The sequence below is a fragment of the Barbus barbus genome, assembly GCF_936440315.1.
Source record: "Barbus barbus genome assembly, chromosome: 3".
NCBI classification, from domain to species: domain Eukaryota; kingdom Metazoa; phylum Chordata; class Actinopteri; order Cypriniformes; family Cyprinidae; genus Barbus; species Barbus barbus.
The window spans coordinates 42,682,805-42,826,983 of record NC_136731.1 but is presented as its reverse complement, the minus strand read 5'-3'; the positions used below and the strand labels follow the sequence as shown (position 1 = coordinate 42,826,983).

At 38.4% G+C, this 144,179-nt stretch overlaps 6 protein-coding genes across 7 annotated transcripts; all 6 read right to left on the bottom strand.

The window, feature by feature from the left end:
• Positions 1 to 11,339: 11,339 nt before the first annotated feature.
• LOC306852211 (tripartite motif-containing protein 16-like) lies at positions 11,340 to 22,321 on the bottom strand. Its single transcript, XM_079388903.1, has 6 exons — positions 21,671 to 22,321; positions 20,257 to 20,352; positions 17,903 to 18,124; positions 17,668 to 17,824; positions 17,503 to 17,562; positions 11,340 to 12,249 (listed from the first exon to the last, which is right to left on the bottom strand). Exons 1-6 carry the CDS (start codon positions 22,283 to 22,285, stop codon positions 11,723 to 11,725), a joined length of 1,677 nt encoding a protein of 558 aa, XP_079245029.1. The 5' UTR covers positions 22,286 to 22,321; the 3' UTR covers positions 11,340 to 11,722.
• Positions 22,322 to 41,378: 19,057 nt separating this feature from the next.
• Positions 41,379 to 57,879, bottom strand: LOC306858968 (uncharacterized protein; the record flags this gene model as incomplete). Its single annotated transcript, XM_079399780.1, has 13 exons — positions 41,379 to 42,071; positions 43,575 to 43,634; positions 43,739 to 43,895; positions 43,971 to 44,204; positions 45,208 to 45,303; positions 45,847 to 46,435; positions 53,967 to 54,110; positions 54,886 to 55,375; positions 56,209 to 56,268; positions 56,374 to 56,515; positions 56,599 to 56,832; positions 56,946 to 57,041; positions 57,289 to 57,879. 13 exons carry the CDS (start codon positions 57,877 to 57,879, stop codon positions 41,539 to 41,541), a joined length of 3,426 nt encoding a protein of 1,141 aa, XP_079255906.1. The 3' UTR covers positions 41,379 to 41,538.
• A 4,299-nt stretch (positions 57,880 to 62,178) lies between these two features.
• On the bottom strand, positions 62,179 to 70,824 carry LOC306852205 (E3 ubiquitin/ISG15 ligase TRIM25-like). The gene is made up of 7 exons (XM_079388888.1): positions 70,703 to 70,824; positions 69,768 to 70,496; positions 69,562 to 69,648; positions 69,225 to 69,458; positions 68,984 to 69,134; positions 68,507 to 68,566; positions 62,179 to 63,476 (listed from the first exon to the last, which is right to left on the bottom strand). Exons 2-7 carry the CDS (start codon positions 70,380 to 70,382, stop codon positions 62,935 to 62,937), a joined length of 1,689 nt encoding a protein of 562 aa, XP_079245014.1. The 5' UTR covers positions 70,383 to 70,496; positions 70,703 to 70,824; the 3' UTR covers positions 62,179 to 62,934.
• Positions 70,825 to 76,901: 6,077 nt separating this feature from the next.
• On the bottom strand, positions 76,902 to 81,148 carry LOC306852313 (mitochondrial glycine transporter A-like). Its single transcript, XM_079389031.1, has 7 exons — positions 80,863 to 81,148; positions 79,504 to 79,628; positions 79,348 to 79,432; positions 79,086 to 79,265; positions 78,504 to 78,672; positions 77,759 to 77,925; positions 76,902 to 77,260 (listed from the first exon to the last, which is right to left on the bottom strand). The coding sequence occupies exons 1-7, from the start codon at positions 80,875 to 80,877 to the stop codon at positions 77,138 to 77,140; spliced, it is 864 nt and encodes a 287-aa protein (XP_079245157.1). The 5' UTR covers positions 80,878 to 81,148; the 3' UTR covers positions 76,902 to 77,137.
• Positions 81,149 to 82,215: 1,067 nt separating this feature from the next.
• Positions 82,216 to 129,570, bottom strand: LOC306852118 (myosin-9-like). Of its 2 annotated transcripts, XM_079388769.1 has the most exons (41): positions 129,333 to 129,570; positions 115,922 to 116,253; positions 114,339 to 114,495; positions 111,619 to 111,646; positions 111,431 to 111,524; positions 109,948 to 109,968; positions 106,623 to 106,715; positions 106,474 to 106,537; positions 105,353 to 105,451; positions 105,076 to 105,219; positions 104,893 to 104,988; positions 103,910 to 104,181; positions 103,647 to 103,820; positions 102,213 to 102,386; positions 102,016 to 102,130; positions 100,165 to 100,352; positions 99,376 to 99,497; positions 99,166 to 99,235; positions 98,925 to 99,085; positions 97,431 to 97,539; positions 97,206 to 97,337; positions 96,384 to 96,590; positions 96,170 to 96,307; positions 95,961 to 96,084; positions 95,142 to 95,313; positions 94,852 to 95,064; positions 93,723 to 93,867; positions 93,428 to 93,634; positions 91,912 to 92,016; positions 91,688 to 91,840; positions 90,200 to 90,448; positions 88,652 to 88,864; positions 88,356 to 88,568; positions 86,892 to 87,053; positions 86,660 to 86,788; positions 86,482 to 86,570; positions 85,468 to 85,591; positions 85,173 to 85,381; positions 83,882 to 83,990; positions 83,625 to 83,797; positions 82,216 to 83,435 (listed from the first exon to the last, which is right to left on the bottom strand). In XM_079388769.1, the coding sequence occupies exons 2-41, from the start codon at positions 116,246 to 116,248 to the stop codon at positions 83,327 to 83,329; spliced, it is 5,883 nt and encodes a 1,960-aa protein (XP_079244895.1). In that variant the 5' UTR covers positions 116,249 to 116,253; positions 129,333 to 129,570; the 3' UTR covers positions 82,216 to 83,326. The 2 variants fall into 2 exon arrangements, with proteins under 2 accessions (XP_079244895.1, XP_079244896.1); XM_079388770.1 differs by lacking the exon at positions 109,948 to 109,968 and having other exon boundaries at positions 129,333 to 129,552.
• Positions 129,571 to 136,994: 7,424 nt separating this feature from the next.
• LOC306852360 (thioredoxin, mitochondrial-like) lies at positions 136,995 to 141,951 on the bottom strand. Its single transcript, XM_079389104.1, has 4 exons — positions 141,885 to 141,951; positions 140,274 to 140,512; positions 138,521 to 138,644; positions 136,995 to 137,637 (listed from the first exon to the last, which is right to left on the bottom strand). The coding sequence occupies exons 2-4, from the start codon at positions 140,510 to 140,512 to the stop codon at positions 137,524 to 137,526; spliced, it is 477 nt and encodes a 158-aa protein (XP_079245230.1). The 5' UTR covers positions 141,885 to 141,951; the 3' UTR covers positions 136,995 to 137,523.
• Between the last annotated feature and the right edge of the window lie 2,228 nt (positions 141,952 to 144,179).

Here is a 144,179-nt window from a genome sequence, read left to right as displayed (position 1 = left end):
GAAGCTTTTGATCCACTGGCAGACGGAGGTGGAGACGGAGAACTGGGTTAGTTTATTCTGAAGGGTTTCCGTGATTATGGTGTTAAAAGCAGAGCTGAAGTCCACAAACAGGATCCTCACATAAGTCCCTGGTCTGTCCAAATCAATCAAATCAATCTCTTTATTGTCACACATCATGTACACAAGTGTACCGATGGTGAAATTCTTAGGTACAAGACTCTGTAAATTTTTCATATCTTGTTGCTTGTACTGCCATGGCACAATATACATAAACAACAATATACATCAATATACACACTTTACACAATATACACATTTGCACAATATACAATAAATAGACAATTGTACTCAATATACAATACACACATTTCCATAATATAAACATAGTAAACTGTATTTTCAAGAGACTTATATATGTATGTATAGCTTTTATATATGACTTAGTGATGTATACTGTTAGTGTTTTACTGTGAAGTTCAGTGCAGTAGTTTGTTAGTGCATAAGAGAAGATGGAGCTGCATGTGTTCTAAGCTATGCACTCTTAGAAAAAAAAGGTTATTTGGGGTTCTATATAGAACCCTAGGGTTCTATACTCGACTCCAAAGAACCCTTTATGCCAAAAAGGTTCTATATAAGGAGAAAGAACACTTTTTGGCACAAAAGGGCTCTTTGGGCTAAACTATGCTTTATGTATATTTACACATTAGGCTATTTAAAATTATTATACTACATTATATTTGAGCTTTTATTTCAATTTTACTTTGACACACCTTTATTCCAAAGAAAATAAACTTAAAATTTACATCTGCACTGAATCAACCTATTATTATACTAACAAACTGATCTGGTAGAAATGCATGTGTTCTAGCAGTGATTAGCAATCTGGACAGTTTGATCTGTTTATTAATAGGTACTAGTCTTCTATTTAATCAGCATATAACATGATTGCAAGTTCTAGTTATCATGTCATGTAAAATGCCCTGCAGCTCTTTTATTGACAACATGCTCATATGAGTTTCAGTGTTTCATTTAGATTCTAAAAGGCTTTTCTTATAACTCATCCCTCCAAACAGATGCATAAAATGATCTTTGACAAACTGCAAACAACTTGATCGTGTGTCTATGCGCTGATCAGTTTTGTCCCGTCTCTGCACAGCGGCTAGTTTCAGTCGCGCGCCTCTCGCAAGAGCGACCACTTAAAAGCGCTCGAGCGCCGCTGTTTAAACTTCAACGGTTCACGGTGAGAACGACGGTTACATTGGTAAGTGAGAAAATTAACTCATTTGAGCTTATTTTAATTACTTTTGCCCAAACCCTTGTCATTTTTAGTTAGCCTAACGTTACACGTTTATTTCAAGAAGCTAAAAGAAGAAAGGTTGTCCAGGCCTGCTCAATTCTCCTGGAGGTTTGTCATTTTAAACATGAATCCCTAAAGTATCTTGATAAAAACTGTTGTGAATTGATTAATAATACTGGCGAGAGTTCATGATATAATCTAACGTAATTATTATTTTATTTTATTTTTGCCCTGTAGATTGTATTGGACCTATACATATAGGAAAAGATGAAACACAGTTTGGGTCAAATCGCCGTCAGACCGTTATAAACATGAATTAACACCAAGAAGAACAAACAGAGAAGCAGCTGATGGAGAGGTTTCCTTTTTTCTGTGGATAACTGAGTATTTGGTGTTTGCAGTTATAGTGTAGTAAAATATAATTATTTGTTTTGCTGAAGTAACTGTATATTATTCTAAACACGCTGTATTTGGTTGTTGTAGATGTTCATGTAACTCAGAGAGCACTTTTAAAGTTTTACCACCAGTTTATCAAAGTGTTGAAAAGTGGAAGTCAGAGGAAACATGACCAACCTGCTGCAAAATAATAACACAAAAGGTACATTATTTCTTTTTCCTCACAGTACCGTGGGTCCTTTGTTTTTATTGTTTAAATGCGTATCTGAATGTAAAATTAATGGCACCAAAATTTATGAAAATCTCACTCCCATCCGGGTCACGGCACAAATGTAACCGGTTCTACTCCGCCTCGCTCCGAGCAGGATTTGAACCGTGGTCTCCGGCGTGGGAGGTGGGCACTCTAACGAGGAGGCTAAAGGCCACGGCCTCTAGCGTCAGTCGCCAGAGCACCTCTTTTTGAGATCAGGGGAGTGAGGTTTACACGCATCAGCACTTACTTGCCTACGTCTGTTACACTCATACCCCTTTTCCACCTAAGCAGTTCCAGTGCTGGTTCGGAGCCAGAGCCTAGTTTCAAACTGGTTCTTTGTTTTTCGACACCCAAAGCACCAGCTCTGAACCAGTAAAAGCAGTTCGTAAGTAGCACCAAAACACTGCTGGGCTAGAAGAAAGAACCGCTTGCGTCAGGGGCTGGGGGTGGGGTTACCGTGACCAACCAGATGAACAGAAACTTGGACCGCCATATTTGAAATAGCAGCTAAACGCTAACACGTTTGATTCGCCGTGTTTGGATGCCGATGTAGGTTCGCAAAGCCATGAACATCAATAGCAACGTAACGTCCGCCATTGTTGATAGTTTGTTTAGGCTTGTCCGGGATAGATCGGCGCTGCGCGGACCGTTCTAGGCATATCGGGGTGCTGCGGGAGCGACTGGAAAGCAGACGGCTCTTTATGCTTTTGGATCGCTCTCGCGGTGCTTTAGTGTGTTGTGTGCCGATCGATCGATCTGCGTGGTGCTGATGCACCTCGAACAAGCCTGTTGTGCCGCGCTAGTGAACCGAAACATGAAACGTATTCAGTGACGTAAGACCTGGCTCTGTATTGGCTCTCTAGCCTGTGGAAAAGCAACCGGTTCTTAAAGGGTTCGCCAGTCGAACTAACTAAGAACCAGCTATAGCACTGGCTCTGAACTAGCACCTGGAACTGTTTAGGTGGAAAAGGGGTATCACTGGTCCGCCTCCTGAGTGTCCTGCAGAGTTTAGCTCCAACTTGCCTCAACACACCTGCATGGAATCTTCTAGTATACCTAGTAAGACCTTGATTAGCTGCTTCAGGTGTGTTTAATTAGGGTTGGAGCTAAACTCTGCAGGACACCGGCTCTCCAGGACCGAGTTTGGACACCCCTGGTCTTGATGTTGCAGAACATAATGCAGTCCTGTGTTGACTGCATCGTCCACAGACAATGCTAAATAATTAACATTTTGCAGATTCTAAAAGGGGGGTGTAAACCTTTGACCTCAACTGTACTCATACTTATCTGATGAGAAGCTTTACTCTTATTATACCTGTGATAATTAAATGCTCATTATATTTATGGTTGGAAAAGCCCCATGACATCTTACTGATACAGATTTATCATGTAATGACAAAATAATCTGTAGAGTGTCTGCATAATTTAATTTATCAGATGGCACAGTTTAACTGATGAATCATCTAATCCAAACACAGAGTGGCTGAGTGAATGTGGTCTGATCCACATACACTCCTGTTCTATTATTGGACACTACAGGGAATTTAGTCTCTATGTTATTGTGCCAGAATGAGCAATAGTCTGGAAAGCAGGACAAACTCCAGGATCGATCATTACATCCAGCTGCATTCGGAGGACCCTCTTCCTTCCTGCTGATGATCTTGTACGTAATGACCCATCACCGCTCCACTTCACCTCCCAGTAACAGCGTCCAGTCACACTCTCTCTACACAACGCCTCGGACCAACAATCAAATCTGTCTAGATGATCAGGATACTGCTGATCTGTGTCAGTGCCAGTAATGACCGTGTGTTTTCACCGTGTTTTCATCAGACAGATGGAGCCAATTATGCACTGAGTTCAGATCTAGAGTCAAGAGATGAGAATCTGATGGAGATAAACACATAATCACTTATGACTTCACATCATTAAGATAACACATTAGCTGGGTCTGTTTTCATTAATAAAGTTGGGACATGCATCTCTCTCTGACTTGTAAAATCTTGAATCAAACCTCAATCCGTTTCATAATACAATTGGTTTTCATCATCGGTTTCATCAATTATTTGTTGAAGCACAGTTTTTTAGACCAGTTTTTCATAGGGACTCACTCTATAGGAACTCCTCTCTTGCGTCATTATCAGGAGGGACAATGACCTGGACCTGGACACGTTTCACTATGAACACCAAACAACATCTGTGCATCAGTGGAAGCACTTTAATTCTCATGTCACCAAGAAATTAAACTACAACTATTTCATATTTAATGAATGATGCTCCATGTTTTTTTTTTTCTGAGAATAAATTAGTATTCACATCTTCCAGATGTTTTCTATAGTCTCTCTAGAGAACTGCTGCAGTTTGTCTCTGAGTTGAAAGATGGATTTCACTACAAAAGCCGGGCAGAGGGCTTACGTGTTCGACTGCAACAGAGTAATGTTGTACTGGGACACTCAGACAGTGGAGGGCATGCTCTCTGCAGTCTCTCTTGTCCAAGAAAGCTTGAAATCCAAAAGAAACACTGAACACTTTGAGGCAGTCTTTAATGAGGCAGGAGACGTGTGACAATCTGTCTCTAGAGCCCATTGTTCCACCACGCACACATAGGCCCCCTAAGAGATATTCTGGGCAGGCTCCTGCATACACACCTGGATCAGCTGTGGATTTTTACAGAGTAGAGTTCTACCGTGTCCTTGACACAGTAGATGCACAAACTACTGAGAAGTTTATGCAACCAGGCAAGAACTGGAAAACTCACCCCTGACTCCCATTACAAATAATGCAGCAGTTCGGAAATATCCTGAACTGAACGAGGAAGACTTGAAAGTCCAATTAGCCATGTTTAAAAACAAGTACAAGGTCAGCACAACTGCAGATGCTGTGCATGTTTTGAGAGAAATGCACCCTGAAGTCAGTGGCCTATTTGATCAGGTAGAGACATTAGTAAGATTGTTGATGGTGGTGCCCATATCATCTGCTGAGGCAGAGCGCAGTTTTAGTGGGTTACGCAGGTTGAAAACTTGGTTGCGATCAACCATGACACAAAAAAGACTCAATGGCATTGCTGTGTGCCATATTCACCAAGAGAGGCTTGACAGACTGGACAGGCAAGAAATTGCCCAGCAGTATGTTCAGGGTAATGAAAGGAGGAGAGATGTTTTTGGGTCCTTCATTGAGTAAATGTTTTTGGCTGCACTAGACGGAATTTCTCATACTCTGTATACTTGTTTTTATTTATGTAAATATGTTGTTGTTATTTTATTTTATTATTATTATTATTTTTTGCACATAGGTTCTTTGCTTTTTTGTTTATAATGATAGACTTTGTATGCTGAGATAAGCAAATGTTTAAATAAAACATACTTTGCTGAAAACATGAAGTTTTGGTGGGTGATTGGCATACTAGTCAAATAACAGTCTGATCATGCATTGCTAGTGGTGATCAGGTAGGCCTTTGTTTACCTTTGTTCATTGTTGTTTATCCATGATTTCAAATAAGAATCCCCCAATGGCTTTTTAGTGCAAATCATTAGCCCAAATTACGCAAAGTAACTACTTGAGCACTAGTTAAAGCCCAAATTACGCAAAATAACGAATTGAGTTTAAATCATTTGCTGACAGCTTGGTTCCCCCCAGTTAAAAACTCCTGCGCCCCTGTGTTAACTCAAAGGCAGCGGAGTAACAACTCATCAACAACATGAAATTTTAAGTCAGCATGCACAACAAAATTTTTATAGTAAATACCGCTATGCCACTGCAAAAACATACTCAAAAATTGGGTCAACCACTTTATTTTTATTTTTTTACAGAGATATGAAAAGACTACTCTTCATGAATCACCACCTGCTGAATGGTGGATGGCATTTACTGCTTCCATCGTTGATAAAAGCTTAAAGTGTGCAGATATATGTATGTTAGCTAATAATTGCCCTCATTCCAGTCAACCGTGCTGATTTAGAAAGTGAAATCCAGTAATACAACCCAAAACTGACATCTGTCAAACTGTGAACAATGTAAACACACAATAAAGTCAATATTGTCAAGCTTTAGTGATTTAAACTTACATAACCTTTCACCTCCAACCCTGAAAGTTTCAATTACCTTTTAAATTTAGATACAAAGATTTTATTTCAGTGATCCGACCTTCAAATTATTTGAAGAGTATTCAGTGTTTTGTGATTCAGCTGAGTTTCTGGTGATCCAGGGGGCTGTTTCATAAAAAGGTTTATCAAATAAGCCAGGCTTATTTCAGTTAGTCTGACTTATTTTGAACCAAATCAAGTGACAATAAGTCTGAATAATTGAGGGGCTTCATAAAACCAGGAACTAATCGGGGGGTTTGTCAGAGAAGGGACAGAGCGGTGTTAAATAAAGGTAAATTAATTGAAAAATAATGCTTTTTAAAAAAACAAAAATAAATACTAAAGTTTTACTGCACCCCATTAACACAATCAAGCCTAGAAAAAAAACAGCCAACCATCCTTTTAAACAACATTCAGTAGGCCTAAACTGTATCTCACATTTCTGCACAAACATTAAACTCCTTTCAGCACAATACTTAGGTGTTCAAAAGACAAATACTGACCAAATGACACTTGCTTGCATTGATAAACATCTTTAAACAGAGCAGCTACACCTCCACCTCTCCTAACAGTCCTGCAGACACTTATACAATTAAAGTTAGGAGGGGCTGTTTCATTGAGGACTGTTGAACTGCAGCCGTCTTCTAACCATGTTTCATTTAGAAACATAAAATCCAGGTTGTTTGTGGTTATTAAATCATTGATCAGAAATTATTTATTTTTTAGTGAGCGAATGTTTAAAAATGCTAACTTGATGTAATTACATTTTGTCTTTCCTGTAGCTCAAATAGTAGAGCATGGCACTAGCAACGCCAAGGTCAAGAGCTGATAAAATGTAAAAACTGTAACTTGAATGCAATGTAAGTCGCTTTGGATAAAAGCATCTGCTAAATGTTGTCTCTACAGCAATCTTAGATTGATGCATTATAGGCCGCAGGTTAGATGGGTCAGCCGTACGGCTTGAGAAGGCCTTAGACTTTCTATCACTTAATAAAACAGAAATAGAGGAGGCTACAGGCACACTGGGTTCCCGCTTGTTCTGTAAACATTTGTGAATGTTGCTGCTAATATAGCGGGGACCTGACACATATCACTGAGAGCTGTTATCAGTTGTTTTTGGTTCACCTACACATGATGGAGGAGGGTTTGGGCCCTGGCGTTGTGTCAGCAGCCGGAGAGCTCTCGCAGGAGGAGGAGGGTGAGCTGGGCTTGCAGTCTTCGGTGGTTGTGGGGCCCGCCGTTTTTTAGTTGATATCTGGGGGCTTGCAGCGAAAGAGTGGGAGACTTTGGTCCCAGCATACACCAGTTCCTCCATTTTCTGTGAGAAGCTTAGAAGTGGAGATGCTGGGGAGAGGGATAGTGTATCTGGTGAGATGGGCTCTGGCTCTTGTGTTTCTGGTGGCTATGATATGTTGTCCGGGCTTCCCTGGCAGTAGCGCTTCAACGGATAAAAACACATACAATTATTTATTACAGTTACAATTATTATCTCGTAAAAACGTAGTCTTAAATTAGTTATAAAGTCTTAAATGACCGTAAAGAGTTTGGAGAAAATAGGATACGTGTCAGATCCGTGTCCTGTGCATCAGGTTTTAAAGAGACAGCGCTGATTTTGAAGTGAAACTTGCTGAAGTCTGTCATTGATGTAAATCAAAGAACAAAAGAAAAAGAGAAATCACTCGACTGCTCTAGTCGCTGATTAACTTTTGTAGCTGAATATAGATTAATCTGTATAGTTCATGCATATAGGCTACAATTTATAGTTTATGTGAAGATAATATTTCAGAGTTTATTAAATGTTAAAAATAATGGCTTTCAATTATACTGTAATGTTAAATGGCTATATTTAATAGGGAAAATTGAGGGAAAATGCATTTAATAGTAGCAGTATTGGTATTAATCATTCATTAATACTAGGCTACTTTGTAAAAAGATGCCATTAAAAACATATATAAAATATACTATCTTTATGTTATTTCTACATTAATTTGGAGGTTCAATGTGAAATTATGACAATATAAATATGCGATTAATCATGATTAATTACAGAGAAATGTGTGATTACTTTTTTTAAATCGATCTACAGACAGAACTAATTTTACTTTTTATAGAATTTAAATTTCTAATTGTATAGGTCCCCCAGAAAGAGATCAGGATGGCCCCCACCCCCTTGGCCCCCTACAAATTTTCTGTTCGATAATCCGGCCCTCAAATGAAGCTAATTGAATAGCCCTGCTCTAATCCGTTAACATGGGTGCGGAAAAAAAATATGCACCACATACACACTGCAAACAGAGTATGTGTGAAACAGGAGTAACACGATGGACAAGAATCTCAATGTTGTTAGGACAAAAAAAAAAGATAAATCAATAAATCTTTTTTTTTTTTTTTTTGTATGTAAAGTAAAAGACAATTAAAAACACTGTAAATATGTTTAGTCATTGTAGTTGTAATAACTGCCTGTTTTTGCAAAAAGAGTTTTATGGCCGGTAAAAAACAAATTTTGGCCGGTAAATTTTATCACGTCACCGGTCATTGGCAGGTGTGGCAAAAAGTTATTTTTAGGCCCTGTGTGTCAGTATTGCTGTTTTCTGTAAGGGGTTTGCACAGTAAACTTAAAATCTGGAAGGCCTTTGACTGGCTGAGCAAGGAGCGTATTGATTTGGCCCTGTGCCGGAGACCCACTTACTGTAAATGACAAGAAGCACTTTAGCCTTAAACATAATAGCACTGGTCAAATGTATTTTTCTTCCATTACGAGTAGTAGGGGTTAGTTATCCTTAAAAAAAAATTTACCCTTTGAGATTTTAAAACGCTTTAAGGATAAGCAGCATTGTGATTGGGTGTTTTAGCCCCCATATTATGTTCAATTTTGGAGTTGTCCGAAACCTTTATTTATTTATTTACTTATTTATTTGATATTTTGTTACTTTTTACATTTCTTGAACATAAATACAAAGTTTCGACACTAAGATGTGTTGTGGAATATGTGTAACAAAATTTATATTATGTTTATGCTGTTAGCGGCCGAATTTGACCCACAAAGGTTATGGTTAAATGCACAGAAGAAAAAAAAACCTTTAAGGGTGTTTGTTTTTATACTTAGAATGCCATTTACAAAATTAACTTTTCTTCTTTTTGGTGTAGGAGGACAGTTGTTAAGTATTGTTTTAAAAAAATTACTTTAAATCAACTATTAATGTTAAAGGGTTCACCAAACTTTTCTCTGGCTTTTTCAGTTTTGCTACTGGTTCTGCTATACTGACAAAAAAAATTGGGTAGCACTTTATTTTACAGTCCTGTTCCTCATGTACATACTATGTACTTATTAAAGTAATTACTATAACTAGGTACTAACCCTGAACCTTGTCAGTCCTGTGTCTTGTTTCCCCCTCCTCTTGTGCCCATATTTGGCCTTCCTGTTCCTGTCCTCGTTTGTCATCATTAGTTCATTTGTCCCCAGCCCTGTGTTTAATTACTCCCCACCTGTTTCTGTTCTTCCTCGTTGATTTCCTAGGCTGTGTCCAAATTCAGGGTCTGCATCCTCCTTAGGATCCTTCCTACCCGGTTGAAGGAGGAGGGATCCTCCGATGTCCGCAAAACCCGGAAGTCGGTGTTTGTGAATTTGGACAGCCTACCCTTCTTTCAGTTCCCTCCCTTACCCGTTGCTCATATCCTGTCGCCTAGCAACCGTGACAGCGCCAAGCAAGAAGCGGGAAAATGGACAAACAAAGAGTTATTCTCCTCATTTTAATTATTTTGGAAGAAATAAAGCAATTAAATAAATTAAATACTTTCTTTGCTCGTTGTCGGAGAGTTTTTTATATCAGACTACAAGACAGTCACATCCAGGTAAGCCATTATAGCCTATTTTTATTTGTTTTTAAGTATTCTACTAATTTCTCCTACAAATTCATTGAGCCGAAGCATAAACTTTAGCTTGTTTTGTCAGAGAAACTCCTCTCCCACTCCGCTACCGCTCGCTTCGTCCGCCATTACGCTCTGCCGAAAAGAATTATGGGATAGGTAGGACGGGAAAGGATCCACCACACCCATCCTTCCAATTCGGGGAAAAGGAGGACGTATTTGTGGGCCGCATTTGAAGGATCCTACGAATTTGGACAGCCTTCGTCGCGGCGCTGTGACGTAACATCCTTCAAATGAGTACTCCGAAGGATTTAGACCCTGAATTTGGACACAGCCCTAGTGTCCGTAAGCCCTGGGTCTCCCTGTCTCCCATGTCCTGTATTGTTTGTCAATTCTCCAAGTTCCACGTTCTGGGTGTTGGATTTAAATAAATATTATTCTTGGAATATTCTCCGTGTCTCCTCGCTCCTTGCTCCCAGTGCACCGTGACAAACCTACCCCTAAACCTAACCCTACCCCATGTAGTTACCCTATATTACCAGTACTTTCTTAGGCAAGTAGCCTGTAAGTACACAGTAAGTCCATGTACTGTAAGATAAAGTGCAACCAAAAATTGTCCATTCAACTTTACGTTTTCAATGCCAAAGTTCTTCACTGTGAAAAGCAATTTGTTATACCTACTGAAAATGAAAAATTAAGAAATAAAAATGAAAAACGTGAGTAACTTATTACTGATTTTTACTGAACTTATTACTGGTTACTTTTTTGCTTGATATTGTCATAAATCTGGTCCGTGCATTTCTGTTCAATCACCACCTGAGGTCACTCACTCACCACATGGACTCTGGCATTACACTACCTATTGCACAACACTTAAAAATACAATTCCCATCATCCATTGCACTGACGACACACAGCTGGCACCAATCTCTCATTACCCTGATTGCACTGCTGATCACACAATCACACACGCTATATAAGCCTGGGACTTCCTCTCGGATAATGCTGAGTATTGTTTAGCCTAGCTACTCTACAGAGTGTTTCTATCATTAGTTTTCCTGGTTGTCTTCCCGTGTTTGATTCCTGCCCTTGTTCTGTGGATTTACACTTAGCCTTGCCCTTTGGACTTTGTTTGCCTCTGTATTGGATTATTGCTCTCGTACCTAGATTACCCCTTCTGTCTAGTTCTTTGGATATTGCACGCCGATCGCTGACCCACGCTTGTTCTAGGACTATTCTTGTGTTTTGCCCTTGCCATACCTGTTTATGACCATGTTTTATAATAAAGAGCTTGCACTTGGATCCACACGTCTCACGTCTCGTCCTCCTCGTCACAGAATCAGATATATGGGATACATCTAATAGTGCCTCCTGGTGGTGAAGCAGAAGATCTGAGCTGGACTGAAGGCGATACATCTGTCTTTGTTTTTTTGCTTTATTTGTTAAACAATCATTTGAACTGCAGGTAATAGGAGATGATACATTCACATTTGGGTAAAAATCCACTAATTGTGTTGCAGTGTTACACTAAACAGCATATAATATATTATAATTATTAAAACATATCTTTCATTAACCCAGCATGACACTCAGATTTGAAAATCAATGGTAAAAATGTAATCAAATATTTCATCAAAGAAAAATTCAAAAAAATAAAAACACAATGATTTTTTATCACTTCTTACTCATATGTCACAAGCATTATAGGATTAATTTGACAAAACTGTTATACTATCTGAGATATCAACTGTTGAATTAAGTGATTTTATATCAACTCATTGTTGCTGATGTATCATGGTGCTTACACATGTGATATAGCAATATTGTTTACATTGCTAGACGACACAGTTTTGCTGTCGCCTTGTAACCTAAAGCAATCCCAGGATAGAGCGGCTGAGTGAATGTGGTCTGGACTCTGTGGATGAGACTTATTTTGTCAGAGACACTTAAAAATGACAAAGTCCCTGTGCTGTAATCCACATACACTCCTATTTTATGGCTGGACACCACAGGGAGTTGAGTCTTGATGTTATTGTACCAGAATGAACAACTGGAGTCACAGCAGTACAATCTCCAGGACTGATCATCATATCCAAATCGACTATCACCCTTTCCCTTCCTCCTGATGCTCTTATATGCCACTGCTATACCCACTTCATCACCGCTCCACTCCACCTCCCAGTAACAGCGTCCAGTCACACTCTCTGTACACAACGCCTGAAACCAATGACCAAATCTCTCTGAACGATCAGGATAACTGTATCTGCTGCTGGAGGAAGTGATCACTGTGTTGTTTTCATGCAGACGGATTCTTGAATGCACCGTGTTTGGATCCAAAGTGAATGGATGGAAATCTGATGAAAATAAAGACATAATAATCTGCATCTAAATAATGAAGTATGATTTTAATCATTTACGTAATATATTAGTTTAATATTTTAGTATATTGAATATTTTAGTAAGGTTAATAAAGATTTAGGAGAAAGTATTCCAGAATGCATTAAAGGGCACCTATTATGCCCCTTTTCACAAGATGTAATATAAGTCTCAGATGTCCCCAGAATGTGTCCCTGAAGTTTCAGCTCAAAATACCCCACAGATCATTTATTATATCATTTTGAAAATGCCTATTTTGAGTGGAAGCAGAAACAAGCTGTATTAGAGCATGTCTCTTTAAATGCAAATGAGCAGCTGTTCCCCACCCTCTTTTCCAGAATAAAGAAGTGTCTTTACAGCTTGTAACCAAAGCCAGTAGAAGGCAAGCCTACAACCATTACCCGAAAATGCGTAACGGCAAAAGCTAACACTTCCGGTCTGGCAGTACGTGGGAAAGGAGACCAGAGGCTGTTCTTTTTTTTTTTAATGGATGTCAATGGAGGAGAGGCTCCACCACACTAAATAAACAGCTTATTAGAGGAAACTGCTTATTATTTAATCAATCTACAGCCTATCTGCTAATCTTCGACATGTTTTACACTAAACAATACTTTTGAATTGAACTATTTTTAGAGTTCACCACGAAAAAAATGCCATTTTATAAGAGAAGTCACTGACTTTTTGCGACAGGTGGGATTCAGCTTACGGCACATCTCATTCATTCCTATGGGATCCGTAAATGGTGATTGAGTATCGTACAACTCTGACTGAAATGCAATGACGTTGAGGCTATAATATGATTGGTTATTAAGGGACACGTGGTCCGAGTTAGCCGTTACACTTTCTCGAATAGCAAGTAATATAGACCCTCTCATCTCCCTATAGTAAAATAATCTCTGTTGTAACAAAAAAACAAAAAAATCATCTGTTTGGTTTTGATTATCATGTCTATCGCACTGAAATCGCACATTTTAAAGCCATATTATATGCGCACACATCCGATGCACGCATATAGAAAGTGGCTGCACATGGCATGTAAGTACTAAAGTTCTCTGTCACACACGAGTTTATTTTAAAAACACGCATAAGTTACAAAAACACAGTCGGTTATGGGTCCCACTTTATATTAGGTGGCCTTAACAACTATGTTCTTACATTTTAAATTATTAATTTAGTACAATGCAATGATTGTGTACATACATGTTTTTGCATTGTACTTATATATATATTTTTCAAAAACCTATACCTATATGTAATTACATCTGTAATTTTTGTAATTACATTTATAATTACACTGTTGACCTATCCCTGACACCTTAACCCACCCTTAAACCTACCCATACTACCAAACCTGTCCCTAACCTTACACGTATCCCACCTCAATAGCAGCAAAAGTGTTTTGCAATGCAATATGAACACAATAAGTACATTGTACTTATTTTTTGATGTAAGTACATAGTAGTTAAGGCCACCTAATATAAAGTGTGACCCGGTTATGTTTGTGAAGGTAAACACCTTGGAAGGAAATCGCATGTTTATATTAGATCTGTGGATAACGTCTATAGCACATGTGTCAAACTCAGTTCCTGGAGGGTCGCAGCCCTGCAGAGTTTAACTCCAACCCTAGTCCAGGAACTGAGTTTGACACCCCTGGTCTATAGCCTTAACAAGAAGACATTTCTTACTTGAATGCTGCTTTTAAATACTCTAGCGTTAAGATAAACATGGCGGATCTCACTCAGAATGGTGTCTTGGCTAGATTACGGCAGTGTCAATCAACAGTTGTGGGTGAGGCTTGTAAATTGTGATTTTTTTACGGATTCCGTGATCGGCTTGCTCTGAGACGATGCTGATGATTTATGGAGATTAAAAAAAAGGAGTGGGTGGATTTTAATCTTTATAGGGTGGTTGTGTACACACACTGCCACCACACATTTATGTCCAAACAACATGTGAAAGTAAATTTTGCATAACAGGTGCCCTTTAACATTAAACCTTTGATAAACCACAATGCTTGCTTGCGGTCATCATTTCTGGATAATTGATTTGGAATTGCTTCAGTTCACCCCAAATTGGTAACCCAAAGTTTGTGCTCCCGCAATAAACCAAGAAAGGCAATACCGACTATGTAAACAAATACTAACAAGACAAGCACTTTTTATGTTCTTCCTTTAAATATCTCAAGCTATAGAGTAAGGGGCCTTTCACATGTCACATATTTTGTGTGCTCAATTTCGTTATTTCAAATGGAGACTGTAATTTAACTGTAAAATAATGTAAAAAATACTATAAAAAAAACTGTTAATAGGTAAACAGTAAGTTCTCGTACTACATACCGGGCAAAACTGTAATAGATCTAAAAGGACATTTCATGTAATTTTTACTGTGAAATGCTGTTAAATGTTAATTTTAGAAGTAAAGAAATCAAATCTAATTATAATTTACGGTGAAAAAGAATACCCTTCACATCTGAAATTATTTATTTTAAATAATTATGCTTCTTAATAGTTTTTGTTGTCATTCACAACTGGGTTTTATATTACATCTGTTGTTTAATGAATGTTCATTGCATTATTTTACAGTTACAGTTATACAGTGCCTATATAAAGTCTACATACACTTTCATTTTTTTCACATTTTGTTATGTTATGTTATGTTAAACTGCTTTAAATTACTTTTTTTCACATAAATCTACACCCCACTCACCATAACGACAAAACAAAAACCGGATTTATCACAGCTTTGCAAATGTATTAAAAAGGAAACACTGAAACAATGACATTACACAAGTCTTCATACCCTTTGCTTTGACACTTGAAATTTAGATCAGGAGCATTCCAGTTTCACTGGATCGTCTTTGAGATGTTTCTATACTCTGACTGGAGTTAACCTGTGGCAAATTCAGTTGATTGGACATGATTTGGAAAGGTCTATATAAAGTTTAACAGCTGAAATGGATGCCAGAGCAAAAACTAAGCCATGAGGTCAAAGGAATGGCCTGCAGAGCTAAGAGACAGGATTGTGCTGAGACAGATCTGGGGAAGACTACAGAAAAAAATTCTGCTGTGCTGAAGGTTCACAGGAGCATTTCGTCTTTCGGATGAGACGTTAAACCGAGGTCCTGACTCTCTGTGGTCATTAAAAATCCTATGGCACTTCTCGTAAAGAGTAGGGGTGTAATCCCGGTGTCCTGGCCAAATTCCCTTTACTGGCCTTTGTCTATCATGGCCTCCTAATAATCCCCATCCACTTGATTGGCTCTAGGACTCTCTCTCCCCTCCACCTGTAGCTGGTGTGTGGTGAGCGCACTGGCGCCGTTGTAGTGTGGCTGCCATCGCATCATCCATGTGGATGCTGCACACTGGTGGTGGTTGAGGAGAGACCCCCCCCCCCCACATGATTGTAAAGCGCTTTGGGTGTACAGCAATACACAATAAAGCGCTATATAAATGCATCATTCATTCATTTGGGGGAAGTGGTGTGTGGCCGAGCATGGTGACCCATACTCTGAATTTGTGCTCTGCATTTAACCCATCCAAGTGTACACACAGTAGTGAACATACACCCGGAGCAGTGGGCAGCCAAAGCTGCAGCGCCCGGGGAGCAGTTGGGGGTTCGGTAGCTTGCTCAAGGGTCTCACCTCAGTCGTGGTATTGAGGGTGGAGAGAGTGTTGGTTATTCACTCCCCCTACCTACAATCCCGGACCTGAGACTCAAACCCACCACCTTCAGGTTACAAGTCTAATTCTCTATCCATTAGGTCACGACTGCCCCAATTTGGCTTCCATAGTTCTTAATGGAAGAAGTTTGAAACAATCAGGACTCTTCCTAGATAACCTCCTGGCCAAATGAAGCAATCGAAGGAGAAGGGTCTTGGTTGGAGAGGTGACACTGATGGCCACTATAGCTCCATGATCTTATATGGAGATGGGAGAAACTTATAAAAGGACAAACATCACTGTGACACTCCACCAATCTGGGATTGATGGCAAAGTGACCAAACTCAAGCTTCTCCTCAGTAAAGATACATGAAACCCTGATTGGAATTAACAAAAATACACCCAAATAACTCTCAGACTATGAAAAAAAAAAGATTCTCTGATCTGATGAACCTCAATTCCTTAGTCATGTCTGAGGGAAACCAAGCACCGCTTATCACCTGCATAATACAATCCCAACGGTGAAGCATGGTGGACGCAGCATCATTCAGTGTTTTTTTTTTTTTTTTCAGCGGCAGGGACTTTGGAACTGATCAGAGGAGACGGAAAGCTGAATTCAGCCAAATACAGCAATATCCTTAATGAAAACCTGGTTCAAAGCGCTCAGAACCTCAGACTGGGCTGAAAGTTCACCTTCCAACATGACAATCACCCTACACACAGCCAAGACAATGCAGGAGAGGCTTAGGGATGACTGTATGAACGTCCTCGAGTGGCCCAGCCAGAGCGGAGGCAATCAGTCATCTTTTTGAGAAACCTATAAATGACTGCCCAATGATGGTCCCCAGCCAACCTGACAGATCATGAGATGATCCTAAGAGAAAAATGGCAACAAAAAAAAAACAAATGCAGATGTGCTAAGCGTGTTGCATCATACCCAAAAAGACCTGAGGCTGTAATTGTTGCCAAAGTGCTTTAACTAAGTTTTGAGTTAAGGGTATGAAGACTTGTGTAATGTCATTTTTTTTCAGTGTTTCCTTTTTAATACATTTGCAAAGTTGTGATAAATCCGGTTTTAGCTTTGTCATTATGGTGAGTAGGGTGTAGATTTATGTGGAAAAAAGTAATTTAAAGCAGTTTAACATAATAGCGCAACATGAGAAAATGTGAAAAAAAAATGAAGGGGTATGAAGACTTTCTATAGGCACTGTATGTGTTACCATTATATTGTTTTATGTTTGAGATGACTGAACCCTTCCTTCACTAGTATAATTCAGCTTGTGGAAAAGCTACTTTTGATGAACCTTTTAATGATTCTTCATCTGGCTTCATTTTTTACCACCTGTATTATTATGGTGGTTATCAGTAAAGGTACAAAACAGGTTTTAGTAGCAGTGTGCGTTGTTGGATTTACTGGTTTACACTGCAATTTCCTTTTTTTGTAAATTATAGTTTTATACTGTATACCCAATTGCTGTTTCTGGAACAACCCTTTAGTAAGATCATCATGTTTAATCATGTATATCTCTCAATGATTGTCAGTGTTTGTGTGTGTTTTTCATAATAACTCACATTGTAGAAACTCCTCTCTGGTCTCATACTCAGGAGCAATAATGACCTGGATGGTTTTCACTACAGACACCAAAACACATTTGCAGATTAATTCACGTGTCAAAAGGAAATTGATAGTCAATTTATATTTAATGAATGAGAATAAAAGAATCCACAGAAATGTACCAATTTCAGTTATCTTTTCTGTCTCCTTTCTGGAGAACTGCTGCAGTTTGTCTCTGAGTTGAGAGAATGATTTCACTACATCATCAAAAGAGAGATGAGAGCTGACACTGTAGGCGTCTGTAGATCCAGAGAGAGAGACTGAAGCAGACGACAAACTCTACAGACACAAAAACACAAACACAATGTAATCACAAAAGCCTGTTGAAGTCCTCAGTACTCAGAAGATCTCTGTTACCTGGAGGAAATGAATATGATCATCTGTCTGTGAAATATCTTTCAGCTCAGCATCTTTCCTCTTCAGATCATGGAGCGCCTTCTCCAGTCGCTCCAGTTTCAGTTCAGCTCGACTCACTGCAGCTCTTTCCTGATCTCTGATCAGCTGCGTCACCTCAGAGTAATGTTTCTCAATGGAGCGGACGATCCTCTCACTGTCCTCCACTGCTGTCTGTGCAGAGCGCTGTCATAGAAAACACATCACAATCATCACATCACATGATTGTTTCATCCTGTCCTATAATCCTCACAGAATGGATGGTTAATGCTGATATAACTGTGTACACTAACTTCATTAAACACGCTGCCTGTGCCAGTCCTCCCTGGACACAAGTTGCATAGGGCCCCAGAGTCATCAGGAGGTCCCACTTATTCTCAAATATGATTTAAGTAGTGTTTAAACATGTAAAAATGATGGTAATTTACAGTCGGTAAATATTTTTTTTAACATGCAGATCTAAATTCAGATTTAACTTTAGAGGAGTCCTTTTTTATATTTAATGATTTATTTTTATTTAATTACTCATTCGGACTTGCTATTCGGACTCGGACTAGTATTCAGCCCTCCAAATACCCATATGGCAAAAAAAAAAAAAAAAAATCAAAAAAATATATTTTCATACAACACAGTTACATTCCCGCTCTTTTGTTGGTGTTCTTCTAGTTACACAGGCAAATTGAAAGACATCCAGGACTTCCAAGTTCAGTCATTTATAGTGAAGAATGAACTTCATTCATAAGTACGTCATTCAGTAAGGACATCCGTAAAACAGTCCATGTGATATCAGTGGCTCAACTTCAATTTTGTGAAGCTATCAGAATAACAATTGTTCTCCCCCGAGTTACTGTTGTCTGCCATTTTAGAGAGTATCACGCCGCATGTGCGCTTTCCGCTACAACGCTGATTACGTTTGTGCACGCGCTGTTCAATAAATAGTTTTTTTTGTTTTCTTTAAGCACAAAAAGTATTCTCGTAGCTTCACAAAATTGAAGCTGAGCCACTGATGTCACATGGACTATTTTATCGATGTCCTTATATGCTTCTGGGCCTGGGAGTGGGAACATTTCAGTTGCGTTGAGTCAGACAGCACTTATTGTGAATTTCACTCACATTGTAGTAGGGTCGCTTTGTGAAAACATCTAAATGGTTAATTATAGAAATAGTAAGACAGAAACATGAGTGGGGCATGTTGGTCTGCTGTACTCCCTGAAAAGGTAAACAGGTGTTTCGGAACTCGGGTCTCTGACAGCACCATTTGCTGTTTTTGGAAAAGGAAGTTGCTTTATTGAGAAATCAGCCTGCACGCATTTGTGAGAAAATCAAGCCATGTTCATTTCTGATATCTGAAAATGTATTTCTGATATCAACAATTTAATTATTGATATCAGAAATTAACTGTCACTAGTGACAATTAAATTGTTAATATCAAGAATTAAATTGTTGATATCAAGAATGGACATTTTTACTAGTAAGAATTGTATTTCTGATGTGAAATTGGAATTTCAACTAGTAAGAAATTAATTCTTAAAATCAACAATTCATTTTGAATGGCAGCCTATGGTGACATTTAACTAGTGAAAATTGAATTGTTGATATCAAAAATTAATATTGTTACTAGTGGAAATGTAATTGCTGATATCAAAAATTGCAATTGTTACTAGTAGAAATCCAATTCCTGATATCAAGAATTAACATTTTAACTAGTGAAAACTGAATTGTTAATATCAAGAATTCATATCCTGAGAATTAATAAAAGTCAAAACAGCTTGCCATACTCCCTCACTGTCCGATCAGCTCTTCAGCAGCGGCGGCTTTTCCCGGTTCAGATATCAGGGCTTTTATTGGTCCGTTTACGATCGGATCTTTATTGGCTACTGAAATGCCATCAAAGGTTTGAATATCAATTCAAATTGGGGGTACTCAGTAACGAATTATGATTTAAATGTAACCATTATTTCAAGCTTTGAGTGGTTCATTCCAAAAGTACAAGTACATGAAAAATTACTTAATTACAGTAACGTGAGTAGTTGTAATTCGTTACCTCCACCACTGTGTATAATACATTTCCTTGTCTACTGTAACAATAATTTGCTGACAATGAAAATGCTCTGAATGAACAGATAGATGGGGGATCACTTTGCACTGACAGGATCTGCACTCTGCACATTGGCTGCTCTTGTACCTGTGGTATGTGGTGCAACAATTTGATTTTCATGTGATTTCGATATTTTAAACATCAAGATGAATAAACTATGACAGGGTTTCAACAAGTTTTCTTTCATTTTCATTTATTCTATTTGCTCTTCAAATCTCACCTTATGAGATGCCACAGCGCCCCTTAGCTCCTCGATGTCTTCCTTTTTCTTCTGGATTTTCTGGTCAAGTTTTATCTGCATCTCGTCCAAATTTTTCTGCATGAAACAGAAAAACTTGAGGTTCAGGTTTTCCTCAGGATGCAGTAAATCACCAAACTCTTCCATATTTATCTGAGGTAATATCCTAATCTAACAGCACTAATGTGTTTATGACTTCTTCTTTTTTCACTGTAAAGACAATAACACTCAAAGACCCTACATTTTTTAGATGATCCTGAATAGGGATGTAACGGTATGAACATTTCTTATCACGATTATAGTGATCAAAATTATCATGGTTATCAGTATTATCACGGTATTGTTAAAACGTGCTGGAGATATTCAAAAAGTACTGACACATAAATCACTTCACCAAGTTTTATATTTAAAAATCAACAAATAAAATGACTTTCTGTTTGCATAATCACTAAAAATATAACATGACCAATGATGTTCAGATTTTAAATGACAACTTGACTGACAACAGTTTAATAGCATGTTCAAATATCTAATGTAAATGTTCAAATAAAGCTTTGAAAAAGTTTCATAAAAATGTAAACCTCACATTTCCGCCTTTAAATAAAGAAAAGGATTAAGTCAAAATGATAATTGATTAATAAATGATTATATGTATTTTATCTGCTCCAAAAATGATTCTAGATAATTCTAATAATTCAGCAGGACATGCAAATTCGATCCATTTTTGGCCACGTTCTGAATGTAAATATAAGTCTATGTAAATCCACTCTCTGACAGCAGGTGGCGCTTTATATGGAAAAGCTGAATAAAGCTGTTTGCAGTAACCTTCGTGAACAAAGCAGTATTGCGATTGAGAACACCTTTAGGTATTACATGGAGCGAAGATGAAAACAAAATGCCATCGAATCGTTTCTGAAGACATTCAGAACCTTCAGAGGTACATTAATATAATTAATTAATTCATAAATTAATTTGCATAATTCCCTCAGCAGTCTTTTAAAACCTCCCAGCTTTTCTGCTCTATTTTCACTCAAAACGAAACTACTCTGTGCGCACCTGAGACTGTTACTTAAAACTGTGCTTTATGCTGGACAGTATTTATTTATCGTGAGTTGCTCAAATCGGGGTAATCGCATACGGTTTTAGTGATAATTAAAATATGAAACGGTAATACTAACCGTGGGGAATTTTATCATGATTTATCGTCAAACATCCCTAATCCCGAATATTTCCCACTACTCATACAAGTACACAGACATTCCAGATAGATAGATGGCAATAAAATGAGCTAATTTATGTTTCTGCTGCTATCTCAGGAACTGCATTAGTCAATCTGTTTTTTAATCAAGTGCCCTTGAATATGATCATATGGATTTCCATGGCCTGGGAGACTTACCTGTTTCTCGGTTCTCGCTGCTGCAGTTGATACAGTGTCATGATGTTTGTGTTCGTCCACCAAACACATCATGCATAAACATCGTTGGTCGGTACGGCAGTAAATTTCCAGCTTTTTATGATGTCGAGGGCAGATCATCTCCTGCAGGCGTCCAGTGGCGTCCATCAGGTTGTGTTTATTACCTCTGAAGAGATTCTCGTGCTGTTCAAGGTGAATTGGACAGTAAGAGCTTCGACACTCCAGACACGATTTCACTGCTTTCTGTTTAATTTCAGTACAGGAGTCACACTGAACATCTCCAGATCCAATGTGAACCAAAGCAGGAGGATCAGCAGAAGTAGCAGGAAGAGGAGTAGCTTGGAGCCTCATCTTCTTCAGTTTTTCCACCATTTCAGCAACCACCATGTTCTTACCTAAAACTGGTCTTGGTGTAAAGGACTGTTTGCATAAAGGACATCTGTAGGTTCCCTTCTGATCGTCCTGATCCCAGACATCTGTGATGCATTTCTTACAGCAGTTGTGTCCACAGGGAATTGTCACTGGATCCTGCAGTAGATCCAGACACACTGGGCAGCTGAACTGATCCTGATCCACTGATATATTAGTTTCTGCCATTTCACTGTATATGAAAACACAGACAGACAGATGATAAACACTGCAACTCGACAGTTAATTTCCTCCTTATATAGGAGGGTTTATCCTTTTAAATACATTCTTGAGAAACAGGTATTTCTGTAGGGTGTGACATACTGTAAGGGTACTGTTGTGTTTTTAATGATAGGTGTGGCAGTATATGGATTGTCAAAACAGGTACAAAAGCTGTCACTGTGGTACCCTTCAAACAGGTACACCTTATATTATTTTCTAAAGGATGCATAGTTGTATAGTATCTTAAAGGTATATATTAGTAAACATTCTGATCATGATTAACTTAAATAGATTTCTCGGCAGGATGCACCGTTACTGATTTCCATACTCTCATAGCACTATGAAATGACCAAAGAACTCATGACATTATACAGGTTTCAATAAATTACAACACCACTTATCAAGCATTCTGTGTTAGTTCAGGCAGGCCTCGTAGTCAAGCTCCACTATTAGCTGATTGGAGAAATTTAAACCTGGCCCCTATCAGCTGATCCGACTCCCAAGCTCTCAATTGGCAAATCTCAAACAAGGCGCCTTATTTAAACCCGGCTTCTGTCTGCTTGCTTTGCTGCTTCCCTCTGTACGCTGCTTGCAAGAACCTCACCGTATGTTGCCGTACCATGAAATTACGGTTGTTTTTGACTATGCTTGTTACTCACCCAGCTGGTTATCATGTCTTCTGCTGCCAATGACGAAGATCCGTGGGTCGAATCAATCGAAGAATCTCAACAACATCAAAGCCAAACAGGGGAAGCTATTCTAGATGAGAACAATTTTTCTGTCCATCAGAGCACTCGTTTGGCAAGTAAATACTCTTGTCCTAAAGCCATATCCCAGTTCCAACCGGAGCTACTCATGAGGAACTGTTTACCTTGCTTTGTGAAAGTATTGATGTCCCAGGTCCCCACTCTCCACCTCCTCCTCAAACCTCCGGCAAGAAAAATATGCAGAAAAGGAAAAACCTCGAGATGGTGTCGTGCCAAGGTACTTACTTACCCCTGATACAAAGTGTATCCCCCAGTCGCATGCATGCAGCAGTACAGGTGGATCATTGATGATATCACCAAGGTTAATAAAGCTAACACGTGAATCGTTTTACAGCTATCACATGGCCCATTTATTAAAATAAATATTTATTAAAATAAATGCTTTTATTCTTCTGTAGGCTAACGATCGAAATTCATTGCACTGAATTGAGAATGTTGACGCAGTGTTTGAAGAAGCCGGACCGAAGAGGAGGGGATTTTCCCAAATCCTGGATGCTGAGCTGGACTCCAGAGCCTGGATTCTGGAGTTCATGTCAGAGATCGAAGACTGGATACTAGACAATGTTGATAACACTGGATCATTGTTTTGAATCGTGGAGTGATTTTTCCTTATTAACTGGAACGGCATCTCGTTTTTCTATTATGATGAGCTGGAGTCTTCTGCAACCATTAAATTATACACAGATGCCGTGCCTTCCGTTGGTTTTGGGGGGGTATTTAATGGTCAGTGGTTTTCTAGTGCATGGCCAAATTAACTGCTATCTGTACCTGTTAATACCCTATCAACTGCTTTGTTGGAGTTGTACCCTATTGTGATAGCTTGTATTTTGTGGGGTAAGCACTGGTCAAGGAAACAAATTATGTTCTTCTGCGACAATGAAGCGACTGTCAATATTATTAATAAGGGTCACTCCTCAGTACCATTTATAAACTATTTTGTTAGGCGCCTTACTTGGTTATCCGTATTGGGTAACTTCAATTTTCGGGCTGCTCACATTCCTGGCTTAAACAACCAAATTGCTGATTCTTTGTCTCGGTTTGAATTTCAGTCTACTAATATCAATCTACCACCATCTTACTAGAAAATCCATCGATTTGTCTCCTGCTTAATGGCCTCAAAAAAGAATAACCTCAAGGCAAAGATCAACGTCTCTCCTTCACGCTCCCACTCTTGCTAAAGTTAATATCACGTTTAAGAGAAGGATGCTTTGGGTCTTATACTGATTTAATGCTAGAGTCTGCTTTGCTCACAGCTTTCTATGATTTTCACAGAGGTGGCGAGTTTACCACAAGCACTGATACTTTTAATCCATCACAAGACCTCACAATTTCTGATGTAACCATTTCTCTCTACTTCACAATATATTTAAAGCATTCTAAAACTGATAAAAACAAGGAAGGCACAGTAATTTTTATTTCTGAATCTAGCTCAGTTTTTTGTCCTCTGTCTTCCATGTTGGCCTACTTGAGAAGCCGTCCACAAACTGGTCCGCAGTACCCATTATTTTCCACAGAGGAGGGAAAACCTATGTGCAGAGCCTGGTTTGCTTCCCATCTCCGCCTTCTCTGCCAAAACTGTGGTCTTTCCCCAGAACGTTACACAGCTCATTCTCTGCGTATAGGGGCTGCTACAACTGCAGCTTCCTCCTCTCCTGTCTCTACCTTGAAGGCCATGGGGCGATGGTCTTCAGTTGCTTATGAACGTTACCTCCGACCCGACGCTCAAGCCATCCTTGAGGCTCAAAATGCTATGAGTGCAGCTCCCCAATCTGTGGTTTAAAATAAAAATGAATGGCTTCAGTAGCTGTTGGGTGTGTTATTTATAAATATTTATTATTCTATCTTCATTCTTATGCTGACTTCACGTAGTTAATTTAGCTATTTTAAACAGTAAATTGGCTTCCGGCAATGCTCATTTGGTTCCTCTGCTGGGTCTTTAGCAGGACGAGCCAGGGAGGATTGCCTGGTATGGTTTGTTTGGGGGTTTTTGTGCTACTCTCCTATTCCTAAAATAGGAGGGTTGCCCCTGAAGTGGCTGCTGTTTCCCCGTCCTGACTTTCATGGAGCTCATGAAAAGGACAGGGAACTTGGAACAGCGCCATACCGCCAAATGTAACTTTAGTATGTATGCTAATAAAAGTTTACTTAAAGGCTTGTCTATGGTATTCTTTTTGACTTAAGAGGTCCTGACTGAACTATAAGAACTAAACCTTTCCAACACCAACAAGCACTATTTGGAAATATAATCGTCTCTCCTAGAGCTAAATCAACCAAATTAGTTTCTACTAGTAGCAAAAGCACTGAACTTTCTGATGGGTTAGGAATGTGGTTTGATGAGATCCGGAAAAGGTTAAAGAATGTTCCATTGCTGCAGGCAAGCATCATAAAATCAATTCCTTGGAACAAACACCCAAGCCATCAAAAGGTGCTCATTGTTTCTGCTGACTTTAAGTTTCTGAGGAACATATTTTTAATTTCCAGTGAAAAAGTTTTAGCATTTTTTTAATGCGACTATACAGTAAACTAAAGCTGGAATGAAGTCAAAACATCTATCTTGTTCTCCTCATTGTTCTGAGATCATTAAACCAAGAAATTCTAAATGTATTAAACCTATATGTGTCACGTCACAAAGGGACCCAGAGGCAAAGGCCAGTCAAAACAGAGAATTTATTGTCCAAAAACAAACTCAGGCAGTCTGTTGTTAGCTAGCCAGATCAGGCATTAGCAGAACAGGAAAATAACTAAGGAAACAAACTGGAACAAAGAAGCAGGCTTGATTTGAATGAGAGGGCGAACGGTCCCAGCCAGAGGGGCGAGCGGCGACTTCCACAGGAGACAGAATAGTCCAAAGGGCTGTGCACAGAGGCAAACAATCCACTGGCTGCAAGCAACTGGGAGACTGGGCAGAGATCATGTCAGACACTCAACATGACTCAACTTGACTTAGACTGGACAGGAGAGTACTTGACAAATACTTAACAGAGAGGCGGTAGTCTAGAGAGAGATCTGACAGAATGGCTGTGAAGCACAATAATCTGATAAAGAAGTCTAGAAACACACAGAGAGAAATAGAGGAACAAATCAGCGTCAAAAGGAAACAGGTACCACGAGCGCTGATTGTGAACAGCTGAGTGTCACGGCGTGCGTGAGGAAGGACTCAGGTGCAGAGTGGAGCTGGTGAAACCTTTTATTTAGCCACCAAAACACAAAATAACATAAACAATATATAAGCGGCTCAAGGAAGCGGAGATTCCAGAGCTGGCCGGTAGCGTCTGCGGACCACACAAGCTGCTGGATCTCCGTGCTACGAGTCCTGTAGCACAGTGGAAATAAAAGTACAGACAACGAGAAGTGAGATTCTAGAAACACACGTAACACGAGCACAGACAAAATAATCTACTCACAACGAGAAACGGAAAAACAGGGACATATATGGGAGTGGGGGAATGAGCGACAGGTGGGGGAGAGTCAGCTTGTGATCCGTGCCCTGCCGCTGCACGATCAGCACTGATTGCCCAGACCACGAGCTGCCGCACATGACAGGACAACACAGACAGCACGAGGAGCTGAGAAGGCACCCTGAACCGTGACAGTACCTCCCACCTCAGGGACGCCTCCTGGCTCCCTAACTCCCTATTCCGATGTCGTAGTTCCGTTCCGTGGAGGTTAAACAATGAGAAAAAAAGGCGCAGGGGTGTATTTTCTCGTCTGAAGGTGATCTCTGAGACAAAACTGCCCCAACCCCTACCTCGGACGCATCCACCTCCACCATAAACTGCCGAGACGGGTCGGGGGTCATTAAGATGGGAGCCGAAATAAATCGACTCTTTAAGCTCTCAAAAGCAGTTTGGGCTTGCGACGACCAACAGAATCGCTTCTTAGTGGAGGTGAGATCCGTCAAAGGAAGGGCGACCTGACTAAAATTCAGAATGAATCGCCTGTAAAAATTGGCAAACCCCAGAAAGCGCTGGACCGCTCTACGGCTGTCTGGGGTGGGCCAATCAGCAACAGCTTTTACCTTGGCAAGATCCATTTGGATACCTTCAGGCGAGAGAATAAACCCCAAGAACGGAACTGACCGTGCGTGAAACTCACACTTCTCCACCTTGGCGAATAAACGATTGACATGCTGGAGAGAAAAAAAAAAAATGGCGGCAGTTAGCGGGACAGGTGCATCAGGAGCTCTCCTGGCGCTTTTAGTTTTTGGAGTTATTTTAAATTTGGCAGATTCGGGATCGTTTGTAAATATAAAGCGAGTTTCCCAAAATATAACAGTGCACAGTGAAACAACGCTAAAGCATTTCGGTCACAGAAAGCATATTTTATTGCAAGCGTTTGTAAACACTGCGGCCGGTCGGGATCAACACAAGCGAAGTAATACAGTCCAGGGCAAACGCCAAAGTGACAGTGGGATTATTATTATACTTTACTTGTTGCTGTCCGGAGATGTGCACCTGTGCCCAGGTCCGATTTCCTGTGGTGCCAGCCGCAAGGACGCTGGGGGCATTGTCCCTGTTTCTCGGGGGCTGGGGCCTGCTCGGCGTCGGCCGGGAGGTGGATCTGTTGGTGACGGGGAGCGGAGATCTCGGACGGAGAGGGCTGTGACGTCGGGCTTGGTGAGCACCGGGGGCCTGGGTTGGCCATCTGTTGGTGCGTTGATCGACGGCAACGGAGCTTTCACCGTTAAGGAGCAAACATCTACTTCCTTGCCCTTACAGCTTCAAGTACCTCGGCGTAAACATCTCCGAGAACCTGACTTGGACTACACACATCCAAACACAGGTCAAGAAAGCCAGGCAAAGACTGTACCATCTGCGTCAGCTGAGGAAATTCAGGGTCTCACCAGCAATCCTGAAAACGTTCTATTCAGGGACCATAGAAAGTGTATTGACTCAGTGCATCTCAGTGTGGTATGGAAACAGCTCCAATCAGGACTGCAAAGCACTACAGAGAGTTGTGCGCTTAGCTGAACGCATCTCAGGGTCTGCTCTCCCCTCTCTGCAGGACATCTACCTCAAACGCTGCAAAAATAAAGCTGTTAAAATCTTCAAGGACTCTAATCACCCTGGTAACCGTCTATTCACTTTGCTTCCATCTGGTAAACGCTTCCGTAGCCTGATGGCAAAAACTGAGAGACTTAGGAGGAGCTTCTTCCCACAGGCCATCAGGCTCCTAAACTCTAACTCTGTGTCATAATATCACTTGACTCCATGTAATATCACCATATCAATAAGTTATTCATAATTTTTCTCCATGTAAATATCATATATCAATAAGCTATTCATAATTTTTCTCTACCTCATATTGCTGCTATTCAAATACCCTGTACAACTTTTTGCACATTATTTTTTGCACATTCCTCTTATTACTATTTGTCAACAACATACTGACCTGCACATTTATATTTATATTTTTTATCTTATTTTATCTTTTATTTTATTTTATGTTTGTACTTCTTAATATTTGTATTCTATATAATTGCACTGTCCTTGGAGCGGACCTGACCTACATTTCACTGCTGGTTATACTCTGTATAATTGTGTATGTGACAAATAAAACTATTGAATCTTGAATCTTGAATCTACGTTTCTGACCCTACTGGATCAGATCGTTCTGACGTCACAGTAACTGTTCACTGCGCTCAAGGTAAGCGTGAAAATCTGCATGGTACAACCCTCAGTGCATACAAAAGCAGCATAAACCCTGCTCTGAAAAAACACCGCAAACTGAATTTTTTTTAAACCGTCAATCACTCTCGACTGATCTGGGATCGACAACTCAAACTGAAATGTCTTTTGTGCTCATTGTTGTATATCGTCCACCTTCCTCTAATGACTTTTTTATCACTTTTAAAAAGCTACTTCAAGCTTGTGATTTTAAAACTGAGGTAATATTACTTGGTGATCTAAACTGTAATTGGCTAAATAAGACTATTAGGAAACCTCTTAAGCAGATCACAGACAGTCTGGATTTTACCCAATTGTTGGAAGGTCCTACTAGAATAACCACATCATCTCAGACACAGATAGACTTAATATTCAGTAACAAGCCTGAACGAATTGTAAAAACATTAAATTTTATTACTGGACTGTCTGACCATAATCTGACATTACTGTCAAGAAAACTTACAAAAAAGCGCTTTCATCATTCAAAAAAACTTGTGGAGCAACTCAGGATTCCAAAAAATGAAATGAATAATTTTCAAAGGGCAGTACAGCAGACTAAATGGACAAATATATTTACTGGGATTAACATAGAAGAAGTTAGTAAGATGTTTGCCACCAAGCTACAAAGTCTAGTTAAGGAGTTCACTAGAAAGGTAAAAGGAAAGAAAAAAACAAACGCACTCCCTTGTCTTAATACTGAAATATTTAATCTGATGAAGGAAAGAGACTCTGCTTTAAAAAGATCATTAAAAACCAAGTTACATAGTGATAGGCATAGGTTCACTTCATTACGTAATCAAGTAGTTCAAATGATCAGAAAAGCTAAAGCCAATTTTTTTATAACAATCATTAATGAGGGAAAGGGTAACACAAAACTGATCTGGGAACAGATTAAGAATGTGATGGGAATTAGCCACAGGCTTAGAAATCGGTTAGAGTTGGACCTGAATGGTAAATTAATACAAGATCCAGTACAAATAGCTGTAGCTTTTAATGAATACTTTATTAATTCTGTGGATGCAGCGAACCATCCTTCTTTTCCACGAAGAAGAACCCGCCCCAGCTGGAGAGGAAGAGGGACGAATAATACCTGCTACCAGAGAATCGTGTATATATCTCTCCATGGCCTCCCTCTCTGGTCCGGACAGAGAGTAAAGGCGCCCCGTAGGTGGGGAAGTGCCGGGCAACAGGTCAATCGCACAGTCGTACGGGCGGTGCGGAGGCAGAGATGAAGCTCGGGACTTACTGAACACCGCTCTCAAGTCATGGTAAGCCTCCGGTACATCCGCCAGGCTCACCAGCTCCTCCTGCAACACAGAACAAGACATAACCGGGGAAAAGGCAGCACCCAAACATTGAGCTAAACAGAAAGGGCTCCAATCCAAAACTGAACTGCGAGCCCAATCTATATGGGGGTTATGTTTAACCAACCAGGTGTGACCCAACACCACTGGAGCGGTGGGCGAGTGAATCAGGAGGAAATGGATCTCCTCCGCATGATTACCAGATAGAGTTAACGTGACAAACTTAGTGACAAGTGTAATCTTAGTCAGTAGGGTGCCACAAAGAGTTCTGGCAGAAATGGGTTCGGCCAGGGCAACAGCCGAAATCCCCAGGCGTGTGGCCAATCCAATATCCATGAAATCGCCCTCCGCTCCAGAGTCGATTAAGGCAGATATCAGGGAAACCACTCCCCCAGACCGCAATGAAGCCTGAAACTCAAGACGACCACCAGATGGCAGTCGAGTGGCAGTCACGCTCACCCTATGCTCTCCCCTGCGTGATGAGCGTCGGCCCGCTACAGGACATGCAGCTGCCACATGACTCGCCTCCCCGCAGTAGAGACACAGCTGATTGGCCACGCGACGGCGTCACTCTCCCACAGTCAACCGTGCTCCTCCGACCTGCATAGGCTCCTCCTCCGGGGGGACGAGGCGTTGAGACAGCGTGTCACCAGCTGTTGTCCACTCGGCGCCCGTGACGCGCTCGCGGGGAAATCCCCCTCTGCGGTGCCGGGAACGGAACGCGATTCGGTCGTCGACTCGAATGGCGAGATCGATCAACCCATCCAAGCCAGAAGGCAGCTCCAGGGAATAGATCTTATCCTTAACGTGCTCTGCCAAGCCGTGGAGAAAGTGATCCCAGAGTGCCTTCTCGTTCCAGCCACAGGAGGCGGCGAGCGTACGGAACTCAATGGAGTAACCGGACACTGACTGCTCGCCTTGCTGAAGCAGTGACAAGGCGCGTGCCGCCTCAAATCCCCGAGCCGAGCGATCGAACACCTTGCGCAGCTCCTCCTAGAACGCCTCGAATGACTGACAGCAGGCATGCTCGCCATCCCACATGGCTGTGCCCCACTCTCTCGCTTGACCCACCAAGAGCGTGATGACGTACGCTACCCTGGAAAGTTCCGTGGGAAAACAGGATGGCTGGAGAGCGAAGACGAGGGAGCATTGAGACAGAAATGACCGGCATGAATTGGGCTCACCCGAGTATGGAGCGGGCGGATTAAGCCGCGGTTCTGCGTAGCAAGGAACTCCTCCCTCCGGGCCAGGAGCGGGTGCAGCAACCCGAGCAGCCGAAGAGCTGACCTGTAGCTGGTCCAGCCATTCCACCAGCTGGCTAAGTTGGAGCGAAACCTCCGCATAGGCGTGACGAGACGCCTCTAGCTCTTCCTGCTGCCGACCCAGTAGAATGCCCTGCTGCAAGAGAGCTCGGTGCAACTCCGGTTCCTCTGCTGAATCCATTAGTGGTGAGTAGATTCTGTCACGGCGTGCGTGAGGAAGGACTCAGGTGCAGAGTGGAGCTGGTGAAACCTTTTATTTAGCCACCAAAACACAAAATAACATAAACAATATATAAGCGGCTCAAGGAAGCGGAGATTCCAGAGCTGGCCGGCAGCATCTGCGGACCACACAAGCTGCTGGATCTCCGTGCTACGAGTCCTGTAACACAGTGGAAATAAAAGTACAGATAACGAGAAGTGAGATTCTAGAAACACACGTAACACGAGCACAGACAAAATAATCTACTCACAACGAGAAACGGAAAAACAGGGACATATATGGGAGTGGGGGAATGAGCGACAGGTGGGGGAGAGTCAGCTCATGATCCGTGCCCTCCCGCTGCACGATCAGCGCTGATTGCCCAGATCACGAGCTGCCGCACATGACAGGACAACACAGACAGCACGAGGAGCCGAGAAGGCACCCTGAACCGTGACACTGAGTCTAGGAGGCAGAGCAAAAAATAGAATGGAAAAGAAAACTGGAATCAAACCCGGCTCATGACAGTACTCCTCCCCCGAGGAGCACCCCCTGGCGCTCCCGAGGGAGAAGACTGGCGAGAGCGAAGGAAGTCCTCGATGAGCGAGCGGTACAGAATGTCCTGAGCCGGGACCCAGCTTCTCTCCTCCGGGCGGTACCCCTTCCAATCGACTAGGTACTGAAAACCCCTTCCCCGAGGGTGGGTGGCCAACAATTTCTTGACTCTATACACCGGAGGGCCCTCGACAAGGACAGGGGGGAGGGTGGGCGAATAAAAGGTTTAATACACGAGACGTGGAAAACCAGGTGAACCCGTTGTAAATGGTGTGGTAGTTTAAACCGCACCGCCATCAGACTAAGGACCTTGACTATGGAAAAAGGGCCAATAAATTTGGGCGCTAACTTTCGGAGTAGTCTCTGTGGCAGAGCCGTCCTTAGAAGAACCGAACTGCCAAGAAAGCGTATCAGGCTTGGTATTCTTTGAGCCGAGTCTGTAAGAAATGGTAAAGTCGAACAGCCCAAAGAATAAAGCCCATCGTGCCTGTCTAGTGTTTAATCTTTTAGCTGAATGAATGTACGCTAAATTTCAGTGATCAGTCCAAACAATGAATGGCTGTCCAAACAATGAATGGCTGGGCTGCCCCTCTAACCAATGACGCCACTCGCCTAGCACCAACCGAATGGCTAGGAGTTCACGGTTACCCACATCGTAGTTACGTTCTGTCGGTGAGAGGCGATGAGAGAAAAAGGCGCACGGATGAACTCGGTCGGACTTGGTCGACGTGAGGGCTTTAAGTGGGGCGGCCACCTGACTGAAATTACGGATAAAGTGACGGTAAAAATTAGCAAACCCCAAAAATCTTTGGAGAGCTGTACGAGAGTCGGGGACAGGCCAGTCCATAACAGCGCCCACCTTTGCTGGATCCATACTGATGCCATCGGCGGACACGATAGAACCCAATAACGAAACTGAACTGACATGAAACACGCACTTTTCAGCCTTCACAAACAGACGATTCTCTAACAGACATTGAAGCACACAACGCATGTGCTAGACTTGTTCCTGGAGGGAAGGCGAAAAAATGAGAATGTCATCCAGGTGCACAAAAACAAAAATATTAAGCATGTCCCTCAGGACATCATTCACCAACACTTGAAAAACAGCTGGGCCGTAGACGAGCCCGAATGGAAGTACCCGGTATTCAAAGTGGCCTAAGGGAGTGTTGAAAGCTGTCTTCCACTCATCTCCCTCTTTGATGCACACCAAGTGGTACGCATTGCGGGGGTCCAATTTCATGAAAACCTTTGCTCCCTGCAGGATCTTGAAGGCTGACGACATGAGTGGCAGCAGGTACTGGTTCTTAATGGTCATTTCGTTAAGCCCACGACAATCAATGCAGGGACGCAAAGAGCCATCCTTGTTTTTCACGAAAAAGAGCCCCACCCCAGTGGGAGAGGTGGAAGGGACAATGGTACTGGCAGCAAGCAAGTCGGCTAGGTATCTCTCGAGCGCCTCGCGTTCGGGAGCGAACAAGGAATAAAGTCTACCACTAGGAGGCGTGCTACCCGGAACCAGATCAATGCTGCAGTCATACGGTCGATGGGGAGGGAGAGAAGCAGCCCGTGAACGACTGAACACCACTCACAGATCGTGTTACTCCTCCAGGACACCTGAAAAATCACCGGGCTCCTCCTGAAAGACAGAAACAGAAGATACAACAGGCATAGCTGAGACAAGACACTTAACATGCCAAGATAAGATGGTCCCTTCTACCCAGTTAAACTGAGGGTTATGTTGAGTTAACCAGGAGTGCCCCAAAATGATAGGCGAGAGGGGGGAACAAAAATTTAAAAAAAAAGGAAATTGTCTCTTGGTGATTGCTGGAAATGGTGAGATTCACCAGACCGGTGGCACAAAAAATCTTGGAAAGAATGTGACCATCCAAGGCATAAATACTAAGTGGGTCACTTAACTCTTGAACAGGAATGCCGTGATCGAGTGCCTATTTCTCATCCATAAAATTCCCCTCGGCCCTCAAGTCAACCAGAGCTGCGCAGAAAAAAGTAGAGCCAGCACAGCGCAGGAGGGCAGCGAGGAAGGTACGGGTCTTGTGAGATGGGGAAAAGGTAGTTGCACTCGCCAATACTCCCCGGTCTACTGGCGAGCCCTGTCTTTTTCTGGACACCTTGCTGCGAAATGCCCCTGTGCACCACAATATATGCAGAGTCCCCCCGCGATGCGGCGCTGACGTTCAGCAGCGGAGATGCGAAGACCCCCCCAGCTGCATGGGTTCTGGACCTGGTGAGACCACCACGGGAGAAGAGACAATGGGTTAGATCGCCCGTGGCTTGTGCATGGAGTAGTGTGCGCAGTGGCGCAACTCAAAGAGCTTGTCGAGGCGAATGGCCAGCTCGTCCAGTTGGTCCAAACGGGTAGGCGGATCACGTGAGAGAAGCACCTCCTTGATCTCTCCAGAGAGACCCTCCAAAAAAACCGCACGGTGAGAGCTTGCTCGTTCCACTCGCAGGTGGCTGCTAAGGTGCGGAACTCTATTGCATAATCAGCTGCTGACCGCCTCCCCTGGCGAAGTGTCACAAGCTGTCGAGAAGCCTCGTGTCCATAGACAGAGCGGTCAAAAATCTTAATCATCTCCTCCTTAAAAGCAGAAAACCGTTCACAGCAGCTGGCCTCAGACTCCCACACAGTCGCTCCCCAGTCGCGTGCCCTCCCAATCAGGAGAGAAAGCACAAAAGCAACCTTGGAGCGGTCCTCGGCATAGGTTGTGGGTTGGAGGAAAAAAATCACCTCACACTGTGTCAAAAAGGCTCAGCATTCAGTAGGCTGTCCAGAACACCAGGGAGGATTGTTGATACATGGTTCAGGGAGATTACAAGGCTGCTGCAAAGCAGATTGGGCGGGACGCAGATTCTGTGGTTAGCTCTGTAACCTGGGCGGACAGGATCTCCACGGCGTGCTTGACGGCAGCGAGCTCCACCTCATGTCGGCCCAGCATCACGCCCTGCAGTCTTACTGCAAAACAAATAGGAGTCTTTTTCGCCGGGTCCATATTCAGGTCCGATTATTCTGTCACGTCACAAAGGGACCCAGAGCTGTGCAGCTGTGTCCAGGAGGCAGAGCAAGAAATAGAAAGGAAAAGAAAACTGGAATCAAACCCGGCTCATGGCAGTATGACCCAGTATATTTTTAGATACCCATAAAGGACATGATAATAACTTTTCTGCAACATTATAAAAACACATTTGGCTAAAAATTAAGTCATAGGATAAAATGTTACCATTATGTTTTAAGTTGTTCTTCAAAATTGAATGCTGTCATTAAAAGCACTTGCGCGCTGAATACAAACTAACACACAAAGCAGAAGATTTTGCTTTAATAAAACTAATGAGCTCAGTAGGTTCTGCAGCACGAACACAGGCACGTAGTCTGACATTGTTGTTGTCGTTGTTATGTGACGTAGCGGTGTCTGATTAGGGGCGAGACGTGGTCTGATGACGTCATCGTTTCAGAAAATATACGGATTCGCCGTCCACACGAAAACATGAAAACGGCGTTTTCAAATTTATCCACCCTGGGACCCGGTTTCAAAAATAATCGGTTTCACTCTTCGAAAACGCCGGTTTCGTGTGGAAGAAACGCCTATACTGTAAAAAATTTATGCGTATACAGAGAAACCCGTCTTCGTGTGGACGGGGCCTAATATTTATGTTTTTTAATTCTCTTCTTTCACCAAGCCTGCATCTATTTGATCCAAAATACAGCAAAAGCAGTAATATTGTGAAATATGTTTAGTATTTAAATAACTGCTTTCTATTTGAATATATTTTAAAATGTAATTTATTCCTGTGATTTCAAAGCTGAATTTTTAGCTCAAAAATATGAAAACTACTACTGACCTTCTCGAATTTCTCAGATTTGAATGCCATTTACGTTATTCGTCACAATGTAGGCTATACACAATGTAGGCTATAGCAGGTGGCTCCGTGGCGCAATGGATAGCGCATTGGACTTCTAGGCGAATCTAGTGAAGAGATTCAAAGGTTGTGGGTTCGAGTCCCACCGGAGTTGTGTTTTAAGGGAAGTCGTGGCCTAATGGTTAGAGAGTCGGACTTGTAATCCGAAGGTTGCGGGTTCGAGTCTCCGGCCGGCAGGAATTGTAGGTGGGGGGTGTGAATGTCCAGCGCTCTCTCCACCCTCAATACCACGACTGAGATGCCCTTGAGCAAGGCACCGAACCCCCAACTGCTCCCCGGGGGAAATATGTTTAGTATTTAAATAACTGCTTTCTATTTGAATATATTTTAAAATGTAATTTATTCCTGTGATTTCAAAGCTGAATTTTTAGCTCAAAAAACATTTATTATTATTATTATTGAAAACAGTCGAGTAGAATTTTTCATGTTACTTTGATGAATACAAAGTTCAGAACAGCATTTATCTGAAATAGAAATCTTTTGTAACATTATAAATGTCTTTATCATCATTGCTAAATAAAAGTATTAATTTATATAATACCCCCCTCAAAAAAAAAATAAAAAAATAAAAATAAAAATAAATAATTATACTGACTCCAAGCTAAAAAAAAAAAAAACTTATTTCAGATAAATGCTAATATTTTGATCTTTGTATTCATTAAAATAATCCTGAAAAAAATTACTCAACTATTTTAAATATTTATAATAATAATGATTAAAAAATGTTTCTTGAGCAGCAAATCAGCATGTTAGAAAGATTTCTGAAGGATCATGTGACACTGAAGACTGGACTAATGCTGAAAATACAGCTTTACATCACAGAAATAAATTACATTTTAAAATATATTCAAATAAAGCAGTTATTTTAAATAGTAAACATATTTCACAATATTACTGCTTTTGCTGCATTTTGGATCAAATAAATGTAGGCTTGGTGAGCAGAAGAGAATTCTTTAAAAACATTAAAAAATCTTATTGTTCAAAAACTGCTGATTGGTAATGTACACTTTATTTTTTTCTCATTTTTTCTAAACTAAACTATTGTTAAGGTTAAAGTAACAATTGGTTTGTATACATATTAGACCATTTTTATAATAACGTTATATCGATTCATTTTTGTTAATTATAATTTAAAAAAGAGCAATTGAGTAAATATTTAAATGTAATTTTTGCTAAATTCTCTCTATTTTTCTCAAGTTTATGGACAGACACTGGGTGGATTTTCTTTTATGTGACAATGTTTTCTAGCCGCGGTTGAAACACTCATTGAGTGATTGCATGAGACACTATACAGTCAGTAAGTTGTAGTGTATCTTTCAGCATGGATCGGATGTTCATTAAATGTTAACTTCATGCTAATAAGATGCACTCCTGCTTCGCTTGAACTTAAAAAGCGGGAGCACGCATGATCCGTCACGCCAGCCACTGAACAGCCCCAAAACTGTTTTTATCGTTTGAAATTCTTAATAAAACTAACAGAATTTGAACGCTGAGACTTTGTTTCATGTTATTATAAGTGGCCTGTTCTGTCGTGTCCGTCAGCTCATTGTCTATGTCCTCTCTGCTCTGTGGCGCGAGAGCGTGCGCGTGAGAGGCTGGAAATGGACGAGACGAAGCACGAACACCAAACGCGTCACATCCTTGAGTTCGAGGCTAAAATAAACGCTTATTTCAGTACGATTAAACAAAGAAAATGAAATCGTAACATATTAATTTTTGGGGTGGACACCCCTCTGGCTCCGCCACTGAGAAAATTCAGCAATATTTGCCAACCCTTTACGAAATGAAAAAATAAATAAATAAATAGTTAGACGCCAGACATTCATTTTCAGGAATGAAAACTACTACTGACCTTCTCGAATTTCTCAGATTTGAATGCCATTTACGTTATTCGTCACAATGTAGGCTATACACAATGTAGGCTATAGCAGGTGGCTCCGTGGCGCAATGGATAGCGCATTGGACTTCTAGGCGAATCTAGCGAAGAGATTCAAAGGTTGTGGGTTCGAGTCCCACCGGAGTTGCGTTTTAAGGGAAGTCGTGGCCTAATGGTTAGAGAGTCGGACTTGTAATCCGAAGGTTGCGGGTTCGAGTCTCGGGCCAGCAGGGATTGTAGGTGGGGGGTGTGAATGTACAGCGCTCTCTCCACCCTCAATACCACGACTGAGGTGCCCTTGAGCAAGGCACCGAACCCCCAACTGCTCCCCGGGCGCAATAAAAAATGGCTGCCCACTGCTCCGGGTGTGTGTTCACGGTGTGTGTGTGTTCACTGCTGTGTGTGTGTGTGTGTTCACTGCTGTGTGTGTGCACGTTGGATGGGTTAAATGCAGAGCACGAATTCCGAGTATGGGTACTTCACTATCACACTATCACTATACATAACATAGCAGTTTTCAGCAGACATGAGATAAGAGTTAAGGTGTATCTTTATATTGGCTTTCTTCCGTGATTTCACGTGTCTAAGAAAATGTTAAAAAATTTATTTAAAAAAAATCATTCTCAATCTTACTATAGAACATTGTAAATATGAAGACTTACATATGGTTTATATTATAGGCCTAATAAAAATATAACTTGCTTATTAATTCACATGCATTAGCCTATTTTATATAGACACTGGTGGTTACAAGTTTGATATAATTAAAGCCTTTATTTATTTATTTGAAAGAAGATTGAATTTATTTGATCAAAAATACAGTAAAACAATAATATTATGAAATATTACACTTAAAATACTGGTTTTCTATTTGGGGTGTTTTAAAATGTAATTGATTTTTGTGATCAAAACTGAATTTTCAGCATCATTACTCCAGTCTTCAGTGTCCCTTCAGAAATCATTCTAATGCTGCTTAGTTTGCTGCTTAATTATTATCAGTTATTATTTGTGATCAATTATTAATAATGGTTTTATTATTGGTTTAATGGTTCTCAGTTAAAGAACAACATTTATTTGAAATATAAGTACTTAGTAATATGTGTAAATATCTTTACTGTCACTTAAATCAATTTAATCAAAGTCCTTTTTTGTATTCTATAATCTTCGATTTAATGCAACATTGTTGAAGAAAGATATGAATTTATATTTTTTAAACTTATCCAAGACTGAATGGTATCACGGTTTCCACAAAAATATGAAGCAGCAACTGTTTTCAACATAGATAATAATCAGAAATGTTTCTCGAGCAGTAAATCAGTATATCAGAATGATTTCTGAAGGATCATGTGACACTGAAGACTGGAGTAATGATGCTGAAAATACAGCTGCGCATCACAGCAATCAACTATATTTTACTATATATTCACATAGAAGACAGCTATTTTAAATTGTAACATTATATATTTCACAGTACTGTTTACTGTCAAGTTCCTGCAAAAGGACAAATACGACCAATAGAAAGGCACCATAAAAACAGTCTGCATTCTGAACTATTGAAGTCTTCTAGACGATACCAGAGCATTGTGTCATATGGACTGATAATATAGTTATTTAACTTTAGTGATAGTAAACTGTCCCTCGTAAAAATTCTTCAACATTATTTCCTATTTGCCATATAGACCAGAAAAGACTAATGTAAAGAAGTATGCCACTCATTTATGGTGTTGTGTGTTGCGGATCGGGTTTGGTGGGCCGCTCTGTGCCAAAAAGTCCAGGGCCACTTTTTGACCCCAGTCCACCCTTGATAGCACATACTTTTGAAAGAGATTTAACAAACATAATTGAATTACGAGACAACAAGACCCTTTTAACAAAGAAATAACGTTTATAATAATGGTAATGTAAGAATTACAGAACCTCAGACACTTTGAACTCCTGAGATGGACAACACACACACAGTGCATTAACATACAGACATCTGTCTCCACATCCCACTGAGAGAGAATGCAAGAAAACTCCTCTCTCACATATGCATCAGTTCTTTTCATCCCCTCTTCCCCTCACCCATCCTTCCCTTCACTCATCTCACTCAGAATGGTCAATAGTAGAATATAATGTTCTACATGAATTCAAATGATATTTACAGTCATGTTTGGTATCATTTGAATTGTCTCAGGGCGACTGGTACAATGGTCTCATTCTTACAAGAAGTAAACAAAAAGATAATAAAGATCCTAAGAGTTCAGAGATATTTTGCACACTGTAGAGGGTGGGTCAGTTCCCAGTACCTTTCATGCAAATTACCTTCTGTCCCAAAAGGTGCTAACTCGACTTGATCAAAGCAAATTCAAATTGTTAGTTCCTGTCTGCATTTCGGGGGATGTTTATCTTGGTCAGAGTACTTAAGGAAATGTTGCAAAAGGATCGGGGCGATTCTGTAACCAGAAGCCCGTAGTGTGTGTCTCTCAATACTTCACACTATGTATTTCTAGAAAGTCAGGTATGCATCCTTTACTCGTAGATTTATCTTTGAGAATTCGATGTTTTGTATTGATATGATTTGATCTCTTTGAATTGCTGTGTAATTGACATAACACATACAGTATTTACCTGACTGATAATAAATTGTTACATTTGACCTTATTCTGTTTTACTCTGTAATTATTGACTCTAGTAGATTACGTTGCATCCTTGTTTAAGACATGAGCAACCGAATGAACGAGTAAACATAAAGTCAAGAGTTAACTAGAATAATCAAATATCAGAAGAATACTAATTAGAAATAGACAAGCAATCAATTTGCATTTCAAGCTAAATACGAGGTCATAATAAAATGGAGTTAGATTAGAGTTTAACTTAAATTGAAGAACTTTGCACATTGAAAAGACCGAACACGCAGGAAACCTTCATCCACCATTGGATACCTTCTTTGGGTCAAATGGGTGGACCTTACAGTAATAACGTTTAAAAAGCAGGCTATTATGCATTGTGTTCAATATATGGGATATATATAGCTGAAAGCATCCTGGTGGTGACACACAAGATCTGAGCTAGACTGAATACATTTCTTTTGCTTTATTCATTAATTAATCATTTGATGTGCAGGTACTACGATATGATATACTCGGATATAAAAATAAAGCAAATTATGAATTAGGGGTGGTGGATGGCGCAGTGGATAAGACACATGCCTTTGGTGTGAGAGACCCGGGTTCGAATCCACTGTGAGACACCAATGTGTTCCTGAGCAAGACACTTAACCCCTAGTTGCTCCAGAGGCGTGCGACCTCTGACATATATAGCAATTGTAAGTTTGGATAAAAGCGTCAGCTAAATGTAAAAATGAATAAAAGTCCACTAAACAGCACACAAAATATAAACAACAACAGTCATATAAATTTCTTTAACAACATGAGAATCAGATTTGAAAGTTACTTGTTTAGACAGTCATTCACCAAAAGCAATCAAAAGTTTAAACAAATTCCAACAAAAGACATAAATCACAGTTTTTATTATCAGTTTCTCCTCATACATTACAAACATATTTTGATTAATTTGTTAAATCCGTTAACACACCTGAGATTTTAGGAAATAAGCAACATAATATCATTTTTCTGTTTCACAATGCTTAGATGTGATATGGCAATATTATTTACATATTTACACGACGCAGTTTCACTGTTGTGTTATTTTGCAATCCAATCCCAGGATAGAGCGGCTGAATGAATGTGGTCTGGACTCTGTGGATGAGACTCATTGTGTCAGAGACACTTAAAAATGACAGCGTCCCTGCACTGTGATCCACATACACTCCTATTTTACGGCTGGACACTACAGGGAGTACAGTCCGTATGGTATTGTGTCTAAATGAGCAACTGGAGTCACAGCAGTACAATCTCCAGGACTGATCATTATATCCAAATCGACTATCACCACTCTTTCCCTTCCTCTTGATGCTCTTATATGCCACTGCTATATGGACACCCTCATTACCGCCGTACTCGATCTCCCAGTAACAGCGTCCACTGACACTCTCCCGACACAGTGCCTCTATCCAATAGTCAAATCTGTCTAGATGATTGGGATATCTGTAATTACAGCTGGTGGAAGTGATCACTGTGTTGTCCTCAGACAGACGGAGACTTGAATACGTTGTGTTTGAATCAAACGTGAATGGATGGAAATCTGATGAAAATAAACACATGATCTGCATGTAAATAATAAAGTATGACTTTAATAATTAACATAATAAATTAGTTGAGTATTTTAGTAAGATTAATAAAGATGGGAAAAAGTTTTCATGCGTCACTCATTTAGCAGGTATTCCAGAAAGCATTAACAATTAACCTTTCATAAAACCAGTATACTTGCATGCTTTCATCAGTCCTTGACAACTGATTTGGAATTGCCTCAATTCCCCCCAAAGTTTGTGTTTTCCTAAGGCATTCACAGCTATGTAAATGAATGCTAACAAGACAAGAATGCTATACTTCAGTTTTAGATTTTATTGACTTTGAACAAGCTCCTCGCTATAAGGTAGCCCTATTGTGTGCACATACACTGACATACACACTCTAGATGCTGTTGTTGAAAGAAATGGTCATACTGTTACTTCAACAAATGATTTTTTTCACCAAATCTTTTTATTTTCTTTCTTTAGTTATCTGAAGCTATAGTGTTAGTGGACTTTCACGTCACGTCTTTTGCACACTCACGTTTCAAATCAAACCAATTCCTATCTAAATGAATGGGGGAATCTCAAAAACTGCCTGCTGAATTCACAATTAAATAACATATTTCAAATCGGCAACAAAATTTTAAATGATACTTAAAGAAAAAATCTTGACCAGGGGGGCATCAGGTACTCCCAGACAAAAACTATGGGTGCTCCAGAGGGGGAACGAAATGTCAAAAATTTGGATTATATTACAAAATACAAAAAAAAAACAAAAAAAAAGGCATCCACATCTAAGGTACTCGCATAGTTAGCCAAGTAAAAAGCCTTTATTCTAAAACAGGGCTGTAGTGCCTAGATGTGGATTTTTTTGTATTTTTCAATAGCATCCACTTTTCATTTTTGAAAATTTGAAATGAATTGGCCCATAAATGCTGTTCCTTATGCTCAAATATCGTTATAAAAAGCATATTTTTCTGACTAGAATGCGCATGTGCAGTCCTAAGCGGAAGTCTCAGGTTTCTATGGGGACTGGAGCTTCTAACAGCAGCTTCACTGATGCAATGACTTTACTAATCAGTGATTAGCTGTTTTATTCAGAAGGCAGGGCTATTCTGCCATATTGCACGTTGCAGTTTCTCTCATTCGTAATAGGAGTGAACTGGCTTTGTATATCTGTAGTCTTTGATATAACGCCTTTAGCATCAGTCGCTATGCACCTCTTGAGATCAGGGCAGTGAGGTTTACCTGTACAGATCTTTCTGGCCTCTGTTACACTAGCAGCAATAATACAACGCTTCAATCTCCTCCTCTAATGTTATGTTTAATGTGACGAATTGTGTGATTGCAGCAGGCTCACCAACTCAGTCATCCTGTGTACTGCTTCAACACGATTAAACTGACTTGTGTCCAATTGCTATGGTTCTGGAGCAACCCTTAGTAAAGTAATCATGTTTAATCACGTATATCTCTCAACATTGTTAGTGTTTGTGTGTGTTTTTAGAGTAACTCACATTGTAGAAACTCCTCTCTGGTCTCATACTCAGGAGCAATAATGACCTGGATGGTTTTCACTACAGACACCAAAACACATTTGCAGTTTGATTCTCATGTCAAGAGTTAATTCATATTTAATGAAAAATAAATGAAAAAAATAATAATTTCCCTAGAAATTTACCTGTTTCAGTTATCTTTTCTGTCTCCTCTTTGCAGAACTGCTGCAGTTTGTCTCTAAATTGAGAGACAGATTTCACCACATCATTGAATGTCAGATGAGGACTGACACTGTAAGCGTCTGTAGATCCAGAGAGGGAGACAGTGGCAGACGACAAACTCTACAGACACAAGCACAAACACAATGTAATCACAAAAGCCTGCTGAAGTCCTCAGTGTTTGAGAAGATCTGTTACCTGGAGGAAATGAACATGATCCTGTGTTTCTGAAAGATGCTTCAGCTCAGCGTCTCTCCTCTTCAGCTCATTGATCTCCTTCTCCAGTCGCTGCAGTTTTATTTCAGCTCGACCCACTGCAGCTCTTTCCTGATCTCTGATCAGGTGTGTTACCTCAGAGCGACGTTTCTCAATGGAGCGGATGAGTTCAGTGAAGATGCTCTCACTATCCTCCACTGCTGTCTGTGCAGAGCGCTGTTATAAGACACACATTACAATCAGCTCATGATTGTTTCTTTCTGTCCTATAATCCTCAAAGAATGGATGGTAAATGCTGATATAACTGTATATACTAATTTCATTAAAATCTCTGCCAGTGCCAGTCCTCTCTGTACGCAAATTGCACTTATTCTCAAATATAATTTCCAAGCTCATTCATTTATAGGGGAGACTGAACTCAATGGATACATAAAAAAAGCTCAACTCAATAATGCTCTCATTGGAAATGTGCCATTTTATTGTTCAGTTCAAAGTGGGAAAAGAAAGTAGAACATTAGGATTACTCACGATAAGAGTTTAAAAGGCAAGTAACAAATGGAATTAAATTTTATCACAGGGCAACTTTGTGGTAGAAGATGACTGTCAATCCTTGTTTATTCTGGGGGTAATGTTACAATGTGTTCATGCATTTACTGTATGGTCATATCTGATTAGTATTAAGTATATCCTGGGTAATTTCCAATGTTTTTTTTTTTTGGTCGGGTTTTACCGTTTGTTGGCCGAACTAATCTGCTGAGATTATCATCACTAGCCACACTAGTGTTACATCCAAGTGTGTCTCACATGTCATGAAAAGTGAAGCTGCGGGGTCTTTGATCGCCCCCTGGTGGTTGGCTGCAGTACAGGTCATAAACCCCGCCCTCTCCATGTAAACGAATGGGACTTGAGTCATAACAAAAAAATTAATTACACTTCCAATACAATTTTCCGAAATATGATTTTGGTCATTTAAGGTAGTTGTTACCACGCTGATATATGTTCAATTGTTCGTTTTTGTGGTAAGTTTGATTTTAGCTAGTAATTTGATGCTATAAAAAGGGGGCGTGTCGTTACGGTTGATTGGGTCTGCGGGAGTTTGGTTCCGCCTCACGACTCTACTGCGCAGACTCTGGCTCCAAATGACATCATTTACTCACAATGGCAGCGGCCATACTGAGATGTATTTGCATTTATTCCACTTGCTCTTTTTAAATCTCACCTTATGAGATGCCACAGCTTCCCTCAGCTCCTGAATGTCTTCCTCTTTCTTCTGGATTTTTTGGTTAAGTTTAATCTGTGTCTCCCCCAAATGTTTCTGCATGAAACACAAAAACTTGAGGTTCAGGTTTTCCTCGGGATGCTGTAAATCACCAGACTCTTCCATATTTATCTGAGTTAATGTCCTAACCAGTCTAACAGCACTAATGTGTTCGTTATTTCTTTCTTCTTTTTCACTGTAAAGACAATAAATCTCAAAGACCACACGCTTTTTGAGATGATACCGAATATCTCCCACTTATACAAGTACACAGACACTCAACCAATAGATGGCACTAAAATTAGCTAATTTAGAGATGGTCCTCACTACAGAACACAAGATCCAGGGGGCATGGTTGGATCTAGATCCAACTCCTCCCACCTTACATATACCTGAACCTACCCGTCGCCACCCCTAAACCTACCATTCTCCACCCCCTAGATGTGGATCCAACCCCGCCCCCTGGATCTTTGTTCTGCAGTGAGGGCTACTGCTAATTTATGTTTCTGCTGATAACTCAGGAACTGCATTAGTCAATCAGTTTTTAATCAAGTGCCCTTAAATATGATCATATGGATTTCCATTGCCTTGGAAACTTACCTGTTTCTCTGTCCGCGCTGCTGCAGTTGATACAGTGTCATGATTTTTGTGTTCATCCACCAAACACAGCATACAGATGCATCGCTGGTCGGTACGGCAGTAAATTTCCATCATTTTACCATGTCGAGGGCAGATCATCTCCTGCAGGCGTCCAGTGGCGTCCGTCAGATGGTGTCCTTTACCTCTGAAGAGATTCTCGTGCTGTTCAAGGTGATTTTGACAGTAAGAGCTTCGACAGTCCAGACACGATTTCACTGCTTTCTGTTTAATTTCAGTGCAGGAGTCGCACTGAACTCCAGATCCAGTGTGAACAGGAACAGGAGCAGATTGGAGTCTCGTCTTTTTGAGTTTCTCCACCATTTCAGAAACCACCATGTTCTTACCTAAAACTGGTCTTGGTGTGAAGGACTGTTTGCATAAAGGACATCTGTAGGTTCCCTTCTGATCGTCCTGATCCCAGACATCTGTGATGCATTTCTTACAGCAATTGTGTCCACAGGGAATCGTCACTGGATCCTGCAGTAGATCCAGACACACTGGGCAGCTGAACTGATCCTGATTCACTGATATATTAGTTTCTGCCATTTCACTGTAAATGAACAGAGAGATGATACACACTGCAGCTCAACAGTTCATTTCCTCCTTACGGGAGGGTTTATAACTTCCTGATTACGTTCTTGCGAAACAGGTTTTTCTGTTGGGTGTGACTTACTGTGGTTACTGTAGTGTTTTTTAATGATATGTTTTGCAATATATGCACTGTCAGAAAAAAGGTACAAAAGCTGTGACTGTGGTACCATTTAAAATATGGCAACACAATTAATCGAAATCAGATCATGATTAAATCGCGATTAAACCATTTAGTGCGATTATGAAATCGCGAAAGCTGTTATGTGCGGTCATATACAGGGTTGGCATTGTTAAAGTCAGCAAAACCGAAACCAACATATTAAACATCTCTAAAAACTTCTAAAACAGCACCAAAACTAGCCAAATACAGTCAACTGTGAACTCACAAGTTGATTTTAGAGTCTGAAACTAACCTGTCTCTGAAAAAAAAATAATCACCACAAACAATTTTGTTTTCTGCGCCTGCTGATTTTTGATTGACTCTTCAGTAAGATGAAGGACAAATGATCCATCGATTAATCTTCAGGTATTTGAGGCGTTTCCAAGCATTATAGGCTGCTGATCCGTGATAAGAAGAGATGTAAACTCTGACACTTTTTTAACTTTTGTATATAGACCAGGTGACTCTACGGGGAGCACAAAGTTCATGTTCATATAAGCAAAAATAAAAGCACGTGTTTTACTTTTAATTTGTAGATGCCTCATATTTTATATTATTACACATGAAGTTTTGTGTGTGTTTGTTTGTTTTACAGGAAAGCAGCCAGAGATTCACCGCACCATCAAAATAATCCAACTGAGGTGTGTAGACCAAAAAAAGTTTGAAAAGAGTCTGAAGAAGATCCACACACTCTCAAACATCAAAAAGAATCACAACTGAGATGATAACATTTAGAGCAATTTACTGAATAAAAACAAGGCCTTGCACATTATGATTTTATCTTTGATTATATTTTCTGGGCAATACAATTTTGAGCAGAGTTGTCTCTGTACTAATTCTGTGCATGTCACTAAGAATTTGAGCAATCATCACATAAAGAGCAAGACCACAAGACGAACAATCAGATTTACAGAAAATAGCTATATGAAGATGAAGAGCCTGATATGTTAATGTATGCATGTAAATAATACCACATTAGATGTAATACGAATCAGGTCCTTCTCAAAAAATTAGCATATTGTGATAAAGTGCATTATTTTCTGTAATGTACTGATAAACATTAGACTTTCATATATTTTAGATTCATTACAACACAACTGAAGTAGTTCAAGCCTTTTATTGTTTTAATATTGATGATTTTGGCATACAGCTCATGAAAACCCAAAATTCCTATCTCAAAAAATTAGCATATTTCATCCGACCAATAAAAGAATGGCCATTATGTTCATTTATGCACTCAATACTTGGTCGGGAATCCTTTTGCAGAAATGACTGCTTCAATGCGGCGTGGCATGGAGGCAATCAGCCTGTGGCACTGCTGAGGTGTTATGGAGGCCCAGGATGCTTCGATAGCGGCCTTAAGCTCATCCAGAGTGTTGGGTCTTGCGTCTCTCAACTTTCTCTTCACAATATCCCACAGATTCTCTATGGGGTTCAAGTCAGGAGAGTTGGCAGGCCAATTGAGCACAGTAATACCATGGTCAGTAAACCATTTACCAGTGGTTTTGGCACTGTGAGCAGGTGCCAGGTCGTGCTGAAAAATGAAATCTTCATCTCCATAAAGCTTTTCAGCAGATGGAAGCATGAAGTGCTCCAAAATCTCCTGATAGCTAGCTGCATTGACCCTGCCCTTGATAAAACACAGTGGACCAACACCAGCATCACTGACTGTGGGTACTTGACACTGGACTTCAGGCATTTTGGCATTTCCCTCTCCCCAGTCTTCCTCCAGACTCTGGCACCTTGATTTCCGAATGACATGCAAAATTTGCTTTCATCCGAAAAAAGTACTTTGGACCACTGAGCAACAGTCCAGTGCTGCTTCTCTGTAGCCCAGGTCAGGCGCTTCTGCCGCTGTTTCTGGTTCAAAAGTGGCTTGACCTGGGGAATGCGGCACCTGTAGCCCATTTCCTGCACACGCCTGTACACGGTGGCTCTGGATGTTTCTACTCCAGACTCAGTCCACTGCTCCCGCAGGTCCCCCAAGGTCTGGAATCGGTCCTTCTCCACAATCTTCCTCAGGGTCCGGTCACCTCTTCTCGTTGTGCTGCGTTTTCTGCCACACTTTTTCCTTCCCACAGACTTCCCACTGAGGTGCCTTGATACAGCACTCTGGGAACAGCCTATTCGTTCAGAAATGTCTTTCTGTGTCTTACCCTCTTGCTTGAGGGTGTCAATGATGGCCTTCTGGACAGCAGTCAGGTCGGCAGTCTTACCCATGATTGCGGTTTTGAGTAATGAACCAGGCTGGGAGTTTTTAAAAGCCTCAGGAATCTTTTGCAGGTGTTTAGAGTTAATTAGTTGATTCAGATGATTAGGTTAATAGCTCGTTTAGAGAACCTTTTCATGATATGCTAATTTTTTGAGATAGGAATTTTGGGTTTTCATGAGCTGTATGCCAAAATCATCAATATTAAAACAATAAAAGGCTTGAACTACTTCAGTTGTGTTGTAATGAATCTAAAATATATGAAAGTCTAATGTTTATCAGTACATTACAGAAAATAATTAACTTTATCACAATATGCTAATTTTTTGAGAAGGACCTGTACATGCATATGATTCTGCATTAATAAAAAAATAATTAAATTAAATTAATAAAAAAAATAAACTAATTTAAAATAAACTGTGATTTAATTGTTCAGATGGCATAGTTTCACTGTTGTATCATTTTCTAGTCCAAAAAGTGCATAGAGCGGCTGAGTGAATGTGGTCTGGACTCTGTGGATGAGACTCATTGTGTCAGAGACGCTGTAGAAGGACAAAATCCCTGAGCTGTGATCCACATACACTCCTATTCTACTGCTGGACACTGCAGAAAGTTTAGTCTCTATGTTACTGTGCCAGAATGAGCAACAGTCTGGAGAGCAGAACAAACTCCAGGATTGATCATTACGTCCAGCTGCACTGTCAGGACCCTCTTCCTTCCTGCTGATGCTCTTGTACGTCACTCCTATATCTACTCCTAACCTCCCATCTCCGCTCCACTCCACCTCCCAGTAACAGCATCCAGTCATACTCTCTCTACACAGCGCCTCGGTCCAACAATCAAATCTGTCTGGATGATCAGGATTTGGCTGGTATTTGTCAGCAAAAGTCAACAGTGTGTTTCCCTCAGACAGATGGAGCCAATTATTAACTGAGTTTGGATCCAGAGTCAACAGGTGGAAATCTAAAGAAGATACATGCATAATTATTTTGAATCTTTGCTAAATGTGCAAAAACAAGCATTTAACTGGTAACATACTGTCTATGAACAGTAATGTATTACCGAACTGTTTTACAGTTATCATGACAAGCATTTGCACCCGTGAACTCTATTAAGCATGTGTTGAATGTTTTAAAAGTTCAATATTGAATATTGTTGTATAAAATGGCTTGTTTGTTGTATGAAATTCTCAGCAACCAAATGTGTTTTTCACTATGAAGCACCGTTATTGATTGTCACTGCATGTGCACTAATTAATAATAACATTTGTATATTATTTGAAGCCTGCCGATTTACAAAAACAAGTGAAAAGAATCATATAGCATTAACTTAGTAAAAAAAAACCTCCATTAAAGTGGGTTTAGACTTTGTGCTTTGATAGTAACTCACACTGTAGAAACTCTTCTCTGGTCTGATATTCAGGAGTCAGAAGGACCTGTACGGTTTTCACTATATCAAAACACATCTGCAGTTTAATTCTCGTGTCAAGAGGATATTATAACAACAACTGTTTTTATATTTATTGAATGGCACTAAACATATTTCTGACAATAAATGAAGTCCAGAAACCTCTAGAAGACATCTTCTCTGCTTTCTCTTTGCAGGACTGCTGCAGTTTGAAACTGATTTCTCGACATCATCATCAATGACAGAGGAGAGCTGACTGTGAAGACATCTGTAGATCCAGAAGAAACTCAACAAACAAAAATACAGGATCAACATAGAATGATTTCTGAAGTATCTGTGACACTGAGAGTCGCCTAATGATACTGAAAATTCAGCTTTGATCACAGCAATAAATAACATTTTAAATATATGTTTAAAAGCACTTTTAAATTTGAAATTGTAATAATCAATTTGAACAAATTAATGCTGTTAAACAGATCCAAACATTATGTTTTTAATCTCAGATCGCTTTAAACACTGAATGGCCAACGATTAAAATATCCTGTGGCCCGGTTTCATAGACAGGGCTTAGCCTAAGCCAGGATTAAGCCATAGTTCAATTAGGACATTTAAGTAATTTTCAGTGTTGAGTACTCGAGACTCAGACTCAGTCTTGAACTTGGTCTCGAGACCATATTTTAAAGGTCTCTGTCTTGTCATGAACTTGTGTGCATTTTGACTTGGTATTGACCTGTACTCGAACATATTAGAAATCAGACTTATTCCCGAGTCCACTCGAGACCCAATCAAAATATTTCATGATTATTACTGTATGTTAAAATTTCTTTGATTGCTGTGATTGCTGATTTTGTGCACAGCATGCATGACTTGAGACTATTGTTAGTGCGAAGGCAGCAGGACTCAGGTCAGGATGTCATGTGGAGCCTCTTAACTATGTGTTGAAAATGTCTGTTACATCAGCTATTATTCAATTTGCATATAAGAGCCACAAAGGGTTCATATGCAGTAAGATGTTTTTAGACAAGAGCACTTAAGCTTAAAGGTTAAAAGTTATGTAAAAGTTGTTACAGTTGAACATGTACAGGTACAGTAATGTTATGTGGACAAGAGCACTAAATACTGACAGGTAGCAAGTCATAATTGTAATAAAATTACCTTTACAGCACTTTACTATGTGGCCTTTTTATAACAATGGCATGTTAAGAAAGGCCGAAGAGATTTAATGTTCATGTCGTTCTCACATCCTGAAAATTAAACGACCTAAATATATTTACACAAACAATGCATGCGTGTGAGGTCTAGAAATGCAGCTCCCAATGTTTTAGTGACTAAAAGTAACTTTAAACGTACAGTCAAATGAAATATTTGTCGTGTAGTGTAGGCCTACTTAAATTCTAGGCTATATGATGTTTATTTCCGTCAGCTTTGCTTCCGAGTCAACAAAACTGAAACTAACAGGATGACAAACACTCATAAAAACAGCGGCAGAACTTGAATAACCTCTGGATAAAGAGCAAACAGCATGTGAACTCACGGGTAACTCTAGAGAAGCGGCCCAGCTGAAATACCGCTCACCCAGAACGTGAAGACGAGGGGCCCTTAAATCAGTCGTTCCCAGGGCACCTAAAATCTGTCCCTGCTCTTAAGTCGAGGTATCAGCAGAAAATAACCACAAACAACGCATTCTGTGTCGGTCAATCTAAATGAAGGCATTTGTGGCGTTCCCAAGCTGCTGATCTGCGAAGCGTCACATATAAGCAGTAGAGCTTGAACTCTTGACACGTTTTGCTCGTATCTACATTAAAGTTACAAAGTTCATATCCAGTATCAATTACAGAGAATTACAGAGCTTGAACAGAGCACCTGAGTTAAAGAAATGCCTGCGTGAATTGTGCGTATTATGAACATGCAGAAAAAGACAATGTTAGTGGCAAGAATAAGTTTATGAACCCATTTTCAAAAGTTCACTCACTCTATGAATGATTACTCACTGTATTTAATGTATGTGAATTAAATTTAAAAGTATTGCACTAGATTTCCGTCGCGGCCCCAGTTTACTTTCAGTTTCATTCTCTGCTGCTATCTGAGTGGTAAATGTGCGTGCGTGCATGAATGTAATTGATTTATCTTTCTTTATTTGTCATATTGTGATAATGCTGCCGATGCATGTCTGATTGGTGTCATCAGTCCATAGTTCAGTTCATAGCCCAGAATGAATGCATAGATGTATAATGTTATGTTTACTGTATACAGTCTTCTGATATTTTATTTATTTCAGACTAAACCACATTTTGCCACCTCTGTTAATTTAATGACTGTACAATGCTGGATAAAGTGGCACATCCTGAAGAGATAAACCGTTGAACAATCATCTGTCTCCTGTCTCACTTCTTATGGGAGCTCCGTAGTGGGCTATTCCACCTAACTATAGAGAATACAATATATTCTCTTACAAGTACAATTGTGTGTTTGTGTGTTATTAGTTTAGCCAGATGTTTTTGTGGCGTTATACGAGCCTGTTTAAATGCTGAGGGAAAAATTCCAGTGTGAAGGGATGTATTAACGATGTGAGTGAGTGCAGATAGATGGAATAGGATCAAGCGGACAGGTAGTAGGATGACTGGAAAGGATGAGTTTAGAGACCTCTGCCTCAGAGAGTGGAGAGAAGGATGTGAACGAGTGTATGTTTGCTGGAAAGATATGTTTGATAGATTGTGGTGTGGAAAATTGTGCAGTGAGGTTTGTAATTTTATTAATGAAGAATGTGGCAAAGTCGTCAGCTGTTGGAGGTGATGAAGGAGGAGGAGGAGGAGGACAAAGGAGGGAGGAAAATGTTTTAAAGAGCATGCAAGAGTTAGGCGAATTGTTAATTTTGTCATGATAGTATGTTCTTTTAGCATATGTAACGGGTGCATTGTCTGTAGCAGCTTGTTGTATTACGTTTTTCTCTTTCCACACTCATTTACTCAACACAACAAATAGAAAGGGCACACAGGCAACAAATAAAGAGCTTTGAATGATTTTTGATTGTTTTTAGTGAGCACACAGCTGCAAGACATGTTGCTTTTAAAGACAGAATCTGATGATGATAGTTTAGGTCATTTTATACACGTGGTCACTACGTGACATAACTGACATTGTCTGTGCTGTGAGATTAGTACACTCTTCAAAATAAATGTTCTTCAAAAAGATTCTTCAAGAGATGCCATAGAAGAACCATTTTTTGTTCCACAAAGAACCATTCAATCAAAGGTTCTTTAAAGCACCATCTCTTTCACGAGTTTGCACTAACATATAATATGATTGAGCAATTTTAAGCATATTTGGTGTGTTATCCAGAGGAAGTGCTCCGAGCTCAGGATATAGAGCCCAAACCCAGAGAACTCCCACCTCATCCCAAGAATGGGATGAAATTAGATTAAGAGGAGTTGGGGTGGAGGTGGGATGCTGGAAAACTGCCATAGAACAGACGTGAGTTGGCTGTATATATATATATATATATATATATACACCTGATGTGCTTGTTAAGGTGATTAGCTGACGAGCTCCACCTGGGCCAGACTGATTATCTAATCGTGCTCCTCCCGAATCTTGTTAATAAAACATAACCTTCTTTCACCACAAAGAACTAAAGGTTCTTCAGATGTTAAAGGTTCTTTATGGAACCGTTTAGACAAAAAGGTTATTCTATAGCATCCAGTGCAGGAATCACACTGCACATCTCCAGATCCACTACGATGAACTGCAGGAGCAGCAGCTTGGAGTGTCATCTTCTTCAGTTTCTCCACCATTTTAGCAAGCACCACATTCTTACCTAAAACAGGTCTTGGTTTGAAGGTCTGTTTGCACTCAGGACATCTGTATGGCATTATAAAGCACCTTTATTTTTAAGAGTGTATGTACTGTAGCAGCAGTCATGATCACTGAAGGTGTTCCCATAGCATCAAATGCATCAGCACAGTGTTGATGTTCTCTCAAAAGGCAACTGAGCAGATTGTTGTCTCCGAGCGGAATCTGCGCATGTCAGTAAGCAGTCATGTAACCACATAAAGCATGCAGAATCTACAGAAAATATATATGAAGATGAGGAGCCTGATATATGATCGTGAAGTTGTCATGTAAATAATACCACATTATGCAATATTATTCAAACAAGCATATTTTATTTTTGATAGTGTGAATTATGTGAAATACAGAAGACAATGCTTTTGATATACAGAGGCAAGAATACATTTGTGAACCCTTTTTCTACATCTTACAATGTGAAGGATTATTAATAAAAATGTGAAAAGTACATTTATTAAGCATTTGTGTCAGTCTACAACTGTAAATTGAATTAAGATCAGACCAAATTTGATGAGTAATAAATGCAGAAATCCATATTTATTTCATCATTAGCTCTTACAGCCATTATTATACTGTTTGATGTGAAATTTGAATACATCTGTGATTATTGCACAGTCACTACTGGCATTTTTTACTAGAAAATAAGCCTCATGACATCTTATTGGTACTTCTCTTATCTTACATCTTATCTTATTGGTTCATCATGAGAAAATTCTAAACAACCTCCATAATGATTTACTTGGTTAGACGAAACAGTTTCACCTTTGAGTGTCTGTCAAATGTATACAGTGCATAGAGCGGCTGAGTGAATATAGTCTGGACTCTGTGGATGAGACTCATTGTGTCAGAGACGCTGTAGAAAGACAAAATCCCTGCGCTGTGATCCACATACACTCCTATTCTACTGGAGACACGGGTTACAGGAAGAACAGAATCAGTGTTATTGTGTGTAAATGAGCAGAAAGTGGGAGAGCAGTTCAATCTCCAGGACTGATTGTTACATCCAGCTAAAATCTCATTACTCTCTCCCTTCCTCTTGATGGTCTTATATGCCACTGATATACCCACTCCTGACGTCCCATCACCGCTCCACTCCACCTCCCAGTAACAGCGTCCCGTCACACCCTCTCTACACAATGCCTGCCACTGACGATCAAATCTGGCTGGATGATCAGGATAATGTTGATCTGTGTTTGCAAAAGTCAACACTGCGTTTCCCTCAGACAGATGGAGCCAGTTATTGACTGAGTTCAGATCCAGAGTCAACAGACGGGAATCTAATGGAGATAAACACATAATCGCTCATGACCTTCCATAATAAACAAATGGATAATATACCTATATACTGCTTTTATGTTTTTAAACCTAGAATAATCAATGAAACTTTTATCCATATCAACCGATCAAGAAGAATTTAATTTAAGACTGCAACTCAAAACTATTTTAACAGACTATAAAAAAACTAATGGAAAAGTATGGATCTGAAACAAAATTAATAATGAATTACTGTATTTTTTTGTTGCTTAAAAGCTTTTCATTCATGATAAAATAATAATACTTGTTGTGTTACAAAATGTCAAATATGGTTCATGTAAGATGTAAATCCTAATATTCACATCTAATCTATCAAAATTAATAGTTTTGTTCAATATTATTTCACTCGCTTTCACTGGTAATCTCTGTCTGAATGACATGCACATGCAAATATATGCTACATCAAGCACCTGAAGTCAGTTTGCTCACTGTTTTTAATGTCTGTACTCAAAAAAACAGCAACAATACTACAGCGAGAATAATAGTTACGCCCTCTTTCTTTGCGTATACATTTGGGCGGTGTTTTGCAAATCTTCCCACACCGTGACGTAGACATGTGGGGGTGTGTTTAAATGAGCTGTTTTAGGGGGGCATAGTCGAGTCTTAACTTTTATAAAGAATATCTCTTTGGTTTTGAGACTTTAGTCTTTGCAACTTCAGGGATCTTATCTATGCACAGACAGCTTATAACACTCCAAAGAGACAGGAAAACTTGAAATCGCATCATATGACCCTTTAAAACACAAATGTGTAAAACTAACAGGATTTTACATTTATGTGTGTTTTAGCAACTCACATCGTAGGAACTCCTTTCTGGTCTGATATTCAGGAGCGCCTATGATCTGGATGGTTTTCACTACAGACATCAAAACACATCTGCAGTTTAATTCTCACAGAGAAATTGAACTATTTATTTAATGAATGGCTCTGAACTCATTTCTGAGAATAAATGAGTATTTACCTGTTCCAGATATGTTTTCTATAGTCTCTCTGGAGAACTGGTGCAGTTTGTCTCTGAGTTGAAACACAGTTTTCACTACAGCATCAAAAGACAGATGACAATTGACAGCTAAACCTGTTAAATCGGGGATAGACCGCAAACTCTACAAACACAAAGATAAAAAACAAACTCCCTGTAAATACAGTAGCTGGTTGAAATCCTCAGTGTTCCTTAGTTCTCTATTACCTGAAGGAAATGAATATGATCATCTGTCTCTGAGAGCTGCTTCAGGTCAGCTTCTGTCCTCTTCAACTCATCAAGCTCCAGCTGCAATCGCGCCAGCTGTTCTTCAGCTCGACTCACTGCAGCTCTTTCCTGATCACTGATCAGCTGCATCACCTCAGAGCGACGTTTCTCAATGGAGCGGGTGAGTTCAGTGAAGATCCTCTCACTGTCCTCCACTACTGTCTGTGCAGAGCACTGTTATAGGACACACATACAGTCACACAGTGTCTTCAGTGGGACAACAGCATAAGAGCTCCAGCGCTGGAGGAAATCTGGAGGAAATAACTTTTCTTCTTCTCCAAACTCACCTTATGAGACTCCACAGCATCTCTCAGCTCCTGAAGATCTTTCTCTTTCTGCTGGATTATTTTCTGGAAGTTTCTCTGTTTTTCCACCACATGTCTCTGAACAAAACAAAACTATGTTTAAATCAAGTTGAATGTGAACACTAACGTACTAATGTTTTGGGTCCATAAGATTTTTAAATGTTTTGAAAGAAGTGTCGTTTACCAAGACTTTTTTTGATAAAAAAAATACAATAAAAACAGCTATATTGTGAATTTCTATTTAAAATGATTTCAAAACACTATTAATTACATCAGTGTCCCTGATTGAGAGAAAAATCATAATAAATGTGAGAAATGTCAGTACCTGTTTCTCTGTCCTCGCTGCTGCAGTTGATACAGTGTCATGATGTTTGTGCTCATCCACCGAACACAATGTACAAATACACTGCTGGTCAGTACGACAGTAAATTTCCAGCATTTTATCATGACGAGGGCAGATCATCTCCTGCAGTCGTCCAGTGGCGTCCATCAGATCGTGTTTTCTACCTCTAAAGAGATTCTCGTGCTGTTTAAGATGATTTTGACAATAAGAGCTTCGACAGTCCAGGCACGATTTCACTGCTTTCTGTTTAATTCCAGTGCAGGAATCACACTGAACATCTCCAGATCCACTACGATGAACTGCAGGAGCAGCAGCTTGGAGTGTCATCTTCTTCAGTTTCTCCACCATTTTAGCAAGCACCACATTCTTACCTAAAACAGGTCTTGGTTTGAAGGTCTGTTTGCACTCAGGACATCTGTAGATTCCCTTCTGATCTTCCTGATTCCAGCAGCTTGTGATGCAGCTCATACAGGAATTGTGTCCACAGGGAATCGTCACCGGATCCTTCAGCAGATTCAGACACACTGGACAGCTGAACTGATCCTCAGCCCATGAGATACTGGCTTCTGCCATTTCACTGTATTAACACAGAGAGAAAAAACACAATAATTGCTTCATTTATTAGTGCACGTAAGAAAGCAATTGCATGCTTTAGCGAGCATCAGCAACTACATGCACGCTTCCCACCTGGACCAAAACGCCCCCCCTAGAAATTCAAATGCCCCCCCAATGGAGGTGCCCTGGCGCTGGCTCTGTCCTAATTTACTAATTTACAGTCTGGGCTCTATAGTGTATGTAGAGCGCTCTAGCCACATTAGGCAATCAGAGCAGCTCTTTGAAGCTGCCAATTTCAGCATGCACCTTACTGATGACCCGTGATGTTATATTGTATCTCTGACCAGCGTGTGGTTAAATATTGTTATTATTATATAATTGTGCATTGACAGACAAATCACATTAAAGGTTCATGATGTATCAGTTAAAGAGATTAATCTGATAGAAGAACATGTTTTATTGCCAAACAGGCCAATTAATAGATATGTATACCAATATGTCAATTCAAGGGATATTGTAAAATTTTAATAAAAGTAAGAATAAAAAATAAACTCAACAAAAAATTAGCCCATCTCTGGTGTGTGCTGAACTCTCATATAAATTTGAAGGTTATGTATTCTTTGCACCTGTTCTGAACATAGAATGATGTTTTATGTGCAACAATAACTCCGTATTCATTGAAGGCAATATAGATACATAAACTCATTTTTATTCTATTTTTCCATACATTATGATTTAAAATGGTAAAGTCTACTTAAAATACCCTTTTCACCTTTTCATCTTTGTAATAATATTTCCCCGCTGTTTATCATAAATGATGTATTTTAAAAAGTTGGTGGTCAAAATTAAAACTGTTGGAGGATATAGATATGAATTATTTCTGACAAAAAGCAAAAGAGTATATGAATTACAATATGTACTGGGAAGTGTTTTTCTACATGTTTCAATTAAATTCTGCAGTGTTTATTATAAGGAGGCTTGAATCCCAAACTTATGCCGAGTTCACACTGCATGATTTTCTAAAACTGCATGAGTATCTGGAGTAGCAGTCAGTTGCTGCTGCGTTCACACTGCATGAGTATCTGGAGTAGCAGTCAGTTGCTGCTGCGTTCACACTGCATGAGTATCTGGAGTAGCAGTCAGTTGCTGCTGCGTTCACACTGCATGAGTATCTGGAGTAGCAGTCAGTTGCTGCTGCGTTCACACTGCATGAGTATCTGGAGTAGCAGTCAGTTGCTGCTGCGTTCACACTGCATGAGTATCTGGAGTAGCAGTCAGTTGCTGCTGCGTTCACACTGCATGAGTATCTGGAGTAGCAGTCAGTTGCTGCTGTGTTCACACTGCATGAGTATCTGGGGTAGCAGTCAGTTGCTGCTGTGTTCACACTGCATGAGTATCTGGAGTAGCAGTCAGTTTCTGCTGTGTTCACACTGCATGAGTATCTGGAGTAGCAGTCAGTTGCTGCTGCGTTCACACTGCATGAGTATCTGGAGTAGCAGTCAGTTTCTGCTGCGTTCACACTGCATGAGTATCTGGAGTAGCAGTCAGTTGCTGCTGTGTTCACACTGCATGAGTATCTGGAGTAGCAGTCAGTTGCTGCTGCGTTCACACTGCATGAGTATCTGGAGTAGCAGTCAGTTGCTGCTGCGTTCACACTGCATGAGTATCTGGAGTAGCAGTCAGTTGCTGCTGTGTTCACACTGCATGAGTATCTGGAGTAGCAGTCAGTTGCTGCTGCGTTCACACTGCATGAGTATCTGGAGTAGCAGTCAGTTGCTGCTGTGTTCACATTGCATGAGTATCTGGAGTAGCAGTCAGTTGCTGCTGTGTTCACATTGCATGAGTATCTGGGGTAGCAGTCAGTTGCTGCTGCGTTCACACTGCATGAGTATCTGGAGTAGCAGTCAGTTGCTGCTGCGTTCACACTGCATGAGTATCTGGAGTAGCAGTCAGTTGCTGCTGCGTTCACACTGCATGAGTATCTGGAGTAGCAGTCAGTTGCTGCTGCGTTCACATTGCATGATGGATCGGCGACAAAAGGTTACACACTGCATTACTTTAAGTAGTGACCACTGGGAGATGCTGTTGGTATACATATATATTTTCTTTACTTTCCTGTGACGATGTAGATTTGAAAGTGAAAGAAAAAAGAGGTTCACGCAAGTTGGTTGCGCTCTGACAGAAAAGAGCTTAAACAACATTAACAACATACTTCTGCTGGGAAAATTTTATATAACCCACACAAATCTAAGTAGGCTACTTGAAAGTGAAACAAACGTTTTGTGCATTTTTATAATGAGTTTATTTATTGTAGCCTGCTACAAAAGCCCTCAAAGTGATTAAAAAAAGAAAAATGCAATAAATATTTTGTCCTTTATAAGAAGAATATTATTTACAGGAAACACCCTATCCCCCTTTTATGTTTAATTTATTTATTTATTTTTTATATGTGTGTGTGTGTGTACATATATAGGCTATATTTAGATATATAGGTTATATATATATATATATATATATAAGCTATATAGCCTATATATCTTCTTGTACCTGTTCTGTATTTTCTAATGCAAAAAGGTACTGATATTGCCACGTTGTTTGTATTGCTTCAAAAGAAAGGGAAAAAAGTCCTCCCCAAACTTCCTATATCTTGCTCTCTCATTGGCTGTAGGTCATCGGCGATGTATGTTTCGGTCAGAACTCATTTCACACAGCAGGATCGCCGACAGGTCCAGATATATAGCATGCCAGATATTTCACAGGCGCATCGTGTCTTTGATAATTCACCCTGTCTGATTGTCACTGACGTGAACGAGCACCGATTTGCCTGTGATTTCAGGCATTTTTTGGTGATTTATCAAAAATCGGGCTAAAATCGTGCAATGTGAGCTTGGCATTAGTACTCAGTACTCACTACTCATGAGTACTTTTAAATAAGCTACCTTTTACTTTTACTCAAATAGTTTTTTGGAAAAGTACTTTTGCTTTACTCACACTATGTTTTTTGGAAAGTAATAGTACTTTTACTTGAGTATATTTTCAGTGCTCTTTCCACCCCTGCTGACAATCAGACCTTGAACTCACCTGTAGCCTGTCGAACTCAGTCAATCTCCAATAATGCAAGTGTTGGAAAAGATGTGTTGTTCTTTATGACACGTATCATAAAGAACGATATAGCAGTCAATATCAACCTTTGTTCACCATTATTGACCTTCATTCATCAATACTGATCTTTGTTTATTTGACACTTCTGTGATGTTATCTCCATTAAAGACTTTACTTTTGTGGGTTTCAATAGTTTAATAGCAATTTGAGGAGGATTTGGTTTATTTCCTCTGTAAATTTGTATCTAAAATTGAAGTAACATACTAAATGAAAATGGGCTTCATGACAGATACTTGAGCATCTGTCAACTTTGCCTAATGTGTGGATGATTTGGTTTTACTTAAAAAAGAAAAAAAAAGAAAAAAAGCCTGTGCTTTCTAATTTTTCACAAACAGCTACTCTGAGCAGAAATGCAGCTCTGAATATTTTAATTAGTGATGAAAAATAACTTAAAACGCAAAACTGTCAAAGGAAACATTTAGTGTATACATTCTGTATTCTAATCGCCAATTTTTCCATTTACTTTTGATTGTTAGAGTCAGCAAATCAGAAACGAACTAAGACATTCAGAATGAGACTCTTAAAACTCATAGAACCTTAATAAAGAGCAAAACACAGTCATATTAATATCACTGCATGTCAGACTCTGAACTCACCTGTATCAAGAGAAAATCACCACATTCAGTGCCTTGACTCTTTAGCTGAATAACGGACCAAGGATTCGTTGATCAATGTGAAAGTATCTTCAGCTTTTCTAATCGTTACTGATCTCTAAATAGAGGCGTGGAGTCTTACAATTTCTGATTCCCGTAAAGTCACATCATCTACAGTAAATCAAAGCTACAAAGTTCATTCAAACAAAGTTCATTCTTTCAAATGTGCTTTACTTTAAATTTCTGATACCTCATATTTGATACTATTACACCTCATGTTTTCTTCAAAATGTGCATCATAATTTTTTATCTTCCATTTTCCTGGTGATACAAAACTAAAAATATTAAATAATATATATTGTTTCTGAGCCAGATCTGTGCAGGGGTGCGTTTTCCAAAAGCATCGTTAGCTAACTATGGTGGTAAGTTCCATTGAACTCTATTGGTAACGACAGAACTTGCGACCATATTGATTTTGGGAAAAGCACCCCAGATCAGTAAGAATGTGAGGAGTTATGTAATAAAATAAAGGAAAAAAACAAAAATGAAGCACAAAACATATGAAAAATATATGAACATGAGGAGCATGATATATTATTATGTTGTACATGCAAATGAAATCACATTAGATGTGATATGCATACATATGATTTTGCATGTAATAAAAGTTTTTTTAGAGAGTCAGCAGTACTGAAGGTCCATTTAATGTTTGTTGCTGGAACATAAAAAAAAAATGTTAACATCAAATACAATTTCTTTCTTTTTTTTTTCTTTTCTTTTTGTTAATAATGCAGGAGAAGATAACACTATGCATACACAGTGGCAAGTATAAGTTTGTAAACCAACCAACTTTTGTTACTAAATTCAAGGGATTCACCCAATTTCGTCTGCACTATGAATGATTATTTACTGTTTTTTTTAAAAAAAGTGAAAAATACAATTATTTGTGTTATTACTTTAATCAGATAGTCTTTGTCTACAATTATTCCAATTCTTATCAAATCAAATTTTATGATGAATCAATGTAGAAATACGGATATTTTCAAATAGTTCACAAACTTATTCAAGCCTCTGCATTTATTAAAATATTTATTCGGTAATTTGAAAGCTATTTCTGGCAAAGTGTTACATCAAATTTTAACAAAATCTCAAACACTTTCAACATTCATTTTCATAAAATCATTATTTTACTCAGACGATTATACATTTTGCTCTAAATAGATCTGTGATTATTATAAATTCACTAGTGGTATTTCTGATTACTGATACTGATTCATCATGTAATGTGACAAAATAATCTATTCAACCTCCACATGATTTATTTGGTTAGATAACACAGTTTAATCGTTGAGTGTCTATCAAATCCAAACACAGCATAGAGCGGCTGAGTGAATGTGGTCTGGACTCTGTGGAGGAGGCTCATTGTGTCAGAGACGCTGTAGAAGGACACAATCCCTGCGCTGTGATCCACATACACTCCTATTCTACTGGAGACACGGGTTACAGGAAGAACAGTCTCTATGTTACTGTGCCAGAATGAGCAACAGTCTGGAGAGCAGAACAAACTCCAGGATTGATCATTACGTCCAGCTGCACTGTTAGGACCTTCTCCCTTCCTGCTCATGCTCTTATATGTCACTGCTACATCTACTCCTAACTTTCCATCTCCGCTCCACTCCACCTCCCAGTAACAGCGACCAGTCACACTCTCTTTACACAACGCCTCTGCCCAAGAATCAAACCTTTCTGGATGATCAGGATAATGCTGGTGTATGCCAGTGTCAGTGATCACCGTGTTTCCCTCAGACAGACGGAGTAAATTATTCACCGAGTTCAGATCCAGAGTCAACAGACGGGAATCTGATGAGGAAAAGCATACAATCATTTGTAACCTTCCTTTATTAAAGGGGTCCTATTATGCTCTTTTACAAAGTCTTGATTCTGTTTTGGGGGTGTACTAGAACATGCTCTCATGCTTGGTTCGAAAAACACATTATTTTTCACATAATTTACATTATTACAGTACCTCTCTCCACAGCCTGGCACAAACGGCTCGATTAGTTCCGGGTTTGAAGGCCCGCCTTTTCGAAAATCGAAATGTGTTGTGAGTGGCTTAGACGGTGTTTCAGTATTGCCCCGCCCCTTGCCAAAGCAGCACGTTCCGTCTGGCTTCAGTATTGCCATATCAACTGCATTTATTATGTACAGATAAGTGTAACAGTAATATTTATTATGATTTAAAGGGGTCATATTGCGTTGCTAAAAATAGCATTATTTGGTGTATTTGGTGTAATGCAATGTGTTTACGCTGTTTAAGGTTAAAAAAACACATTATTTTCCACATCCTCTGTTGCTCCTCAATGCTCCACCTTTCGAAACGTGTACATTTTTACAAAGCTCATCGTTCTGAGAAATGAGGTGTGCTCTGATTGGCCAGCTATCCAGTGTGTTGTGATTGGCCGAATACCTCAAGCGTAAGACGGAAATGTTTCCCCCCTTACCGTATTGTGATGCCGTGTCCGTGCGTGACGACACAAAAACAATAAAACCCATTATAAACAAGGCATTTGTTGCATCCAGTGGGGACATAATTACTGATTATAATGACTCATACAGTCTTTTTACGCATCGCATTGCATCACGCCGCGTAAACATTACCATGTCTGCATTTGTGATCGGAGAAACGACAACCAACAAGCACTACTCTACACTGCTCAAAACTCGCGTTTGAATCATCAGTGGCAAATTCTTTAAATAAGAAAATGTACTTACAGGCTGTGAGTCAGAAGCACCAGACCGTCCTTGCAAAATTGGAATTGCCCCACTTTATAGAAACAGCCTTTGTGCACAACTTTAGCTGGCAGGAAACTCCAAGGTTCAGGAAACAGTCCTTCGTAAAATGCGCTGCACACACTCTAATATTTGGGTTGAACTGTTCTGGAACAGTGTTGTAAATACTACTTAACCACTGATTTCTAGTTGTGTCCTCTTTTGGAAGCCCAAACAAAGTACTTTCACTTTCACAACGAAACACAGAGTCTCCACGACATGGCACCGGCGGCAGCAATAATACAACAGCGAGAATAATAGTCCCGCCTTCTTTCTTTGCGTATACATTTGGGCGGTGTTTTGCTAATCTTCCCACACCCTGATGTAGGCATGTGGGGGCTTGTTTGAATGAGCCGTTGTTGGTGGGCGTGGTCGAGTCTTAACTTTTATAAAGAAAATCTCTTTGTGTAGGAGCCTATTTTGTTCAGATTCAGTAACAAATGTTATATTATGTGGTGCATTTCAGTTTTGAATATTTTGGTTTGGATTGTTTGCATTTGTGAACTTACTTTATTCATATGTTCCATTTGGATAAATATTCTGTATTTTACATTGAAATATGTACTAAATTGTACTAATATGTTAAAATTGTGTATTTTACACTATTTTTTTTGGACAAAATCAATAAAGCAAATTACACAATTTGCTTTATTGGACACGGGGGAGTAAAACAGAAACTGAAACTAAGATGTGCACTCACACTTTGGTTTTGAGACTTTGGTCTTTGCAGCTTCAGGGATCTTATCTATGCACAAATGGCTTGTATCACTCCAAAGAGAAGGGAAAACTTGAAATCGCATCATATAACCCCTTTAAAAACGAAATGTCTCCCTTTGGAGTAGACTTTGAGATTTGTAACTTTGTAGATCTTTTTAATGCCCAAACATACATTCTACACACTGACTAAAATTCAAAAAGTGAAAAAGCATAACAGGACCCCTTCAATATAACAAAGTGTTTTGAGAAAATTCATGTGTTTTGAAAAATGGCAAAAACATTAATAAAAAAAATCCAGTTCATTTTACTTGAAAAAAACATTTGCACATTTATGCTAAATGTGCAAAAAAGTATAACATTTCTTTTTAAATAAAACTTGATTAGTAACAGAAATAATGCAAAATCGTAAATATTTCAGAAGCTTTTTTTCATATTTTTTGTTACTTTTCCAAAAAATCTACTTGGTGATCCTACTGATCAGCAATGGATGTGTGAATGTTGTAGTTCCCTTTTGATATCGTTCACTCGCATTGTGTTACTTTCTAACACTATAGTATAACTCTGTATCTCTGAAATAGTGAACCCTGCTAGAATCATGATTGTGCACCTGCTCAAACAAATGGCATTTCAGCCCACCATAACAGGTGATTTTTCTCCTAATGCATGATCATCTCCTCACTGACTCCGAAGAAAACTATCAAGAAGAAGCCTCTCGACTCACTGGGACGAGCCCCAGCAGCGGACCCGCCCCTCACGCTCTCCAGGTGCCTTCCTTCCAGGAGCCTCAGATTAAGATATGTTGGAGTCAAGGGGTCGAGTAGGGGAGTGTGAGCAAGTTCACGCCAGCTCTGGTCCCACATGCCTTACTCTCCCTGCAATGAGAAGATTTTGCGGTGCTCTTCTTCTACAGGAGTATGGTTTTCTTTGGGGATCCCGAGGAGGAGTTTCCCAATGAAATCACATCATTGGTGTCTTCAGATGCGGAGGAGTGGTCATTGGAAAAACATCAAAATGCTTGTTTTGGAGTGGTTGGCCTCAGAAGAGCCTGCTGAAGCCACCTCAATGAGTGGTTCTTGCAACCAGGACACCGCCAATGGGCCCTCCAGAGGGCTGCCCCATTTTTCTTATGGCGCTTTTCCACTCCATGATACGGTTCAGTAGAGCTCACTTTTGGGGTGGGGGTGGGGGTGGGGGGGGGGGGGGGTACAGTTCCTGGTACCTGGTACTTTTTTAGTACCACCTCAGTCGAGGTTCCAAGCGAGCTGTACCGTTACTAAAACGTGACGTGTAAACTCTGCTGATCACTGATTGGTGGGAGAAAATATCACTGCATGCGTCATTGAACTTGCGGCACGAGACACAACAGACCCACTAGATTTAAATCGGCACAGCCAGTGAAGGATCGAACGCAACTGTTTTGAGTGAGCGCACCTTTCTTTTAACAACCAAAAAATGGCTGTTTCGTTGTCTGTTGAGGAAGTACAGACTGTCCTCTCGTTGATAACCGAGGATCGTGAATAATCCTGCCCACTCTAAACCGGTACTAAACTGCAGTGGAAACACAAACCGAGCCGAACTGAGCTGTGTGGTTCCAATGCCGTGCCGAGCCGAGTCGTACCATGCAGTGGAAAAGCGCCATTAGAGGTTCATAATGAGCTCATCTAGTCATGGCACGCCCTTCATTCTGCCGCATCCACTCTTTGGCTTTGGCCGCCCTCACCTCCAGAAGGGCGCTGACCAGAAGGGCTACAACAAACTCCCCCCCTCAAAGAAGCTGTCGCTGTGCATCTGTTCACTGAGTGCTTTACTGCAGAACAGAAATCATCGCAAGTCATGCACCACTTCCTGCCAAAGTGGTCCAGTTGAATCAGTTCGCAAAGGACATTTTTCGACCCAGCAGCCTGCCAAACCTGTGCCGACACCTGCTCAACCTCAATCCCAGCCAGAGTCTAAGGTCAGACAGCAACTCCATGCTTCTGCCTCCCAGTCACCTGTACAGTTCCAGGCACTCACAGCAATGCGTTTGTTGTCAGTGCTGAATCTGCCCTACCAAAAGTGTGTTCACCTAAGCAGCTTGCTGCTATTATAGTGAACCAAGAAATAATAAACAAACACCTTAGTAAAAGGAGCACTTCTCCTCTTAAACACCATGTCCTCATTCTGTAGAAGGATGGCGTCTTTATGAAATGAGCATTCAGAATGCTAACATAGTGTCGCTCGATCCTGTTAGTGGCCCGCTCTTATGGAACAAGGCCTGGTTCTCTGAGTTTTTTCAGCTGTTATCAGCAGCACCCATGGCTAATACCTCTCTCAAGGTATCATGAACATCATTGTGCAGGCCAGAGCCCCTTCTATTAGATGGCTTTACTCTCTTTAAAATGGTCTGTCTTTTCTGACTGGTGTGTAGCCAGAAAATTAGTTTCCATTTCTTGCGACATCATGTCAATTCTGCTGTTCCTGCAGGAGTCGCTGGATGAGGGACATACGCCATCCACACTCAAAATGCATGTGGCAGCTATCGCGGCCTACCATGCCCCGGTAGCTGGCCAATCAGTTGGAAAGGCTGACTTAAAAATAAATAATCAACCTGGGACCTGTTCACGTTCCTCAGGGCTAAACTGAGGCCCCTTTCACTTAATACCACCCTCCTTTTGGCTTTGGCATTGTTCAAACAAGTAGGAGATTTACAAGTGTGTTTTGGTGAATGCTTCCTGTCTTGAGTTTGTTCCAAATGGCTGTAAAGAGTCCTCAAGCCAAGGTGTGGCTATGTGCCAAATGTGCTTTCCACTCAGGATACGACTCTTGTTGCTCTTCATGATGTTGAGGGTGTGCAGTCTTTGCATCTGCTCTGCCCTATCCAGGACCTCACTAAGGGTAGTTGATGCAATAGCGTTGGCCTGTGCCTCCTTGGGACTACAATGGCCTATTGGAGTAAGGGCCCACTCCACCAAGAGAATGGCCTCCTCGTGGACGTAGTCAGGCAGGGTATCCATTGGTCACATCTGCATGGCTAGTACTCACTGTCCACCTTTGCCAGGCTATAATCTAATTGTGCTTGCTCTTCAGGCATGGATTTTGTCTGCTAAACGTTTTTATAACTTTTGCAAAATGTCTGCACTCTATGGCCAAATGCATTTTTTCCTTCACCATCACATATGCAGCTATATCATAATGAAAGTTTGTTTATAGTTATTTTCATTATTGATTTTTTTGTTGTTGTTGTTGCAGCCAATGCATTTTAAAAACACAAAGAAAAAAAAGTCTTATACCATTAATTTAGTGAAAAACCACTCTCCCACTTAGACTGGATTTCAGATAGTTGTGAATTCTTCATAGAAACTTACATTGTAGGAACTCCTTCCTGGTTGGATATTCAGGAGAAAGAATGACTTGGATCATTTTCACTACAAACACCAAAAACATCTGCAGTTTCATTCAGAAGTCAAGAACAAATTAAATGTGCATTTATATGTTTAAATTAAGTAATTTCTGAGATTAAATAACTATGTTTATAGATGTTCTTTAAAAGTTAGATTTCCATGGAGCCATCTCAGTAATTTTACTTTTTATGCAAATGTCATGTAAATAGTTTTTTGTTAAACTAGAGTGACTGATCTAGATAATACAATTGTAGCTTGGGTTCCAGGATGTACACATTTTAACTGAACTTGGCATTCTGCTCACACTTCAATGACAGAGGTAACACGTGAAAGAATCACAAGCAAGGAACTTTACTCAGACAGATTAAGAAATTAGCACAACTATGCAAAATCTGCAGTAGCTTGATTGCAGATTGAGTCAGTGAAAGCTGAGAAATGTACCTGTGGAAGAAATCTTTTCCATCTCTTCACTGCAGAACCACTGCAGTTTGTATCTGAGCTGAGAGACTGATTTCACTACATTATCAAAAGTCAGATGAGAACTGACAGTGAAGCAGTCTGTAGATCCAGAGAAAGAGACAGACTGCAAACTCTACAGTGACAAAAAGACAAAAACATGAATTTAACCAGACTGAACCTTGATATAGTCCCCATCCTGCATGTATGAAAATATCTCTGTTACCTTGAGGAAGTGAATATGATCATCTGTGTGTGAAAATTGCACAAGCTCAGCGTTTCTCCTCCTGAGATCATCAATATCCTTTTTCAGTTGCTCCAGTTGTTCTTCAGCTCGACTCACTGCAGCTCTTTCCTGATCTCTGATCAGGTGCTTCACCTCAGAGCAACGTTTCTCAATGGAGCGGATGAGTTCAGTGAAGATGCTCTCAATGTCCTCCACTGCTGTCTGTGCAGAGCGCTGTTATAGGACACATACACAATCAGACAGTTGTTTCAGTGGGACTATAAGAGCTCCAGTACTGCAGGAGAGACTCAAACTTTTATTTTTTCTCCAAACTTACCTTTTGAGACACCACAGCCTTTCTCAGCTCCTGAAGATCTTTCTCTTTCTGTTGGATTATCTTCTGTAATTTTCTCTCCAAATGTCTCTGCAGCAACCAAAACTATGATTAAACCAACACTACCATTCAAAAGTCTGGGTCCGGGTCAGTGAGAGTTTTCTCCTTCGGAGATACATTATGCACCTGTTTAATAGATACAGCTGTACCTGTTTCTCTTTCCGTTCTGCTGCAGTTGATACAGTGTCATGATTTTTGTGTTCATCCACCAAACACAGCATACAGATGCACTGCTGGTCAGTACGACAGTAAATTTCCAGCATTTTATCATGTTGAGGGCAGATCATCTCCTGCAGTCGTCCAGTGGCATCCATCAGATTGTGTTTTTTACCTCTAAAGAGATTCTCATGCTGTTCAAGGTGATTTTGACAGTAAGAGCTTCGACACTCCAGACACGATTTCACTGCTTTCTGTTTAATTCCAGTGCAGGAGTCGCACTGAACATCTCCAGATCCAGTGTGAGGATGATGACAACGAGCAGGAACAGGTGGAGGAACAGGAGCAGATTGGAGTCTCGTCTTTTTGAGCTTCTCCACCATTTCAGCAAACACCACGTTTTTACATAAAACTGGTCTTGGCGTGAAGGTTTTTCTGCACTGAGGGCAGCTGTAGATTCCCTTCCAATCCTCCGCATCCCAGCAACTTGAGATGCACCTCTTACAGTAACTGTGTCCACAGGGAATCGTCACCGGATCCTTCAGCAAATCCAGACACACTGGACAGCTGAACTGATCTTCAGCCCATGAGATACTGGCTTCTGCCATTTTACTGTATTAACACAGAGAGATGACACACACTCCAGCTCGACAGTTGACTTCCTTCTTTAAACTGGAGACTTACGAAACTGGTTTTTCTGCAGGGAGTGACTCAGCACAGCTCTTAAAGGAGAATATGGATAAATACAAATAAAATAATAATAATAATAAAATCAATGAATGTAAACTCATGTTGAATGTTTTAAAATGATGTATATCCAAATACAAAGGCTGTGTGACAAATCTAACAGAATAATTAGTTACTATTACATAATGTCAAACAAATATACATTTTCTGAGTCGTTTTATATTTAATTATCATTACTTACTGTGATTGCGTTTAAGATTAGTATTTTCCAAAGCAAACAAACACCATGTAGAATAATGTTTAATGAAGTCATACAAGCACTTAACTTTCTGTAGGGGTTTAGGAATGTGGTTGAATGGAAATGTGGAGGAGCAACTATGCTCACAATATTCCAGAGGGAGGTACTATAACCTCCCATAAACATCATAATGTGTTATTGCAATACACTGCAACGGTGCCAGACAATTTTTTCAGCGCACTTGGTTCTGCAAATATCAAGGTGATGTATATAAAGTCAATTTAAATTAATGCTAACACTTGTAGAGCATAATTTGCTTTAATGTGTTCGAAGCACATTCAAAGATTTCCCCATTTAATCACTGTTATTGTCACGAATCCTGGCCATGAACTCGCATTTACTCACCACCAGAGGTCACTCACTCACCACATGAACTCTTGCAGCACACTAACTGTTGCACACCACCTCAAACTCCAATTCCCATCACGCCTCATACCTGGGACTGATTGCACTCACACCTGCACCTCATTAGCACACATGCATATAAACCACTCACACACTACAGCACGTCGCAAAGTCTTGATTTGCCCCGGCCATCATTTCTGAGCGTCTATATTTACCCGTGTTTACTTTTCTCCTGTTGACCTTGGACTGCTTATTGTTATTGATCGTTTTCTGCCTGCCCCGACTTGGATTGTTTATTGGACTCTGCATCTCGCTGCCTGCCCCGACCTATTGCCTGTTTGACCTATGTCTCTGCATTACCTCCATTGTTCTGTTTGCTGGTATCTGACCTCTCCCGTCTGACGTCTCCAATATAGCTGCATTTGGATCTAACTCAGCCTGACTCCTCGTTACAGTTATTCCCCTCAACGACTAAATAAACAGCTATGAGCAGAAATGCAGCTTTATTAGTTTTATTAGTGACAAAAATTTACTTAATAGGCTACTGAAGACAAGCTGACAAAACAAGCATCTAGAGTTCAGAGTAACATTATAATTGTAATTTTGTGGGTTATTAATTTTGGGAAGTCGTGGCGTAATGGTTAGAGATTCGTAATCCAAAGGTTGTGGGTTCGAGTCTCGGGCCAGCAGGGATTGTAGGTGGGGGGAGTGAATGTCCAGCGCTCTCTCCACCCTCAATACCACGACTGAGGTGCCCTTGAGCAAGCCACCGAACCCCCAATTGCTCCCCGGGCGCCGCAGCATAAATGGCTGCCCACTGCTCCGGGTGTGTGTTCACGGTGTGTGTGTGTGTGTGTATTCACTGCTGTGTGTGTTCACGTTGGATGGGTTAAATGCAGAGCACGAATTCCGAGTATGGGTCACCATACTTGGCCATATGTCACGTCACTTTCACTTATTATAAAGAATCACTTTCAGTAGGTATCTCTACTTTTTTAAGTAAATAGGTTAAAAATCTGCTTGTTACTTGAATTTGTTTTTCCACTTACTATTCTGTTTCTTTTACAGCCAATTTAACTTATTGAAGACGCTGTCTGTGCACAAATAAAATAAAGAAATTGCAAAATGATATTTAAAAATGATTTTAATTAAATTTTAATATATGTTGCAACCGTCCCCTGTTGTGGTCAGTTGCAACATTTCACTTTGTCTAAGTGTAAATTGAACATACTGTATATGAAGAGTTCTTATTAAGTGCTGTCTGAAATTTTCTTCATAAATGAGCATTTTTTTTTTTCATCAGGCTCCTATTTTACTCTAATGACAATGTATAGGTGCTTTTCTATGCAATTAAAGTGAAATAACTGAACGTAAATATAGGAGCCTGACAAAAATGCTCAATTTAGAAGAAAATTTCAGATGGCACTTAAATGCTTTTGCATCTGAACTCTTCATATTATCATATGTACACATGTTGCTGCAGTGTAGGTGAGTCACTGATAGATGTGGCTTTATCATATTAAAATTTTAGCTTTCTAATACAAACAGTCTTTGAGAAACTAAAGGAAATGCAAGAACTCCCCACTCTCCCCCTACTGTCAAATAAAATCCTACAGGCGCTCATGCGTATTCAAAATGCACTCAACTTGATGTTAAGGCTATCTCTGAAGTTAGTTGTAGTTTGGTAATGGAGATAATGATCACAGTAATATCACAAACGGACATTTCAGGCCCCGCATTTGGAGTAAGTTCACTGCTATATTTACTTCAAATATGTGCGGTGACATTGTTCTGTATTTTCTGAGGCTGAAAATACGTAAATGATAAAAATGTGAATTCCTAAAACCGTTTTCTCTCTCCCTCTCTCTTTGAATTCTGTTTTCTAGCCAGTTTTGAGGTGTTTTTTTCCTGCTATTTCGTGGGCTATTTTCTATGAGATGTAGCCATGGGCATCTCTAGGCCATGTTTAGGGGGAGATCCAGACACACTGGACAGCTGAACTGATCCTCAGCGCATGAGATACTGGCTTCTGTCATTTCACTGTATATGAACACGGACAGAGAGAAGATGCACACTGCAGCTCGACAGTCAAGCTCCTCCTTTATTTGGAGGGTTTATATATCCTTCTGATGACATACTTAAAAAACTGGTTTTTCTAGGAATGGCTTGTTCATTTCAGTGTTCAAAGCCCTGCTCCAACACACATACCATGTAGTTTTCAAATAAGCCTGAAGGCTTTGATTAGCTGGATCAGGTGCTTTTAATTAGGGTTGAGGCTAAACTCTTCAGGGTGTGGTCCTTCTGGAACTGAGTTTGACACCCCTGAACTACACCATGCAATAATAAAACTCGGGTTACAGATTATAAGATAACTAGGTCACGTGAGAGTTGTCCAATGCATTGACTTTATATACATGGAATATTGACTATATCAATATATAGAATCTCATACTGAAAGATGAGCAACAAATCCAGCAGTTTTATTATGCTATTATTAATGCATTTCCATAATCTTTCGACAAAAACCACCATTATGTGTGTAACGGTGCGAACAAGACGTGAGACGTGCGGATCCAAGTGCAAGCTTTTATTTATAAACATAGTCAATAAACAGGCAGGGTCAAACAACAGCAAACATGTATGGTACGGGCAAGACACAGAGCAATCCTAGGGCTAGCGAGAGTCGACGATCGGCGAACAATATCCAACAGGGCAAGGCAGAGAGATAATCCAGGTATACGAGCAGTAGTCCAAGAGAGGTGCAAACAGAGTCCAAACGACAAGGCAAAGGGTAAATCCAGGAAACACAGGCAAGAATCAAAACACTAGAAAAACACACAAGGCAAGACTAAGACAACAAAGAGGATTCCGTATCGCAGCTAAAACTAGGAGAGTTATAAATGCAGAACAATACGGGAACTAAACAGAAAAACACAGAATGGCTCGGTGAGGCAGCTAACACTAGGGGAGTGATAAACGCAATACAATACTCGGCAGCGAGGAAGAGGAAGTCCATGGTTTATGTAGGGTGTGTGATCAGTGCAATCAGCTGTGTGTGTCCTCTGAGGTGGCGTGCAACAGTTAGTGTGGTGCAAGAGTCCATGTGGTGAGCGAGTGACCTCTGGTGGTGAGTTGACGTTAGTTCATAGACCAGATTCATGACAATGTGGAAAAATAATCGTAAATAATCTCCTATTAATAGTAGTGCAAGCCCTGAAGTTTTAGGAGAGTTTATGTTTAGGAATGTGGTTGGATGAGATCTGAAAAAAAGAAACTATGCTCATTGTGTTCCAGGAGATTTTAATTATGCACGTAATGTTCTCCAAACATATTATTGTGTTACTGTAACTGTACAGTCGTTATTTTTAACTCTTTAGTAGAATGATCAATCTGACAGTATTTGCAGCCTTTCAAAGCCCTGCTGATTTGATATAATGAATCATTCAAGCAAAACCACCCTCTCCCTTTAACTTCCTGATACCACGCATTTCATTTTCCCCCTAGAATGTTATCCTCTGTTATATTTTCTTGGCAATACAATATAAATCATATAATTCTACTAGATGAGATCAGAGGAAATAATAATAAATAAAAAATATGAATAATCCTAAATATAGTCATGATGATAATCTGGACGGAATAAGCAGAAGCGAGCTTTTAGAAACAGGAGAATGCTGTTGGTTGTTTCAAGATGTCAGAGAAAACTATAAACAAAATTACCGCAGACGTGAAGCATAATTGTGTGTATATAATCACATGCAGCAAAATGTGTGAACAATGAATGCTCATTTAGCTTACATTTAAAATACTAAAAACTTCTCACTTTATTGGAAATTTGGTGAAGACTGAGTTTTGGATACAGTTGTGTATATATAAGTAAACAAATGAAATTGTTCCTTGATGCCTGTTGTTTTCTGCTGTACTGTGTTTCCTCGCCGCTGGGTGGCGCCTGTGTTCAGAGTTGTTTTCTGTACTGTGTTTTCTGTCCTCTACGCTAGGTGGCGCTGCTGTGACGGACGGGGGGACCATATTAAGACACACGGGATGGATTGTCCATATTAAGACAAAGACCATATTAAGACAATGGCGAGACGCGGAGTGACTCCTCGGTTAAACACTGTGTACATTCTGTCGCAACTTGTTTGCTGAGAGACATAATGTCCTAAATAACGGTGTCACAAATGTTTACACAGTGAACAAACATGTTCCCATGTCTTTAATTAACAATTTAGGAAACATTTATTTGATATATGGACATATGCATAACTCACAAAAACCTAAGAAGTGAAAGTGAAAATGAGCTGCAAAAACCAGGACATAAATTTGTCTTTTGTGTGTGTGTGTGTGTGTGTGTGTGTGTGTGAGTGAGAGAGAGTGTGTGTGTGTGTGTGTGTGTGTTGTTCTCGTACAGGTTAAAGTATAAATCTGTGATTTGATGTTCGCTGGTCCCTCGTTTACTGGGTTAAAATATCATTCTGTTCTCTTCTGTTCTCTCTCTATGTTCACTTAAAAAAACTGTGGCTATTCATAGTTTTCTACAATGCCCTTTTTATTGTTACGGCAGTAAAACTGTATATTTTTATATAATTACAAATTAAATTCCAATAACAAAGAAATAACACATGTAGCTATATTATTTATATAGCCTAGCATAAATGTACATATAAATGTATATTATGTATAATGTATATAGCTATAGCCTATATATAGACTATAATTAAAATATCAATATTCTGAATTTTATGTATTTTCTTTTTTTTGGGGGGGGGGGCACTCTATGGCACAGTTATGTATCGGTAAAGCTGTTTGAAACTTGTAAACAAAAGGTTTAAGAAATGTTCTATTAGCTATATCAGAAACATAAAACATGTGAAGTGATATACTGCCAAGTGTGGTGACCCATACTCAGAATTCATGCTCTACATTTAACCCATCATGCTTTTTTTAAACTGCATTTGTACAGATAAGTGCAACAGTAATATGTATTATGTTTATTGTTTTTTAATTCTAAAATTATGATATGAATTGCAGTGAAACTGTTATACAGTTGAATTTATTTACACCATAGTCCCACAGAGTTACACTGTTTGTGGCGGCATATATATGCAAATGAATTCTCTGCCAGCAGGAGGTGCTGTTGGAGCAGGAGAGAGAGCGAGGTAACGCTGCAAACAAACACTGCTTTATCAGACATTGCATGCAAGATTAAATGAAAATAACATCCAAAATTTTCAGAAGACAGTCGGTTTACTTCAGAAGACAGTGATATAAAAACACAGCACTGGGTTTCTATTTTGAAACGTGCAGTGCTCAACCAAGCGTACTCCTCACCCCCCAACCATTCAGATTTCAGTAGTCGGGATTTATTTTAATGATATTCTAATGGACCGCTTTGTGATGTAACAATCACCGGATGTTAGAAGCATTGTATTGTTAGCACTTCTCATGTTATTGCCTCCTTATGATGAATCACTTGTTTTGCTCTTCCTCGTTGTGAAGGTGACGTTACATTTACCCATGCATACAAAAAAATATCTACAGAACAAAACATTAAAAAGAAGAGTTATGATCAGGCAAGATATCGGAGCAGATTTCCAGCGGTGGAGAGAACTCACGGAGCGGGAAGGGCTCGAATCGGACGCAGAGGTTGCGTTGTTTCTTTTCTTTTGTGAGTGATATTGATTTTGCATTGTTTCACACAACTTATCTGTGTTGGCTTTTGCTTGAATATGCTTGTGTGTCATCTTCACTTGTTTCCGATACCAAAAATACCAAAAATCAAACATACAGCATCTCCGAAAGTGCAAATCGTATAAAAACTTTATTATAGCACAACACACGCAGCATTATTCACTCACAAACAGACGAGGGAAGCCAAGTGGATATAAAGTGCATTTTCAAGTTCTGTGTTTACAGCACGATTCTCACTTCAGTTCATTGAAAATAAAAAGTTTGGGGAACTGCGTGGATGACAGTCAGTTAAAGAAACGTCCCGTGTGAAGATCTCGTTCAGTGATGTGGTTTTGATCAGTCTCAGGATTTGAGGCCCATCTGAGCCATCAGCTGCTCATACACCGTCCACGCCATCGCCGCCATCATGGATCTCCTGAGGGATCGAGGAACTGCGCCACGGAAAAACCCCCCCAAACCGTGCTCCTGACAGACAGATAGACAGGTCAACAGTGTTATTATCATATGTTTAAATTACTTTCGTTTTTTAGGTTTCATTTTGGAGTTATAATTAGATTTGAATTATTTTCAGTTATTTAGTTAGTTAGTAATTTAGTTCCTTGACCAAGTTTCCGGAAGATCCGAAAGAGTTTGAATTCACTTTTTGGAATTTTAAGAATTTTGCAGTTGTGTCATTTTTGTTTTTTCAAAATTCAATGGAACGGCCAAGTGTTCTAACGGCTGGATACAGCTACGGAAGCAGATGGTGTAAGTGTTTGTGGAAACTTGTTTGAAAACAGTCATTTGTCCTTCTCTTTGGTTACGCTGCTGTTGCAGAAATGACATACTTCATTTTTATAGAGGCATTCACTCTTTTTCACTTAATATAGCACCATAAACAAATAGTAATGAGTCTGAACTGCTTAGATGAGCTGTGTTGCTGATCTGAAGCGGCAGAGAGAGGTGCATGTTGGGAGAACCTACCTTGTAAATGTATCGAATCACATCTGATGTCCTGCTGAAGATGTCTGGACTCACTTGAACATGAGTTTTGACTACATCTGCCGGCTGGGTTACAATAGAGGCCAGAACACCAGCCAGAATGCCACAGCTGAAGTTTGCTAGCGGAGCGTAAGACGACTGGCTGATCTCTGAAAGAGAGAGAGAGAGTTTATCAGTACAGTCTGTGGAAATGCTCCACTTGGCTGTTACGCAATCCAATGTCACTCTGTCTTCTTATCTCTTATGAAGAAACATTTGTAGATTAGGAGCAATATTCCTGCTGCCTGTTACCTCACTAAATATGATTTTGTTTGCTTGCAAAACCTTTGCATTTCTCAGAGAAACTGTGCTTTCACTCACAAGAGTTTTGCTCCCAAGAAATGTTGTTTGCTTACAAAATCTGTTCATCTGAGAAATGTTTGCAGTTCCCCAAATTATGTTGTGGTTGTATGCAAAGCTTTTGCATTTCTCAGATAAATTTGCAAGATTTTTATTTCCTCAGTCATTTTTTCGTTTGCTTCCAGAGCTTTTGCATTCTCCAAGATATACTGTATTCGCCCGTAAAGGGCTTTTAAAAATGCTCCCATGTAACTTTAAGACACAAGTGTCACAATGCACATTTTATTCCATAAAATAAGAGGCAGAAGTTTCTTTGTAAAATGAACCATTGAAGCTGCTAAAGTCCTAATCAATCACACATATTTAAAGCTGAAGTATGCGTACAGACCTTGTGGCAGCATGTATTTGGCCTGGCTGTAGATCATGACATATATCCCAGAAAACGGCGCATCTCTGAGCAGCGTGGCCGTCAGTCCTGAGAACAGAGCCTTCGGTCCCTCCGTCCGACACACACACCGCAGCGCTCCTAACACACCGCTGTACTTATAGCGTCCGCTCTGAAACACACACATGCACTACGTTATACGTCACAAAATGTGTACAGATACACTACCGTTCAAAAGTTTAGGGTTGGTAAAATGCTTTTGCATTTATTTGATCAAAAATACAGTAAAAATTGTGAAAAATTATTACAACCATTTTAAAATATTGTACATTTTCAGCATCCTTCCTCCAGTCTTCAGTGTCACATGATCCTTCAGAAATCATTCTAATATGCTGATTTACTGCTCAAGAAACATTTCTGATACATTTTATTTTTCTGGATTCTTTGATGAATAAGGAGTTCAAAAGAACAGCATTTGTTTGAAATAGAAATCTTTCGGAACATAAATGTCTTTTGATCAATTGAATGCATCCTCGATCGATAAAAGAATGAGGTATTTGCGCACACACACACACACACACACACCTCGAAGCGGGTTTTGATGACAGTGATGGGCAGCATGCAGACTCCTGCGACACATCTGGCTCCGGCTCCCAGCAGTATGGCCTGTAAGGGCCCCGGGGCCCCATCTGTGAAGAAGTGCTGCTTTAGAGTGAAATATGTGCTGAAGTAGATGCCGACTCCTGGAATACAGCGCACAAACGACTGCGGAGACAGAAATACAGAATATAACCATACAAACAGAAACATAACAGAGGTTTCGTACCAAATCAGTTGTGATACTCACAGGCGATACGCCTCTCCACAGTCCGAGGAGCTTCTCCGTCCGCAGGATACTTACAAAGACCGTGACCATGCCGACCCGACCCGACCTGAGGCACAGAAGACAGTTCATTTAATACTCATTCAGCCAGACTGACCCTCGTCCTGTGTGTGGACTGACCCGGGCTGGACGCCGTTCTGTAGGGTCTGCAGGCGCGTCTTCACCAGGTCCAGAGGCTGGAAGAGCAGCGTGGAGCACGTCCCGCTCAGAGAGCCACACATGAATGCTTTCACAGCCGGAGGAGCCTAAATCACACGGAGAGAAAGAGAAAAACCTGTTGAGTGGGAACAACATTTAAAATACTATATATTTAACCCTGCAGTCAGTCAAAAGCTGCTTTAATCACGTCTGTTTACACAAGACTTACAAAAAATGGTTGTTTATTATGATTTTAGATGCATGAATTTCAGCATATTGCAATGCTTTAAATCTTTTTATTATTAGTTATTTATAAAACAGGGCAATTGTTAATTAAAAGTAAAACTTAATCTGTAAAATAAAACATTTTTGTTGCTTTAAAGAAAATAACTATTAACTGAAATAAACAATGCAATAAATAAATAAATAATATATATCTACTTGCCTAGGCAATATTTATAATTTCCGAAGTACTACATCTTGCATTTACTTTGAAGCACTTAAGTACTAAATTGTACTAAAATTAAAACTGAAATTAAAATAAAACATTTTTAAGAAAAACATACTAATGACAAAAAACATTTGCTAAAACTAAAATAGGAAATATATATATATAACTATAGCAGCATGATACGAATAACACTGTTACAACATTTGTTTTATTTGGGGTGTATTTTGACCATCATATAAACACTGATAAAGGAAATGATTTCATAAGTTAATGATATGAATGTGATGTAAAGCATGACTCAGCAGACCTTCAGTTTATCTCCTTCTGCTGAACTTTAGGTTTCTCCTCCGTGTCTACAATTTAGCTGAGCCCCGCCTCTTTAGACCAGAGCCCCTCACACGGACCAATCAGAACGCAAGAAAACAAGAGGCTCGGCTAAAGCCCGCCCCCTTCAGAGGACTTACAAAATAATTGGCTTCCTTCACTTCTGCAAACGCTTTAGGTAAAACAACAACAAACTCTCTGAAAACACCCGGATTATTACCATTTGATTATACGCCATGAACATGTTACACCGCGTGAGTTGAGACAATGTTGCACAGTCTGCGGTAAACTGCCCTATCTATCACTAACCTGATAACACGACTGATACGACCTACAGGTGACCGGATCAGGTCAGAGGTCAAAGGTCAGAGGAGATTGCAGAACAGACAAAATTATACGTTTCAGCTCAATTATATGTCTACATTGTTTGTTCCTCAGGTAAGAAACACAAAAGATTTGCGTGCGAATGTGAAGTTTATCGGCAAAAACGGCTTTAGAAAGACATAAAGAAGTAGTTCCGTATGTGACATGTTTGAAGAAGCATTAAAACACAAACAGACTCTTACCAGGGAGAGCTCCATGATGTTCTTCAGAGCAGCTCAGTTTCTGAAAGCATGAAGAACCAACAGCATCTCCTTCATCTCACCTGGCCGTGTTTCTCTCCAAACACAAACAGTGTTTATTATTCTCCGTGCAGAGAGCTTTTGAGTTTTTAAACTAGTAAATGTTACTCCAGAAGCTACAAATATGTACGTGATAGGGAATCTGAGAAATAAGAGTAATAAAAGAAGAAGAATGAAGAAGCTGATGATCAATACTGTGTAAAGCGCTGTTGCTCCTCAGGTATAAAAGAAAGGGGCGGGGCCTGATGCCAGGTGCGTGCTACACTCAATCTGATTGGCCAATAAGCAGCTAGCGCTTGCCAGACCAGTGGCCTACTGTAAAGATTGAGAAATAACACTAATATATAACCTTTATTATACACAGCAGTCAGCATTTGAAGTGGATCAAAACCTTTCATCAAACTCGTCTTATTAGGAAAACCTTATATAATTTATTCAACCTATTTAAAGCAGAATATATATATATATATAACACCAATAACAATTTATTTCATGCATTTAAAGAAGAATAATATCCGAAGTTATGTCAAACAGATTATTTATAATGCATGAAGTATTTATCGGAATAAGAATGGAGGATGATGAAATACAACAAAACTTAATGGTCACTTAATAAAATAATAAAGCATTTCAACAGAATCTCAGTGGATCAGTCTTTACAGATTGAAAGGGTATTGATTGCTTCAGTGTAAATCCGCTCAGAACCGGTTTGGGGCCCTTCAGCTCTGCAGTGAGGGCCAGTGTGCGCGCTCTCGTGGACGAGCTCTGGAACTGATAACATTTCATTCATATGAACCTCTTACTCTTCAGGCGCATCTCCTAATATTTCACACAATTCAAAAAATAAACCATTTTCATCAGTGATTATTAAAATCGCTTAATTGACAGTGAATATAAATAAACTACTTTTTAAACATTAGGTATGTTCTGCATTGAACATTATTCACATATTTTGAAAAATGGTTTTAATTTGCCTAAAACACTGCAGTAACGCGGATTAAATAATGAAAGAGAAAATTGGATTTTTAGGAAAATTATCAATATTTGGGAACCCGTTGGTGAACAAGATACTGAGGAACCACGGTTATTGGTTTCCACTTATAATCGAACATTGGGTGATCTTTTACTTATTTAAATACCGTTAAAAACTAATTATTTTATAGGACTAAAATTTGGTAAATAGTTGAAAGCAGTGGGGTCATTTTGGCGAATTGTTAGGCTACTTTTCTTTTTAAAACCTGGACAATAAAAATAAAAAATAAACAAGAACAAGAAGCCAAGAGCTCATACACTTGCTAAAGGGGTTTTGAAAAAGCCATTTTATTGCATCATTATACCAACGATTTATGACAAATCTCATTAAGGAGTCGCAGAGACAGAACATAAGACAACATCACAAAGTCATTATTGGGAGACGATGAGAATGAGAGAGAGAAATGCTCTATCTATCCATACATAATCAATAATAGTTCATTTCTCTCACTTCCCAGCAGCGCGAGCGAAAAAAGCAGAAACTGAGCACGAGCCATTCTCCTTAGTTCTTTCAGAGAATGTAGATCACCGAATAATCAAATATACCTCAGTGTTAAACGCGATCAGAGGTAGCCATGGAAGTGCCCCCGTGCTCAGCGTTTACAGTGTGTGCGTGAGAGAAACCTTAACCCACCACCAGTCATGCCCTGAACATTAATAAAGACACATACTTAAAGGAAAAGAGGAATATCCAAGTAGATTTAAGGCGATAGTGCATAGTGCCATGTCTAAATGAGTTCATGCGTTGCCTACTCGAGCTGCTGCAACAGTGCGATAAACACCTCCGTTTTATTGCTCAAAACCAAGCCTTTCCCCATTTCATGTGCATATATACGGTGGCGTGAAAATCTAATATATTTGGTGCTGGTTTGATTTACTAAATGCCTTATTCCTGTGTAAAGCCCAAAAGCGTGACTGTAATTATCATCACAATCTTTTATTTACCAGCAGAGGTGCATCCATTATACCATTATAAAAACTTATGAATAAAATACAGTTTTGTTGAAAGCAATTTTGCTTTGGTCCCCTTCAATAAGGTCTCTTCTTCACCATTTTTTAATCCTTTTACTTCAGTTAGAAAAGTGGATCTGGAATCAGGACTACATTGACGGAATGCTTCCTTACAAAAATATCATTCCGTTCTTTTTCTATTCTAGACAATGACATGAAAACAAATTTGGTCCTCTGTGTGAGTGAAGCTGTCGTGTGTGATTGTCAGGAGAACCAGTGTGTGTGCGCGAATACACTATGGCACTAAAATAAGAACAAAAATCGACTGAGTTTTCATGGATGTTGTCATCCGAGACTTGTGTGTGTGTGTGTGTGTGTGTGTGTGTGTGTGTGTTTGCGAGGGAACGCTGCGGTTCAGCTTCTTTCACTCGGGTTTGGGTTCGGGGGTTTCGGTCTTGACCTCCGGGTCGTCGTCGCTCTCGATTCCCGAGCGGCTGACGATGCGGCGCATGGTGAAGGGCAGATCGCCACGTCTGGACACAAAAGACACACATTTCAACGTGCATTTGATCACATGCAGGCCTCAGAAAGACATTCTGCTTCCCTTGATTAATTATAGAAAAACTGAATACATTTAGAAAAATAAAAAAGTACAGCGAAACTATACAAAAATAGAATAAATGAATATATCAACATAACTTGTAATCATTGTTTTGACGCACCTGAGTTTGCTCTTCAGGCTGTTGACCTCGCGGTTCATGGCGTCGGCGGACTCGGTGGCGTCCTCCAGCTCACGCTGTAGTTTCCTGCGGTTGGCGTTTGCTCTCTGCGCCTCCTCCTCGGTCTCCTCCAGCTGCCGCTTCAGCTGCTTCATGCGGCTGTTCAGCTTCTCAGACTGCAGCCAATCACAAACAACCGTTAACCTCACTCAACTTTAACCTGAAGCGGTGTGACTGACAGGGTTTGTAGTGAGCATCACCTGATCTTTAAACTGCTCCGTGTTGCGTCTCTCGTCGTCCACCTGCAGGATCACCTCCTTCAGCCTCTTCTCCGTACGACGCACCAGTTTTGAGGCCTGCTGGCGCTCTCTGAACACAAACATCATTTATTACTTTGAGCTTTTCCCTACTGTTAGAAACAGATTAATTATTGGTGCACGTTCTTATTTGTAGACCTAAATGTCGATGGCCGTTTAATCTGAAAATGTCAGTAAACGTGTTATATCTAATTTAATTATATTTCATTGAAATTTTCTTTTATCGATATTATTATTATTTTTGAATGAAATTATATTTGTGTATTTTCTGAATTGCAAAACATGCTTTGTATGGGAAGTAGTCTAAAACCACACATTTCTGTCTATCAATAAAAAAAACATTCATTCGTTTACGTTTTTATTTTTAGAAAATGTACAAGTTAGTAGGAAACTGATATGCATTTAATCTGCAATTAATTTTATTTTCTAATTTAATCATGTCAATGTACATTTCATTTGAGTTATCAATTTATTTTTAGTCTAAAATCTCTAAATATCGTTATATGTTTCTATGTAAAATGTATTTTTTGATTTGTTGAAAAGTTAGTAGGTTAATGTTGTGCCTTTAATCTGAAATTTAAAGTACATTCCATTTAGTTTGATTTAATGTATCTATTTTTATTTGTATATGTTGTTTAAAAATAATAAAATGCATATCTTGTATGGTAAATAGTCTAAAAATGGTCCATTGTAGATAAATGCTTATGTATTTGTATCTGTATTGTAATTAATAAAAAATAGAAACAGACATTCAGATATTTTAATTAATCTATGTAAATAAATGTATTATGTATTCTGTATTTTGTGTTGTTGATTTGTACATCTATATATAAAAAACTGATTAAATATGAATTTTATACCATTTTTATTTGTTGACCTAAATGTAAAAAACAAAGACATGATTTATTAATAGTATAAATTTTTATTGGTAGACCTAAATGTATGTTGTTTTTTTTATCTGAAATTTAAGCACGTTTAATATTGATTTCTTTTCTGAATAACAAAACATGTATTTTATGCGAAACAGTCTATTTTTTCCAAGTAAAAAAAGTATTTTTTGTATCTGTATTGTGATTGTATTCTGAATTGTACATATTTTTTTATTCGTTTACCTAAATTGTATAAATTAGGAGTTAATTTCATTCAAATTGTTTACTAATCTAATATTTATTTGTATAATAAAACATCTCTTAAACATGTCTGTATAAGCCTCTATGTCGGTGTGCTGCTGTACTTGGTCTCGATGTCGAGCTGCTCCTCCAGCTGGCCGATCTTGGCCTCCAGGGCGGTGATGGTGGCCTTGTATTTGCTCTTGACGGTTCCCTCCAGCTCGGCGAGTTTGAGCTTCAGCTCCTTGTTCTGGCGCTCCATCTGCGAGCGCGCTCCCTCCAGCCGCTGGGAGGTGCTGCGCTCCGCCGTCAGCTCCACGTTCATCTGGTCCGTCTGCGGAGAAAACGGACAGAGAGGACAACGGTGAGCGTGCTGTGGGTATCAGATGCCAGCGGCGGGACGGTCTGAGCGCCACGCACCTGCAGCAGGGCTCTCTTGAGCCGGTCGTTCACCAGCTCCATGTTGTTCTGCTCCTCCTCCAGCTCCTCCTCCAGCTGAGCGATACGCGCCTCCAGACGCCTCCTCTCCTCCGAGCCCAGAGAGCTGAGCACACAAACACAAAGGATTATGGGCCATTATACCAGATTATAACAGCCAGTAGAAATCTGTCTATTTCAACTGCTGTTTATGCAAAATTGGGCCCCTTGTATTTTATTTTTTTATAATCATACAACACTTATTTTCAATTAAGTCTTATTTATTTATTTTTTAAAAACATTTTAATACAAGATTAAATGAAAAATAACATTTAAAAATTTTGAATTCTGAAAACTATTTAAGGAAGTGTTTATTTTATACATTTAAAATTTATTATTTTATAAATGTTACATTAATCAAATAATAACAAAAAAAATCTGTATTTTTCCAAATACTGGAAGAACATAAGAATATTTAATTCTTTGTTTAAAATAATTGTTTGTTGTGAATAATTTTTCCTAAAAACAAACAAAATAATAATAATAATAATAATAAAACTACAATTCAATAAATGAATAAAATAGAAGGGCAAATAAAATACTAGAATTTATTATTATTATTATTATTATTATTGAGGATTTCTGAATCACATTTAAATAAAAAATATTTTTTCTTTTCTTTTTTTTAAAGATTGAAATGGTTCATAAAATAAAATAGCAAGGAAAGTAATATACAAATAAATAACATTTGTAATTTATCTTTTACAAATCTATTTCATTATAATTGATATACATTAAAACTGGAAAACTATTTTCTTTATTTTGAGTTTCTTCCCCCAGGAATTTCTGAATTACATTTCCTTAAAAACTATTTTTTGGTTGAATAAAACAAGTTTCCATAAAAACAATTATAAAAATAATATTCTTAATAACAGTTTTTGTGTGCAGTATTTTAATAGTGTTGTTCATTTCTTCCATGAACTTCCGTGTGCATCCTCAGAAGTGATGTTTCCTCACCCCTTGGCGGCCTGGTTGTTGATCTCATCCTGCAGCTCGTCTCTCTCCTGCTGCGCTTGTCTCTTTGCTCGCTCTGCGGCTGCCAGTTCCTGCATTCAGACACATTCAGACTCGGTCAGACGCTCATGTGAAGCGTGGGGATTCAGGACTGTGAGGACAGACACACACACACACTGACCTCCTGCAGCTGGATCATCTCGGCCTCCATGCTCTTCACCTTCTTCTCATTCTCTTTGCTCTGGGCCAGGATCTCCTCGCGGGACACACGCGTGTCCTCCAGCTCCCGCAGCAGGTCTTTCATCTGAGCCTGAAACACAAACGCTGCTTACAGGAGACGCTTTGGAAAGCTCGTTTTAAGTGATGACAACACGTTCAGCTCGTTCACCAAGCTTATGCTGTAAGAGACGAACCTGCACTTTCTTGAGCTGCTTGAGCGCCTCGTCGCGGTTCTTGTTGGCCTGGTCGATGGCGGCCTCCAGCTCCTTCAGGTCCAGCTCCATCTTCTTACGCGCCGCCATCGCCACTGTGCGCTGTTTACGCTCGTCCTCCAGCTCCATCTCCATCTCACGCACCTGACCGCAAGCACACCACAGAACACAGTCAACTCCATTACAGATTAATCAAGCCTGATTAAACGGTTTAATTGTGGAGTCGGGTCGAGTTTAATAGACACTATATAATATAAGTATATGTTTTTGCAAAGAAATTAGTGCTGCTATATATATATATATATATATATATATATATATATATATATATATATATATATATATATATATATATATATATATATATATATATATATATATAACTTGGTTGTTTATTTCTTTGATTGATTGGATAACATTTTTTTAAAGACAAATTTATATTTTTTATATTTTTTTAAAAACATATTTGAAAATGGATTTTTAAAATAGTTTTTACTCAATACCTGATTTAAAAAATATAATTAAATAATATGAATTAAAAAAAGAGAAATTTAAAAATGCAATTTTTTTTTTTAAAGATTAAGGATTTAAATTTAGTTTTTACTCATAATACCTGATTTTCTTCTTTATTAAATGCTTTAAAATAAATAAACTTTTTTTTAAATAAATAAAAATAGTTTTATGTAAGATGAGGTGTCAATCAGTAGTTTATTACCTTGATTAGTATATATATATATATATGTGTGTGTGTGTGTGTGTGTGTGTGTGTGTGTGTGTGTGTGTGTGTGTGTATATATATATATGTATAAAATATTAAGTAAAAAAAATGGGTATTTTCAGTATACTTTAAGTTTTTTCATTCTAACGTCAATTTAAAAAAAAAAAAATATATATATATATATATATATATATATATATATATATATATATATATATATATATATATATATATATATATATATATATATATATATATATATATATATATATATATATATATATATATATATATATATATATATATATATATATATATATATATATATATATATTTCCTCAATTAATTAGACATAAAAGCTTACTATATTTATTTATATGTATATTATTTAATTTGATTAATTGAGGAAATAATATTAATCGATTATGAAATGCATTTAGCGGAGTCATGTCATGTGCAGCGTTGCCAAGTCCGGGGTTTTCCCGTGGAACTGGGCTCTTTTAACACTATTGCCGTGGCGACCCCAATAAGGTCATATTTAGCCCCTGGAATGCAAACTTACCAGGGCAAACCTGACAAAAAAAAAAAATGTTATACCCCAGAACGCCATTTTTAACGGGGGACCCCATCAAAACGCGACTGGGCTAGTTTTGAGCTAGTTCTGAGTAGCAGTTGAGCGGGTTTTGTTATGAAAGTCTGGCAACCCTGGTCAGGTGGTGAGTTGGCACCTGTTTGAGCAGCTGTCTCTTCTTCTCCTCTCCCAGCTCGTCTCGTCCCTGCAGGTCTCTCTCGTACTGTGCCTTCATGGCCTGCATGTTGACCTCCAGCCTCAGTTTGGCATCTTCAGTGCCCTGCAGCTCATCCTCCAGCTCCTCCAGCTGCGTCTTCATCTCCTCCAGCTGCTGCTCCATCGTACGCTTCGACTTCTCTAGATCGTGAACCTGAGAGAGAACCAGAAACACCGTCAGGTCTCCACCGACCGACCGATGATCTGACGGTCTCTGACGACAGGAACGCCTCTTACGCTCTTGCCCACGTCGTCTTTAGAGGACACCAGGTCCTCCATCTCGGCGCGCAGCAGTTTGTTGGTCCGGTCCAGCTCAGTCTTCAGGTCGCTGAGGGTCTCCAGCTCGCGGGCCAGCGCTAACACACGCGTCTCTTTCTCACGGGCCTCGGCCTCGGCACGGTCGCGCTCCTCGGCGTAACGGCCAGAGATGGACTTCTCCTCAGCCAGCATCTGAAAACAGCAGCACGTCAAGGGTTCATACTTAATATTCAGATATTAGTCCGTCTGTTTTAGAGTTTGATGGTTGTGTGCAGAAATGTGCAAAACTGTTTATATACTAGTGCTGTCAAACGATTAATCGTGATTAATTGCCTCCAAAATAAAAGTTTTTGTTTACTGTGTATATTTATTATGTGCGTGTATATATACATACATATACATATATATATATATAAAAATAAAGACACACATACAGTATATATTTTGAAAACATCTACATGTATATACATTTATATAATATATATATAAATATATTTAATATATAAGCAACATATTTTTCTTAAATATATACATGCATGTGTGTGTATTTATATATACATAATAAATATACACAGTACCCACTCATATTATGTAAACAAAAACTTTTATATTGGATGCAATTAATCATGATTAATCTTTGACAGCACTAATATATAAACAGATGATTGATTTGTCATGGTTCATCTAAACCAGCGGCTCTCAACCTTTGACTCAACAACAACAATCACTTTTCCATTCATTCACAATTTACTGGAAGGATTTTTAAAATCTATTTTTACTCACAATGTCTGATAAAATATAAAAAAATCATTAAGATAAAAACAGAAATTCCAAAAAAATTAAATTCCCATCCCAAAAAAACAAACAAAACCAAAACAAACAAAAAACAGAATAAAATTGTTTAAATAGAAAAATATACGTACATTATTTAATTTAAGAGTTTTTTTTTTAAATATTTTTTTTTTACTCTTGAAAGCTGATAGGTGCCTGATAAAATACATAAATGACATCCCTAAAACTAAAGTGACTAGAACTAATAAATAGAAATATTTTAATTCTAAAAAAAAACACTAAATTATATAAAAAAAATCTCACATAACTAGAAAAAAAAAAATGTTCAGAAAATGTATTTTTAAAGGTTTTAGAAAATTGTTTTAGTCACAACTGATAAATATTTAAAAATTACATCACTAAAAGTAAAATGACAAAAATAAATAGAAATGTCATTTTTAAAAACTGTCGTTTTAAGATTAAAGTATTTTTACTAAATTTCTACCCGATAAAATATTTTAGAGCTAAACCTCTCCATGTCTATATATAAAAAAAATAAAATAAAAAATCACACTAAGAGGCTTCCGAATATATCCAGGTTTTCCGAGACAAAACAAATGAATTACAGTAAGAAAATTTTTAGATTTTTTTAGCTGTTTTAGCTGATTTTAATGCTTGATTTGTCTTATTTTAAGTCTTCAATCTCATTTTCAGTCACTTCTCGAGAGCCGCTGCTGTAATAATCAAACCCATCACCTGGTCGAACTTCTTCTGCTTCTTCTCCAGGTTGGAGACGATCTGTCTCAGATGGTCCTGGTCCACCAGCATGTCGTCCAGCTCCTGCTGCAGGCGCGTCTTGGTCTTGTCCAGCTTGTCGTAGGCGGTGTTTCTCTCGTCCAGACGCTGCGTCACGGCCTCCAGGTCGCGCTGGACGCGCTTCTTCGTCTCCTCGGTGTTCTCCAGAAAACCGGCCTCCTGCTCCATCTTCTTCTTCATGTCCGCCAGCTGCAGCAGAACAGACAGACGTTTATCACACACACACTGGTGCGTCCAGAAGAGCTACTCATTTCATTTTCAGTGTGCATTCTGAACTGGCAGCGTTTACACTTCATTTGAATTCAATTTGGATTTAAAATGTAAATTAAGCCTATTTATTGAACTCATTCGGCTGAACTGTCAAAAGTTGAGGTATTTTTACACAAAGCTGCATTAAAACAGATTTGTATTAAATTGCCTATTAATTTCTGAAATGATAACTGGATGCCATTCACCAAATCAAACATGCAATATGATTTAGCACAGTACTGCTTCAAATCTGTTGCATTACGCACTGAATACTATTAAAATAAACATAATAAATAATAGCATGCACTATACACTTACCAGTATGGAGTATGCAAAATTATTAAAAAAAAATTTAATATTTATTTTTGAATTATTAAAAACTCTACAAAACAGTTAATATTAAAATAACTATAAAATAAAGAAATTAACAAGAAAATATAAGAAATAAGTAACATAGCAATAACAGAATGTCTTTATTTTATAGTTAAGTTATATAAAAACAAATTAATAATAACAGTCAAAATATATATTTTTTTCTTACAATAATATTAAAAAAGCAATTCATTTTTTTCGCTTTAAATTTTATATTTGATGAGACAAATATCCAACACAAACTCATAGTAGAAATTAAAATAACTATGAAACTAATTAAGTTGCATAAGAAAAAAATTTAAATAACTAAAATAATAATAACAAAACCTAAACAATTAATGACAATATATAAAATGATCTTTATAAATTATTATTAAAAATTATAATATAGATTACATAATATTTTTCTTACAATAAGAATCATGTAAAAATGTCAATTAGCTCTTTAAGTTTGATATTCAATAATAATAAAAAAAAAATCTAAAAATGTTCACAATTTAGTAAATTCCCAATTTACATAAAATCATTTCTGAATAAATCTTTTGCCTGATTGCTAGCGTCAGGGTTTCTTTATTGACATTTTATCATCATTTACTCTCACTAGAGATTCGCTAATGAATAGTTCTGATCATTTTGTGAACAATTTCACAAATTCACCAAAACAAAGCGGCTCAAATGAACAGTTCACACATGATTCAAATATCTGTATGGCTCGCGAAGTGTTCTCTGCTACACCACACAATGTTTCGATGAAGTATTTCAGCAAAGAACGCAGCGTTTCGATTCGCTATCGTTAATTTTCCGTACCTGCGCCTGCATGGTGCTCATCTGTTTCTCCAGGTTCCTCTTGGCCTCCTCCTCCTCCTCCAGCTGCTCCTTCAGGCCGTTCTGCTCGTCCTCCAGCTGCCGCAGACGCGTGTTCAGCGCTAGCTTCTGCCGCGTCTCCTCCTGCAGCACTTCCTGTGAGGACACAGCCAGCGTTCAGAGAACGAACGAGACACGCAGACATCCCATAATCCCACCGTACATACCTGCACGTCCTGCAGCTGCGACTCCACGGCTGAATAGTCTTTAGTCGCTTTGATGGACTTCCCTTCAACGTCGTTCAGCAGAGCGTTGACGTTATCCAGCTCGGTCTGAGGAGAGATGGAACCGCCGTCACGCTAATGCTAACCCTTCATCACACCACACAAACACCAGCCAGTCATTACAACCATCACTCAACCACACGTTAAAATACGATATCAACTAGATACACACAGAACAAAGACCAACACTGCATTATTTTGGAGGGAAACGTGAGTGGTGCTCGCCATGGCAACGCTCAGAACTAGGCAGTTGCTAGCCAGTTTCTGGGGTGTTCTAAGTGATAACGAGGGTGTTTATATGTGGTTGCTCTGGCATTACTATGTGGTTGCTAGACAGTTGCTAGGGTGTTGCTATGTGGTCACTAGGGTGTTCTCAGTGATTATAAGGGTGTTGCTATGTGGTTACTAGGCAGTTTCTAGGGTGTTCTGAGTGTTTACTTGGGTGTTGCTACGGCATTGCTACAGCGGGTAAAATAAGTATTGAACATGTCACCATTTTTCTCATCAAATATCTTTCTAAAGGTGCTGTTGACATGAAATTTTCACCAGATATCAGTAACAACCCAAGTAATCCATACACACAAATAAAACAAAACAAATAAATTCATAAATTAAGTTGTGTGTAATAAAATGGAATGACACATGGAAAAAGTATTGAACACATGAAGAAAGCGAGGTGCAAAAGTGCATGGAAAGCCAAGACACCAGCTGAAATCTATCAGTGATTAGAAAGCAATCCTGCCCCTTGTCGGTGGAAAATAATATTAGCTGCTTCAGTCCCAACACCTACAGTACCAGGATGATGAAGATGAAACAAGGGTGGACATTTCAGCAAGACAATGATTCCAAACACAGCCAAGGAAACTCTCGATTACTTTCAGAGAAAGAAAATAAAGCTGCTAGAATGGCCCAGTCAATCAACTGACTTGAGTCCAATAGAAAATAAGAACTAAAAATCACAATTCATAGAAGAGACCCACAGAACATTTGAAGACTCTGTGGAAGAATGGGCCAAAATCACACCTGAGCAATGCATGCGACTAATTTCTTTATACAGGAGGCGTCTTTCAGTAGTTCAATACTTTTTCCCTGTGTCATTCCATTTTATTACACATAACTAAATTTCTAAACTTATTTTTGTTTTCCTTGTATGTATGGATTACTTGGGTTGTTATCAACATCTGGTGAAAATGTCATGTCAACAGCACCTTTAGAAAGATATTTGCTGAGAAAAATTATGACGTATTCAATACTTCTTTTACCGCTGTATTTGGTTGTTAGGAAGTTGCTAGGACGTTGTTATGTGCTTGCTTGGCAGTTTCTCAGGTGTTCCTGTGTTATTGCAAGATGTTTGCTAGGGCATTGGTATGTGGTTGCTAGGTAGTTGGTAAGGTGTTGCTAGGGTGTATCAGTACAATTGCATCTATCTCTCAGTTGATTGCATATGTGGTTCTCTGACCTGCATCTTGAAGACTTTCTCTGCGAATTCGGTACGCTGGCGTTCGCTCTCGGCGTGTTTGACCTGCAGCTCCTGCAGCTGCGTCTCGGCTTTCTTCCTGCGGTGCTCGGACTCTCCTTTGCCCTGCATGAGTGTCTTCAGCTCGATCTGCAGCTCGTTCCTCTCTGACTCCAGAGCCTGTTTGGTCTTCTCCACCGAGACCTTATTCTGCAAACAGAGAGACGCAGAGACTCAGAGTGAAGCTGCTAATCGCACGTCTGACGCTGTGTTCAGAGTGAAGGAGAGCGTCTCGTACCCGTTTGACCTGCTCCAGCTGCTCGTTGAGCTCGTCGAAGGCCTGGCCGTGTTTCTGTCTCATCTCTGCCACCACCTGCTCGTGAACTTTAGCCTCGTCCTCCAGAGTCTTCTTCAGCTGAGACACTTCAGTCTCACGCTTTGTTCTGCAGGAAACACCAGCGTCGTGGACAAGAGACATATTTAGCCAATGACAAACATCTCATCTTATATTGCTGCTCTACTAAGACTAAAGACTAAAAACTCAGACAACAGAGTGCTTAAATCCATACAAGAAACAACTTAGAAAAATGAAAGGTCTTTGCAGTGACCTTGAACCTGGACTTTAAAGCGTACATCACATGTGCTGTACACATTATCATTTTAACTCCAATTAAAAAACATTAGAGTTGTAATGCAATTTTAATCTCAAATAAAAAATATGTAATAAAATTATACAATTATAACACTAAAATGTAATTACTTTCATATTATTATTATTATTATTATTGTTTTAACTAATTATATATTTGCAGAATTGTAATACATTTGAACTGTTAAATAAAAAAAATAATATCTAATAAAATTGAAAAAAATCTATATACATTTCCATATTTATTTATTATTTAAACTAATTATAAAAGATGAAGAATTGTGATGCAATTGTACTCTTAAATTAAATAAACAACAAATATTTAATAAAATTAATAATTATCGTAGTAATAATAATACTCATTACTAAAATAATGAATATCAAATAGAATAAAATAGAATATAAATATACAAATTCTATTATTTTAATATTACTTTATACAAATTAAGAATTGCAATGCATTTGTACTGCTGAATAAAGTGTATATCTAATAAAATAAATGCAATAATAATAATAATAATAATAATACTGTAATTATTTTACACTATAATAATAAAAATACAAATATTTATGTCTTCATTTATTCCACGTTCATGTGTTAAACCCTTCAAACTTTTTATTTTGACTGCAGAGAGACCTTTAAGTTTCAGGTTTACAAGAGCTTCTCATTACATATCTGTTGAAACGCTGAAAACTCCAGTCCACAAAAATGTTGGAAGTTATGCAGACGTGAAAATAAAATACAGCAGATGACAAACGTGCATTATACGCGACACACCTGAGCTCCTGCTGTGCGGCGGTGGAGTCGAGTGTGTCCTCCAGCTCGGTCTTCAGTGCCTCCAGCTCCTCTCCCAGGTCTCGGCGGTGTTTCTCAGCTTTGGCTCGAGCCGCTCGCTCCAGCTCCAGATCCTCCTGAAGTTCACTCAGCTGAGCCTCCAGCTCACGGATCTTCTTCTGTGCCAGATTCTTCTGAGCCGCTTCCTCCTCGATCCTGATGAAACACAGTCACTCGTGAGCTGGAATCCTTCATTCAGACAGGAATGTGATTGGATGCGGTGTGCGTCTCACCTGGCCAGCGCCTCCTGAAGCTCCTCCTCCTTCTTGGCGAGTTGCGCGCGCAGTTCAGCGATCTGAGCCTGCAGCTCTGCGATCTGATCTGTCAGCTCTGTAGAGTCGCCCTCCAGCTTCCTGCGGTTCTTCTCCAGCTCCTGACGCTGCTTCTCCTCACGCCGCAGACGGTCTGAGCGATGAAGATGGGAAACATTTAATGAGCAAGACTCAGATTCTCCGCTTTAGATATTGGGATGAATTATGTTTAAACTTTGAATTTAGACATTCAATTCATTATTTTATGCATCACAAGCACAATGTGTTAAAGCGGTATTTACACAAATTTACATTAATATATTCTGCTATATTATATATGTGTGTGTAAAATAAATGATCATTTATGCTACAATTTACATTAACTCCATATATTATCCTATATATCATGAATTAAACATATGCTCTATTTTATATTAATAGCATATAATGGAATATGTGTAATATGATTTCAAATTAACCACACATTATGCTATTAATATATGAATTCATGTCATTATTACTATTATATCATGCTATATTTAACATCATATATATGCTAGATTTCACACATTATGTTATGAGTTATATATATAATTGAATATACATGATGCTGTTTTTACATTAATTATACGTATACCATGAATTAATTAATTATACTTATGCTATATTTTACACGACTATTCATTTTTAATATTATGCAATATTTTACGATGAATCACTTGTTGTAATCCTAATCTGCAAGTAGCTTCATCTGCTAAATGTCTAAATAGAAATGTACAATGATGATTTTATTGAACTCACCCTCCAGGTCGGTGATCATGGCCTCGTGTTTGTTCTTGAGTTTCTGCAGGCTCTTGGATTTCTCCTCCTCCTCGGCCAGGTTTGTGGTGAACTCAGAGATCCGTTCTTCCATAAGTTTCTTCTCCTGCACAACCACCACCAGACAAACCGTGAGAAATACATCCAGCGTTTTCAAAAAAATCTCAAAACAATCACACCTGCAAACAGACCTTGGCGAGTTTGTTGTTCTGGTCATCCAGCACCATCACTTCCTCTTCTGTTTTCTTGAGTTTGGCCTCCATCGTGACCTTCTCCAGCTGCAGCTTCTGCCGCGCCGCCTCCTCCTCGTCCAGCTGCTGCTCCAGATCCTGTTGGACCGAAACACCTCATTCGACCAAATCACAGATGCACCCGAACTCTATTGTGAAAGCAAACTCTCCTTACCGCAATGTTCTGCTGCATCTTCTTCTTCTCCACCTGCAGATGATTGGCTCGCTCCTCCTCTTCCTCCACGCGGGCCTCCAGGTCATGCAGGATCTCCTCCAGCTCCTGCTTCTTGGCCACCAGACGGTTCCTCATCTCGTCGGCCTCAGCGCACAGATCCATCTCCGCCTGCAGCTGCTCCTGCAGAGCCAGCTTCTCTGCGCTCAGCTGCAGGGAGAAACAATCACAACATTTACATTCCCATTGAAACTGCACGTCTTAAGGTCGCTGCACACTGAATTTGAAATTTTTGTATGCGTTTCTTCGTATTCATTATCCTACAAATGTATCATGCACAGAAACCTTGCACACTGAGTCCTATGCGTATTAATCCGTTGCAAAAAAATTAGCAGTAGCCTACTAAATGGAGTCTTCAAGCATTGAGGATGATTTTGTTGTCCTCTCGCCTTCTTAAAAAAAGAAAGGAAATATTGGGTCCATCCAATCCTGAGATTCCCCCTCCTTTATTAAGGAGCAGTGGGATTATCCCAGGCAATTCAACGTTTATTCAGGATGTCAGAGGCTCAGTTTGATGCTTTGCTAGCGATACTAGAGTCTAGAATTAAAAAGAAGACCACCAATTTCTGTGAACTTTGTGTGTAAGGATCTTTACAGTGCGTTGTGCTGCGAGACAAAGTGGATGAACTTGACAATTGCCTTTCTGGATTTTGGCGTTCACTTGTACAGATATATATATATATAAAATATATATATATAAAAAAAATATATATATATATAAAAAATTTAAAAAATACACCAGTATCATATGGCTCTGTTTCACACCTGCTGCTGTTTGACCGCCATCTCCTGCAGCTGCTCTTCAACCACCATCTGCTTCTCCCGAACCTTGTTGAGCTCATCATCTTTGGCATGCATTTCCTCTTCCTGGCGGCTCACCTGCAGCAGCGGCTTCACCTGAATCACACACACATATAAGCACGCGGCCTCAGCACAGAACACACATCAAGAATAACAGCACATCTGAACGCATGTGTGTGTTTTATGAACCTTAGTAAAGAGTCTCCACCACTGCCAGTTCCTGAGCTTCAGATACGCAGCGCAGTTCCTCTGGATCACCCTCATGGCCGTCAGCTGCTGCTGCCTCTTTGCGAACGCCCTGAACGGCAAACACACACCACAGGACAGCGATAAAAGAGATCTGTGGAGTTCACTTCATGTGCAGGACTAGATTCTACATTATATATGGTCTATAGACCGTTTCATCTGGCGTTCGCGCCTGGCCCGAAGTTAACTTCCGGTCTGTGTTCGTTTATCGGTCTGGCTAGTGGAGCCGACTACACACACAGTTAAAGTTAACCCTAAAAAGGGCAAAACCATAAAGAGACATAATATGCTGCACTCTAAAATCGATGCCATATGTCTAACCAAGTTGTGTTATAAATTTGAAATTGATAAATCACAGAAATTGTGGTTCTTTTGATTGGGGACTATACTAAAAATAACCACTGGGTTACACCCAAATTCTATCGATTTTTTTGATGCAGTTTGCTGTGAAAAAAATCAATCATTTTCTGTCACAATATCACTTCTATTGCAAAACAGGCACCAAATATGGAACCTTGACTGTCAGACCTTTCTAACAATATGTCTTGTCAAGATAACAAAAAGACTTGATTTTCTAAAACACAAGTTTTTATATCTTGAGTTACACCCCTAAAAGGGTGCCGTATCCCCTGAGATACAAACATAACCTTTACCTTTCAGGGTTAAGCTGATGAGTAGATTGAAGTTGAGCTCAGGTTGTTGTGCTGTGGAATGCAATATTTCCCATACATTGATTTATTTGTGGCAGCTCACCACAATATCAAAACTTGACGGCCACAAATACATTTTCCAAAAGGCTTTGACATAAGCACTGCACATTTCAAAATCAAAATGTGGTGCAGGCTTCAGAAAATTTTCGATGTCATTTTCATTTAATCTTCCATGTAATGCCCGATAAAGCAGCGTTTGTGAATAAATAAATTTACATTTTCAATAAGCCTGTGTGATTTACGCAGCAAACACATTTTGCTTGTTATCAGAAATAATTACTCTAGAGGGACTTTGCTGTTGTTATTGATTCTATGTGGAAGTCCACCTGAACTTCAGTTTGGGTCACAAAAGCGCGCAGTAACGTTTATGTATGCTGTTGCCGTTGAAACAGTCTATATTCTAGCAAGCAATTAAAAATCCTTAGTAACACCATTGCAACCACACAGAAAACCCCTAGAAACTGGCTAAGAACCACATAGCAATGCCATAGCAACAGAACACACTACAAACTCGCTAAGAACAACATAGCAACGCCCTAGCAACCACCCAGAACATCCTAGCAACGTACCAACTGCATCTGACTAGCAATAAATAATCCGCAAATAATATTGTCACTGGATAGTGCAAAACATGTGTTCATTTGTGATGTGTTCATTTGACTTCAGCAGTTTGATGTCTGCCTCAGTAACTGTCATTAAACTCTATTATGCATGGTGTGACGCTCACTTGCGGGCGACGTATCCACGGCACCAGGCCTGGAAGTTAATTATGACATCAGTGATCTTCATATCGCGCTCCTCCTCCAGGTGAGCCAGAACTCCAGCGCGGAAAAACACTTTGCTCTGTCCGATCCGGAACAAGTTGGGATCCAGCTCCAGAGCTTTGATCTGACACAAAGATTAGGAAACTTAATAAAGTAACACCAGATGACTTTAAACCAGTTTATTTACTGTAAAACTGGTCTCACCATCAGCACGCAAGCCTGTTTGCCATCCATGAAGCCCTTGGGAATGGCGTTGGGCGTGAGGATTTCATACCTGAGCGAAAACACACAAACCACGGTTAACATCAATGGAAACACACCCAGGTCTAGCATTAGTAAGAACTAATTAAATAAGATTCTCATGAGGAATAACTGAGGATGCTATTCTAAATAACTCATTTATTGAAAAACTACCTCTGTCTGAACTCTTGGAAGACGATACGGTTGGGGAATCCCTGTCTGCAGATACGGATTCCCTCCAGCACACCGTTACACCGGAGCTGATCCAGAACCAGGTGAGGGTCCAACTTACCCGCCTGAGATGGAAAGAGACACAGACGATGAATTCACAACAAATTAAAGTATACTTGGGTTTTCTCAAGCACGGAAAAGTATATATACAGCACACGTGATGTAAATTTCAGATTTACTAACCATGCATATTCTGTGTGTTCAACTTGCAAAATTTGTGAAGTTTAGCAGTAAGTTATCACTTTACCAGTAGTTATAAACACTACATCAGTGTGAATACTAATACAGCTATAATTATAGTCATATTTACAGTTATCATTCTTGGTGGAGACGGTAATATAGTTATAGCTATCTTTATAGTCACTGTTCTATACTACAGTTATTATAATGATCTTTATTGTTCTTGGTGTGGATGTTAATATAGTTATCATTGTTGGTGTGAACACTAATACCGTATTGACCTGAATATAAGACGACCCCCTTTTCAAGATGTTTGAAGGCTTTTTGAAAACCAAATCTTGTGGGTTTTTTACTTTTATAGCGATCTTTATAGCTACCTTTTTTGGTGCGGATGCTAATATAAGTTATCATTCTTGATGTGAACACTAATTTGGTAATTGTGCGTTGGTGTGGATGCTAATATTGCTACCTTTATAGCAATTTATACAGATATCGTTCTCGGTGTGAACGCTTGTATAGTTATTTTTTTCCTGAATGCCGAGCAGTTGGTACCTTTTTCTCGTGGTTGGGAATGATGCAGCGGACGAAGTTGGGGTTGGTGTTTCTGAGCGTGGCCATGAGTTTGGACAGCTGCTCCTTATAGAGCTGCCCGACCGTGCGGAACATTCCCTTACGGGTCTTAAACGCACCGGGTAGCTCCGACATGCCGGCCACCTTATCCAGACCCACGATACGGTCCACTGAGAGACAGACAGACACAGAGAGACAGACAGTCAGTGTGCTGCAAGAGCTCCATCTCAGGCATGCAGTCTGGTCATGATGTGAAAACTGCCCACAGTTCAGTGGGTCAAACACACGTCAGCACTGGTGACAAACCACAGACACACACGATGCTGGTGAAGAGTGGGGGGGGGGACACATGGGGAAATGATCCAAATCAATGCAGTGCAGGTAACACGTACATGTGTGTGTGTGTTCAAGGGTCCAAAATAAACACTCACCTCATTCATGAGAACACAAGTTGAATTGAATGACACAGATTTCAGAACAATATCACGAACAACTCATTCTGCCTGCGTTTCATGAATGAGGCTCATTAGCACAACATAAGAGTAAAGGTCCTTGCACACAGAGTCCGAAATTTTCATATGCGTTTTTCCATTTTTCACATTCGTCATCCTTTCTTACCGTATTTATTTTTTAATGTGCAAAAATGTCAGACTCAGTGTGCAATGACCTTAAGAGCGAAAATTCAAATTGGGGAGTAATTTTTTTTTTGTTTTTCATTTTTAATTGGCCAGAAAGAAAGAAGACAGGACAAGTAATTGAAAGAAATGATTGCCATAACTCCAACGATGCATGTTATGCACTGTATTCACACGGCATGCTATTTACAGAATAAAATTCAAAAGCAGGGCTATTATCGTATTAACTTAAAACTAGTCTAAGTTGAAGCACAAAAATGGGAATTAAAAATATATACTCAACTAAAATTAAAACTAAATAAATAATATGAATTAAATATAAAGAAATTAAAATAGGTACATAAAATGTGTGACCCGTCATGGCAAAATGAGTCACAATGAGCAAATTTTCAAAATTAGTTATTTTTATTTCACATTATCCATTAAAATACCTTCAAAATGACATGATTTGTTAAATAATTATTTGATTTAACAATTTCATGGAGTAAAAATGAATATTTTCCAATTTTTTATACAACAGTGATTGTCAGGTTTGGCTAAAGTGAATTTTGGACCCTGTGAGTGTATGTGTGCAACTGCATACTGTGGTCATGTTTCACTGGTGAGAACAGAACCAAACCCATGCAGTTTATACCCATTTCTGCAGTACCACAGACCGACAGCGGGGGCGCCAAAGCACACTATTACACAGAGAGAAGAGACAGCAGAAATATCAGAGATATATCTCAACACCTCGGAGAAACACAGTCACGCAGGACAGCTGATGGAGATGGAGGAGGAAGAGAACGTCAAGGGAGAGAGAGAAAAACCAAAGATGTCACCTGGCTCTAAATGAAGGAAAGGAAAACGCTGATAGAAATAAGCTCTCTGACAGTTCTGGACCTCTGAGAGAGATGGACAGACGGGAGATGGTGTGTACAGAGGTCCAGGAGGACGTGAAACAAGGGGCGGATGGATGGATGGATGGAGAGGGGAAGAAACAGAGGACCAAACACCAGCAGAAGAGAACAAATCCAGTGAGTTTCCACCCATGTCGGCATGAAAAAGGTGCCCAGAGTGTAAATACGTTATTCATTTTTCCCCTTTGTTGAGTTTAAAAGCGTCACGCCCTTGTGTCCCACACATTTCTTCATCATTTACAGTCTTCCTCCACAACCTATGCATTTAAGAGCTTATCCAATGTGATCTATCGACTCACCATCCTTCCACAGCTCCGAAACAAACTTGTCGGTGGACTGATTGAGCAAAGAGGCCACGTTATCGTTCAGGGGGTCCATGTTCTTCATCAGCCACGAATTCGCCTTATAATCCACCTGAGAAACACAATCACAGTTTAAAATTCCCAAATAAGACCTTGTAATCACACACAGGTTCAGCCGAGGAGCACGTCAACACCTTTCCAGCGTAATGGATGATGCAGAAATCCGCCTCGTCCTTCAGTTTCTTGGGTTTGTGGAATTTGGGATGCGTCCCCTGCTCCTGCTGGACCTTCTCCACAAAGCTCTTGTCCGTGGCTTTGGGGAACCAGCACTCCTCGTCCAGGAGAGCCAGGATTCCTGGAGGACTCGCCTGGAAATGCACAACACAGAAGATCAGGAAATCAGGCTGGATTTAGTATTTTCAAAATGGATCCAAAGTTCTCATTTCCAAATATTATACATCAGGATCTGAGTAATATCTACACTATTTTTGACAATCTTGGTCTAGCTAATGACCCTTTTAACCAGTTTGGACCAGCTAATGACCTTTTTTGTCCAGCTTGGAAGAACTAATGGCCATTTTCAACCACTCTGGACAATCTAATGACCATCTTAATTGGTTTAGACCAGCTAATAACCATTTTTAACCAGTTTAGACCAGCTAATGACTATTTTGACCATCTTGGTCTAGCTATTAACCATTTTTAACCAGTTTGGACAAGCTAAAGATCATTTTGAACCAGTTTACACCAGCTAATGACTATTTTGAACATCTTGGTCCAGCTAATTACAATATGTGACCAATTTGGACCAGTTAATGACCATTTTATACCAGGTTGGACCAGCTAATAAACCATTTTGACCATCTTGGTCCAATTCATAACCATAATATGTTTGGGCAAGCTTATTACAAGCTTATGACCATTTTTGTCCAGCTAGGACGAGCTAATGACCATAATCAATCAGTTTGTACCAGCTAATGGCTATTTGTGACCTGCTAGAAACCATGCAATCCACCTACCTTTCTATATACATCAACAGAAGATCATGAAGACATTGAAATGAAACTGAATTGAGTATTTTTATTCCATGCACTCGATTCCCAATTTTAAATATCTAGATCTGACTGATATCTTTACATGAAAACAGCTCTATTAAAAGGTCACATGATCATTTAAGAGTGGCATGATTGGTGGAGATGTTCAGAAGTAATAACTGTTATTGTCTAAGATGATCTACCAGGTCAACTTTGGCTGGTAATCTAGCTAATGAACCATCTAAACCAGCTTGGCGCAGCTTTGACCCACTTGAAACCTTTAATATCTTCTACCTTTCTATCTACATCAGCAGTAGATATCATGGAAATCAAACTGGATTTAGTCCTTAAAATAATAGATTTCCAAATTTCTTGATTCCTAGTCTTAAACATCATGATCTGATCAATATCTACACACTAAACAAATCCAGCTTGGAGCAGCTAATCATGTTCTTGACCTGCAAGAAAACCAACTACTACCTTTGTATCTACATCAAAAGAAGATCAAGAGGTCATCATGTAAATCAAACTGAATATAGTATTTTTAAAAGTCAGATGATCTTTCTAGGAGTCTAGGAGTGGAGAGACACTAACAGGTTTCTCGATGAGGTCGATGCAGGGCTGCAGGTCGAGGCCGAAGTCGATGAAGCTCCACTCGATGCCCTCACGCTGGTACTCCTCCTGCTCCAGGATGAACATGGTGTGGTTGAAGAGCTGCTGGAGCTTCTCGTTAGTGTAGTTAATGCACAACTGCTCGAACGAGTTCAGCTGCGGAGAGGAACAGAAACACAGTTACAGCTAGGAATTGTGGCTAATCCCACTGTAAGCACCCTTGAGGTTGAAGGATTGTGCCGTACCTCGAAGATTTCAAAGCCGGCGATGTCCAGGATGCCAATGAAGGAGGCGCCCTGACGCTTGGTCTTATCCAGAGCTTTGTTGATGCGCATCACCAGCCAGCGGAACATCCTCTCATACGTGGCTTTGGCCAGAGCCTCCACCGCAAACTCAGCCTGCTCCTGCGTCTGGGCCTTCTGCACATAATCGCGGCCCACCTTGATCCGGGGCGAGAGGATGGCGCGTGTAAAATCGGTCACGTTCATGCCCATCAGATGGCACACCTTCTGAGCAGCTGGAGAAGTGAAGGGAAAGTGGTTTAGAAATATTAACCGATAACACAAATTGCTGGTTTACCTTCTCTATATACTCTAACCAGCCTGACTAAGATGTTCTACCAGGTCAGCCCTGGCCTCATCAGCTGGTGGTCTAGCTAACTAACCATTCAGACAAGTTTGGACAAGCAATTGACCATTTTTAGCCAGCTTGGACCAGCTAATGACCAGTTTTGGACCAGCTAATTTCTATTCTTGACTAGTTGGACCAGCTAATGACAATTTTTGGCTTGCATGTAGCAATTAATGATCACTTTTGACCAATTTGGGCAAGCTAATGAATATTTATGACCAGCTAATGATAATTTACGATCAGTTTGGAACAGCAAATTAACATTTTCGACTAGCTTGGACCAGCAAGTGACCATCTTCGACCAGTTTTGTACTGGCAAATGACCACTTTACCAATTTGGACCAGCTAATGATCATTTCTGTCCAATTTGGAAACAGCTAATTATCATTTTTGACCATTTTGGAGCAGTTAATGACTATTTTTGGCCAGGTGAGACCAGCTAGTGACCATTTTCAACCAGTTTGGACCACTACTGACCAGTTTTGACTTGTTAGAAACCATGTAAAATAACCTGCGTACCTTATGGTGATAATAAAGCAACAGATTACCAGAACAAGGCCTGATGGGCGTGTTTTTAAAGCTAAAAATATGTGTTTACCTGTATCATCAGGCATGGAGGCCTGGTCCGAGTGACGCTCCTTCTTGAAGGACATATTACCCAGCTGCAGCACAGATGACATGACCCTCAGCAGACCTGCAGGGGGCGACACACACAATTAAAAACCTCAAACATGTTGCAGATAATATCATCATATTTGAAAATGGCAGTGTGTGTATTCACCAATCTGTTCATCCTCAGGGAAGCCCATGATCCTCATGGCCTCCATGGTCTCCAGGTACATGTCTCGGTCCTGCTGTCCTGGGATCGTCACGTTCCCATTGGACAGGAACCGGTACTTATTGTAGCCCTCCAGACAGAGTTCAGCTGGTGAGTGAAAAAACCGATCGGATCTTTTTACATTCATTCATAAACATAAGTGCCTCAACCTAATATTATTAAGATTTTAATCATTTATAAGCATCAAAAATGATGTATTAAAGCAGTGAAGGACACTCACAGCGCAGTTTATCTCCTGCGCCGGTCAGCATGTAGTAGAACATGTGGAAGGTTCGTTCTTCTTTAGCTTGACGGATCGCACGGGACTTTTCCAACAGGTCTGACGGTCAGAGTCAAGAACACACAACAGCATAGATGCACAAATATTCACATGAAGGCTTTTAACAGCCTGGGTCTTTGTTAACTAGTCTCTGCTCGTGCCTCATTAATTATTCCTGCTTTATATTTATGCATTTAGCAGATGCTCTATGCTTGATGTAGAGTCACAGAAACGCTCATTGGCCTTTTATCATTTATTAAAAGTTAAATATTAAAATGTAAACAGATAAACTGGGATGAATAAGAAATTATATCATGTTAAAAAAAAAAGTTAATAAAAATCTGTGTTTCTAACAAACTGTTTTTTTTGTACTTCTAAAATAGAGTGATTAATGCAAATTATAATTTTCACTTTTTTTTTTATTAATTTTAAAAATAGTAACAAATTGATTATCTGCATCTCGGTTTATGTTTTTTTTTCCCTTCTCACTGGAGAGATTGGGGGATTCTCACAAATTTTAATTATTTTAAAAATAGCAATAATAATCATTTTTTATAATTATTCTGCATTTCCTTTATTATTATTATTATTATTATTATTATTATTGTGCTTTGTTTGTTTGTTTGTTTTCCTGGCAGTAATTAAGAAAAATATACATTTTCATATTTTTTAAATAACAACACATTATCTTTATTATTATTATTAACTATAATAATTAATGATTATTATTAACTGTTTTTATTTTTTTAAACCTGGAGTGATTAAAAAAATATTTTCTTATTTTAAAATATTAATGTAACGCGTTTATCTACATTTCTATTTCTTTTGTAATTGTTTCCCTTAAATATTTACAATGCATTTTTTTTTTTCATAGATTCACGAGTGGTTATTAAAAACAGGTCATGCTCTAGTTGTGGTCTGCGAATCCTCCAATAAATGCTATCAAAATATGCAAATAAATACGCAAATAATCCATAATTACCTTATTCAAATGCTAACGACCTGGATTTAACATCTTTAACTGAAAAAAGCTCCTTGTTCACATTTTTTAAAAGCATGTCTTATGAAGCTCATAAAGATACAGGTTTCAATATTGGCTCCGACGATGTACCCATTAACGTCAAAGTTGATTCTGATAAATTTGCCCTAAAACACAGAAAAGGCAAAATATAAATAACACATTTTCAGCCGGACTTATATGCGAAAAGTCTGCCATAACGGGAAGTCTTACGAATCGGGAAGAGTTGTCGTTCTTGACTGTCTTGGCGTTGCCGAAGGCTTCAAGGATGGGATTGGCCTGCAGCAGCTGCTTCTCCAGCTCACCCTGCGCTCAAAAACACACCAATCCACGGCTGAGATCAGTTCAAACGAATCACGGCGAAGAGCTGATCACGTCTGGCTGTCAAAAGCAAAGCCCTTAAACACAACATCACAAGCTTTTTGCACACAGGAGCAAAAAAGCTGAAACAAGCACACAAAGACAAGCACGTCCTGATCCCCAAAACACCAGCAAAGTGAGCGGCCCGTCACCTCAAACACAACAAACCACTTTCATTTGACACTCATCTCACACAAACATTCATTCACTTTACAGGAATATCCTGGATTAAACACAACTTCAGCTTTTTGCAGCATCTGGAACCAGCATCATTATGGTTAACTAAAACTGAAAAACTAAACTAAAAAAAGCGAAATAAATTTTTTTTATTTTTTTTTTCATATACTTTCAAAATGCAATAGTTCTAATTTTTGTTTATAGTACTAAAATAATTAAATGAAAACTATATTGACACATAAAACTGACAAAAACAACTTAAAAGGAAAACTGAAAATAAAAAGACAAAAACACAATAAAATTACTAAAACATTCAAATTAAAACTGAAAAAAGTCAAATGTATCATTTAAAATATTAATAAAAACTATAATAGTATATTAATGATGCTAAAACAACAAGTCTGCCGCTCAAAATCACTGCAGCTTGGCTCGGGTGTGTAGAAATCAATAGGAATCGTGTTCATAGTAGAACACACATTAGAACTGGGGTCAAAAGCAGAAATGTTAAAAATGTCTAAATACTTGTGTTAATTACACCTATTCATTTCAGCCAGAACTACTTTTCCAGGTGGATGGAAATCTAGTGGGCGGAGTCTGATCCAATCTCATTTACATTAGTTAAACTCCACCCACAGCCCAGGCATCACTAGAAGATCCTCCGCCAAAAAAAGCATTTTCACACTTAGGAAATATTTCCCACTGGTCAAGTTGCTGCACAAGCGTTTAACTCGTGCTGACTGTTCCTTTAAGTTAAAATAAGCAGGAATATTCCCTCGAAACGATCATCATCTTGTTCAAATCATGTAGGCTAATCATGAGAGTTTCCCCGCAGCTCCTCTGTAAACCATTTCACATGTTCTCTCGTAAATCGAGGCTCGTTAAACACGCCTGAACATTCCAGCAGCGTCATCATTCCCGCCGCGGGAGGCTCGCGCTGATTTCTTTGGACACACACACACACACACACACACACTTAACTCAAACAGCAGAGATCAAACCCAAAACCCTTGAGCGCAGAAACACAGTACTGACAGATTTACCATGGTATTCAGACACATGAGACAGAGAGATCAACATCACGTTAATATGACCACTAGAGCTGGGTTGAAAATACGCAAGTTCTCATTTTGATGAACCAATTTCAATTCTTAAATCCAAAGAATCGATCTATCCTGTTGTCGGTTGGTGTGTGAACAAAAATTGTAATTTTGTAAAATGCATTTGTAATGCACATCCAATAAATCACTTTGTGCATTACTACTTCTGATAAGAAACAAGGTCTCAACCGCCAAGTCAGTTACATCACGAAACACAAACATTAAATGCGTTTTGGCACTCTTTAATGTGGCGTGACGGTTAGTCTCAGACGTCACGCCAACGGACCATTGACTAAACGTCTGATGCATAAAGCACACACAAGTGGAAACACTTCAGGAGTTTCGAAGTCGTCATCGGATTGGTTGAATTAAACCGGATTTCCGGGAGATGTGCGTCACGTTCTTTAACGTTCCGCCTGGAAACAAAGATTCCGTGGCGGCAAACCCCCTCAAGAAAGAAGGAAGTCATCGTGTTTACATCTGTGATGATGAGCACTTATCAGGATCAACTAAACACTGGATTTTCAAAAGTTTGTGAAATATTGAAAGTTGACGGCATAGAAACTTTAAAATACGTCAGAGAGTTTTACACACCGGTTTGTTACTGTGGTGAAATTTACACGCCCCGAAACGTGACACTGAAATAAACTAACAGTAGCCGGGTTTCCATCTTAAGCTGCGAATTTAACTTATGCGCAAAATTGGAATATCGCATAAAACATTTGCAAATAAGCACAGTTTCCATCCAAAGAGTTAAGGTCATTGCACAATCAAAATGCATGGTACGGATGAGAAAATTCAGAAAATCGAACCCGATCCAATTTTGTTTTGATGGATGAAAGTTTCGGACACAGTGTGCAAACATGATTGACACATCAGGTCGTATTTATTTTTTAACGTGCGAATATTTTGGTGCAATGACCTTCAGAGAGAATGAAGTTGTCACTTCCTGATAAACTAGCTCTAAATATCACTAAGAAAAGTAGGAGAAGCCACTGATTATAATAATTCTCAAATATAATAAATTACATGTACTTCGAGAGAGCAGATGAAACAAATGCGGTCTTGCCATCCCAAGTCACATGACGTTTTTGACCGCTAATGTGGGATTTATTCGCTAAATGCGTTTCCGTCTCGCATTAAGTCTTTTTCGAAGTCAAAAACCACCTCAAGCGAGCGTAAAAACTGGGATGTCTTTTCGAAATTTGGCGTTTCCATGACTCGTTTCTGATGCGATACTTCAAAATGTGCATAAAAAGAGGGTGATGGAAACATAGCTTGTGATTGGTTGTTTGACACGTCGGTCAAACGGCCTCATGGGCGGGACTTGGCCAATGAAAGCCGCCATGGATTCCAGACCTTCATCCGTCAGTCTGAAGGTCTGGCTACGTGACGGTTAGCCATTGCCGCCAGTCAACCTCTTCCTCTTACTGCACGAAATGACCATGAATTATACTACACGTGATCGCTTGCATATCCAACTGATTTAATATCGAATCGGAAGTTTGTGAATCGAAACATTTCTCAATTCCCAGCCCTAATGATCACATAAATCTCAATTTGCACAATTTTAGGCAAATCTCAAGAAAACCGTCAGGCTTATGATCATATTTAACCCCAAACAAACTACTTTAAAACTAAATGAACCTTTCAGCTATCGGTTATTGCATTTTGACAATATTTTCGCCAAAATCGAGCACATTTACAGCCTTTTTCGTCATGCAAACTGTTGATTTTGGGGTGAAACATGAGCCGGTCTTAGTGAGACTGATCTGGTTCTCGGTGTCATGCGTCTGAATCGCTGTGCGTTCGGCTTCAGTTGTTCTCCCAGCAGCGGAGAGATAACAGTGAGACGTGAATGAGACAGACAGAGACAGGTGGAGAGATGGAGAGATGTAACTCACATGTGACAGGACCGAGCTGCTCTGTTGGTATAAAGAGAAAAACACTCAAACCATCAACCTACAGCCAAAGAGCAGATCCAGCGATCGGCCGATAATGACCGACAGAAACATCAGGGACGGATTTGGACCGAATCCCACAAAACACTTTCATTTATTTTCACAAAACACTCACTGGTTTGACTTTTGTACAGTGTTTTCATGAATTATGGGCAAATGAGGACAAACATGTGACCAAACCTGAACTAGTGGACCTCAATCACTCAACCCGGTTACCAAAGTTATATGAAAAGACGTACAAAGAAATAATTAACTTTTATTTATGATAATTTAATCACAATAAAGTTTGTTTACAACAAACTAGACTTAATTTTGACCAAATCTAGCATTAAAAAACATTATTTTAATTTTTATGTTTAATGTGCATTACAAAATCATCGGAAAAGTATGTATGCTAAAATACATACATAAATACGGTTTTAAATCTGTTTGAAACTACATGCAGAAATATGACCAAACAGGTAAAAAAAAAAGAAAAAAAAAGTATATAATAAATATTGTACTTTAAATAAAACTTTTATTATAATTAATGCATATTACAATATGCAAAAACTATGCTAGCATGAATAAATTATTTTGAATATGATTGAAATAATATGTAGCAATATGTAAAAATAAATTAAAGTATAAAACAAGGTATAAAATGAATCAAATATTTTTTTTTTATTATTTTGTATATTTCATGTATATAATAATATGCAAGAAATATGTATGCTAAAAAAGAAAGAAATATTCAAATAAGGTTTACATCTAACTGAAATATGCAGAAATACAGCCCAAAATAAATTAATGAATAAATTTATATTTCAATTTTAGTTAACATTTTATGTATTTTACAGCATGCAAAAATATGCATGGTCAAAATAAATATAAAGTTTCAAATCCGATTGAAACAATATGCAGGAATATGCAAAAGGGGTTTGGAAAAATAAATAAAGCATCAAATTAAACAAAAATAAGAAAATATGTTTTTTTTTTTGTTGAATTTTCTGATGGTTAAGCGCCTCATTTCACTGGAAAAAAAGAACATTATTAAGATTTTTTTTTTTTTTATCTTATCTTAAAATCTTCAAGGGTGATGTGATGCTATATTTGGCTTGTAATGTTAATATGGATGTCTGACATGCTTGAAATGTCTGGGTGGATTAAACTGGACTGGGCTGTTTGTGAACACTTTCCAGGCCTGATGCAGGACTTTCAGCTTCTCTAATGGATTACGCTGTTTGTGAATTGCATTAAAGTTCCTCCCAACCCCCAAAACAACCCGCATTCTTCCGGCTCGGCCTGATCTGATAAGACCATGTGAAACCAGATGAAAGCAGGGTGGAGAACGACAACCGGCTAAATGAGGAAACATGACCTTCAGTTCACCTCTGATTTACTTGAAGAACATCTCTGAAACCAAACGGTCTCATGAAGAACTAACCTGATCTTTCTTGGTTTTGTGGGACGAGGCCACGTGGGCCAGATACTGAATGACCTTCTTGGTGTTTTCTGTCTTTCCGGCTCCAGATTCGCCCCTGAACACATGCAAACACACAGATAAGTTGAGAAATCAACACATCTTTAATGATCAAAACATAAAACGCACTCATGGAGGATCATGTGACTCACGTGCAGAGAATCGATTGGTCCTCACGGTCTGTGGGAGGAGACAGAAATATGAAAATTAATCACAGTTTAAACACATTCACTAGACATTTCACTTCTGTCACTTTATGCATTTTGTTTTACTTATTTCATTCTTGTTTTTTATTTCTAAAGTAGAATATATTTTATGTATCTTGAGTGAGGAAACAATAGTTTTATATAATTTATGTAATATTTATATAGATTTTTATTTATTTTATGTTATTTCAATGATTTTATTTTTTATATATGTTATGTATTTTGAGTAAGATTATTTGGCAGAAACTGATAATATTATATATATATATATATTTTTTTTTTTTTTTTTTTTTGACAGACATTATTTTGAATTTTATTTTTTTCACCTTTTTCCTGAGAGAGATTAATTGACAGAAAATAACACTTTTATATTATATACATAGTTTTACTTTGATTTGATTTATTTTCCTTTGTTTTATTATTGAATGAATTTTATGTATTTTGAGTGAGATTATTTGGAAGGAAATTATAATTTAAAATTTTTAGATTTTTTTTTTTACTTGGATTTTATTAATATATATATATATATATATATATATTTTTTTTTTTTTTTTCCATCTCAGTCTTTGTGGTTTATTTGACCAGCAGGGTGTACAAATTATTAACACTATTTGTTATCAATGTAATACTACCAATTTTAGAAGCAGAGAAAGTTAATGATAAATTTCCGAGTACAAAAACAAACATTTCTTTAGAAGAACACAAACTGTGGAATGAAAGACTAGAGCCTTTGATCAACTAAACAAGCTCAGGTTTGATTGATAGCATTTACTCTGATGTTCTTCAAAGCGTTTGTTGAACGTTTGTCATGTTGGTTAGTAGGTTTAACTAACCGAGCGGCTATAAATTCCTCCAGACTGAAAAACGCACCACCCATTCGCTCTCAGCAAACCCTTCTGATCTTCTATAGCAGGAAGAGCTCAGACCACAAAACAGGAAGTCAATATCTGGCTTCCTGTGACTGGAGAGGGAGCCGCCTTTCCAGAAAACTACTGTTAGATAACGGCCCTCGTACTAATAAACCGTTGCGTTTGCTAAATGGCAAATAAAAGACAGTCTAATGATGATGAAAGCTCAGACCATAATAATAATTTTTTACATTTTTTAGAAATTAAATGACATTTTGAAGGGTTTCAGGGATTTAGTTCTTTTTAGATCTCAAAAATGTATGCTTTTAATTAGCAAGGATGCATTAAATTGATCAAAAGTGACAGTAAAGACATTAATAATGTTACAAAAGATTTCTTTTTTTCAAATAAATGCTGTACTTTTGAACTTTCCATTCATCAAAAAATCCTGAAAAATAAATGTCTTCGACATTAATAATCAGAAATGTTTCTTGAGCAGCAAATCAGTATATTATAATGATTTCTGAAGCATCATGTGACACTGAAGCCTGGAGTCATGATGTTAAAAACTCACAGGAATAAATTGCATTTTAACAGATATTCACATAGAAAACACTTATTTCAAATTATAATAATATTTGACAATTTTTAACTATTTTAAACAAATAAATGCAGCCTTGCTGAACAGAAGAGACTTTGATACTAAGTGTTAGAGGTTTCATCACATCGCTAAGCCCAAATTGGAGCAATGCATTTCTTGGAAAACATCCTTTAAAATATTCCGTCCAAAGCAAACGCCCTGAAGTGGATTAAGTGTGTTGGAGACGCAAGCGCGGGGGAAAGGCTGTAATGAGCAGCGGCTGAGGCGGGTCAGAGTCCCGCTGCAGGAGGCCTGTGGAGGATTTGAGAGGCGAATTAAAGCCGGCCGGGGGGGGGGGCTGCTGAACACAAATCAGCTCCGGACGGCGCCACGGGACAAACGCTCAACCAGAAAAACACACTTTAGGGCCATTAATGTGTGAGGGGTTGTGCAACATTCACAATCAAAACAAGATGTTTGTTTTTTTATTATTCAAGATTTATTTGTATGAATAAAGTTGAACCCACACAACAAACAAACAAACACATTTTTCTTTCATTTTGATTCAGCGTGAGGATATTGTGGATTTTAAATGTAAATATTTTTTTTGGAATCAACAAACCCATAACAATTATTTTCCAAATATTATTTGTCACAAAACATGCCTATTTGTAAATACTGATTTTTGATGTAACAAACAGAATGTAAAATAGCAATTCAAGTTGGAATATATAAGAAAGCAGAATTAAATAGTTGTTTTTAGTACCTACATGCATGCATACATACAATTTTTTAATCCACACACCAAGCAAACTTAAAGAAATAGTTCTTTTTTTCTATTGGCTCTTGGACTTTAAGCCTAATTTATTTTTCAAATTATTTTGGCGCGTAGATTAATCAACAGGCCTGCAAATTACAACATATTTGAATTTATCTCTGGCCTATTTGTAAATATTCCTTTTTTTAAAACAATTTCAAGTTTGTTTTATTTATATAGCACATTTAAAAACAGCAAGCACAGCTGATCAAATCTATTTACATTTCAGGACATAAATATGCATAAGTCTAAATTAATGATGCAGTTATTTATGTTTTGTCTGAGCTGAACTAATGAAATGACTATTGTTTAACTGCTAAATTTCTTTCAGTTGCAGTTCAGTCAATTCCTCTTCCTGTCATTCAAACTCTGCATCCTGTGGGACGAGTGTGTGTGTGTGTGTGTGTGTGTGTGTGTTTACCCTGCATCATGCTCCTGTAGGCCGTGTCTGTGATGGCGTAGATGTGTGGGGGCATCTCATGTCGTTTCTTGCCCTTGTACATATCTACGATCTCCTCCGAGTAGATGGGCAGGTTCTTGTAGGGGTTGATGACCACACAGAACAAACCCGAATACGTCTGTGGAGAACAGAGACAGTCAGTCACAACCAGAACACACACACACTCAACATGAACATCAGCAATCAAAAATGTGGGGTCATGTTTTTGAAAGAAGTCTCTCCTGCTCACCAAGTGAAATATTACCATTTAAAATAAGTGTTTTCTATGTGAATGTGTTCAAAGCTGTATTTTCAGCATCATTACGCCAGTCTTCAGTGTCACATGATCCTTCAGGAATCACTCTAATATACTGATATGCTGTTCAAGGAATATTACTGATTATTATCAGTGTTGAAAACAAAAAGTTATATTTTTGCAGAAGCCATGATACATATTTTTTGGGATTCTTTGATGAATAGAAAGTTCAAAAGAACAGCATTTATTTGAAACAGAAATAATATGCATGTCTTTACTGGCACTTTCGATCAACTGAATGCATCCTTGATGAATAAAAGTATTAAAACTGGAGGTTTAGATCCAGTACGGTATGAAACTAATCTGGCCTGATTAGCACCTGATGGGCATGAAATCTGGACCTTCAGAACTACACAAAATCATTAACAAAATCAATATTTTGGATTTGGCAGAGAGCAAACATTATATATATACACCATAAAAACATTTCAGAATAGCTCAACCTGATTATATATATAATTTCCTGTCCCTGTCTCCTATTAACCATATAAATCCTGCTGTATCATATTCATATCACTTTACACACATATGCATGTATATATTTAGAAATGTTTTACATGCATATGTATATTTATATAATTTATATTTATAAATGCATTTAAAATATAAACAAGATTTTTCTTAAATATATACTGTATGTGTGTGTATTTATATATACATAATAAATATACACAGCACACACACATATTATGTAAACAAGAACTTTTATTTTGGATGCGCTTAATCGTTTGATAGCACTAATAATAACTTTTGTAATATTTCCAGATGAACACTTACTGAACTGAAGCAGCTTTGATTTCCTTGATTCTCCATCAATCGTTTTTTAGAAAAATCAGTGAGTCTCAAATCTGATAATCAGGATCTTCTGAGGAGTGTTTTTTCATCTTTATCTCTCAATCATCATTGGCTTGCATTGCATTATATGTTTGGATTATTTAAATATCATCTAAGACTAAGACATATTACTGGAGCTATAGAGTGATGACTGATTTTTAGATCATTTTATGTACGTATCTTTTACACCGTTATAAAGATCTCGTTGATTTACATTGCAAGCATCAGAATTTCTTAACTTTTTGGTCATATAAATATCAGAATCTGCACAAAATTGCATGTTTTTGCTTAGTTTGTGTCTCTGAATAAAACTGAGCAGTTTTTTCCCCCACCATATTCTCACTATATCAGAGCATACGAGCCTGAAGTCTCAGGGTTTACAGAGTTAAAACTAACGGTGTTTGCTCAGACTCACGTATATGAGGCCGGAGTAGTATCTCTCCTTCAGGTTGTGCAGCACGGACGCCTCATTCAGGCAGGTGAGCTCGGCCATGTCCTCCACCTTGCTGAACTTGGGCGGGTTCAACTTCTGAATGTCATCCTTGTTGACCCGCACTTTCTTCCCCGAGTCGGCCAGCTCCACCACCACCTCATCACCGTGCTCCTCCTTCACCGAGCCAGGCTCGAACCCCAGACGCTCCGACGGCACCCACACCAGCTTCTTGGTGGCCCAGTCGGCCTGCGCCAGTGGGTTGTTGACCAGGTTGCGGTCCACGTACAGGAACTTGTCGGCGTCCGACATGGTTGCTGGAGGCGAGAGAAGAGCGAGTTACAGGCCGGAGAAACGATTGTTTATGAACCATTAATGTACACACAAACGTTACAGAAGCGCATGCTTTAATAACAAGCATGTTTATTAACACAGAGTGTTTATTTCGAACCCTGACCAGCAGAATAAACAAGAAATGGCGAAAATAGAAGATTACATGATCCGTCTGAAAAAGCTTGTTTGGTTTATTTTCTTAATAAATGTCCGTGTTATTTTGTGCATCCTGTTCTAGACAAAAATGTGTTTATTATGTCTGAGAAAATCACAACTTTTTTTTTCCTGTTAATGTAACTTTGCAAAAAAATATATTTTACCAACCAGATTTTTTTTAATTTTTTTTTGGGAGAAGAACGCAAGTGCCGTTTACCTGTCAGCAGTCATAATTTGCATGCTATTGTAGTCAAACAAAATTTACAATGTTTTAGTTTTCATAAGGTTGCACCACTGCAAAAAAAAAAAAACTGGTTTTACTTTTTTTTTTGTTGGGAGGAAAATGCATGCTCTAAATCATTGCTATGCAGTTTCTAGGGAGTTCAATTGGTTTCTAGGGTCATGAAGAGGTTGGAGAAGATCTCTAATATCAGAGTTCAGCATCTTAAATAAACAGCAGCTAAAGAGGCTCTTCAACTGATGCTAACAACCAAGAGCAGACGAGAAACAGCTCTAGGACAGAGCACTTTTCTTACGCAAGTCCTCAGGAATGCAGGGTCTGTATCGCACGTCCAAACACAAGTTAGGTCAGCAGCTCGTAAAACACAGCAAACTTCAGGAAGGTGAGCTCATGCTCCTGGCGGCCGTAATTACAGTCAGAGCATCTCAGACACACACTCACGGTGATAAACACTGTACATGGGACGTTTTACTTTAAATGCAGTCGGGCCAAACACATTGTTGATTATACCATTCAGAGATGTGTTTAGACAAAGGTGCGCTTGTTTAAACTACGTTTCAGAGAGCAGCGGGCCTCCGGAGGGTCACAGGCCTGTTCAGATCACAGACGGCAGGGAAAAACAACGCTACATGCAAATAAAACAACGCAACTAGCCATATAATCGTGCACAGTTGGTATAGTACGATAAATAAATCTGGAAACATTTCCTATAGCCTTTGCATTTACATCTGTTCAGATTTTGGATGTTTTAGAGTTGAGCAAAGATAATTTCACCACTGAGGAACAGTAAAAGTAAAGGTTCTAGAAAAACACAAGGCACAGCTCAATCTTGAAACGCAGGCTACTAAAGATGTTTCCATCAAAGGTTGTGTGTCTGATTAAACTGTATTCTGAAGCAAATTCCTTTGTCATTGAGTATTGGGAAGTTACTTTTTTTTAAATAATGCATTACAATATTGCATTACGTCATAAAAAAGTAACTAATTGTGTTCCTTATTAAGGAAAGTTATCCCAAATACTGATTACATTATTGCATCACTTCTTTAAAAAAAAAAAAAAAAGAAAAAAAGAAAAAATTTAATTGCGTTACTTTATGGACAATAATAAATTGTTCATTTTGCATTACTTTTTGTCACCTGAGCTTGGCTTGCTTATTTATTTTTAATAACAAAAAACCCAATAGTTATATTTTTGGCAACTGTAAAGGCCCTTTCACACCAAGTGAAATTGAACTGAACTCTTATGAAAAATAACCATGGTTTTACAACAAATAAAACCATGGTTACTATAGTTAAACCATGGTAACCACAAATTAACTATGGTTTTGCTACATTAACCATAGTATTTGTAGTAAAACTGTGGTTATACAAATTGTAATCAATGCGCAGTTGGTTAAAACATGGTTACTATACTTTTACTACAACAAAACCATGGTTAATTTTAAGAGGGAAGGAAGTGCCTTGGTGTTAATTATATAAAAAAAGCAACTGTAAAAATGTAAAAGTAATGCATTACTAGTTACTTGGAAAAAGTAATCTGATTATTTAACTTGTAATGTGTTACCGCCAGCACCGCACAGCAGAATCTAGTGAAACATGGACAAGATTGTGTGCTTCAAAAGCCAGAAAAACAGAAGATATAGAAAATATGACTCTAAAAAAAAAGATGTTTGAGCATGCTTTCTACGTGAATTATTGTCTGCTAAAAACATTAAACTAAAACCAGAATTTAATTTTGTATGATAAACAGTAGTGGCGAGTGACTCTAGGTGGTTTGGATCTGGCGGTGTTGACGAAAAGCTCTTGGCGGGAAGGAACTCGTCAGGTGGGTGAACTCACGCAGGTGTCAGGTTAGCGCAGCTCAGCGCAGTCACCCAGGGATGCAAACAATCCCCGAGCACAACTGAACCACAACACTGCAAGCCCAAACAGGCGAGATGGCCGGCAGCGGTTCCCACGCTCCACTGCATCTCAAAGCATTCGAGCTTACAGGAGAGGGAGGGACGCAACAGGTCTTACCAGATCAGACGAACACACACAACCACAAATGATAATCAAGAGAGCGGCTTCAATGGACATTCCAGAAAACACCTTCTGCGCTTGACCTTTCTGCCACTTTTATAATGGAGAGGAACAGGAAATTATTGGCAAAAGTGATGGGGACAAAGTTGAAAATGACAGTCATTTTATGAAGTTTAACATTTACAAAAAGCAATTTCTGAAAAGATTAAGAATTTCCTTTCGGAACATTGCATTTTAGAATTTGGCACATTCCAGGCATGGAATCACAGTTTTAAAATTCGGAATATTTCCAGGTTAAAATGGACCAGCAGAAAGCGGCACACGGTTTCCTGTGACTCCGTGGCGCTTCGGGAACTGGTTTGGGTGGTTACTGATTTACAGCGGCACACTCCATTGAGTCTGTCAGGCCCATGAGTTATTTTAGTGCTCGACTCTCTTCCACGCCCTGAGCAAGAAACAGACTCCCACATGGGAGGACTTTGGCTGATCCAGATGTAAAAGAGGCGATCCAGTGTGTTTGTAATGGCAGGCGCTCATTTGTTGAGCTGGTAGTTTAACAGCCATGATATCTAGAGCAGGTGATATAAAGCCAGTTTATGATATAACGCTACAGAGAAACTATATCAGCAAGGACAGTTCAACTTTGATCGTTTTGAGATGATCTAAACAGCCAACATACCAACAGCCTGGGCTGCGTTTCCCAAAAGCACTGTAAGCCTAAGTTGATCGTAGAACCATTATGACCAATGGAGCTACGATCAACTTAGGTTTACGGTGTTTTTGGGAAATGCAGCCCAGGTCAATTAACACATTTAGCCATAGATTTTGGGAAAAAAATTCTGTTGACCAGCCATTTTTGGCCATAGATTTTGGATAATGTCTGTTAAAATATTTGGTCCCAAAATGGATATATGTGACTCGGAAGCACAAAACCAGTCTTAAGTCGCTGGGGTATATTTGTAGCAATACCCAAAAATTAACTGTATGGGTCAAAATTATCAATTTTTCTTTTATGCCAAAAATCATTAGGATATTAAGTAAAGATCATGTTCCATGAAGATATTTAGTAAATTTCCTACCGTAAATATATCAAAGCTTAATTTTTGATTAGTAATATGCATTGCTAAGAACTTAATTTGAACTTTAAAGGTGATTTTCTCAATATTTAGATTGTTTTGCAGCCTCAGATTCCAGATTTTCAAATAGTTGTATCTCAGCCAAATATTGTCCGATCCTAACAATGGAAAGCTTATTTATTCAGCTTTCAGACGATGTATGAATCTCAATTTGAAAGAAAAAAACATTGACCCTTATGACTGGTTTTGTGGTCCAGCAGGGTCACAAATACTGGTAAATAAATGTGAATGGTTAATTACCGGTTAACCAATGGCTCAATCTGCAGCAGCATAGGTGGAGGTTGTGTGTGAAAAACCCTTGAGAAAAGACATCTGCAACACTCCATTAGCGCCTAAACGGCAGACAGCTAGCGACACGACCGCTGGGCCGTTCTCATGACCCCAGACAGCTGCGTACTATCAGACAGAGATGCTGGAAACTACATGCATCTCCTGGGACGTTCACCTTTTAGGAATCAGGAGTTCAAAATTATGCAATGATAAATACCGTAATGTGACAAAACAAAAAGCAGGATGAACATTATCTGAACTGAGAATGATGGGTAATTTAGTTTTAGCACAGAGTATTTCCTCACAAAACTAAACTGTGCGGTTAATATTTTCACCGAAACTGTAATCTGCTTACGCCGCGATTCTTTAATGACAGACTGACAGAGTTTGCACCGTTAATGTTTTCAACAATTACAACATGTGGTGTCGTTCATCTCGTAAAAGTGGTCATTAGTCCCTCTTGTGCTCGACCACCCATCACCCTCGTCCAGCGTGTTTATCAGCTTTATCAAAGCACGGTTGAGTTGTTCCTTTCCCTGTCCCTTTCATTTCTGCGGTTTTTCCTGTCCTTCTTTCTCAGAAATGGATGAACGGTCCGTTTGATGAATGCACCGCACGCAAAAACCACAAGCACGTTCTCAATACAGCAATCCTCCCATTGGACTGTGCAGCTTTACGCAACTTCTTGCATTTTACGAATTTATGCGTATGATGTGTGCCTAAGAAAATGCGGTCCAAAATATGCATGTAAGGGTTAAAGTCACAACAAAATCCATTTAGACAAGCCCAAACGTCTTTTTCCATCAGATTTATTTACTTATTACTGTTCTGACTACTATATATTTGGATTTTTGTGTGAAACTGTCATCTAATTTATATTAATATTCTATTCTACTCTATTAATAATTGAATTATTTAATGTAGCTGGATCATTCTACACTTACTACTAGTTCGTCACTGCCGGCTGTTGAAAAACCCAGTGATTGATTATTATACAGAATAATCTGATGATACAAGTACATGAACACTTATTTTACAACATAATCAATTTATTAGAAAGTATATTTTAACAGACACTGCATTATCCATCGACAATAGCTATAAATTTCTACACAAAGCCACATTTAGACGACTCCAAAAATCGGGTTTTAGTCAGATTTCATGTTTTTATTTATTTTTTTGATGTTCTGACTACAACTAAATGGACTTTATATTTGGATATGCAAAAAAAGATAAAAAGATATCAGTCCAATCGTTTCTGATGTCATATATATATATATATATATATACACACACACTAATTTATATTTAATTATTTATATTTAGTTAAACTCAAATTTAGAAAAAAGGAATCCTGAAATATTACGGAACAATAACAGAACTTGGGGAAAAAAAGAATCAAATGGAACTTGAGAGACAAATAAAACTGAGACGGCGGCCATCAGGTACATTTATCTCAAACGTAAAAAGCAAACAAATAAAAAGGTGTTTGTTGTATTAAAGCAGGTCAGCTGACGTCCCATTTCTCCAGCGCAGCGTGTGAAATCAGTCTGATCAGGGCAGTAAAGACCTGTATGAAGCGCGCTGGTGAGGAGAGGAGTTTGACACAGATGCGTCTGACACACTTGAGTCTCCTGCGAGTCTAATTTTAACTGTCCGTCTCAAGACTTCTTTCCCTTCAGGTCCAGCAGAACCCAGCCTTTCTGAGTTTATGAGTGAATCAGACAAACAGCACACTTCAATTAAACATTTGCAAGCAGGAGCTGGTTTTAGGACCATAAGGATGTTTTGCGTTGAGATTATGATCATGACTGAACTGAGTTGTTCTGTTTCACCATATTACAGTAAAATAATATTATACAGACATTCACTTAAATGACCAATTAAAGCCATAATGTGCAAATCATACATCATCTGTTCAGATTACAGTCATGAGAATTACTGACTATAACACTGCATTCCTCAAACTTCACACAAACAATCAATGACATTTCTAAAAAATATAATCATCATCAGCATCAATTTAATATGAATATATTCTAGAAAAACACATAATATCCTTCTGTATTATTATATGAAGCATAAGAATATTTTTAAATTAAATTTCATCTAAAGTTAATCATTTAGCAGATGCTTTTATCCTAAGCAAATTACAAATAAGGACAGAACATAATTTAAAATGTACATTAATTTATTAACAATACATTTACAATAATTTATTAATATAAATAATAAGTGTTAATTAATTTAACAATGTATAATAATTGAACATTTAATTGACTATAAATCCATTGATGTTCATTTATTATTGAAATAGTTAAGTGTAAATTAATGTCACAATATATAATTATTATTATTTTTTTTGGCAACTAAAACTTTAAAAAAAAAACTATTTTATTAATTAATATTTATAATTTTATTTATATTTAAATATATTAATTTAGTATTTAATAATACATGTAAGTTAATATAATAATAATTAATCGATTGCTTATTTAATTTACAACTAAATATAAAATATGATCTATTAATGTGTTTACTGGTACTTATATTAATAAAACAAATGCAATAAAGCATAAATATTTTATTTTGTAATAAATATAAATATGCATTATTAAAAAAACTAATAAATAAAATATTAAAATCTAACAATAATTGTTTTCAGTTCACAAGAATTTGAGGGTTTAAGCATGTCATGAATATAACTTCATATAAATATGTGAGAAGTTTATTTGTTTCTGGATTCGCTGAAGCACCAAAAACACAGATGTGTTTCTAAATTAAATCATTGAGTGACAAACAGGGTGTTTGGCATCAGACTGTAAAAAAATCTCTTTCTGCAAGCGGTATTTGATCATTAAAGAGAGCGATGCAGGAGTGACGCAATCTAATCCGGACCACATTGGTCTCAGGATCACTGCGTTCTGACTGAAGGTCTCGGAGGAAAAACACAGGATTGTGGGAAATCTTCCAAACGCTCCAGATACCAGTTAAAATATAACACACTGTTCTGCTTTCCATATTTGGATGAGAGTGTGTGTGTACGACCCTGCTGAATCCCTCCAGCCAATCAGACGACAGCGGCTCATATTTGCATATTAAGCAGCCCCGCCCACCCATCTGGCCCCGCCCTCATTTCCTTCCTGTGAGCGTCAGACAGAGAAGGTCATTTTTAATGGTCCCCGTCACTACTAGAGTAAAACATCTTCTTGTGGTATGTAAATGACAGATAAGTTATGAGTTTATGAGAGATGAGCGCATCATAAATGGGAGCCGATCATAAACGGTTTCATGATTTTATGACTGTTCCTCTGAAGTCTTGCTTTTAATAAGGAATATGCTTTATCCTCAGAATTACTAACTGAGTTTCGCTCGTGAATCATAATCAGAATTAGTTTCTGTGTAATTGGTTTATAAATCCTCTCTTACACAAAGCACCGAACTGAACATGATTTATGGAAGAATGGTTTTATGAACAATTAAATAGCTATTCATTTTGCTTGCGATTCATGAATGAGGCACAGTAAAGTTAGGATTCGCATCCCAGACCGAAAGACCTGCGAGAAGAGGATGCTGAAGACGGGAAAAGACATTCAAAACCAGGAAATGCACAGAAGTCTGACAGAGATTGAGTCTTGATCAGCGAAGAGCACATACTAACAGACAAGAACAACTCATGAGATTTATACAAGTAATAATAATAAAATCAATATAATACATTACTAAAAACACATTTTATCATTTATATTACACACAGTTAAATTAATTTAACAATATATAAGTATTTATAATTTTGATTCATCACTGATTGCATGAATATATCCACTGATAATATTTATTTCACAAAAACTAATACATATTTAATATATTATATTTTTAGTAATGTATATATTTAACATTATGTCAAATATTTACTATTTTATATTAATGACTAAAAAATTTTAAAAATGTATATGCACATTAATTTAATACATTCACATTAGTTTGTTAATATTAATAAAACTAAACCAGTCATTTATTAATGAATGATTAAAAAGAAATAAATATGTAAACATTATACATAAATATTATATCTCCTTATAAAAATATAGATTAAACAAATACATTAATTTATTTTACTTTAATTTATCATTTAATTTAATTATTTGAATATATGAATGTATATTTAATAATAAAAACAATGCATATAAATACATTACATGATAATACATCTAAAAAGGTACTATTATATGAAATATATTTATTTTAATTTTTTATCTAACCAAATAATCAAGACAGTATTTAATTGTCTCTCTCTTGTGGTTCTGAGCCCAGCTCTGGTTTCTCTGGCAGTAATGATCAGACACGTCTCTCCTCCAGCGCTAATATCAGCTCATCTCTGACTGCAGCCAGTAAATATTTATGAGTGTTTTATCAGTAAATGCCCATCCGCTGGTTTCACGTCTGATCTCACTCAGCTTATCTGCATCTGATGATGCCACACCCAATCAAATCAAAGCTCAAAGTCCAGCCGTTAACAGACCCTGACCCACCCCGTCCTGCCCGGACGCTGCCGGAGTCACTGATGAACCACAAACACCAGCTTCACAAACTTACAACACAATTCACTTTCAGTCATGGGGAATCATTTGATTATTTTATTCATTATTATAACATAACATTTATTATTGGTCATGTGAATGTATTATATTTCATTATTATTAAATAAATCCTGTAAATACATTAATTATAAATATCAATATTTTTAAATGATAATGGAATAGTTGAATATTTAAACAAAATAATTAAATATTAAAATATAAATAAATAAACAAACAAATATGACTAAGTAGAAAACTAAATATTTATATTTAATTTCTAAATTTGATTCAGTGTTGATTATTAATTATTATATTTAGTTTAATATATTTTATATTTATGATTAATGTATATGTATTTTTATTAAATAAATATTATAAGTGGATTAAATCATAAATAAAACTGTAAATGTACATTATTATAATAAGTGAAATCACTTCATTCAATTGAAATACAACTAAAATAAACTCAGAAATACATTAATATTATTAATAAATTACTTTAAGTAGAATCACAAAAGATATTTCAAAGAATGTCTCAGTGCTAATTATGTTGTGTGTATATATATATATATATATATATATATATATATATATATATATATATATATATATACACACACATATACACACACATATATACACACATATATACACACACACACCTGTCAGAAATTATATACCAGAAAACATTTCTAAATTTGAATCAGTGTTGAATATTTGACTGTTAAATCATTATCTAATAACTATAAAAACATTAATGCATGCATAATATAAAATAAGTCAGTATTTCTACATGCACACAGACTTACTAATTAGTTCAAGGCAAAACCAGGCAAATATAACGAACACAAAACCCCTGATCCGGCTTCAGGAAGCATCCAGAAGGGGGTTTTCCTTGCGAAGACAGACAAGCTTATTTCTGCAACAGGAAGTGACATCATGTCCCTGGCAATGGGCCAATCGGGAGGAGGAATGAGTCTGCAGTGCATCATAATGCAGTCATGCAGCAAATCATGCGATAAATGCAACGACTGACACGGATGGAGAAACACGGCAAATAATCAGGACGTGGCTCTTTATGTCTGCCTGGAAATGAGCTCTCGTTCGCTCACTTCCTGTCATTGTTGTGCTCTCCTGCTGCACAGGTGCACTATGGGAAGGGCTGGGCAACAGCACAGAAAGCAAACCAAAAAAGGAGGAGGAGGATGAAGAGAAACAGTTTTGGACGCTCCTGAATAATCACGTCCAAACGGCAGCGGGGTAAAAGTGAGAAACGCTTCCTGTTCATCGGAGCCAAAGAGAGAAAATCAAGAGAAAGGTTCAGGAATGACAACTTCCAGATATTTCACACAAAAACAATCATTTCCAAACGTAATAAAAGCAATGACTTTCTTCTGTGAAACAATTTTAATATACATCTACATTCATTTAATTCTTTAAATATTATATTATTTTAATTTGATAAAAAATATATAGATTTGCACCTTGATCTCAAAATGAATCTCTAATATTCCTTAAAACTTTTTAATAAATAAACAAATAATACATATAATAAGCATTATTCTTTGAAGTATCATTTTGCACTTAGGAACAGTATTTATTTCTTAATATTTCATTATTTAGTGAAGAAAATAATTAAATTACTAATAGACAGAGTGTGAGGATTTTTTTTTTTATTATTTGTATTTTATTTACAACACAGTATAATCAAAACCTACATAATGAAGGTCAAAGACACATTATTGCGCACTGATCTAACCACAGAGATGTGAACAGACTTTGACTCGTTCCTGCAACAGATTCTGTTCAACAAGTGAAACAAGTGCCTGACATTTACTTATGTCCATGGATTCAAGGAGAATATATAATAAAACTGTAATAATGAAATGTTATTGTATGCATTTGTCAATTTTATTTAATTTCTGTATTTTCTTAAATGGGTGCGTATAGAGTATTTACAGAGTGTTAACTTTTTCTTATTTGTAAGTCGCTTTGGATAAATACGTCTGCTAAATGACTAATTCTCTTCTTTTTAATTTTACTTTTAATGTAATTATGATTTTAAATAAATGATCATTTAAAGCTGAACTGTCCCTTTAATGAGCGGCACATCCCATGAAGCACTGCAAATTATGTCACCACATAAAACAACAACATCAAAGCTCTATGGAGGGAAACAAAGGGATCTTGACTTCCAGAGTCTGACTGCAGAAACCACAGACGGCACGAGATGAGAGGAAAACACGCAGGTGAATGACCTCATACCGATGGCAGACGCTCACGTCAAGGCTAGCGCGATGATCAGACGTCGCACCATTCGTATCAAACCCTGCCGCAGGGCTCTGAGTGCATTAACAGCTGCAGCGGGATGAAGTGTGCAGGTCCGCACCTGTCGGCCGTGCAGCACTGTGCCTGTGGATTAACGTCTGCGGCCCGCGGCCATTTCCCCCGCACCGATCCCACAGCTGCTGAAAGAAACGCCTGCTCGCAGGAAACACACTCATTAAACACAGAGTCTCCTGCTGGAAGATCACGGCGAAAGATTACGAAGCGACTGCAGAAAATGCCTTACGAACGACACAACAGCCTACAGAAAAACTGTCACTAATACACACAACTGGTCTCTGCTGATGATTTGACTCTATATTGCATTAATCATTTAATTTATTTAAAAATGAAATTATTAATACATTTATTAATGATTAATATTTTATAATATATAATTACTAATTATTTATATATATATATATATATATATAATAAACAATTAATAATCAAATGTTTCACACTCAGTCAAATTTATAAGTGATCTGATATTTCTAAAAATTATTTTATCTTCTATTTGTAAGTGCTCCACTTAAGTCATTTATTTATTAGTAATATTAAAAAAAAAAATTACTTATTGAATTTATATTAGAATTTTAAATATATTCATCTAATATAATTCAATAATATTTATAAATACTTTATAATTGAATGTATTTATTTATAATATTCATTTATTAATAATACATACAAATGCATAAGTTTGACTCATCTGTTTCAGATGTGCAGAATTCAGTGTCAGAGTCATGCTGAATAATTGAATTATTATTATTAATTCAATGCAATTTTACATGTATTATTATTATTATTGTATATGTATTATTAGATGTTATTGTTATTAAATAAATATTGCAAATAAATTTAATCCAAATATTTTTAATTAAATGTATAAATATAATTTATTTCATTAAATAATTAATAAATGACTTATTCAGTGGAACACAAGATGATATTTCAGAGTAATGTCTCAGTGTTCATTTTCTCTCTCTCTCATATATATATATATATATAGAGAGAGAGAGAGAGAGAGCATTGCATCCGCCATGTTTTCTCACTGACACACCCCCAACTTGGAAACTCTGAGCTCAAAGAACATAGTTTCCCACTCTTAATTAGGTTACGTTGAGGTTACGTAAATCTGATGTGTGTGACACGACTTGGACTCCCCAGTACTGTGCACAGGATCAATGCTAGCATTCCCAAACATAAGCGGTGTGTTGGGATTAACAAACCAGAACAACCAAACCATAACACAGAATAAGACCAGCATGTGCTTTTAATGGGTCACAGCGTCCTAGACACACACTGGCTCATGGACAACCAGGTCACACACACACACACACACACAGGCCAGGTGTGAAACTGGTTCGTCTGCGTTCACACCAGCAGTATTCATCACACAGTAATAACTGCATCAACATGTATATCACCTCAACGATGACCCAGCCTGTCTATGAACCCATATCGGTGTGAATCTGAGAGGTCACGTGGATTAGACACAGACTAGTGATTTTAAACCACAACAAAAATCACAATCAAAGAAAGCAGTCCGTGGCGCGAGCTAACTGTCAACCATCACTCCACATCCGGCTCACTTTACCGTCATTGTGTAAATAATCAAAAAACGACAAGCGCCTGCGATTTCTGAAAGTCTGTTTCATACAACACAAATTAATATATTTTTAAACTCACAGTTGACACTGCACTGCTGCAACGTCGGCCACACAGCAAGGAGCACGAGCTCGCGCAGCGCGCTCCCACGGACAACAGTGTGCGCGCTTTTCAAATATTAACTAATCTAGGTTCATTACAGACTCTGATGAAAAGCGAGTACACGTGCACGAGCCCGGTAACGGTCACCAACTTGAGAAAAACGCTCTAAAGCACGGGAGGAACCGTGAACGCGCCGCTCGGCCCAGTTTTCAGCGGGCGATGACGTCATGAGCGCCTGCGCGAGCGTCTCTCGTCTGGAGACGCGCACAGTGACATCACGCTCGCCGCGCGCTGTATTCTGCGCAAAATTAACGTTTTTTGTTTTTTCCCCCCGTGCCAACAACAATGAGTTTCCGCGTGGGGCCCGCGCGCGAGCACTTCCTGAAACTCACCGCTCGTGCGTTCTCGCCGATCTGACGCGTCACGGGTCGGTTCCTCCTGTTCGCACGCTATATAGCGATGAAGCGTTGCGATTTCACGCGCAGAAGTTTGAAAGCGCAGCGCAATCAGGCCGCGGCGGTGAGTCCCACCCTGCGGCGCTCTGCACGCTTCCTGTTTCGCCGCGTCGCGTCCAAATAGACCTGCGGAGTGAGTGAAAGGCGGACGGGTGCCGCGGGTTACCTGCTAATCAGATGCAGACGCTCGGAGTTCGGGGTTGTCAGAAGCTCCAGGGGCTCAGTGTGGATCCGTGTCACCGCGCTACTAACTTCTCTCTTCAATCCACAGAAACTGCGCACGAGTTCGCTCCCTTCGCCTCGTTCTCTCTTTTCTCTTTTTTTCCTCTTCCCTCCCTCTTCTTCTTCTTCTTCCACTCTGTAGTTGAACTCCGTCCTGCTGTAATGGTTCGGGGTGCGGCCCCAGCGGGGCGGGGCCTACGACGCGCGTCACCGCCCCTCCGCCAATCACAGCCCGCTTACTCTATATTCCCAAGAGCCTCGGCCAATCGCGAGCGAGGTGTGGGCGTGTCGGAGCGGTAAAGTTCTCGTCACGGGGTGAACTTGAAATAGTTGGGCCGCAGGGGCCCGTATGTGTGTTTAATGTCTGAGGTATGTGCGCGACTTTGGGCTTTTGTGACCATATAAGTCGCCGGACCGTGTTTACACACTCTCTCTCTCTCTCACACACACAGGAATTTCTGGAATCAGGAAATTTCTTCACAAACACTTTCTCATAATGAGTGACATGCATTCCACAATATTGTTTATTTTACTATTTCCTTTCAAATATGTATGCTTTCATAGTTTATTTTACTACATTAAAGGATTATTTTAGTATAATGACATCTTCTGTATCTATTTCTGTCTAGCTATCAGTTTATCTATCTAAATCTTGCGTTTGAAATATAATTATTTATTATTGAAATAGCCTACACTTTAATGTTTAACCTAAATTTTAAGCAGTTTATTGTTAAATGAAATTATGAATATTGAAACTAGATCAACCGCTTCCTGCTGTGAACTATAAACACATATTGACACTCAAAACATAAAAACATCCCAAGCATGAAAAATCAAGATAAAAACACGCAAAACCTGAAAGATATCTGCACATCTTACTGTAGAAGCACAAAATAAATAAATGCACGCGGAAGCCTTGATCAGGTGTCTGCTCTGTAATTATGCATATATTCACATTATTTATTTAGTAGCCTATAGCATACAATTCAAACTGAATATTAACTAATGGACTAGGCTATTTCTCATATGTAAATTCTTTTGAATCAAAAAATAACAATACAAATGCAAATGTGTGCTATAGCCGGGCACTGATTTGTGGCTATGATCGCACGCGGGAGGCTGGAGCGTCTCCAGGCCGCACGCTTCACTGAAGTATCCGAGGAATGTGGAATGATGATCCAGGGAAAACGACGGAAAGACCTGCCTGCAGTACTTTATCAGCGTGTAAGGGGTGTTTGTGGAAGGCTGCAGTTGCCCCCGAATCACTGCGAGCTCTCCGCTGATTGGGCAACAATATGAATTTCAAACGCAAAGTCAAAGGTCTCTGAGCGATGCCAGAAGCAGTGAGACAGACAGAGAGAGAGACAGATTACCAAATAAGGTCACTTGTGACCTCTGCTCTCCTCCTCCTGTAGGGTTGACCCGCTCGGTCTGGGTGTTTCCTGGGTGTGTTGCTGTATTATCATGGCACACAAACAGCCTTTCTCTGTGAATGCCGGCGCTGCAGCGACCTCACCTTTCATTACAATGTGTTTACAAACTTATTTGTGAGTTTAAACCACCTTAAATGCCTTATCCCTGCCAGAATTGTTTACGCAACCCATGCATGATTCTTTCTCATAACTCTTCTGGCGCTCGCGTCTGTGTGTCTGTCCTTAAATGACTCCAAACAAAACCTCGGGATAATTAAAAACATCAGCAGCAACAACAGGCAGACGCATCCCGTCCTCCCTTCCCTTCTTCCTCCAGTGAGCGCGCAGGAAGTGCCCTTTTCTTGTGAAATTTGCCCTCCTCACACTAGAACTACCCTCCGTAGCACATCACACACTGGAAAAGAAAAGCATCTGTGTGTGGCTGCTGAGCGCTATCAGATTCAAAGCTTGTTTAAATGACAAATGCATATGCATGTATCGATATTTACTGTAAACACCAGCTGGATTAGTGGTAGGGTTTCAGACACTCACACTTAGTCACAGCTATAGCTTTTACATAACCAGAATAAAGATTCTGCCATTGTTTTTTATATAGGCCTCTCTAAATTTAATTGTAGGCTAATCACCACAAACCAAATAAAATAAATTTTAAAAATTGATGTATTTAATAAATTGCATGACTAAACTCGTGTTATTTTAAAATATTTTTAAAAAGAATTGTATTGTACTTAATTTGTAATAACAATAAAATAAATATTTAATATTAGTATTTTTTTTATTTAAATATATCACTTTTAAATACTTTTACACCGAGTGCTGCAGGGATGACATGTTTTTAGGCCAAACGCTGGAAACGAGTTGCATTTTAGCACTTCTGCTTTCATTGTCATTAAGTCAATATAGCACCATTTCCACTTTTTTGGCTTCTGGTTAAATGCCTGAAATAAGGTCTGTGGGTAACCATATCTAAAGATTTTTCTCTGTCACCAGATATGTTTCATATTAAAGCTTTCACTTGCCTTGAAAAAGTGTTAACAAATGTCTAAACGGGACTGCAGAGGTTGTCGTTCTTTTAAAATAAGGCATACAATATTGTGTCACTCCATAAAAAAGTAACTAATTGTGTCAGAGTTACTTTTTTAAAAGTAATGAATTACGGTACCTTTTCTCAGCTTGCTTTTTTATTTTATAAGAAAACTTAAAATTACATTCAAGTCCCTTTCTCACCAAAAAAAAATTTTTTTTTTAAAAGTTTAAGTTTTTCACTTAAAAAAAGTAACTCAGATACTTTGCTGTAAATTTAAAAAGTTACTTGAAAAAGTAATTTTGGTTACATAACTTGCGTAACTTAATGCATTACCCCCAACATGATTCAGTTGCTTTCATAGCCTCTTGTAAACTATCCTAACTCAGACTTTCAGGGGAAATGTTTTGAAATAAGACTGAAAGAGTTGTCAGAAGATTAACAAAGGCGATGCTGAAGTCATGGTGTAGTTCGTTTATAGCCACGTTTAGCATTTAACTTCTGTCGACTTTATTTAGGCTTCAAAATATAATAAAATAAGAGGATTATCATAATAAACCCTGATAGCACACATAGGCCTACATCACGGAGACGTCTGTATTTAGGTTATCTGCAAGACGTATTTATTAGAGTGCTTGCTCATCTGCAATACATCTACAGGATGTTTCCTATCAGATGTCAGACAGACATTTTAAAAAAATGTCTTTAAGATGTATATGATTTGTAAAACTTGCATCTTAAAGAGGTCTACCAGATGTTTGTACAGCAGATGCTTTCCAGATCTTTAACAGACATTTTACATACGTGTGCCAGTCGAGTAGCTGCCCACCCACCTGTCAGTTGCTTCACACAGTCGCTGGCCTAATAATTGTGAATTCTGTTGCATTAATCACAATACTTGATTTTTCTTGATTCTTGTTTGCCATAACGATGAAGATAAGTTTGTGAACAGCCCCTTAGCTACAGCAGAGATTGCTGGATGCCTTTGTCCATATTAGGGTTTTCCTGGTATGTAATACTTTACTTCTATGAGTCCATTTTTTACTTTCTACGCGAGAGCGCCCTCTGGCTTCGAGTATGAATGAAACCCCTGCGTATTCAATGCTCAAGGAGCTGAACAGCTCTGCTAGTGCCAACATTAATTCACCTATTTCTCCATCACCAGCAGCGCTCCATACACCAGTGTACAGGTGCACAAATCAACATGTTCCTACTATGCAGTTGCCTCGTCTGTAGCCGTTTCCTGCATTTTGAAACATCACATCAGAAACGATCCACGAAAATGCCAAGTTTCAAATAAAAATCCTTTAATTCGCAGTTTTTACGCTCTCTTGAGGTGGTTTTTGACTTGTGCGAAAAAGGGTTAATGCAAATAATGTGACACTGCCGAGTAAATTCCTACATGTGCATAAAAAATGTCATGTGACTTTGCGCTATGGGATGGCAAAACATGACTAACCAGTAGACCGATCTCGTTGCACAGCATCTGAAATGTTGTTGTGGTCATTCTTAAATGTCCAAGCAAAGTCTGTCATCAAAGCATTTCTCTAATTGTCTTACACGACTGCTTTACCAAGCATCCACCTCCGAAAGCAATGACCGCATTTACTGTGTTTCGTCTGTGCACCCACATTGTGATTTCTGGCTACGCTAGTGACATTTGCTATAAACTTGTGTTGGTCACAGACCTTATTTTCAGCAATAATCCAAATGCCAAAGGAAAAAAACCCCCATCATATTAGGTTTTTGTCGAGGGAACCAGGGTGATGCTAACATCCAAACTGGCCTACAAAAATACATTGTCACTGCAGCGCTCTGATTGGCTGTTGTACATTGCTGCTTTCTCACTAGTGTGCACACTTTAAGACTAGCCGGCCAGATTTGAAACTACAAGTGTACTACAAGAGCAAATATCAAAGGCGACAAGCTGGAGTCTGTAATGTCGGTTAGCTTCAGACAAACATCTGGGGACAACCCTCTTCCACAAACTATAAATACACAAAGCGTTATCATTAGCATCTGACGTATGTAGCCCAACTCAAATAAGCACTTTTTGCTTTAAAGTCAAAGTGCTTGAGAAAAAGTCATTAAACATGAGCAAGGGAAAAGTGACAGAGTGTGAAAGAAACGAGAGCACAGGAATTCTGCAGCAGCGCTTGATCAGCATGCCTCGCTCATGCTGTTTTTGCCTTTTATGGTCACAGATGACTGGAGAGAGAGAGAGGTGGAGGTGTGGTCTACTGTTTGAAAGCGGAAGAGGTGTAGAGTTTCTCTTCCGTCATTCTTTCACCCTTCTGCCCGCTTGTTTTGTCGCAGGTCTCAGTAACACAACAATGCTCCTTTCAGCAGCACATTTACTGCTGGACACTTTCCCATCATCCTGGACTAGTGCTCTGGGACTTATCCAGCACCTTCTACTTGGACAAAAGCATCAGGTTAATCAGGAGACTTGACTTTGTCTACACTAGTCAACATTTGAAGTGGATCAAAACCTTTCATCAAAGTTGTCTTAAGACAAGAACATATTTAGCTTTTAGGACAACTTTGATGAAAGGTTTTGATCCACTTCAAATGTTGACTATGCTGTTTCACCCCAAAATCAAAGGATAAAAGCAGGAAATAAATGTTTCGTAAGACAAATGTAGCTTTTTTGTGTTTAAACCTGAAAACATTTTTGTTAACAAAATATTTAAAAACTTTTTTTTTCCATTTCAGTTATTTCTCATTTTGATTTAGTTTCACTTTAAGTACTAAAATAATAAAAAAAATAGACATAATTCATAAACGCACTCTAAAATTAAAAATAAATTGCAAAAATAAAAAACGAATTAAAAATATTAACAGAAACCAGCAGTATATCATCAGCCAGGGATACTAAAATAGCAGTCTCTTTTGAGGTGGTGATGTCGTGTGCGGTCAGGTAATGCTGGGCTGTGATTGGTGGCTGGAGTTCTGCCGGATGACATCATGCGGCGCAGAGGAACGCGGTGATGTCAAGACAGAAGCCAGACTTTTAAGAGCCCTATAAAACATCTGCTGTAATTATAGCTACACGTGCTGCTTGCAGAAATCATATTCAGTCAGAAGAAACGGCTGCTTTGAGGTTAGCATGCTGATTTTTAAAGTTGGCAGTTCATTACAACCGACATTTCACGAGTTTTGCCGTTTATTTTCAGTAAATCTGGATGAAATCTGAGTCCTGAAAGTTGCAGTGTGCCACAAAGCACGAGGTATTTCATCTCAAAGGAGCAAGAAAGCTTGTCACCGTTATTAGGATCTTGCGTTAAACACACCTGCTGAGTTGCATCACTGCACTGCAATATGAAAGTGATTTTCGTGCCTGAGCGCGATAGTCATTTGTCCCAGTTTTGTAGGCAATCCCGTTGAAAACTCGTATAAACAGTGAAGAGCGCCACACGCTGTTTCCTGAAGGAACTGTAAAAACAGTAGTTGTGAAATAGTACAATTTCAAAAAGCTGCTTTCTATTTTAATATGTGACCCTGGAGCACAAAACCAGTCTTAAGTCGCTGGGGTATATTTGTAGCAATAGCCAAAAATACATTGTGTGGGTCAAAATTATAAATTTTCCTTTTATGCCAAAAATCATTAGGATATTAAGTAAAGATCATGTTCCATGAAAATATTTAGTGAATTTCCTACTGTAAATATATCAAAACCTAATGTTTGATTAGTAATATGCATTGCTAAGAACTTAATTTGGACAACTTTAAAGGAGATTTTCTCAATATTTAGATTTTTTTGCACCCTCAGATTCCAGATTTTCAAATATGCATCTCAGACAAATATTGTCCGATCATAAGAAAGATTATTTATTCAGCTTTCAGATGATGTATAAATCTCAATTTGGAAAAATTGACACTTATGACTGGTTTTGTGGTCCAGGGTCACATTTATGTTAAAATCTAATTTATCATCTGTGTGACCTGAATTGTCAGCATCATTAATCCAGTCTTCAGTGTCACATGATCCTTCAAGCAATCATTTTAATATGCTGATTTGCTGCGGTTTTATTTTAATATCATTAACTATTGTATTTTTCATTAATAGTTCAAATTTATTTTTATTTTTATACTTTTTCACAAGGTTTAGTGATGTGGTTGTGTGTTTTTTACATTATTATTTTTTTAATACTTTATATTATTAATTTAATTTGAATTAATATTTAATTTTTGTTTTAGGTAAACTATCAAGTATCTAGTTGAAATAAAATAAGATTTACATTTATTTTATTTCAAGTAAGAAAAATTATTTGTTTTATGGTTTTAGTTGACTATAATATATAGGTCAATAGGGTGCCTTTTGGTGTCCTGTACATAACTCATTTGCTATGATAACATAAAAATTACTATGAAAGGGTGAGTTATGATAAGTTTTTATATTCATAACAAAAGCGTTACTTGGTTTTTTTGGATACATTTTCTAGATTTTTTAGTTTTGTGTAAGAGGATGTGTGTTATTTGCATTGTCCCATGCACTTGCTCATTATATTAAAAATGTGTTATTTTTTAATATTGTTAGTTGTTTGTTAAACTCAATTTGAGTGCATTGATCATTTGGTAATAAAAACGATATTTGTATTTAATAAAAAGAAGAGTTTTTTTTTAATGTTGGGGAATCTGTCCCTTTAGTGACATCAGGACAACTGATTTTATTTGTCTCTTCAGTGGCGGGAAATTCAACCGCTTAGGTCAATAAATTGGTGACTTTTCAATTGACAAAATTTCTTCGTATGAGTTTGCTTGCTTTTCCCAAGCTTAACATGTCCACCCTGTCAGCATAAAATATGCCAGGAGTGATTAGAATACAGTATTTTCAACATATGTAAGTTTAAATAAACCAAATTCTCTTCAACAACCAGAGTAAATATTTAGCTAGACACAGTTTGTTGTAAGCTATGCTAATTGAAGCTCAAAAGGTGCACCCTGTTGGCCATTTAGACTCACAGACACATGACAGGGTGGACTGAATGACAATGAATGGGGAGGGGTCTGTATATCAGTGTGATTGAGGATGTAATTATATTACTATTATATTATAAGTTGAATAAATTATTTGTGTGTTCTGCATTATGTGTGTGTCTGCATTCTGCACTTGTATTTGAAAATTCAAGAATATAATGGCCATGAGTTAAATATAGTACAGTTGCTTTATTAATAATTTCATCAGACTAGTTGGTTATATTACAGTTTATATGAGTTAAAGTCTAAACAAAACCACCATCAATCCCATGCATCCAGTTCACAGTCAGATCCAAAAAAAGAAAGCTAGAAAGCCGAACGGAAACACACACGCCGTGATCATCACACACTTTCACATTAGTAGGCATTCAGGTGTAAAAGAGCGGAGCGAGAGGAATCGCCCTCATGTGGACTGGATGAGGATCTGCGTCACATCTGTACCACCGATCCTTCAGTTCTCCTCCGAAGCAAAGCACAGCAGCTACAGGACGTCCAAGAACACTTTACTACATTATTACCGCGGTAAAACACGACGCACTGCCACAGACTCTCTAAAACACATAAGGACACACACACAGTTAAGGAAAGCAGGAGAGATGGAGAAGTGAAGCCGTTCCGGGGGGGAGTTTGTCTGTGTCTGTAATTGAGTTTCCAACAGGAGGTGGGCGGGGCTAGAGGGGCAGTGATTGACAGCTTCACTATCCAATCAGCTTCTGCACAAAAGAATCCAGCTGGTCTTCATCTTTGATGCCCACAAACTGGTCGATGACGTCGCCGCCGCGCATGGCAATCACCGTGGGAACTGCTGACACCTACAGCACATCACCAACAATCAGCATCCCATAATAACCAGAGGAATCTGTTCAGATCTGCTGTCTGTTTATTTGGGGTCCCAGAATGATGTAGGAGCAGCTAAAAATTGATTTTAGTATCATTTAAATGCTATTTTTTATTCTACATATTTAAGTTAGACAAATGTTTGCGTTTTGCCAATTTTATGTCTATATATTTTTTATTTCAGTTTCAGCTGTAGTTAATTTTAATACAAGTTAAACTAAATGGAAATGGGAAATACTGCCTTGGCTCAAACAAAACAATTGTTTGCATTTTATTTGACTTCAGTAAAAGTTTTGGGATTGTACTTCAAATAATATATTTTTTGATAACAATAATAATCCCGCTGATAAATGCTGATATTGACTAATCAGACTCAAATATTCCAGAGAAATAATAATTTAGGGAAATGCAGAGTATTTTTATTGTGTTTACATCAATCAGATGAGAAAATACAATGGATTTATTTAGATTTTATTTCTTTGGTGTCTGAGAGACAGTGGTATTTTAGTATCATTTATATCTAATATTTTTTATTATTTTAAAGTGTATTAACTTTGTGTAATTTTGTCATTTGTATTATTTTTAACTGTCTAAATTTTTTATTGATTTTTTTTAGTGACATTTTAGTTTCAGCTATTTTATTTTGAGTAGCAAAAAACTTTAGTTCTGAATGGTTTTAGTAAACAATAATCCTGCTAAGACATGCGTAATGTCACCGTTTTCATAGCGTTTCTAAAGCATGTTGTTAAAATGTAGTTTATTGCCAATGCAACATTACTAATTTTCGTTTAGTTAAAGTTTTTTTATTTTATTACCGAATGTGTTTTGAATAGTTTTAGTTAAGGGTAAGAGTCGTACCCCGTACTCGATGGCGAGGTCTGTGTGTTCATCGATGTCGACTTTGGCCATGGCGACTCGACCCTTCTGTTTAGCGATGGCCTTCTCCAGCCGCGGGCCGAGGATTTTACACGGGCCACACCACCTGAAGACAGAAACACACGGCAGAAGTCAGCCGATTCGGTGTCACTGCAGCCACTTCAAATCAAACTTTATACGCCATCATCTATTTCCAAACCTGTCGCTGAGTCAAACACACACACCACTCTCTGCTTCTGTGACCAGTTTAAAGAAAAGTTTCACTATAATGTCATGTGGTGTAACCACCCAGTGCACTGACTGTGCATGTTAATCATTAGTTTTAAACAAAGTTTATAAATACATTTTACAATATAAAACATTAAAATCTTGACTATTTTTATTTGTAAATATTATGAATTATTCATTTACAAATATCACTGTTGCACCACATGACGTTTTACAATCTGAACAAACATCTTATTATAAAAATAATACAGAAATGTAAAAACAAAATCTCATCATAGTGTCTAATAACTCATGTATTTAAACCTGCAAAGCCTGACATAAGACTAAGAGTTATAGAAACATAATATGAAAATCTCTCGTTTTTTATTTTTTTAAATGGAACCATTATTGGAAATATTCAATAAAAAAAAGAGTCTAAAAGAAAAAGGTTGCATTTGTGTTTTTCATTGAGTATCATATTTGATTCATCAGGCTCTTATAGCTTATATAGTCTGATATATTAACAATATGGAGGAAAAAAAACTGCTTTTGTTTTTATTTAGAGATCCAAACTGAGCAAAAATGTGCAATTTGGTACAGATGCTGATATTTAAATAGATGAAAAGCATGAAATTACTCATAACTTGTAATGTAAACCAGTGAGAAACAGTACAGCAGATACTGACATAAAATGATCTAAATATCAGTCACTCTCCAGATCTCCAATAATATGGCTTAGTAAGATGGGATTTAAAGGGATAGTTCACCCCAAAATGAAAAAGCTGTCATGAATTACTCGCCCTCATGTTGCTCCAAACCCGTAAGACCTTTGTTCATCTTCAGGACACAAATTAAGATATTTTTGATGAAATCTGAGAGCTATCTGACCCTCCATAGACGGCAACACAACTGAAATGTTGCCAGGACCAGAAACGTAGTAACCAGAAACTGTTATTTTTGTATTCTCGTAGCGTTGCAAACCTGAAGTTGAGCCACTGACGTCACATGGACTGTTTTACCGATGCATTTACTACGTTTCTGGTCCTGGGAACATTTCAGTTGTGTTGCAGTCTATGGAGGGTGAGATATCTCTCAGATTTCATCAAAAATATCTTAATTTGTGTCCTGAAGATGACCAAAGGTCTTATGGGTTTGGAAGGACATGAGGGTGAGTAATTAATGACAGAATTAACCCTTGAAATGATCCGAACATATAATGCAGTGCAATCCTATGATGATTGAGAGACAAAGGAATAAACACTCCTCAAAAGATCCTGATGATCAGATTTGAGACTCAAATCTGATGAAGTAAAGTCGAGCTGCTTCAGTCAGTAAGTGTTCATGTTGTAAATGTGTAAATGTTACTACGTTTACTTGATGAAAATCAGTAAAGATTTGACAGCGAAGAAACCACCAGCTGAAGGAGGACATTTCTACAATTACACTAAAAGACCGTTTACTTGATTAAAAAGAGTAGACAGTGTTGATCATGCTGGCTTGAGATGAATGAGGGGTTTTGAGTACGTACTGCGCGTGGAAGTCGATGAGGACGGGCAGCTGGCTGTTGATGACTCTCTCGGTGAAGTCATCGTGGTCCTGCACGTTAAAGGACACGCTCCTGCAGGAGGCCAGCGGGAGGAGGCGCGGGAGTGAGAGCAGCGGCTGCGACGCGTTCAGACGAGAGGAGCACCAGACGCCGGCCGGCAGATGCTGCAAATCTCTGACAGAAACCCCACAAACCCTCCGAACCAGCAGCCTGAACGCCATCTGACTCCACAGAGAGACATTATTAACATACTAAACACCATCATCATACTAGACCATTTAAATGGGTAATATTCAACAATCATTGAGACCTTTGGGACTGAACCATGTAGGGCCTTGAAAATGAAAACTTTATTAAGAACTACAATACTTCAGCAAACTTTGGAGAAAACACTTCAAGTGCTGTTTCCCCATTTTTGAACGCTCACCATTGGCACGTAAAGGAACAAAGACTGCTAAAGTCAACAGATTTTACTAATATATCTACCAATCTCTGTGTAACAATAACATTATGATGCTGCCATCTTTCTGAAGTCCTTGTTACCCCCCTGTAATATGACTCTGAATCTGTCTGAAAATGTCCATTTTGACCCCCCCCCCCTACAAAATAGTGGATTACTCAGTAAATATTCATCCATGACATTTAATATTTTAGCCTTCATCACTATACATGCTTATCTGTCTTCAGAAAAAAATATTAGCAAAATCAAAAATGTGAAGTTTCTGAAATTTCGTTGATTTAACAGACTGTAATAATAATAATAATAATAATAATAAGTGAAAAATTTTCTGCTAATTCTTTTCTGATGATAATTAGTGCTGTCAAACTAAAATAAAAGTTTTTGTTTACATAATATGTGTGTGTACTGTGTATATTTATTATGAATACATAAATACACACACATACAGTATATATTTAGAAAATATTTACATGTTTATACATTTATATATTCACATTCTTATACTTTATTATATATAAATATTTAATATATAAACATAACATTTTTCATAGATATATATACACGCATGCATGAGTTTGTATTTACATATACATAAATATACACAGTATATACATAAACAAAAACTATTATTATGGATGCGATTAATCGTTTGACAGCACTAATTATAATACATTGACTTTTTAAAAATCTACATGGTTTAAATTTATTAAATTTAACCGTTTTAATTGCACATTACTTCATATTTAATCGTAATCCAGCATGTTTTGCACAAAAAAATAAATAGATTATATATATATATATATATATATATATATATATATATATATATATATTAAACCGTGCTTCAATCTAGTGATCGCGTGTTCTGAAACAGTGTTTGTATCTGCAGACAGTCTCTCTTCATCTGTGTTTATGCTCGTGTCTGTGGTTTTTCGTGTTTTATTCGCGGTTGCGTGTAAATCTGTGTGTTTTTAACCTCCACGTGACTTTGAGCCTCTGATGCTTCGAGCGCGTGCTTGTGATAAACCCGGCGCGTTTATGAACGCATCTGTAACGCGACACGCCGGATCTCTCCAGCTTCAGCCGTGTTTTATACGTTCATTATAGTTATGAGATATTAAATAAACTCTTACCGTGAGCTCTGGAGTCCTCTCCGGTCCCTGACGCACTTCCGCTCACGCGCAGCTGCTGATGCGTCGCAGCGTCACGACGCGACGCGGAGACAAACTGCGACTTTAAACTCTTTTCTTTCTCTCTCTCTCTCTTCCGGTCGGAACTAAATAATCAAGACACCTGTTTCAGGCTGAGATCATTCTCTCCCATATGTGTGGACTTTGGCATCTAAATATTTAATAACTAATAAGGTAAAGGATGTTTCTTACAAATTACTTAATCTTTTTTACCCTGTTAAGCTTTATTATATAAAAAAAACACATCAAGTGGGCACTGACTGCAGTGTTTGGAAATAAAAATAAAACAAAAATAAATAAAACAAAAACTAATTTGGTGGAAATAAAATAAAATATTATTTTCCATCTAATCTGTTTCCTAATAAAATAAAAATACAATAAAATAAAAATAAAATTATAATACAATTAAAATAAATAGAAAAAAATACTGAAGATAAAATTAAATAATTAAATTTAAAAATAAAATAAAAAATCTAGTGGGCAGTGACAGTTTTTTTTTAATTGTATCTATTTCCTCTACTCTGTTTCATAATCAAATAAAACTAGAAAAATAATAATATAACTAATAAAATATTTTAATAAACAATAAAAATCTAGTGGTCAGTCACTGGGTTTTTCCCATACTCTGCTGTTTTCTGACTGAGATAATGCGGCCGTCAGTCAGGAATCATGATGGATTTGAGTGTGTTGGTCAGAGCTTCTGTCCTGCCGTCTGTTTCATAATTGATGGACAGACAGATATAAAAAAGAGGCGAGCTGCACGTTTCATGCTGCTTAAAGGAAGGGCACGACATGAAAGACTGACACAGAGAGAGAGACAGAGAGATGCTGATTGGTCTTCAGGACTCCATGGCAACAGATGCTGAGTGTGTCTGATGAGAGATGAAGCGTCAGACTGTAAGTGGCTCTTCATGTTGATCTGGGTGTAAATCTGACCTCTTCATCAGGTAGATGTTTGCTTCTCATTCACGTTCTCTTCTTAACCTAAACTCTGTCTCTCTTCATCTCATTCTCATCTCTTGTTTTTTTACCTCTCTCCTTAGTGCTTCAACCTGCGTTATTCTTGTCATCATTTATGATGTTGCTCTAAAAATAATTTGAAGTGCATGCTAAAAACCATGTTTACTTTGATATAACCCATAGCACTGTATGATTGCCATACTTATATGGCACTGTTTCTTTAAAGGATTTCCATAATGGCAAAAAAACATTGAAATATCATGTTTTTTTAAATTATTTATTTGAAATATTAAGCAGTGCTTTGCTTCTTTGTTAATCAGAAGTAGAAATGTACTTCTTGAAATGATAATTTTTTTTTTATATTATAGTTTATGGATGTTGCTAACTGTTTAACCCAGGAGTTTGCAATCTTTTATATGCCAAATATGATTATATTAATGCAAGAGAACCCCACCTGAAAAATTAAAAGGCGTTTGTATGGTTTAATCTACAGAGACCCACTTTATATAAAAAGTTAATATTGCAAATATGTCTAAATATTTAGTTTGGTAAATATATTCATCATTATGTACTGTGATATGTCTACTTGCTTTAATGTAATTGTTTTTTTTAATGTGTTCCTTTTAATCTAATATTATTATTTGACCAATTATTTATTCATTAGTTATTTATTTTTACATTTTCCCTTTTATTTCTTTAAATATTTAACATTTAGTGCATTTAACTCAATTTATTTTATTTTATTTGTATTAATTTAATGTTTATTTATTTATTCAATGCAATCTAATTTCTATTTATTTATATTAGTCCTGTTATTTATTTTGAGTTTTACACATTTCGATTTTTATTTATTTATTGGATTTATTTATTATTTAGAATTGATTTTACACTTTTTCCTTAAATATTTTTTTTTCCATTAACATAAACACTACCTTGCAGCCCCAGTGGGGATCTCTGGACCATAATTAAATAAAAAACCCAGGTCTCTTATTGTAGAATGTCACTGCTGCAAATCACAGAACTGTTTAAACAGGAGTGAAACCTGTATTAATCTGCAATATGAACGTGGCTTTTGTGGAGTTAAAGACATTGATCTCTGTTGTTCCTCCTCCAGTCTCTAACATGGACAAGACTCAAGAGAGTTCTGCTGGATTTGGGATCATCGCCAAAGAAATCCTCAAAACTAGTGAGGACAGTGGAAAGCGTTACACGGTTAACCTCCGTCCCGCTCCCCTCTTCCGTACAGTGGGTCTGACTGCTGGTTTACCACCCCACCGT

Excerpts from the sequence above, each read along its gene's own strand:
- LOC306852118 (XM_079388769.1), bottom strand. The coding sequence starts at position 116,248 with ATGTCGGACGCCGACAAGTTCCTGTACGTGGACCGCAACCTGGTCAAC. Across the intron at positions 97,540-98,924 it reads CGTGGATACGTCGCCCGCAA|GGCGTTCGCAAAGAGGCAGC; the intron begins GTGAGCGTCACA and ends TTTGCCGTTCAG. Across the intron at positions 86,571-86,659 it reads AGATGATCCAGCTGCAGGAG|GAACTGGCAGCCGCAGAGCG; the intron begins GTCAGTGTGTGT and ends GTCTGAATGCAG.
- LOC306852211 (XM_079388903.1), bottom strand. The coding sequence starts at position 22,285 with ATGGCAGAAACTAATATATCAGTGGATCAGGATCAGTTCAGCTGCCCA. Across the intron at positions 20,353-21,670 it reads CAGCGAGAACCGAGAAACAG|AAAAATTTGGACGAGATGCA; the intron begins GTAAGTCTCCCA and ends TGTTTCATGCAG. Across the intron at positions 17,825-17,902 it reads ATCATATTCATTTCCTCCAG|AGTTTGTCGTCTGCTTCAGT; the intron begins GTAACAGAGATC and ends TTGTGTCTGTAG.
- LOC306852360 (XM_079389104.1), bottom strand. The coding sequence starts at position 140,512 with ATGGCGTTCAGGCTGCTGGTTCGGAGGGTTTGTGGGGTTTCTGTCAGA. Across the intron at positions 138,645-140,273 it reads CTCATCGACTTCCACGCGCA|GTGGTGTGGCCCGTGTAAAA; the intron begins GTACGTACTCAA and ends TTCTGTCTTCAG. Across the intron at positions 137,638-138,520 it reads ACCTCGCCATCGAGTACGGG|GTGTCAGCAGTTCCCACGGT; the intron begins GTACGACTCTTA and ends GATGTGCTGTAG.
- LOC306852205 (XM_079388888.1), bottom strand. The coding sequence starts at position 70,382 with ATGGCAGAAGCCAGTATCTCATGGGCTGAAGATCAGTTCAGCTGTCCA. Across the intron at positions 69,459-69,561 it reads AGGCTGTGGTGTCTCAAAAG|CGCTCTGCACAGACAGCAGT; the intron begins GTAAGTTTGGAG and ends GTCCTATAACAG. Across the intron at positions 63,477-68,506 it reads CAGGAAGGAGTTCCTACAAT|ATTCCCGTCTGTTGACTCTG; the intron begins GTAAGTTTCTAT and ends TTTCCTCATCAG.
- LOC306852313 (XM_079389031.1), bottom strand. Across the intron at positions 78,673-79,085 it reads TCATCAAAACCCGCTTCGAG|AGCGGACGCTATAAGTACAG; the intron begins GTGTGTGTGTGT and ends TGTGTGTTTCAG. Across the intron at positions 77,926-78,503 it reads CAAATACATGCTGCCACAAG|AGATCAGCCAGTCGTCTTAC; the intron begins GTCTGTACGCAT and ends TCTCTCTTTCAG.